The sequence below is a fragment of the Pinus tabuliformis genome, chromosome 2_2 (genome assembly GCF_031772625.1).
Source record: "Pinus tabuliformis cultivar Carrire ecotype Pingquan chromosome 2_2, CPIR1, whole genome shotgun sequence".
Lineage (NCBI taxonomy): Eukaryota > Viridiplantae > Streptophyta > Pinopsida > Pinales > Pinaceae > Pinus > Pinus tabuliformis.
The window spans coordinates 1,209,389,997-1,209,534,175 of record NC_142300.1 but is presented as its reverse complement, the minus strand read 5'-3'; the positions used below and the strand labels follow the sequence as shown (position 1 = coordinate 1,209,534,175).

The 144,179-nt window shown below is 39.1% G+C and overlaps 1 protein-coding gene across 1 annotated transcript; it reads left to right on the top strand.

Moving 5' to 3' along the window:
* The first annotated feature begins 26,075 nt into the window (after nt 1–26,075).
* On the top strand, nt 26,076–120,615 carry LOC149197831 (calcium-dependent protein kinase 34-like). Its single transcript, XM_089405987.1, has 8 exons — nt 26,076–27,012; nt 118,806–118,949; nt 119,031–119,183; nt 119,281–119,396; nt 119,478–119,645; nt 119,778–119,905; nt 120,077–120,176; nt 120,280–120,615. The coding sequence occupies exons 1-8, from the start codon at nt 26,352–26,354 to the stop codon at nt 120,379–120,381; spliced, it is 1,572 nt and encodes a 523-aa protein (XP_089262113.1). The 5' UTR covers nt 26,076–26,351; the 3' UTR covers nt 120,382–120,615.
* The last annotated feature ends 23,564 nt before the right edge of the window (nt 120,616–144,179 follow it).

Sequence of the window (144,179 nt, the reverse complement as noted above, 5' to 3'; positions counted from 1 at the left end):
GACAATTTTGTGCCTTACAGCAACAAGCATGAATTGTCAATAATCCAAGGGATCCAAAGTTCCCTAAACATGATGTTCCTACCCCTAGAGGAACAAGGTCAGCAAACCAACAGCTCTCAGATCAGTTCTCCACCTGAAAACACTCAAAAACAAGCAATCCTGAAATCAAAGCAGGTGCTCCACTGGGTTTCTGCGCTGAAACACAACTGCTCCATGGTGTACCTGCGTTGCAAAGCAGGTAGAACAAAGCCCACCTGCGTTGGGCGAGTTTGGACATGTGGCACAGTGTGTCATTGCTTTGGAATCTTCCAAAAATGACACTTGGATCAGGTATTTCGCCTTGTGATGAGTCAGAGGCTTTGTTTCTCCAAGTGGAAGCAAGGTTCACCAAGTGGACTCAAGAACTGAAGATCAACTAAAGATTAACTGAAGAGAGAGAGGACACAAGGCAGCTACACATCAGTTGCAAGATGACTCATCCTTTCTCAATTCATCTATATATTGAGCTCTCTCCTATGAGCTCTAGAGGCTGGAATTTTGTGCAAAGTAATGATATGTTGTTGGTTTCATTCTTGAGTTATTGGGTGATTGTTTGAGAGAGGTGAAGAAGAGCAATTCTTTCTGCTGGGAGGTGTTGCTGGGTTGGAGCCTGCAATGGTTGTAATACTCTCAGAACCTTTATTTCTTCATTAATAAAAGATATTGAGGTTCTTCTATGTGCTTTTGTTCAATTATATATTGTGATGATTACATGTTTGGTTTACACTAATCCATGAACCAGTTATGATTGCATGCCTCTTGTAGTTTCCTTCTTTGTCATTGTGCAGGATCTCATTGTAGCTGGGCGAGTAGAAGGACAAAGAGCTAGGAGCAAGCGGCCAAAGAGGAGAGTTTGGATTCGACATTAAGCGCAAGGCAACGGTTAGTGCTCTCTCCATCCTCTTTTGCTTTCATAAAGAAGTAAACCTTCAGTAGTTTGTTTTACAGTTGTTGCTAAGGAACTGTCACCCTTAGAATGGGTTAGGGTCATCCGAGTCGGATACTTTTCCCTACAACAAACTGGCGACTCCACTGGGGATCGTATCCGTTTGATTGTGTTTGTAGTATTTTGCTATTCATTTCCTGAACAAAAGAGTACCAAATCGAAAAGCTTTTGACTATATCAAAAGCGAAGTAGAGGGGCAGCTACTCTTGCTCATTTTCTGAGCAAATTCATGATTTGAAGAGCTGATCTACAAAGATCCTTGTAAGCTCTTAGTGATAGCCTTGCACCTTCTAAATCATCCCTTTGAGTTTGCTTGACTGAATGCTTCTGATTTGAGCAAAAACCGTGCATTTTTGAGAAAATTATGACCCGGAGACTGTGAAAACGCAACTCTCGTTTTCCAAAGCAGGTAGTACACAGGCTACCTGCTTTGCAACGCAGGTCCCAAACTAGCTACCTGCGCTGAGAGCCAGTTTGACTGTGCAGAGCCTGCGTTGACCCAAATTTGCTTAGTGCATTTGGGGTTTCCTCCTTTCTCTTGCCTGTTTTCACTTAGTTTTGCTGCTAGGTGTCAGTCTTGTACCTGTTTTGAAACCAATATTACTTGCCATCATTCTGCCTCTGTTATATAACGAAATTGTACTTGTTCTTTGTATTTCTTGCTCATTTACAATTTCCCATAACGAAAAGTAAACTAGTCATGCTTTTGGCCTCTTAGATCTGAACCTGTGTTAGGCGTTTTGCTGGTCTAAAGAGTTAGCTTGTTTGCTGTCCATAGCTAATTAGTCATTTTACTTTCGTTAGTATGGTTTGATTTCATGTATTTCCAGTGATTAAGCAAGTGAATCTTAAGGTGTCTTTTGATTTTGGACAAACTTGTTTACTTTCGCTTTAAATCGAAATCAAAGTTATATAACCACTTTCTTTTTGTAATCCATCCACATTAAGAAAGAGAAAAGAAAATACATGCATTGTGCATTTTGCATTTGAAAAAGTTTGCATGATGATTTAGGAGAAAGTGCATTAGTTTGTGCTGTATGAACTGTGTGAAAAGAATTTGCTTTTCTTCTCCCTCAGTAGTTAAGATTTTCATCAGTCAAAAAGATTTGAAAAAGCTTGCTTCTCATCTTAGGCTGCATTTAGGAATTTGTCATATACATCTCGTGGTGAACCTTGAAAGGCAAACTTTAAAAAGATCAACTTAAAATATACTGAATGAACCTAACAACGCATTTGAAACATAACGCAAACATCTAGAGGTCTAGGTAGAGACGTGTTCCGGCGTCGTTAAACATAGTGACTGTCGATCTCTACGAAGGTGGGTGATTCCTCCTGAGAGTCGGTGGCACTAATACAGACTTGTACTCCCACGTACCGTCGCGTATATATTGGGAGACCCCTATAGGAAATTATCCTTTATCCATAGGAAGCCGTGTCGACCGCCCTACTGATCGCGATGCAGTGAACACAGCATTCACGAAGATCGACCACCCGTACCGTAAAACGTATTCTGTGGTTTCGCAAAAGGTTTGGCACACCCTCTGCCTAGATCTCCAGAGCAGTTTCTTTTGGCCCTTTTCAAACTCTATAACTGAAAAGGTCCAACCGAGCATTTGTCACTTCGGGCTCGTTAATACATCGAAGGCGACTAGAGTCATCTTTAGCTTTTTCTCGACTCTTAAAACATGAAAAAGCAAAGTTATGTTTAAAAGCGTCTAATAAAATTCATTCAAATCGGAAACACAAATTTTCCCTTTTATATTTTAGTTGATCGAGTAATCCGCAATCGTGGAAGAAAGTCAATTGAATATCCGTCGTTCTCGGAGGCTTGCGAGTCAACCGTCTTTGTCTCCGGAATCGAAAACAATCCGGACAAAGCGAGCTCGTCGAACCAGTTCAAAATCTCCTTTAAAAGTTAGAACAAGCGTTCCAACAACATCTGAGATTCTGGTCACTCCAAACATTTCCGGAAACCTTGCCTCTATAGAAGAAGTTCAACCGCCACAGAGGGACAGTAATACTGATCCTAGTCTGGGGGCGAATACTTGTATGACTGAACCAGTTCCATCTGTAACCGGTCCAGAGAGTTTTGTTCCTCAAACATCCGTCGCGGTCGATACAACCCCTTCTTCGGCACCGGAAATCTTTTACGGACCTGACGGTCTTCCTCTTCCACTTGGTCTGATTGCGATAGAGGAAATTATAGAAGAACCGCAAGTATCCACTCCAAGTCAGTTTGGAGTAGGGGTCGCTCTATTTCCTGCTACAACAAAAGTTTGTCCATCACCAGTGGAAGTTCCTGTAGAATCACTAGGTGATCAATTGGATAGACTAAAAATGACTGAACAACCGTCGACATCTAGGACTGTGTCGAATGACATGGCGACGACAGAATTACCTGCTGCAAATCCAACAATGTTCGCCGGCATACCATCTGTCCCAACTAGCTCGCAGTCGCTAGAAGGAGTCCAGCAAGAGACTATCTCGACAGTATGGTCTGTTCCTGTTTGTTCCGGAGTAATGTCTGGTAACTCTCATGGTGAGGCTCATCAAATTGACCCTTTTGGGAATCTAATTAGGCCATCCAGTCCTCCAAGGCAGGCAGTTGCCTTGAGTTCTGGGTTGCTACCGTATGGGGGGCAGTACCCATACGAGAGCTCTCAACCTTATTCAAGTTATGGCGGAATTGCAACGAGTAGTTGGGTACCTGTGCTATCCCAGCCACCGAGAGTTGTATATTCTATGCAACAGTGTGTACCTGTGACAAACATCCCAACTACACCGACTATTGTGACCGTGTCGCAAGTTCAAACAATTCCTGTTGTGTGTCAACCTCAGATTGCTCAGGTTCTCATGCAACAGCCACTTGACCCTGCGACCCAACCACAATCACCTACTGGTGGGACAACACAAGTACAGTTGGGTACAACTACCCCACATCTTGGTCCAATGGTTAGTGTAGCGCAACAACCCATGGTGTCGCAACCGTGGATAATGCAATACCAACAGCCGCAATTCCAACAAGTGTACCAAGGTTCTGAACAGCAAATATTTGCGAATACTGGACAACCATATATTCAAAATGGTCAAAATCAACCACTTTATAGTGGTCAAGTCCATCAACCGTATTAATCATACCAACATCAGCTCCATTATGCTGGTATGCAAAGACCGACTGTTCAGGCGATTCCATCATATCCTGGTTACGCTTCACCTAACTTGAACCAGCAGTTACCATTCGTGGCGACTTTAGAGTTGCCTGATTTACATCGGTTAACAAACGATCCAATTGCTTACGCCCCTTGGTGGCCAGTGATTCCACACAAACTCCCATCCGACATTCCTAAATTCAATGGAAATCCAGGTGAAGACCCGTCGAATCATGTGATGACATTTCATCTATGGTGTTCGTCGAACACTTTGAATGACGATTCGATAAGGCTTCGCCTCTTTCAGAGGACATTGACAGGTCCAGCGGCAAAATGGTATATAGAATTGCCTAGAGCTTCGTTCGACAATTTTGGCTCCCTCGCCACGACATTTTTGACCCACTTTCAATTACCAATAAGGTATGAAACAGGAACAGAGATATTGACTAACTTCAAATAGACAACCGCAACTCATATATCAGATCATATACATGAGTGGCGACGTCGACGAAGAATGGTTAAAACATACGTTCCTGATCAGCTTTTAGCTGAGTGGTTTATAAAGTCATTACTTCCGGCTATAACGGAAGATGTAGCAAAGGGAGGAGTCGTAACAGAAGAGCAAGTTATCGCTCGTGCACAATACTTGGATTTAGTATATACTCAGTCCGGCACGCTCTATGACAAAATACCAGACGCCCCTAGACCAGAGTTTTCAATCCCTCCTCCTCCTAAATCCAACAGTGACTCTCATGCCGGCGATGGCGTGATTGGCACGGCAAACACGAATCCGAAAAGGACCAATCAAAAGAAGGCCCGTAAGGATTCGAATCAGAATGCGCATGAAGAAGTTCTTGCTTCGGAAGTAAATGCCGTATCGACAGATAAGGGCAAAGAAACCTACCAACCAGGAAGCAAGAAGAATCAAAACAAAGGGAGGAAGAATAAACAAGGTGGGTCATCCCCTAAGAAAAATTCTTCAAACCCTCCTAGGAATAGGAAGCGGCTTCCGTGTCACATATGTGACGACAATCATCGGACGGCAGATTGTCCGTACAAAGCTGAGTTTAAGAGATTCGTAAAGAATCCGCACACTCCAGCCGTATTAACTGATCCGTTTCCCGACCCAAGTTAGAATCTGGTTGATAGTGGAAATGCTTCCCCGTCACAAGTCATGATGTTGTCAAGTTTTAAGCGCCAAGATGATGCTTTAATTTCAACATTAAACAAAAGCCGTGGGAATCCACAGCCGTTGAATGGCGAAAGAAAAGGTCGACCAGGCAGTTCGACAACAACTTCGACAGAAGTTGAACCGCCATCCAACACAAGAAGCATTCCATCGATCCATGGAAGCAATCATTCTATCCAATATATTGGAGTAATTTTCCCAAAAAGCCCTCCTTTAATGGGCACTTTTCCCCCACCACCGCCAAGTAATCTCATGGAGTTGGATGCAACGGGGTATGAAGCCTTCTATTTTTAATGGATCTAAAAGTTTCAAGGATAGTTCCTATCTCAAGTCAACCTCGTCTAAAAAATGAAATGAAGAGTAAAGAGGATAGTTCTTTACGATGTCAACCTCATTAAAAAATGAAATGTCCTCTTAAGTTTTAAAGGACATATGCCTCGTCTGCATTAATGTGCTGGGGGCATCCATCGAGCAGTTTTAGCAATGTTCATGCTCGTTAAAAAATAAACGCAAGAATCGAGCAGTTTTTGTGCAGAAGTTCATGCTCGTTAAAAAATAAACGTAGATTGTGAGCAATCTTTCCCTAGCAGTTCAAGCTCATCCAGAAAAAATGAACCGGTAAACAACCTCGAGAAATGTAACCTTTGAAAGCCATATTAAAAGCCCTTGGTCGTGTTTATATGCCATCACCTCCATCCGTTCATTTGGCCAATCGTTCACCTCCATATGTTTGTTTACCCATTTTGAGGAACAGCTGCGAAGAGTGATTTCACTTAGCCATCCTTGTGACACTGCCGTGATTGGAGAATTCCAACCTGTACCTGGAATCTGCTGCTATCCCTGTTCATCACTCGTTCCTCAAAAGACGAGTCTTCTTTGAGCTCTTTTCACTGACTCATAAAATATGAAAAGTTTGCCGAGTTTTGGCCTTCCAGCTCGTTAAAGCTACCAGAAAGCTATCCCTCCTCTAGATTTTAATCTTTTTGGACCTGAGGGATTATTGCACAAAAATATCGAGCGCTTGTTTTGTTCGGCTCGTTAAAGCAACCGAAAATTCATCCCTTCTGTATTGTTTTATACTTTTTCAGACTTAAGGGATTAGATGACGAAAAAGGAATTTTGGAGTTAACTTTTCGTGCTTTTTCAGACTCTCTAAAAATGAAAAGGACCGAGTTTTCCTTGTCGTTAGACTCGTTAAAATGATTAAATAGTGACAAACTTGTCTTTAGACGAGAACGAGTTTCCCTATCGCTAGGCTCGTTAAAACATAGCGATGGGCTTGCCCGAAGGGCAGGTTATAGAACAAGCATATGTTATCCTCCTCAAGCTTGACAAAAATAAAGAGGTACTGGTCAGCAATGACTGGGGAAAAATTGGGAGAACCTCACAGTATTAATGATAGCAAGTCGCTCTTGAACATGACACTTTGTCCTCCGTCCGCATCGGGTTGGGTTGTTTCATTCACCGGTCGCAGAATCATGGTCCTCGCCACACCATCCACAATTGGGGTAATGCTACCAATCCATCACATCAGTGTCGTTATATGTTCAAGAGATGTGGTTCTGTAAAGAGTCAACCCTGTTCCGCCCACTGCCATACGTTATCCTTCATCCACTTCATGACCGCCACCCTGAATCATACATCACAGTTTGTTTTCACCTCATCACAATCACTAGCTCCGTTCCGTGTCACTGATGTGGGATTCATTAAGGCCCTCCTTTGACAGATCGCTCCTTGTCGACATCAGCTCATTATCCAAGGAATTGATCTAGGAACACCCCCCTCAGTACTTTGAAGCTTGCATGCCTCAATGGCAAGTTTCTCACTTCCGGCGACAGGTATACATCAATAACCTTCGACCAGAAGATTTTGCATGGTGGTCGACGCCAAGTCCTTTATTCCCACCATGTAGATTGTACTGCCGTACCTTGAGGGTCATCATCCTTATCGGTGATTCCTCTTGCGCTTGTTAACGGTTTACATTATTGACCGGTAATCAAGCGATGTCTTTCCATGTTCGACTTCAAGAAATTCTCACATGGATCGACTTGTACATCGAGTGAAGATCGGAAGAGATTGAAGACCCCGGATCTAGTTTCATCCATCCGGGCTGCGATATATATTCAGGACGTAAAGACATTTGATATGTACATCATTGCAACAGATGATCATCCTTCTCAAAAGATGATAAATTCGGCAGAGAATTATCAGTGAAGGATGATAAATTCGGCAGAGAATTATCAGTCTAGCATCAGACGATCGTCTGTTCTATGTACCGAAATGTATTTATAAAGCTGAGCATGGGAATGCCCACCTCAGCTAGATCATGAAAAATGTATGAAAAATAATGTATTGTATTGTATCTTATTACAGGACACTTCTCAGCAGATTGAATGAACTTCGGATCCTCTCAATAAAGCATTTCACCTGATAAACGACCTCATACTTTAGGGGGCATCTGTTATAGACAATTTTGTGCCTTACAGCAACAAGCATGAATTGTCAATAATCCAAGGGATCCAAAGTTCCCTAAACATGATGTTCCTACCCCTAGAGGAACAAGGTCAGCAAACCAACAGCTCTCAGATCAGTTCTCCACCTGAAAACACTCAAAAACAAGCAATCCTGAAATCAAAGCAGGTGCTCCACTGGGTTTCTGCGCTGAAACACAACTGCTCCATGGTGTACCTGCGTTGCAAAGCAGGTAGAACAAAGCCCACCTGCGTTGGGCGAGTTTGGACATGTGGCACAGTGTGTCATTGCTTTGGAATCTTCCAAAAATGACACTTGGATCAGGTATTTCGCCTTGTGATGAGTCAGAGGCTTTGTTTCTCCAAGTGGAAGCAAGGTTCACCAAGTGGACTCAAGAACTGAAGATCAACTAAAGATTAACTGAAGAGAGAGAGGACACAAGGCAGCTACACATCAGTTGCAAGCTGACTCATCCTTTCTCAATTCATCTATATATTGAGCTCTCTCCTATGAGCTCTAGAGGCTGGAATTTTGTGCAAAGTAATGATATGTTGTTGGTTTCATTCTTGAGTTATTGGGTGATTGTTTGAGAGAGGTGAAGAAGAGCAATTCTTTCTGCTGGGAGGTGTTGCTGGGTTGGAGCCTGCAATGGTTGTAATACTCTCAGAACCTTTATTTCTTCATTAATAAAAGCTATTGAGGTTCTTCTATGTGCTTTTGTTCAATTATATATTGTGATGATTGCATGTTTGGTTTACACTAATCCATGAACCAGTTATGATTGCATGCCTCTTGTAGTTTCCTTCTTTGTCATTGTGCAGGATCTCATTGTAGCTGGGCGAGCAGAAGGACAAAGAGCTAGGAGCAAGCGGCCAAAGAGGAGAGTTTGGATTCGACATTAAGCGCAAGGCAACGGTTAGTGCTCTCTCCATCCTCTTTTGCTTTCATAAAGAAGTAAACCTTCAGTAGTTTGTTTTACAGTTGTTGCTAAGGAACTGTCACCCTTAGAGTGGGTTAGGGTCATCCGAGTCAGATACTTTTCCCTACAACACTAAGTATGTGTCAGAGCTTCTCAATGAGCAAAGAGATAGGTTATTCACTTGCAGGTTGTGCTCAATTGAGCAAAGAAGTTGTAATACATCTCTATTCATCATATTAATGCAAGCAGGCAAAGGGGTTTTTAGCAGATTGCTTTCCCCTGGAAAATATATTGTGTGCATGTATATTTTTTCTCATTGTATGTTTGTGATTGATGTTCTAAATTGTGAATTAAATTCCGTAGAGCAGTAGACTAGTTTTGTGTCTTGTGATTTTGATTTAAATTTCATGAGAAGTGGCAAATATACACCATAATTTCTACATGGTATCAAAGCAATATTCTCATTAGAGTAGGAATCATGAAGTTGTTTCTCAGGATAATCAAATTTGCAGTTCAATGTAGCAGAATCTCTTAAGACTAGGGAAGATGTCTTTCAACAGGCTAAGGCTAGAGTATGCCTTAGAAGGCAGCTCCAATTTCATCACATGGAGGTGGTATTGGATGACAATGGATTGTGAGAATACATCAAGAGAAATGTTGCAAAACCATAAGCATTTGATGCCTAGAACCTAGCTCAGTGAACGAAAGATATAGACAAGGCAAGGAGAATAATCTCGGAGGGAGTATGGGATCACATTGTCTCAAATATCCATGGGAAAGAAAGTCCATTCATAATGTGGAAAGCACTAACAGAATTGTTCGAGAACAATAGTGACCATAGGAAGTTGGTGTTCAAGGATAAACTTTGAAATATCAAGATGTAGAAGAATGACACTATCCCACAGTATCTGAGCATATTTACACAAGTTCGTGATGAACTTGGTGGGGTTGGTGTTAATGTTGCATAATATGACTTGGTAAGCCTAACCCTTCTAGGCCTTCCCAAGAGTTGGCATAACTACCAAGATTCAGTGAACGAGAGGGAGAAAATATCGAATTGGAAACACTTATGGTTTGATTTGGTACAGGAGGAAATAAGGCAGAATACCAGAGATGGGACTTCATCCAAGGGAAAGGATGAAGAAAAATTTTCATTGGTTGGAAAGGGAAAGAAGGGAAAAGGGAAGAAATCTCAATCCAAACTAGAGTCCAGCCAAGGGGGCAATAAGAAAGATTTGTCCAATGAATTCAGACACTATGCCACAAAGTGTCCACAGAAAAAGGAAAGCAAGAAGACCTTATCAGGAGAAATAGGTGAAGTATTGGCTTCACAATTCGATCTTAACCTTACCCTTATCGCATGCATGGCCAACAAAGTTATGGGGAGTGTGTGGTGCTTGGAATTAGGTGCATCGTTCCACATGACAGGGTGTAGAGAGTTTTTTAATGACCCAGAGGAGAAAGATCTCGAGATGCACATCGATTTGGGAGATAACAGAAGGTACAGAGTGACCAGGATTTGTACAGTCACCATTTAGAGGGAGTTGGTCTCCCCTATCAAATTCAAGGATGTCATGTTCCTTTCAAGCCTAAAGAAAAATCATTTCATTACTAAAGAAAAATCTGATCTTTGTTGCAGTTTTGGAAGACCATGGCTATAATGTGATCTTCAGAAAAGGGAAAGCATTCCTGAGACACATAACAATGCGATAGGTGAAGCGAATCAAGGTTCATGTGAAGAACCTGTATAAGCTAGACGTGGAAGATTGTGTTGCGTTAAGTAGTAAGGCAGAGAAAGTGCAGAGCCACGATGTTGGTGAACTATGTCACATAATATTTGTCCATTTTCATCATGGCACCTTGAAGATTATGTAGCATATAATCACTGACCTCCCCAAAGGAGCACTTGATCAGCAGGATGCATGCAAAGGATTTACCTTGGGGAAGTATGCAAAATACAAATTCCATGATCGGGACAACAAAGCACATGCAGTCTTGGAAAGGATTCACTCTAATTTTGTGGACCTGTTGATCGACAAAAATGACCTTTCAACATTTTAAGGGAGACCACCCGGTCGGGAACTTAAAATAGTTCCTTTTCCGTTGAAATGGTGGTTCTGATTGGTTCAATTGGGTCCAGTTACCCTCTCTTGTGGGTACTCTGAGATTCAATAATTGTCCTGATGATGGATCCCTGTTGGGATTTGAAACATTGACAAGCATGATTATTACTGTGGGTACTCCGAGATTCAACTAAAAAAAATGAACCACAAATGCCTGAAATCGATTCCTCTTGTTGACCAAGCAAGATAGTGATCCTTAAGTTGACTTTATGGCCCAGCCAAACCACTCTAAAGATTGCCCCTGTATGAGGGGACTTCTAGGATGCAAAAAGTAGAACTACATGCAAAGTATAATCTAAGATGCATATAATCCTAGACCTATCTCAATTGAAGGAAGGATTAGTCCTTCTCTCAATCAAGAGCAAACTAAAAGGATAGGAAAAGAAACAGAAGTATGTTGAAATTGGAATAAGATAAAGGAAATAGATAAGGGAAATAGTTCCAAGATCTAATCCTTGTTCCAGAAAATGTATACAAATAAATGCCCATTAAATAGTTAACAAACATCCAACTACAAACATATCCAATTTCTAATAAAACATATGCATAAGGACAAAAAGATCCATGCCACAATACTAAAATAATTCAAATACATGATATGTAGAAAGCAGGACATCTATAAGATTAAATTGTTAGATAGTGTTATGCTCTTGTCATGCAAGAAATTCCAGAATACCAAATATGCGAAGAAATACAACCCAGAACACAGAATAAAATGAGAAAAAAAACAAGTATTTATTTAGTATTGGGGGCTTTCACAGTGCATTATATTAGAGATCATTTTTTGGAATTCAATTATGTTAAGTAAGTATTTCATCTATGACCATCTCCATGAGAGGTAGTCGTAACTGACTAATTTCTCATGAATTTTGAATAGTCCACTTAGAACTCATTGCATCGGGTGATGCTCATAGGGGTGAAGAAGTTGGATTGAAACTAGTGAAATAAATCACATAGCGTCAATCATCACTTTCGGGGCTTGCACCTGGTAACCAAGACTTGCTGGGAGGTCACCCATCCCAGATTGCCTCTAGCTCAAGCGTGCTTATTATTCAAAGATAAAATAAATGTTCACTTGCCTCTTCGAGGGGGCAACCTCCAGCAGAGTAGAGATCGATTACAAAATAAGACTCAATGATATTTCCCTTCTAACTACGACTATTTATAGCTAAATGACCTTCAACAACCTAACGACTAGTGGTCCTTTACATAACATGGGTTAGCCACTTTATTTATTAATTATGGCTCATTTGCAACTAACTGTGGTCCCTTTCTTAAATGCGGGTCAACCACTTACAATTATTAATACGGGCTTTATTGATTCTTTAACTAACTATGACTATGACTCGACCCTATTGGGTTTATTACATAAACAAATGGGTTAGGGTTGGACCCTAACATGCCCTCCCCCATCAAAAGAAGCCTTGTCCTCAAGGTTGAAGCTGCGGAAACTGTTGAAGAATAATGGTTGGTTCCCAGATCACATCTTCTAGAGAGGTGTCTTTCCACTTGACGAGGATCGTGCAGCCGCATAAATGTCTTTCACGAGTATCGAGGACCTGTTCAGGTTGGAGCTAGAGTAAACCTTCCTCATCCAATTTGGGTAGACTGGTTTGAATTCTGCAATTGTTCCCCACCACTATCTTGCAGCATGAGACATGGAAGACTAGATGGAGTTTTGAAGTTGGTGGCAAGGCCAGCTTATAGGCTACTGCTCCAATGCACTGAAGTATTTGACAAGGTCTATAGAATTTCGGAGCTAATTTCTAGCAGCCCTTTTCTTTGAGTGATGTTTGCTTATATGGTTGTAGCCGCAAGAATACATGATATCCTTCTTGAAAGGCGCGTTCTAAATGATGTTGGTCTACCTGTTTCTTCATTCGATTCTGAGCTTGATGGAGATTATCTTTGAGATGAGCTATCACAGTGGCATAGTTCTATAGAAGTTGATCAACTGCTTACACCTTAGAGCATCCAGGGATATAAGAAATAGGTGAAGGTGGGAGTTGGCCATATAGTGCTTCATATGGAGTCATCTTGGTGGCTTCATGATAGTTAGTATTATACCACCATTCAACTAAAGGTATCCACTGTACCCATTGATGCTGCTTTTCTGAAGTGAAGCACCGTAGGTATGTCTCCAAACATTTGTTGACTGCTTCAGTTTGACCATCATTTTGGGGATGATAGGTAGTACTTAGTTGGATTTGGGTGCCTTGTAGCTCGAAAATTTCTTGCCAAAAATTTCTGGTGAATGTCGGATCACAATTAGACACAATAGATGTTGGCATGCCATGCAGTTTGAAGATCTAGTCCATGAAATCTTGAGCCACCAAAGTGGGGGTAAATCGGTGGGGTAGAGTGCAAAAATGAGTATATTTAGAAAGCCTGTCCACAACCACCATGATGACAGATTTGTTGCCTGACTTCGGGAGACCAGTAATGAAATCCATAGAAACATCTGTCCAGACGGAGGCAGGGATTGGAAATGGTTGAAAGGTTCCTGGTAACTTGACTGTTTCTCCTTTGTGGCGTTGACACACATCACATTCAGCTACAAAAGTAAGAATGACAGTTTTCATGCCTGTCCAAAAGAAAGAATGACGAGTGCGAGCATAAGTCTTTTGAAATCCTGCATGCCTTGCAGTGGGAGATGAGTGAAACTCTGCCAAAATGTGAGTTTTGAAGAAGGATGTCGACGATACAACTACTCGATCCTTGTAGCAAAGAATCTCATCCTTCCAAGAGTAGCCAACTGATGAATTAGGATCTTCTCTCAAGTTATTAATGAGTTGGGGGAGAGAGGGGTGTGAAAACCATTCCTTGTGGGCTTCTTCAATCTAATCTGGTATGAGAAGAGAGATTGATAGTAGGGTGCTTTCATCCTCAAATTGGAACAATAAAGCATCCGCTACTACATTTTCATGCCCTTTCTTGTAAATTATCTCATAATCATACCCCCATATTTTGGCCAACCATTTATTTTGCTGTGGTGAGGATAAATGTTGTCCAAAAAATATTTGAGGCTTTGATGGTCTATGCGGATTTGGAAACACTGCAGTATCTACTGCATGTAAGATGACCATCATCTATTTCTCATAGGATTGTCCCAAATGTTTCCCACTCATTTGCTGGCTGGTGAAAGCCAAGGATCAACCTTCCTGCATTAAGACAACACCAATACTAGTACCTGAAGCATCACATTCAATCACAAAATCTTTGGTGAAGTCGGGTAGTGCCAATACTGGAGTGGAACACATGGCTTGTTTGAGAGCCACAAATGCTTGTTGTGCTGCATTAGTCCAGAGGAATGAATTTTTCTTGAGAAGGTTAGTGAGGGGTCTAGCAATTCAACCATAATTGCAAACAAATTTGTGATAGTAGCCAGTGAGACCCAAGAATCCCCTCAAACTCATCAAGGTTTTTGGTTGAGGCCAATCTTGCATTGCCTGTATCTTTTTGGGATCAACCCTGACAACTTCACGACCCATAATGTGTCCAAAATACTCGACATCTTCCACACCAAAAGAGCACTTGGACAATTTGACAAATAATTTTTTATTTCGGAGAATTTGTAAGATTAGGTCCACACGATGAAGATGTTTTTCCTAGGTGCGGTTGTAGATGAGAATGTCATCAAAGAAAACGAGGACATATTTTCAGAGATATGGCTTCAACAGGTGATTCACGAGGCTTTGAAAAGTAGATGGAGCATTACAAAGACCAAATGGAATGACCAAGAATTCATAATGGCCTTCATGAGTTCAGAAATCAGTCTTGGGAATGTCTACTTCTTTCATGTGTATTTAGTGATAGCCAGAGCGAAGATCTAGCTTGGTAAAGAATTGAGCCCCATGTAGTTTGTCAAGCATATCATCAACAAACAGAATATGGAATTTGTCCTTGACAGTGAGCTTGTTGAGGGCTCGAAAGCCGGACACATGCGCCATTCCCCATATTTCTTTAGCACCACGACCACTGATGATGAATAAGGACTGATGCTAAGATGAATAGCACCTGCTTCAAGGAGTTCCTTGATGATTTTTTCAATTTCATTCTTTTGGGCGAAAGGATATTGATATGGGCACACATTCAGTAGTTGGGCCCTTCAGACCAAAGTGATGCTATGATCATGTTCCCCTCTAGAGGGTGGAATCTCTTTAGGTTTGTCAAAGACCTACTGGTGGTAGTTTAAGACTGTTGCATCTTAGGATGAATATGAAGAGTAGTAGATTCTATGGCCTAAATGGAATTAAACTGGGCAATGACTCCATGATGGCCCTTTTTCAACAAATTTTCCATTCGATGCGAGTTGATGATAGAAGGAGCACCTGCCTAGAGTCCACGGAGTGTATGAATGTGGTCATTTTGGTTAAAGCTCATATATAACTCCTGGAAATCCATTGTGATTGGGCTGAGTGTGCGAAGCCATTCAGCGCCTAAGACAATGTCACAACCACCCATGTTAATCGCAAACATGTGGGTCTTTAGGTGGTAGTCTCCCATATGGCGTTTTTTATTTTCACTACGGCCTTCACATTTCATTATCCCCCCATTAGCAATAAGGACCTGGAAATTAGAGACTACCCATACAAAAAATGAACAACTTCAACGACTCACTTATGGATAAAGTTATGAGTGATACCACTATCAATGAATACTACTACAGGGCAATGTTTAATAAAGCCTCTGATTTTGAGAGTTTGGGGCAAAGAAATGCTCACCAAAGCATGTAATGAGATAACTGGTTCATCTAGCGTAGATGTGAGATCATTGTCCTGTTGGGTTTCCTCAACTTCGTCCTCTAGCCCCCCAAGGGGTGGGGCTTCCTCCAATGAGCTGTGATCTGTAACATCAATTTGAAAGAATTTTGGTTCCTTGCATTTATGCCCTAGGAGTATTTGTCATCACAGTACTAGTGCAATCCTTGTCTTCTTCTTTTAGCCATTTCTGTTGGAGACACCTTTTGAACCTTAAGTGTTTGGGTAGGGCCCTGCACCTGGGTGGAACGCCCCTTGGCTACGAAATTTGGACGAGTAGACTGGGAAGCTAAGGCAAGTTCTACCTCGACAGCCTTTTTGCAAGCATCTATCCATGTAGGTGGGTGGTGCATCCAAACATGTGCTTGGATGGCTTCTTTGAGACCACTAATGAAACACTCCAAGTAGAATTCATCTCCTAGACCTTCTGTTCTAAAGGTCAATGTCTCAAAGGCTATAATGTAGTCTTTTAGTGTGCCTGTCTATTAGAGCTTAGTGAGATGGCCTAAAAAATTAGATTCTCAGTCAAAGCATTCATAAAGGGCTTTTGAGAACACCTGCCACGTTATGTTCCCTGGATAACATTTCACATGCCACTGCCAACATTGTCGTCTTTCTTGGTCCAAGTAAAGGGCTCCCACAAGTAGTTTAGTTTGATTATTCCAGATATCATTCAAGGTGAAATATTTTCCATTTTTGCTACCCATACTGCCGGATTAGAGCCATCAAATTTATAAATGTCCAGATTGGGTGGCTGAGGGTTGGAATGTTGGTGATTTCCATGGAAGTGAAGATGATGGCTAGATTCTCCTTCGAGGTGTTCATCAATAATATGCGCCTCCTGATGATACCTAGTCATCCTCTTGGTGAATAGTTGAAGCGATTTTGAAATTTCTTCTAGTTTTTCCTTGAACGAATCCAACCTTGATTCAAGGAACTCGATCTTCTCATTGGCCATGACTTAAACCCTGGTTTCTACCATACATAGATCTCGGGCACTTGAATTCACTCCGAAAAAATTTGGGACCGCCCAAAAAGTGAGGCTGACTAGTGAATGGTACCACTGCGATCAGCTTGTCATCCCGAATCTTATGGGCTCAGTCTCTTGTAAGCCTCCTGGGGAGGACTCAGACTCTTTTTTTTTATAACTCCAAATGGGGTTTTACTCCCCGCGGATCAATACTGCACTAGCTAAATTCTAGAAAACTTGATCCTGCCCAATGTCATGCGAAAATCGGGCCCAGACTATAGCAACAACAAGTTTCACTACGCAGAGTGTCAAATCTGCTTGCGAACCCCGACTGCTGAATGTGAGTTGTATTGCGGCGGAAAAATCCCAACTAGAGGATCTGATTAGTGCGACAGCGACAGAACCCCAACTACTAGATCTGAATTTTACTGTGGCGGTAGAACTCCAACTGGTGGATCTGATTGGTGCGGTGGTGACAGAACCCAACTGCTAGATCTGAATTGTACTACGGTGGTAGAACCCCAACTGGTGGATCTGATCTGGCAGATAAGATAATGGGTGATCTTCAGAGATTCGAGGGAACTATGGTCAGAAAGGAGTGTCAGGTGCTACAAATCGCAATATACATAAGGGTCCAACAATAATACTCAGCCCAATCATTTAGGGCACTAACTAAGGACGATCAACCGTACCCTTAGTCGTACTACCTGACTACCCTATCGTACGTGCGAGTTATCTCCTCGAGTGTTGTTCTCAGTGTACTGTAGTAGCAAGACGGCCGATGGCTTATCTAAGATGAGATTTCAAGTGAACCTAGGGGGCTTCCGATATACCCAAAGGGTACGTGGAAGTGCAGTTCGTGCGTGGTTCTGTCTAATGTGTTACTACTCGAAGGGGTACCCACAGGGGTTACAAGGGAGTCCAACAAGTGTGACCACCTCTTGTATTTCCTGCGTGCATGCCTCCCCAAATCCGCAGGTTTATGCACTCAACGACAAATCCTATGATTTAAAGACGCTGGAACACGTCTCTAACCTAATTTTTTTTGCAAAAGTGGAGGTACCACAGCCCTGGAAAGTGCTTTGATACCACTTATGCTCTTGACCTATGAGAAATTCCAAAATACCAAATATGCGAAGAAATACAACCCAGAACATAGAATAAAATGAGAAAAACAACAAGTATTTTATTATTCATAGATAAAAGCAATGTTCACTTGCCTCTTTGAGGGGGCAACCTCCAGCAGAGCAGAGCTCGATTACAAAATAAGACTCGATGATCTTTCCCTTCTAACTACGACTATTTATAGCTAAATGACCTTCAACAACCTAATGACTAGTGGTCCTTTGCATAACATGGGTTAACCACTTTATTTATTAATTATGGCCCATTTGCAACTAACTGTGGTCCCTTTCTTAAATGCGGGTCAACCACTTACAATTATTAATACAGGATTTATTGACTCTTTAACTAACTATGACTATGACTTGACCCTATTGGGTTTATTACATAAATAAAGGGGTTAGGTTTGGACCCTAACGGATAGCTAGTAGCTCAAGGAGATAAAGGTATGTCCTTATACAAGTTCCAGTTTTGAATCTCATTTCTGATTAACCCTGCAAGATAGCTTGACCAGATTCTAAATGAGAATTTCAGTAAACGGTCAACAATAATGCTGAAAAGCCACACATATACTCATACTCCAGAAAATAATTTGAAATATGAAGAGTTTATTTTCAATAATAGAGCAAGAAATAGTGTTGTACATCTGATTACAAAAATAAATTTTATTATAAAATTGAATGAATTACATAAAACATCAAAGAATTACAATAGTGCAGGTCCTCTGCTGTCTCTAAATTGATTCCATGCCTGCACAGATGAATCTGATCTCACTACAATAGTGCAAATGAGGTTTAACTCCTATACAAACAGGTTGTAAGCTCTAGTATTAATCTGCCTCTTTTCTCTCGGATTTGAATCCCCCTGTCTCATAATCAAAGATGGGTATTTATACATAGTGGAAATATTAACAGTCCCCCTCTATTTCTCAACAACTGAAACAAAATGATTCCTTCGGTTGGGGTTCTGGCCAAATGTAGATGGCCATACTGGAACAGATTGCCCATTTTGGTTTGCGTAGATAAAGATGATCTTGCTTGTCTCCCGCTTGTTTTGAATCGATAGGTGAAATTACATGCAAGGAACAACCGATTCAACAACTTTCTTCTATTACAATATCCCTTTACCATCTAGAGGAATTTTGTTGGTGATAGACTGGATATGTTTCAATACTGGCCTTGATCATAAATCTCTGTTATAACATAAAACAAAATTAGCCATGGCGAAAAACAAAATTTGTGAAAAAACTCTAATTATGCCTAAAACTAACAGAAAAATCAAGCGGCTTTTTGAATTAATATGACAGCAGCCCCTAGAAGTGACAAATGGCAAGAGCTTAGTGGTATTGGAGGTAAGCCCATCAGAACTTTTAATATTGAGCACAAATAAAAAACGCCAATATTGGGAGGTTGTGATATGGAGTGGACACGATATCTTATTGAACTCATTTTAAATAGTGTATCGGGTCTAGATATTGGAGGTGAGTGGAATATCGGAGGTCAGAAGTCAGAGGGATATGATTATCAAAGATCAGAGATCAGAGGGTGATGATTATTAGAGATCGGAAGGATTGGTTATCGGAATATTTGTGGATTGGAATGTCGCAATCAAAGATCATAGTTTTTAAAATCTTGTTGAATTGAAATTCTCTGATTGCCGATACTCAAGAGCGGAAGTAATGATGTGGCAAGTGGGTCCTCCCATCATCTATATTATAATATGGTCGAACTTTGGGTTATACAAAGTTCAAACCACTTAATAATTTCAATTTTGATATGGTTCAGACTTTGGTCATTTGTTTTATTAAACCCCTCTATAAAATGGCTCTTACTTTGATATCATGGATTCTCAAAGGAATTCTTCTGATATCATAATCCTAATCACCCATATCTTTGATATATGGTATTAATATATATGCCACTTGTTTTATGATTTAGGCTTAAAGCCTAGGTATGATTCTTGGTCTCAGGGGCTATTTAAGGGATAAAAATAAAAATACTATTTACAAATATAAATAAATATTTTACAAATAAAAGTAAAAATAAAGAAATAAAACCTATAAAACAAAAAGGTAAAATACATTATATACATATCATTAGGCCAAGGCAGTGAAAAATATCCAATCTTCAATTGGGCGCTATTTGCAAACCAAATGTCCAAATTAGATCAAATGAGTTATGGTAGGAAGATAGGAACATATTGAACTCATTGAATCCATCCAAAATAAGAAAATCAGAAATTGACATGACCAAGATTCAATCAAAGGGTCCCCATAATGAAAATTAAGTAAATAATGGGGTGTTGTGTTTTTACCACAACATGACCTTCCTCGACAACCTCCATTTCCAGACACAAATATTTTGTCATTTTTATTGATGAATTCTCACAGAAGTGTTGGATATTCTTCATGCAAAATAAATATGATACATTCTCCAAGTTCGTAGAATTCAAGGCACTGGTTGAGAAAGAAACCGACAAGAAGGTGAAGGCTCTCAGGAGCGATAATGGGGGTGAGTACATGTCAAATGGATTAAAAAAAAATGTGCAAGAGAAGGAATTCCACAAGAGCTTACAACACCCCACAACCCACAACAAAATGGGGTGGATAAGAGAAAGAACCGTAGCATTGTGGGAGCTATGAGGGCTATGTTACATGACCAAGGCATACCTCTACGTTTGTGGGTTGAGGCATGCAATACAACGGTCTACTTGCAGAACTAGACTCCTCGTCGGATTCTTGGTATGATTACACTGGAATATTCCTTCTTGGGGAGAAAGTCGGATGTGTCGCACTTCAGGATTTTTGGAGCCTCTGTTTATTGCCATGTCTCCAAAGAATCAAGGAAGAAGCTTGAGCCGACAACATAATTGGGGGTATTTGTGGGTTACACAGAAACTCCTCACAACTATCGTGTGTACTTACCTTCCCTCAAAATGACAGTTGTGTGAAGGGATGTAAATTTTGATGAGGAGAAAGAAATGTGGTGCTCTCTTGAGATGGAGCATTAGATCCCACCAGAAGGGGAGCTTTTAGCTTCAAAGGAGGAGCCTCAGGAAGTTATGGAGCAGCCACAAGTAGAGGAGAAGAGAGTGGAGACATTCACTCAAGCAGAAACATCTAGAGAAAGCATAAAAGAACTAAGGAAGTTGATATATTTATGCAGAATGTGTGGGAGAATGTGGGAGCTCCTTCAAATTTGCGTAGGTACAGGAGGTCACCTGATCACTACACTAGCTACATGGCTCTAATGATTGATCTTAGGGACTGATCCATCCTCTTTTGAGAAATCAATAGATAAACTTGTATGGGTTGATGCCATGGTGGAGGAGTATGAATCCATTGTAAAGAATAGTGTTTGGGAAGTGGTCCCAAGACTGACAGATAAATAAGTTGTGGGTTTGAGATGGATCTTCAAGGTTAAGCATACAGTAGATAGAAGCCTAGAGAAGTATAAGGCTAGATTCGAGGCCAATAGGTACTCTCAAGTTGAGGGAATTGACTATGAGGAGAACTTTGCTCCTATAGCAAAGCACTCATCCATTAGATCAATTCTTGCACTGGTCACACAGATGGGGTGGAAGATCCACCATATGGATGTAAAAACAACATTTGATCTCAACGTATTTATTGAGGAGGAAGTGTACATCAAGCAACTAGAAGGTTTTGAGACATTTGATTGAGAGTCTCATGTGTGTAGACTCAAGCAAGCATTGTATGGTCTCAAACAAGCAGTCCATGCTTGGTATACCAGGATCGGCAACTATCTCACCAGTTTGTGCTTCACCAAAAGTGAAGCAGATGAAAACCTCTATCACATCTTGGTAGGAGGTAAATTGCTTATTATTGTCTTATATTTCGATGATTTAATTATAACTGGTGATGATCAGTTGATCAGATCCTGCAAGGAGGACCTTGCAAGGGGATTTTAAATGAAGGACATGTATCTCATGCACTACTTCCTCGTGTTGGAAGTATGGCAAGGTGATGGGGAATTGTTTGTCTCTCAAGGAAAGTATGCAAAAGAGATATTGCGGAGATTCTACATGGAGAATCGCAAATGCATGGAGACACCTTTAGCAACCAACTGGAGGAAGGAGGATGCCACTTCAGGTGAGGAAGTGGATGCTATCATTTATCAGCAACTAGTTAGTTCATTGATTTATCTTGTGAAAACACTACCATATAAGTGTTATGCAGTCAACCAACTAAGTCAAGCTATAGTTAGGCCAACCAAATTATTTTGGAAGGCAACTAAGCATGTTTTATGGTACCTCAGAGGAACTACCCACTTTGGACTATGTTATAGACAGACAAAGGGAGTGAAGTTGTGTGGCTTTAGAGATGTAGATTGGGCGGAGAGTCCATCAAACCGAAAGAGTACATCAAGTGGAATTTTTAGTGTTGGATCCTTAGATGTTTCTTGGTACAACAAGAAGCAAAGATCTATGGCACTCAGCTCGGGAGAAGCATAACACATGGTTGCAAGTTAAGTAGCATGTGAGGTGATCTGGATGAGAAAAATACTTGTGGGACAGTTTAGTCAGATGATGGATCCAACTGTGATCTATTGTGGTAATCAAAGTTTCATTAAGCTCTCCGAGAATCCTGTATTTTAGGATCGATCCAAGCATATAGATATTCGGTATCACCATTTACGGGACTGTGTAGAGGCAGATAATGTTGCTACAATACATTCCAACAGAGGAACAAGATGCTGACACTTTGACAAAGGCCTTGTCAAGAGGGAATTTCAAGTTACACAGATGTAGGATAGGGGTGGTTGATAATCCCTTTATTGCTAAGAGGGAGAATTGAAAAATGCAGTGAGAAAGTCTCAATTTGATTTTTCCTTGGTCAAATTGAAAAAAATCGAATTTCCACATCAAAAGGAAACTTGGATGCAGTTAACTTGTGTGACATGGCTTGTGTCACTCAGTTTACTCAGTAAATTCAAGTTAGAGGAGTTGGAGTTTAGTTAAGCATGTGTGATTGCTAATTTGTAGGTAATCAAGGTCATTTATTTCAAGTTATTTTTAGTTAAACTAGTTCCAACTATTGGAGGAACCAGTGAAAGGTCAAGTGTGCAGTGGAACTTCATTCTAACTCAGTGATCATCCAGTTAACTGATCAATCAACCCAAAATAGCTAGTGCATGCAGCAAATTTGAGTTCCCCAGCTATGGTGGAGATTCCATGGCAGTGTAACATCAGTTGTAGACTAGTCTTTAGTGTACAATGTAATCATATGATCAATCTTAGGAATTGTGCAGTCAATTGGAGGAAATTCTTAAATAATAGGGGCCCAATTTCCTCAGGAATTATACAAGGAAATAGGGGTTTATGTAGAGGCATAAATTCACTAAGCCTGGGTTTGAGCTTCTCAGTGAGCAGCGAGATCAGTTATTCACTTACACATTGTGCTCAGTTGAGCAAAGCAATTGTAATACATCTCTATTCATTAGACCAATGCAAGTAGGCAAAGGGGTTTTTAGCAGATTGCTTTCCCTTAGAAAAAATAGTGTGTGCATGTGTGTTATTTCTTATTGCATGTTTGTGATTGATGTTCTAAATTGTGAATTGAATTCTGCAAAGCAGTAGAGGAGGTTTGTGTCTTGTGATTTTGATTAAAATTTCATGAGCAGTTGCAAATCTACACCATAATTTCTATATTTTTTTGTTATCAATATTTTTTTGTTATAATTATTACATGTCAATTTAACATAAAATGAATTACACAATGTATATTATCAATAATATTATTTTTACATGTCATTTCTCAACTTTAAATTAAGTTCATACTTACATATCTCTAAGTAATTTTTTTAACTTTTAATTAATTTATCTCTCTATATAAATTGATGCAAAATTAAGGTAGAAATGTTTTGTTATTACTATTTTTTAATGTGTTAATATAAGTATTATTTATTATTATTTATAAATTTAAAGTTACTTGACATCTCCCTATACTCAACTATAAAATGCCTCTACACGCAATTGATACATTATTAGTTTTGTCATTAATTTTCAAATTAAAAATTAAAAATTAATAATTTAAAAAATTATATATTTTTTAATTAAGTCGTGTCTTTATTTTGGAATAAATCTTTCATAATTTTAATTTAATTATCTATAATTATTAGGTAGATGGTGAGGATTTAACCTCCATGGAGTATTCTAAAATATTTTTACCAATAATTATTAGGTGGATGATGTGGAATTAACCTCCATAGAAAACTCTAAAATATTCATAACAGAAATTAAAAGTTGAGATTTATCTCAAAATTAGTTATGTTTTTCCCCCCTATTAATTAAAAGGATTATTTAAAAATTTTGGCATATGAACAAGTGTCATTTGAAGTAAATTATGGTTTTTTTGGGCATGTGATATTAATAAGCCATGGTATTGTGACAAAGTCTATTTACATATTAAGAATCTACATGGTAAAGTGGAGGCAAATCTCCACGGTTAAGAAAAGCACTCCATGTTTTTTTAGATGTATATATGTTTAACTTATAGGAGTTGTCTTTAGTGCTACCTTTTGGTCTTTCGAGTGTTGGAATCCGACCAAAAAATTTGAGGTGAAATCTTGATTTGTATTATTTAAATTGGTTTTTTGGCAGTATATATGGATTCAACACCCTGAAAAACCACTAGGGCCACTTGGATTATGCAGGGGTTACCCATCAAGCTTGTGATTTCAATAAATTCCTGCCCGAATTTTGAGAAATTAGACTAGAAAAACCCACCAGAAAAGCTTCCAAAAAGTCACACTAAAGACAACTCTTAATTTATATATTATTTTTTTATAATAATAATAAAGTTAAAATTTAGTCAATTTTATCATTTTGTTAATTGTAGCACGTGAGATGTTTAATGAAGTAAATATTTTGACATTTATTATAAATTGATGCCTATATGCATTTACTAGCCATTTACCTTATATGGTTGTGCTTGTAATTTAAATTTTTAAAATCCAAGGGGCTTAGAATAATTGTTGATAAAGTGTATTGTTAAGTTACTTTTTATGTGAATGTTACTAGTTCAAAATCATGTTGGTCTAACTCATATGGCAACATAAATATTTAGTCTCCAGGTCTCTAGTTCAAATCTCATGGAGAAGGGTTAAAGGTGGGGGCCATTTATGGGGACAAATTTGTCACATGGGATGTCAAGGCAACACTGAGCCTCACACAATCATAGTGACATTTTCCTAAGGAGTGTCTAGTTTGAGCTCCACACAATCTTGGTGATAGTGTCCGAAGGGGTGCCTAGTTCGAGCCTCACAAAATCCTAGCGACAAATCTCATGGAGAAGGGTTAAAGGTGGGGGCATTTATGGGGACAAATTTGTCACATGGGATGTCAAGGCAACACTGAGCCTCACACAATCATAGTGACATTTTCCTAAGGAGTGTCTAGTTTGAGCTTCACACAATCTTGGTGATAGTGTCTGAAGGGGTGCCTAGTTTGAGCGTCACAAAATCCTAGCGACAGTGTCCCAAAAATATCTAATTCGAACCTCACACAATCCTGATAAGAACCTCACACAAGTGGAAAAACCATTTCTCCATTTAATATTGAATTGATCCCAACCTAAACTCATCTTAATCACCATCACTCTTCTCCTTTAAAATACACTAATATACCACTCACATATGATGCATGATTGAAAGAGATAATTCCCTCTTGCTCATACCAAACCTTTTAAATGTTTGATTTATTGATAGTAATATTTTGCTTCATGACTTCATTTTCAAAATGTTGCAGCTTTTACCAAAGTGCAACCTATGGAGTCTGTGTTTTTCTATTTAAATGACACAATTATTTCACCAATGTCAAACTTAGTGATAATTTTTTTATAATAGAATTAATTCAAATGTAAGCCTAATTTATTTGCAGAAGTTATATTGTATTTTTTGTATTTTTTTAATTGAATTTTTGTATTTTTTTAATTGAATTTGCTTAAAATTTAGTTTTTTGAATTCTAAATGTTTCATAATTTGAATACCTCAATATTTTTAGGTGTTCCAACATTATAAATAACAAAAAAAAATCACAATTTAAATCCGAGATTCTTTCACCAAATTCATTTCTGAACCTATTATAATAAAAAACAACACCTGTGCAGAATACATTCAAACTGTTTCATTTATAGAAAGCCCCAAGAGAAGGAGGGGAAAAAACCGAAAATTCAAAAAACAGAGTAAGGAATCAAGAACCTTCCTCGGATATGACGAGTATTTGTTCTGTCCAATTCAAAGTAAAGCCTCGAATTTGCTACATATTTCATGACATGACTTTAATGTTTTAGCATCTCCTTTTAATGGAAATGTTTCTATCAGCTTCACAATCAAGCTGGGCATCCCTGCATCTTCTTTAAATGGAAATATTTCCATCCGCTTCACAATTAAGCTGGGCATCCCTGAACATCGTGCTCTGGTTGACCACCATCGTCATCCATCTTCCTGCGTCTCTTGCTCATTGAAATCTGTTCCCTGGCCATTTTCCAATATCACAAATTTTGTAAACATTCTTTTCTGTTCAATTACTCCTTTGGTATCCTCAGTCACCATTTTGCATCGCAATTCCCATTCAAAATCACGCATCCTCATTCAGGAGCTGTCGCTGATCAATAAAACTCAGTTGGGTATCATTACAATCAATGGGGAACATTCAAGGCTGTCGTGGTAAGCGAAGCTACCCTGAGCAGGGAAGGCGTCAGAATAATATTCGTGTAAGCCCTCACAATGCAGCTAGACGTGCCCCTCCAGATCCTTCTTCATCAAAAATCCCCACAGAACCAGAACAGGAGAAAGGACGAATCCTAGGCAAGCCGATGGAGGATGTGAAGTCCCAATACGTTCTTGGCAAAGAATTAGGAAGAGGACATTTTGGGGTCACATACATGTGCACCCACAAGCAGACCAAGGAGCAATATGCCTGCAAATCCATTGCAACCAGGAAATTAAACAGCATTAGCGATATAGAGGATGTCAGGAGGGAGATCCAGATCATGCACCATCTGACCGGACAGCCAAACATAATAGAGTTGAAGGGTTCTTATGAGGATAATCAATCTGTGAACATGGTCATGGAGCTCTGTGCTGGTGGGGAGCTCTTTGACAGAATTATTGCCAAGGGGCAATACAGTGAGAGAGCCGCTGCTTCACTATGCAGGACCATTGTTAAGGTGGTGCACACTTGCCATTCAATGGGTGTCATGCACCGTGATCTCAAGCCAGAGAATTTTCTGTTTCTCAACAAAGAGGAAAACTCACCTTTGAAGGCCATTGATTTTGGCCTTTCAGTCTTCTTCAAGCCAGGTAAGCCACACTTCCATTACTTTAATTACTGAAATTGCAATTGTTAGCTTAAGAAGTTACCATCATTTCTAAGCGATTTCTTCCTATTTAAATGTCTCCTTTTACCTACCCATGGCATAAGTTCTAATTTGGTAATTTACTCTCCCTGAGTTGCTTAAAAGCAGCCGATTGTTTTAGAAAACTTTCTAATTGGTATGTATTTCATAGGGAGTTGTCTAACAAGCTCCAGCTACAATTTTGCTGGAGGGTGAATTTCTTGCTGGAATCGGGTGAGAAATTTTTCTAGAAATCTTACTTTAGGAGTGTTTAAATTGTTTTTCTATGGCAGAAACGGATTCAGCACCATCAAAAACTCTGTGACGCCCAAAATCCTAAAACTTAATAGCTGTAACCCAGATTTTCAAAAAAATTTGCTAAATTTTCTCAAAATCGTACCAAAATTTTTATTATTTTCCCGAAAAAATTGACAAATTTCACTACTCTATTTCATTCTAATACTTCAGATAACAGGAAAATCGATGATTAAAATTGGTTAAGAAAACATAATGCTTTCTTTCACAAAATTGGAAATACAATAATTAAAAATTGTTAAGAAACATAATGCCTTCTTCATAAAGGAACAACTCATGATAGTTTTAAAATTACAAATATCTGTATAGCTTACATAAACAAAAAATTTCTTCATACCTGGTTGCCAAACATGGCCATGAAGATGTGTCATCCAAGAATGCAGTTTTTCTTTTTTTATTTTTATTGAGAAAGTGGGTTAGAATCCTTTCATTATACAAACTTTGAGAGGGAACACATAGAAAGTGAAAAAGAGTTGATAAAATTGTAAACAACTATCAAAATTAGGTATTCAAAACATTTTGAAAACAAAGATGAGCAGAGTGTTTTACAGTATTCATATTACAAGTTACATATTAATATCAGCACTTTTGTGACTGAAAATGTCAAAATTACAGCATCTAATTAACAGATTCAAAATTATAAATTTTAGCTTGGGAATCAGCTCCAAAGATCTTTTTTATATTACTGGAATATATTTAATTGTAGAGTAAGAAATATTAAGAAAATTTGATAAATATGAGTGAAATCAAATAATTGATTTTTTTTTCAAGATATTTTTTTTTTGTAAGTTCCGGTGGTACTTTTCTATTTCTATTTATCTGAAAACAAGTTGAACCATATACATCGTTTTGGTGGCCTCAACTTGCCCAAATGGGAAACCAAGTCTGTTGGCCACCTCAAGTTATTATAGGCCATCCAGTAGCAAAAATTAATAAGTTTGTCGATCCATGCTAAATAAACCTCGCAACAACAAACACTAAACATGTTCCAACCTGTCATGAAACTATTGAAAAGAAAATACTATCCTCAAAAACGAACAAACTAAACAACTACAAGAACTAATCTTTTCTGTCTTCCACATTCTCAGGTGCTGCTGCCGCGTCCCCCGTTGCTGGAGATAACTTCTTCAGTTGTTGTTGGATTTCCTCCAGCTTGTTGTCCTGCATGATCATTATGATTTGCAGGTTTTTCATATCTTTCTTAATATTTGGCATGCCCTGGGCGAGTTCTGCCATTTCGCCCGCTACCTGTTCCAGCGCCTTGGCAAGTAAGCGTTTCAGCACCCAGTATACGTGTAAGGCTTGCTTGTAGAGAGTCATCCTTCCCCTGGTGTTTCCCAGGTCTGGAATGAGATCTCCCCATTCCTCCATCTCAGGCTCAGAGTCTCCTTCCATGACATTGTCTTCCATTTCCTGAATGAGCTGACGAATGTCAGCATCAGTTCCTTCTTTATATGCCCGTGCAGCCTCTTGCACTGTTTTCCTCATGGTTTTCCTGCTACGCCTTTGATATGCTGGTGTGGAGGTCGTCGGGTCGTTTCTGCCTGGCTAGCTTTGTCGTCCTCTTCCTCCACGACCCCTTCCTCGACCTGGGTGTGCCATCTTACTCTCTACAACCGCCTGTTTACCATGACCAACAACAAAAGTTAGATTATCAGAAGTTACTCTTATCCCCATCGCTTGTATATCCCTTTCACTGATTTTTCCCTCCCCACTCCAGGTTCTCTCGATGGTCTGGCTACTCCCTGGTCTCCCTCCCCTTGGGCAAGACATGGGAATGCCCTCAATTGTCCTATCCCCCTCCCAGATTGCTTGCTTAACTTCCTTAGGCTTCCCCTTTGCCCAACACCTACAGAACCCCGGCAGGCCATTATTCTGGTCCTCGCACTTCTTTACCATACAAAACTCTTCCTCTGCATTCCTCATCTTGCCCCCCTCCGCCTCCTTACTGTGCGCTGTAGGGAGAATTGCGGACTCGCTCAGACTTCTCCTTCCCTCAACAATTCCTAGCTCCCCCCCCCCTCCTCCAACATACTACGAAAGGTCGAAAGAGATGCAAGAATTGGCACTGAGAAAACATACCCGGACTTTCGCTCAATCGCTGAAGAATCCAACTCTCTCTCTGCTCCGTTCTCCTTCTACCCGCACTGCACACTAATCTCTCTTCCCCCCTTAGCCACCCTCATTAATCCTTTCCCACCTGTCTTGCGTCCCATCACCCTTCTGTCGTCGTTTCCTACTTCCTCTTCCCCCACTCCCCTGTCACCTCGATGCCTTGGGATTCCTTCAGGCTTGCATGATGCCCCCGCATCCCATTGAATTATTATGAGAGCATTTGGTGGCCGGCCTTGCCAACCTCTCCCCTGCGTTGTCCTTTTGAACGTACTTTCCCCTTCTCTCACCCCGATCGGGGGCCACCTGTATCTGCTAGCTTGAGTTCGTGTCCTCATGGTTATCTTGGGTAATGATTATTTTGAGAGGCTCCCATCTGTGTTCCTCAAAATGTGTCAGCCATATACTATCTAACTTGCCGCCTTGTTCATTGCTTCCCCAATTAGCAAGGAAATCCGCTGCCTTGTTACCATCCCTTCTGACATGTTTTATGATCTTATAATCAATTCTCTTTATAAGAGTTTCCAGATCCTAAATTAGGCACGTCGTCCTCCAGCTTTTCGCCACTTTTTCCCAAGCCTTGCCATTATTGAGTTTCCTGAGCATATCTATCACTAGTTTTGAGTCACCCTCTATTTCCAGGTTGTTGTATCCATTTCGTATTGCTATTCTTAATCCTTGATAGACAACCATTAGTTCTGCGTCATTATTGCACATGATACCCCCATGATATTCATACACCCATTTGGTATGCCCTTGGTCATCCCGGAAAATGCCTCCGAACCCTGCTAGCCCCGAGTTTCCTTTGGAGGCTCCATCAAAGTTCAGTTTGATGAAACCGACATGTGGGCGAGAGAAATTGGTAGGGCTATGGCTGTGAGTTTCAGGATCTTTCCGCTTCTGGGGATAAACCATTCCCTGTTCTAAATTTAGATTGGCCAGGATCTTTTCTTCCTCCGGAGTTGTTTTCCAATCCTCTTGATTCCAGGTTTTAGCTAAGATAGTTTCTCTTATATGGCTTTGGGTTCTTTTCCAAATCAGCTCTAGAGACATTCCTTTGTTTTGAAATATTCTCTGGTTTCTTTCTTTCCATATCATCCACATATTCATTCCCACCGCTAGACTCCAGGCTCTTCTAACCACCGGGCTCGAGAATTGACCTCGCCCCCATTGTTTAATGGTTTCTTTAATGTTGTGAGGATCTTTGTTTGTCCTCCTGAAGAGTCTTCTAATTTCTTCTCATTGTTGTTGTGCGAGAGGGCAGGAATTCAGAAGATGTTCTTGCATTTCTTGGTCCTGCTCACATAAGCAGCATTTTGGGGTTCCTTGGAATCCACGCTTCTGAAGCTGATCCCAAGTCAGAATGCGTCCTTTACCTACTAGCCATAAAAAAAGAGTCACTTTTGGCCACCAGTTACTCTGCCATATTTGTTTCCATAGGGGTGCCCTTTCGTCTTGTCCCTGCTACGTGGTTAGTTGGTAGGCTTCTTTAATCGTGAAGGTTCCCTTCGTAGAATGACCCCATCTCAGTATATCTGGACCTATTCTGATAGCTATTCTCCTTGACTTCATTTCTCTTATATATAGCTCTCTTTTTTCAATATCAATATGTCTATCCCACAGCTCGGTATTCTTCCAAGTTCTCCAAGTCTCCTCCTGGCTTTCCTTAATCCAGAACTCGCTTACATAGTTCATTCCTTCCTCTTTTGCTCTCTGGCATGTGTTTCTAAGACCCTGCATCTCCTTCATTTTCTCTCTTTGTTGCCAATCTTCTACCCAGAATTTAGCTGACTTTTCATTCCGAATTTCCCCGAAGACATGTGTTGGATACAATGTCTCTATTTTGACTAGCCAGGTCCCATATTGTGGAGCTTCTTGGTGTTTCTTCAAGTCTTAGGATTTCTTCAGTTGTTGTGGGCATGTTGTATTTTTGCGTCCAGATTCTTTTCCATAGGTCTCCCTCCCATCATCCATCTCCACCAAAGCTTCGCCCCCATTACTTGGTTTAGGGTGTAAGGATCTCTCAGTCCCAATCCCCCTTCTTCTTTACTCTTTGTCAGGCCCTTCCAAGATATCAGAGCCCATTTCTTTTGTTGCTTTGGCCCTCCCCAGATGAATTTTTTGAATATCTCCACCATTTTGGCACATGCCCCTTTGGGAGCAGCCATTGCCGAAAGTGGGTAGATTGGGATTGCTTGTAAGATCGTTCTGAGAAGCACTACTCTTCCTGCTATGTTCAAAGTTCGGAAGGACCAATTTTCCAGTCGGTTCTTGAGTTTCTCAATGGTTTGTTTCCAATTCGCCATCTTTAAAGGATTTAGGGCTAGCAGGGTACCTAAGTATTTTGTGGGTAAGTCCCCTAAGCGAAAGCCCAGTATTCTAGTCAGATAAGTTTTGACATTACCCGGAGTATTGAAGAGGAATGTGCAAGATTTCTCCTTGTTGATTTGAGTACCTGAAGCTTCCATGAAGAGGTCTAGGATCCCTTTTATTCTTTTTACTTCTCTTAGAGAGACAACGCAGAAAAGCATAATATCATCTACAAATTGTTGATGAGTAATTGGCAAATTGTTTCCCCAAAGCCTCAGCCCTTTGATTTTCCTTTCTCTCAGTTCTTTTTTGATATATCTTCCCAGTCCTTCTGCCACAATGATGAACAGAAATGGGGAAAGAGGGTCCCCCTGCCTCAATCCTCTTGAGGCATTGAAGGTTGAAGTTGGCGTTCCGTTCAGAAGAATGGAGAAATTTGGTGTGGAGATCATATCATAAACCCACTTTATCCACCTATTGCAAAAACCAAATGCTGCTAATACCGATTTAAGGTATTCCCAGTTCAGACGGTCATATGCCTTTGAGAGATCCAGTTTGATCATCATTCCAGCTTCCTTCTTATATTTCAAGGAATGCACCACTTCCTGAGATACTACCAAGCCATCTAGAATTTGCCTCCCTTCCACAAACCCAGTCTGTTCCGGAGAGATAATGCTTGAAAGTATTGGCTTCAGTCTTTTTGCCATCAGAGTGGCAATAATATTATAAATTACATTACATAGAGCAATGGGTTGAAAACCCTGGGTAGTTTCAGATTTAGCGGTTTTAGGAATAAGAGACAAGAGGGTTGAGTTTAGACCTGGACATACCTTCTGATTTCTCCGCGACTCTTCTACCACCTCCAAAATGTCTTGCCCCAAGAATTTCCAGCCTACTTGGTAGAATTCCACTATGAATCCATCTGGTCCTGGAGCTTTATTCTTCTTCATCCCTTTCACGATCTCTTCCACTTCCTCTAGGGTTGCAGCTCTCATAAGAGCTAGGTTTTGGTCTCTAGTGATCATACTTGGGATTTCATTACAGATTCTCCCAATAGCTTCTCCTCTATCCTCTTGGGGTTCCGTAAGGAGGTCTTTGAAGTGATCAACTAGAGTCTGCTCCATTTCCTCGTGCTGGGTTAGGCGAAGTCCGGCTTCATTTTTAATGGAGAAGATTCTATTTCTTTGTCTCTGCTAAATCATGGCCTGATGGAAGAACTTCGTATTCCTTTCCCCTTCTCTTAACCAGTTCACTCTTGACTTTTGTTTCCATAGAATCTCCTCCTGCTTCCTTCATTCTTCAATTTGACTTATCAATATCCCTTCTTCTCTAGTTCTTTCCTCGCTTCTGCCTTCTGATATTATTTCTTGCTGCAGTATCCTCATTTTCTGGTCTAGAAGCTGCTGGTCTTTGAAGATGTTCCCAAATTCCTCTCTGTTCCATTTTTTAATTTTCTCCTTGAGTTCCTTTAATTTTAATTGGAAGGTCTGCATTCTACTTCTTCCCCTTTGCTGGCTTTGATTCCACCATTCTTCCACTTTTGTCATGAACTTTTGATCTCTGAGCCAGAAGGCCTCAAACCTAAAAGGGTGTTTTCTGGGGCTAGCTTTGATGTCGATTTCTAGTCTAATCGGCCAGTGATATAAACCCATCCCTAGTAGAATCATTTGTTAAGTTTAGGTATGTTCTATGCTAGAGAAATTTATTTAAATTTTCACAGTTAGCAATCACATCATCATTAAGATAAACTGCAGATAGAACATATATATATAACGCAGAAGACAAGCCAAGGCAAGAGGACACAGGATGTGGCGCAAGCCAGGGACAAACCCCACAATGTGTGGGGAAACCCTTTGATCAAATCTTCTTTTATCTTCAAAGTTCAGCAGAGAGAGAGAGAGATTATATTTACAACAGTAGTCAACACTTTGACTTATCTGGATCTAGCATAGATCATTTCGTATAATGATGAGATTAGTTGAAGACACTCTGCTTCAACTGATTCTCAAGGTGACTCCTTCACCTATCATTGTGCTTCAATTCATCCATGTGCTGCACTTTACTGTGTAGCACCATCTTGCTGCATCATCATGCTGCTCATGATCTCATACATCACGCTCCCCATACATCATGCTGTCCATGATCTACATCATACTGCCCATACATGTTGTCCATGATGTCACATCTTCCATCATCATGCAACACTGTGTTGTACTTCATCACTAAGATATTCAGTGCTGCTATTATCATCATTTCTGCACCACAGTCCCTTGAAATTACCCTAGAGGTGATCTTTGCATCAAGATCATGATTTCACAAGAGCTAGATCATTAATTTGTCACTGATCATCACAGCTTCTTATTGACAACGTTAATATGCTGAGAGCAACACTTGGCATAGCTTGGAACCCTCGTCACAACTTTTCATTGACTATGTATCTACACATGGTGTGGATCTGCTCCTCTCATGGATAGGTCTCCTTTCCAGACCTCCTCACAAGACATGACTGCGGCTAGGCTTCGTTACCATTACTGCAACTTCATGTATCTGCTGCGCTTTCATATATATCTTCGTTTTCGTGCATTGACTGTGGCTTCATGTATTGCTGCGGTTTCATATATAGACTGTGTTTACATGAATTGACTGCGGCTTCATGTTTCCAGCGTTCCAAATGGTCTAGCGTATATATACATCTATGTACAGCAGCGTATATTACTGCTCATCACACGTACAATCCAGCGTATATATATAACCATTACTGTGCCTATGTATAGCAGCGTATATACAGTCCAGCGTATATATATAACCATTACTGTGCCTATGTACAACAACGTATATTACTGCTCATCACACATACAGTCCAACGTATATATATATATATATATATATATATATATATATATATATATATATATCCATTACTGTGCCTATGTACAGCAGCGTATATACAGTCCAACGTATATATATAACCATTATTGTGCCTATGTACAACAGCGTATATTACTTCTCATCACACATACAGTCCAGCGTATATATATATATATATATATATATATATATATAACCATTACTGTGCATTGTATGGACTGTGTGTAAGTGTTGTGCGTTGTATGGACTGCGTGGTTAGTGTCCAACGTTTCACATGAGTGCGTTGTATGGACTGCATGTAAGTCATTCCCATGAGAGCATGCTACAGCGTGAAATGTCCACGTATTTCATCAATTATGAATTGCGTATATTGATAGGGCTGTCCACGTATCACTGTCTCCATATTATATGACTGCGTTCCTTTTATTTTATTACGTTGGCTTCATAGCTGCGTATAGATCTATATTATATGACTCTTATCCTTTGCTTCATTGCGCTGGCTTCATAGCTGCGTATAGATCTATATTATATGACTCTTATCCTTTGCTTCATTGCGCTGGCTTCATAGCTGCGTATAGATCCACATTAGCTGCGATGTATGTTTGCATGTAGAGTATAGGGCATGCTGTGCATGTAACAGGTTTGCTGAGTATATAGCTAGGGCATCATCCACGTATAAGCATGATACTCTTGGTGTCTCCCTCCTTCTCCAAAAAAAACCAAGACGTGGAGAGGAGGAGATCACTCAAGAATACATATTCAAATGACATCAAATCCTCATATATTTATACTAAAACGAGGATGATGAATAGACACGTCGGTTGGGCTTCTAGAGCCTACATATGAGCTGGTCGGCTTGATAATAATTACATAAACAAAATAAATTCATATCTCCATAAATACTTATCGGAATCGGATGATCTTTGGATCAATCCTACACCTCTCGACGAGAAGGATCCAATAAAAATATCAGCTGCCATAAATAAGCCGACCCACATGGAGTTTGGCCCTAGTTGCCAATTTAACACTCCCTCTCAACTAGGGAGAACTCCATCCATTGATTCATAAGTCCGACTGTACTATCTCTGCCATCAGTGCCCTGCACTGTTTTGCCCAACTCTGCTCAGCTATGTTGGCTCTGCTCTACTCTGCTGGCTCTGGTAGCTCTGCTCTACTCAGCTCTGCTGGCTCTGGTAGCTCTGCTCTGCTCAGCTCTGCTGGCTCTGGTAGCTCTGCTCTGCTCAGCTCTGCTGGCTCTGCTAGCTCTGCTCTGCTCAGCTCTGCTGGCTCTGGTAGCTCTGCTCTGCTTAGCTCTGCTGAACTATGAAGAAGAAGAATTGATCGAGAATGAATCATATCATTCTCCACTAATCTGAAGTTAGTCTCAGAGTGCGTACCACTGGTCCCAGACCAGTCTCAACCGACCCAAAGTCAGCGTCATAGTATGTATGACTCTCACTGGTCCTAGACCAGTACTGCACTGACACGAAGTCAGTCTCAAAGTATGTACCACTGGTCCTAGACCAGTCTCAACCGACCCGAAGTCAGCGTCATAGTATGTACAACTCCTACCAGTGGTCCCAGACCAGTATCATTGATCCAAGATCAATGGAGGACATCCTAGCGTAGGGAGTACGGTAGATTCAACGATGCGTCCATCGGTACTACTATGGTCCCTAACTTCATTTCCCTGCTCATTGATCAGATGAGAGGTACTTCCCATGAGTCCCAGACTGCATGGGTAGGATGCCTCGACAGGAGAACTTAATCAATCCTGTCCTCACAGGAGAACACATCAATCCTACTACAATCGCCATGGAGAAAACATCAATCCAGGCTGCCATGGAGAACACATCAATCCAGGCCTCACAGGAGAACACATCAATCCTGCTACAATCTCCATGGAGAACACATCAATCCAGGCCTCACAGGAGAACACATCAATCGTGCTACAATCGCCATGGAGAACACATCAATCCAGGCCTCACAGGAGAACTAATCATCCTGCTACACAAGAGAGCGAATCATCTTGTCCCACAAGAGAGCGAATCATCTTGTTTCAGTGTGCACCACCAGGGGAGGGTGAGTCACCCTATGGTCATATGTTGCTCCAATAGAACTGCAAGCCCCCCAAAGCTCCTAGAGCTCAATGTATGCAGCATGCAGGACCCTTTTACAAAGGTCTCTCGACGACTCCAAGTCGTTCGAGAAAATCACAAATTTGATCTTTCCTCAGGGCTCTGTCCTGTACATCATCTCAGTGTGATGGAGCCTCCTTGATCATCGAATTACCATATCCCAGATAAGGCAGTAATTGATGTCTATTTGCTGGAGCAATTGTCAAATACGGGATTTCTCAATAATCGAATCCCATCTCTGGTTGTCACAGAGAATCACAGTGGTATTCATCATGTGTACAAATAGCTCACTAAAGAGCTTCAGCAACCAGACCGCCTCACAGAAGGCCATACTATCAGCAATGTATTCTACCTTGGTGGTGCTTAGAGTCATCGACTTCTGCTTCCTGCTCATCCAGGATATTGAGGCAGATTCCAAACAACACTGAGAAGTGCTCTAGTGATCCTCCATACTTCCTGCCCACTCATCATTCGAATAATCATGTGGTTTCATATTTCCGGCAGTGTATCTCAATTCATGAGAGATTGTGCCCTGAAGATATCTTAGAAGATTATTGGCACCAATCTAGTGAGGCTCAACCAAATATGAGCTCACCATGCTAACTGCAACACAGATTTCCGGACGAAGGTTCTCCAAGAACATCAACGCAAATGAGTTTATGAAACTCAGAGGCATTTCCAAAATCTGGTCCGACATCATTACCATATAAATTCTGAAAGTTAATATCCTTGAGGCAGTCACAAGCTTGCAGCTTATCTTCCCACATTCAGAATCCAACTCCCTCTGTCTCCTATAAATGAGAGGGTCTGCACCTGTCAGACATAGGTGCCTGTACGAGAGGTTTATCATCCACAACCTTCGAGTGATGGTTTAGATCGGTTTCACTCCTAGTGAATCTCACCTGCATTAGACAGCTATCAATCCTCTCATATTATGCCTGAGGTGTTTTTCTTCAAGCCATAGAGGGCTTTCTTCCACCTGTATACATGAGATTCCTTGATCATGATTCTCAAACTCCTCGGGTTGTTCCAAACCTGTGAACCTGCTGCATGAGGGGAATGGTACCCTTATAATATTTTCCTTTGGTACATTTCAGACATGTACCTTCATGCTTCCTTTTGAATTCAGGCATCCTAGACACCATCTGACTCACAGACCTCTAGAGCTGAGTCAATGGACATGGTCCCCAGTGGACTTCCTGCAACTTGATACAACCCTGAACTCAAAAACATCTTTAAAAGATCTATTTTCAAACACGTACCTTTCCATCGATAAGTGTCGCCCTGCAACCTTTGACTTCCATTTCTGAGATGGACATCAGGTTCGATCAGGTACATAAAAGAGATTTTGGGTTCCTTGCTTTCGTGGAAGAGTCGACCATTTCCTTGGTGACCTGCATTACCAGTCATTCTTTTGATCATGAAAGATGTCCCAGGAATGATTGTTATCTTCATCAAGAGATGTGTCTCTGCCATTCGGACACTTCTTCGCATAACGGCCGAACTTATTTCAACAAGGCATCCGCCTTTCCTTCCACCCTTAGATCCGAACTTCCCAATGAAGTGATCTTAAGATGGACCATCAAAATCTTCCGCTGCGCCATTCTGATAACATTCTTTGCTTTGAATTCACCCTAGGTGAATTATGAGGAACCCATTGATCCTTCTGTCTTGTCCCAACCGTCTTCGGTGATTGCTATTTCACTCTTGCTTGGGCATTGTCTTCACCTCAGCTCCGATACCATGTTAAGTTTAGGTATGTTCTATGCTAGAGCAATTTATTTAAATTTTCACAGTTAGCAATCACATCATCATTAAGATAAACTGCAGATAGAACATAAATATAAAACGCAGAAGACAAGCCAAGACAAGAGGACACAGGATGTGGCGCAAGCCAGGGACAAACCCCACAATGTGTGGGGAAACCCTTTGATCAAATCTTCTTTTATCTTCAAAGTTCAGCAGAGAGAGAGAGAGATTATATCTACAACAGAATTCAACACTTTGACTTATCTGGATCTAGCATAGATCATTTCGTATAATGATGAGATTAGTTGAAGACACTTTGCTTCAACTGATTCTCAAGGTGACTCCTTCACCTATCATTGTGCTGCAATTCATCCATGTGCTGCACTTTACTGTGTAGCACCATCTTGCTGCATCATCATGCTGCTCATGATCTCATACATCACGCTCCCCATACATCATGCTTTCCATGATCTACATCATACTGCCCATACATGTTGTCCATGATGTCACATCTTCCATCATCATGCAGCACTGTGTTGTACTTCATCACTAAGATCTTCAGTGCTGCTATTATCATCATTTCTGCACCACAGTCCCTTGAAATTACCCCAGAGGTGATCTTTGCATCAAGATCATGATTTCACAAGAGCTAGATCATTAATTTGTCACTGAACATCACAGCTTCTTATTGACAACATTAAATGCTAAGAGCAACACTTGGCATAGCTTGAAACCCTCGTCACAACTTTTCATTGACTATGTATCTACACATGGTGTGGATCTGCTCCTCTCATGGACAGGTCTCCTTTCTAGACCTCCTCACAAGACATGACTGCGGCTAGGCTTCGTTACCATTACTGCAACTTCATGTATCTGTTGCGGTTTCATATATATCTTCGTTTTCGTGCATTGACTGCGGCTTCATGTATTGCTACGGTTTCATATATAGACTGTGTTTACATGAATTGACTGCGGCTTCATGTTTCCAGCGTTCCAAATGGTCTAGCGTATATATACATCTATGTACAACAACTTATATTACTGCTTATCACACGTACAGTCCAGCGTATATATATAACCATCACTGTGCCTATGTATAGCAGCGTATATACAGTCCAGCGATATATATAACCATTACTGTGCCTATGTACAGCAGCGTATATTACTGCTCATCACACATACAGTCCAGCGTATATATATATCCATTACTGTGCCTATGTACAGCAGCGTATATACAGTCCAGCGTATATATATAACCATTACTGTGCCTATGTACAGAAGCGTATATTACTGCTCATCACACATACAGTCCAACGTATATATATATATATATATATATATATAACCATTACTGTGCATTGTATGGACTGCATGTAAGTCATTCCCATGAGAGCATGCTACAGCATGAAATGTCCACGTATTTCATCAATTATGAATTGCGTATATTGATAGGGCTGTCCACGTATCACTGTCTCCATATTATATGACTGCGTTCCTTTTATTTTATTACGTTGGCTTCATAGCTGTGTATAGATCTATATTATATGACTCTTATCCTTTGCTTCATTGCGTTGGCTTCATAGCTGCGTACAGATCTATATTATATGACTCTTATCCTTTTCTTCATTGCGTTGGCTTCATAGCTGCATATAGATCCACATTATCTGTGATGTATGTCTGCGTGTAGAGTATAGGGCATGCTGTGCATGTAACAGGTTTGTTGAGTATATAGCTAGGGCATCATCCAAGTATAAGCATGATACTCTTGGTGTCTCCCTCCTTCTCCAAAAAAAAACCAAGACGTGGAGAGGAGGAGATCACTCAAGAATACATATTCAAATGACATCAAATACTCATTTATTTATACTAAAACGAGGATGATGAATAGACACGTTGGTTGGGCGTCTAGAGCCTACATATGAGCTGGTCGGCTTGATAATAATTACATAAACAAAATAAATTCATATCTCCATAAATACTTATCGGAATCGGATGATCTTTGGATCAATCCTACACCTCTCGACGAGAGGGATCCAATAAAAATATCAGCTGCCATAAATAAGCCGACCCACATGGAGTTTGGTGCTAGTTGCCAATTTAACATCATTGCTTCAATGAATGTATCCCTATTTATTATTTGTTCAGATATTAAGAATCTCTCCAGTCTTGAGGTAATTTGGCTTATGCCTCCTCTTCTATTTTCCATGTGTGAATCCCATTTATTGTGGGTATCTCCACCAGTCTTTGTTCTGTTATCATATCCCCAAAGGCTTCCATATCCAAGTCAGGTCTTCTCAGGCCTCCTCATTTTTCCTCTAGGGATGTGATCATGTTGAAGTCGCCTCCTACAATCCATGGGGAATCTGGGATGAAGCTTCGGATTGTTCCCAAGTTTTGAAGGAATCTCCTACGTTCTCCCATTAAATGGGGCCCATATACCCCAGTGAGAAGGACCCATTCCTATGAACCTATATGCTTGAATTTTCCTGAAAGAATTCGAGGCACGCTTACCCAATTTTCAAATTGGATTTCCTCTGGGTTCCAAAGAATTGTCAAGCCCCCTGCACTACCTATGGCATCCTGACCCATTATTTCATAGTGAGGATTAAATTTACTCATTATCTCCTTTAATTTCTGTTCACTAATTTTTGTTTCTTGGATTATCATTATGCTGGGTTTATCTCTTTTCAGTCTATCTCTCAGATATCTCTGTTTCCCCTTGCTATTCAGCCCTCTAATGTTGTAATTATCATTTTAACAGTTTGATGGGTTGTTGGAATACCTATGAAAGAGGTATGACTCGTCTTGAATTAACTAGCGTTTCACCTACCATTTGAATGGTCTCGCTCATAGGTTTTCTTCCTCATTTTCTTCTACTTTTTCTTGCATTACCCATTTCTGTGCTTTGTCCTCTTTGCGCTCCTAACTATTTTGGTTGGTTTGATATGGTTACCCCTCCTTTCTTCTTATATTTTTGGAACATGTCCTTGTATAATTGCTTTTGTTCTTCTGGTATGAATCTTTCATCCAGATGCCTCCATTCATGTAGAAGTCTCTTCATTACTTGTTCCTCTTCACTCCCTTTGTCCTTCTATGGATCTATCTCCATTTGGGTCTGGTCTTGAGGGGTTCCCGTGCTCTCACCTTCCTTCTCCTGTTCCAAATTTATTTGCATTGTGTCTTTTCCTTTGTCTCCCTTTGTAGGTTCCGCTAGTTCTTCGTCACTGTCTTCCCTTTCCGTTTCCATTTCCTCTTCTTGTAGTACCCTGAACTTGTTTTGGTTTTCTTGAGTTGCAGTTTTAATAGATGGTTTTAGAGGGAACGGTCCTTTTTGAGACTTCCTTCGGGTAGGCACTTCTATAAAACCTTCTTCGTCCTTCTTGCTTGTCTCAGCCTCCTCTTTCTCTTCCTCTCCCTTTCCTGCTACTGCTACAGATGTGTTCAGAGGGCATTGTTTGAAGAGATGGACATATTCATGGCATCTTCTACAACGGAATGGTATATGCTCATAATCCACTGGTTGTTGCCAAACCTCATCATGGTACTCTACTCCAATATACTCCGGAAGCAGTTCTGTGATGTTCATGTATACACAGATCCTGGCATAGGACATATATCTTCCTCTTTTAGTGGTCTCGGCTACTTTAACAAATGTCCCAATTGAGTTTCCTATTCCTTCCAGAATCTCTGGATCCCAAAACTCGATTGGGAGTCCAAACAACTTGACCCATATAGGTGCCGCTAGCATTTTTTCTTTGTCTGGGTTGTAGCATTCCTCCCAGTGCCTCATAAATAGACCAACGTTGTTCAGGAAGTAGGGTCCTCCCTCAAAAATCCTCTCCTTATCTTCCAGGTTAGCAAAACTGACCATGAAAAAAACCCTTTGCACCTAGTTTTAGGTCTATGTGTCCCTTGGGTTTCCATCTCTGTTGTATCCATTTGGCCAGATCCTTCTCAGACGGCCAGGTCCCCACAAACTTACAAATCAAAGCATGATCTTTCATGTATCCTCTATATTCTTCAAGTTTGTTGTTAGGGATTACAAACTTGGGTTTTTTTGTCTCTCTGGTTAAGCATCTGCTGCCCAATCCCGCTTGCTAGCGAGCCCCCATGACCAGTGTGTCCTTGTTTCATTTTCCAGTGCCGCCATACGCCCCATTCTTGCTTGTCTCGCCTGTTGCTACATTTTTATAGGAGGGGATCTCTCCCTTCCCACCCCCATCTGTCATCTCCCTGTCAGTCCCACCTACGTTCTGTCCCTCGTCCTCCACTCGTCTCAACACTCTCGCTTTTCCTGATCAGGTGTGGATGGTTACAGGCTTCCCCTGCACCCTGTCCTGGATTCAGGTCTGCCGGAGGCGGCCCGTTCCGGAACCCTAACCCTACTCGATCTCCTTCATCACTTTCTGCGCTCTTTGATCCTCTTTTCAAAATATTATGGAATATATAATAGAAATAAAAATATTGTAGAATGTGCAGCTATAAAGTAATTTTTTATCGTTGTAGTTTATTTGCTATATGTTTTCGAGGTTTTTTGGGCATATTTTTCAGTCTAATTTGCCTAGAATTAGGCATCAATTTGTTAGGATCACAAGTTTAAGTTATGAAATCTCCACAATTTGAATGCCCCGAAGGTTTTGGAAGGTTCTGAATCTATTTTTGTAATCAAAAACCAAGTTTAAACAACAAAAACAATCAAAAACCAATTTAAAAAATATATATATCAAGATCTAATAAAAAAAATTTAACCAAATTCCAATATCCCTTTTTTATCCTCCAATTTCACACTAATCAAATAACCCAATCTAAAATAAATAAATACATTTACAACCAAAACCAGATGCAAATATGAAAGCATCCCTAAAAAACAGTCATTGTTACAAATTTGATAGTCCGTCTGCAAGTTTCAAAAACTAGAAACGACTTTCATTAATCCAACACAAACTGAAAAGTAAGAATATAATTTTAATTCTCTCCCTATATAGCAAAATAGGGATAAAAGAATGTAAAATAAAATAAACAAATAAGAAAGTTCAGCTTAAATAATTTATTTAATATAAATGATTAAAAAATTATTTTTACACATTTTAAATTTTAAAATGAAATGCCAAAATATAATGTTTTAAAAATAGTTAAAATTTGAGGTAATACCTTTAATTCCCCGGGAGTGTAAATTCCAAATGATGAAAATTGAGAATTTACATGCTTTTAATGACTTTGATCAACGCTGGCAAGTTCGGTAGCAAGAGCATACATTTACAAATGCATGTTATTGAAGGATTAGTCACCTTCCTAAAGAAGTTTGAATCACTTAAGTTTTTTTTAGGGATTGGATATGCGGGATTAATTGATTCACAGAAACAAAGTGAACTGCTCTAGCTCCTTTCACCTTCGCTACTATTTAAATTGGTGGTGATTATTATACTTTGATCAGTTTAACGGTTAATGGTGGCGAAACATGCTTGAACCGGTGGTGTTACTTCTTTGTATTCAGAGGATATGAAATTGGCATTACTCTTACAAAATTTATTGGTTAGTACGTGATTTCCCGAAAACATACCATATTGTTAGAGAAACTTTGAGGACTAGAACCTATTTGGCACGTGAACCCAAAAGACCAACAAAATTAGAAAACAACCTATATGCGTAAGAGGATATTACCTGAGTAAGATTATCCGACCTGAACCAGGTCACGAGGAAGGTCAGAAGTCGCAGTGAACATATTTTGCCATTCTACCTCCCAAGTGATCCAACCTTTCCTGAAGATGCCACTATCCCCTTTGGATACTCGCTAATTTGTCTTTACTCCAACACATAGATTCTAGAGGTAGGTGTTGCTTCCCATCCAATGAGCCAAGAAAATTTCCCAATTCAAGCTAGCTTGAATCTAGCTAAAGACGAAAATTCAGAAAAAGGAAAATACCAAGATACCAAACAACATACACCAAAGACCAAAGCAAACCACACACTACAGATGGACACCCATAACACACCCCCGTCTATAATCTATGACCATATTCAGTAGATATCGACCAAACCCTCTATAAGAACAAGCCATCACTACAAGCCGATTTGTTGGGCTGAAGACTCAATAGTGGACCCATGATGCCTCTCTTCACAACATAGCTTTAAACCAAAACCAAACTAAGGATTTAACTCTCCTTCGCATCACAATTTTAACTACCACATAGAGGAGTGCCACCTCCTGTTGCCTCCCCCTATCCGTCTCTTAATTATCGAGGGGATCGGTGGGGGTGGTGGGTACCCTCTGTTATCACCTAAATCTGCCTCAGGCTGAAGGAAGACAAAAATTAGGGTAACCACAAACCACGCTTAGTCTAGTAGCTAGCCCTACCAGAACAGGAGAGGGCTCTCTCCGAGTCACGCTCAGCTAATCGATAGGCAAAATGGTCTAAAATGACTTGCAATGCGATATTTACCTTGGGCTAGTAAGTGAAAAAGGATTTTGGAAAAGATTTTTGAAAGTGGTCGAGCTTCTAGGATGTATATGGGACTGGCGCTTAGCAAAGAACAGAGAATTGAGAATGAAGGCACAGATTATTCCGTGAGGCAAGGTAGGCGAGAAGCGCAGCAATTTCGACTTAAGGTGACGCAGAATGAAAAAATTACTGAAGATAGTGAAAAGGGCATGGTCGCTGTTTAGTCAATTTAGTGTTATCTAAATTGCTAGTATTTATTGTCAACCCGGGGCTTGTAAGCTGATGAAGTGAAGGTGTACTATATGTACTTAAGTAACCTCTTAGAGTTTTTCTTATCGTTGGGGGTGTTGTTGTGGTTAATTATGTTCCTAAGATGGAGTGAGAATTTATAAACAAGTGAGTGATGGTGTGTGTGTAGAGTGAATCCTAAATGAGTGAAAGTGTGTGTTGAGTGATCTCTAACTATTTGCTTGAAAGGAAATGCTTGAAAGGAATAAGTGAACTGAAATGACTTGAAGTAAATTTGAAAGCAAATGACCACTTCCAATGGCACTAGACACCGTTCAAGCTGCTGCTAATAAAAGAAAAGAAAATCACTTTTAAAACCCAAAAATAAAGATTATCTCTCTCTAACTCGATGCTTCAAAGCACATGTACTGTGTAAAGCACGGATAGAAAGTAGCTTAAGTTGAATTAGAAAAGTGAGAAAAATATGCTTGAAAGACTAATGATAATGATTTGCTCTTTCTAATTCTCTACTTCAGCCATATGTACTATGCAAAGTATGATTAGAAAGTAGTGAGAGAATAGTCTAAGAAGCACTTAAAAATCAAAACTCTACTTTAAAGACTAGTGGTAATAGTTTGCTCTTTCTAACTCTCTACTTCAGCCATATGTACTATGCAAAGTATGGTTAGAAAGTAGTGAAAGAACAATCTATAAAGCACTCAAACTAACTGCAAATTAGTGATATTCTGATCTTAAAAGATAACAGTTTATAATGAAGATCATTCATGTGTGTTAGCAGCTCTTTGAGAAATAAGATTAAAAATCAACTATAAAAACAAAGGCAGCACTTGAATTGTCAACTTCAAATACCATTAGTTTGTAAAGCAAACACACACATATAAAAATAAATCCCGGGCTAAAAGAAACCTGCAAAGAAATAACACTGATCAGCTTGAAAGAAAGGAAAACAAGTAAATGAAACTATACATGCTTAAGGAAATGAATAAGCAAATAACGAAATACTGCACATAAAATACTTTACAGAGGCTGAGATGAGCAGGGGCCCTCTGTTCATTCAGCCACAAGAAAACTCAGAGATCTGGAAACTTCAAAACGGTGCTATATCTATTCCTCCATTTGCAAAAAGTATACAAAACAGAGTGTTGGAATAGCACTGGAAAACAGAGTTTACAATGCTCTTAAATTTAACACAAGTTCAGAAAATTACAACTAACAAAAGTCTGATGAGCGTACGCATACGCAGCTATTTATAGAGGTTTCTAAGATAGCCTACTCGTACAGCTAATTAACAGAAAAACAACAAACAGTCATGCGTATTTATGGTCCCTTGACACATCATACGGCTGCGTGGACGAGTTTAATGGTTCTGTCGTCATGGGTATTGAATCCCATGTTGGATCACGTCCCCTGCCACCTGTAGAACATGGACAAATCACCGTTTAGGATGACGTGACCAAGCAGCTCACAATCATCGTTAAACAGCCTTGAGTTGACCGTAACTTGACCAGCTTTGACCATGGGTAAAGATGACGTGGATGGCTGGAAAAATGGGACAGGAACCTCGAGCACGTTGATACCTGAGTGCCCATGTGGCTCATCTAGCAAACCGACACGTGGAACATTGCGTTTAACAAAAAGGCTGCAGGATCTTCAGATAGCTGCGGGATCATCAGATAGCTGCGGGATTCCTGCAAGTAAGTCAAAATCTAAACAAATAGTCATCCATTAGCAAAACTTGCTTGATCATGCTTAATGACACCTAATGTAATGATCTGGGTGGTTTTATGGTGAAAATGAGGCAAAAGTGAAGGAAAGATAAGGAAGAACTGAGGAAAATGGTAAACAAGTAGGTGTAGAATAGAGGCTCTACATACCCCCACTCCGAGGGTATTGCATGTCCTCATGCAATGAAAACACAATTCACTCCACCTGCTGGGATGCCTCAGCTAAGACATCCAATCTCCTTCTCTTCCTTTGTGTGGAAACATTAACCTTTGGTCTCTTGAACATGCATCTGAATTTCAAATTGATTAAGGCTCTGTTCAGCCTTCTACATCTCTTCTTGAGTCTGCTATGTTTCTTCTGCCACATGCTCATGTGAAGAAAGGTGTTATCTTGGATTGCTTTGGCAATATCAGCTTGCTGCTTCATTTCTTCATTTCTCTGTTTAATGTGACGGTTTAGCACCTCAAGTTCATAAATCTCTTGTTTGAGTAAATCTATTTGCTGCTCATGAGGTATGACATTACTTGGGCCAGCAGTGTTCTGCTCCAATGTTTCAAAATAGTTGTACACCTCTTGTTGAATTGGGTCAACAATTGGTGACTTCCTTGGACTATATTCATGCTCAATTTCAGTTTCAAACTCCGGCTGAAATGGACTGTCCTCCCTTGGAGGAGTAGCTGCCTCACGTTGTGGACTATCCTCAAGGTCTGCTTTTATAGCACCCTTCTCAGGTGTGCTTAGATCAACGAAGAGTGTCCTTGTGGCTTTCCCTTTATTCTGCAATCTACTACTTCTTCTTACAGTGGCAGCACTCTGTGTTTCTTTTTGTGCTTTTTCCCTTGGTTTTTGTACTTTTACTTTCTTGGAGAGGGCAATTTTCTCATGGAGTTTAGCTACCCTTTGTGCTAAGGGCTGGCTATCTCTTTCTTCATCACTAGAATGCTCTGGAGTCTGATCAGTTTCTTGAATTATGGATTTTCCCTTGTCTTGTTTTTGTTTCTTTTTATCTTCTCTTCTCTTTTTGGCAGCTTCCTTGGCAAGTTCAGCGAGGGTTTCTGAGATAATCTCTTGAGCACTGTCTTCAGTGGGTTCAATCTCAGGTTCAGGATGATGTACTTCTATTTCCTCTACAGTTTGTCCTTGAACAGTTTCCTCTAAGATATCAGTCTCAGAGATACTTTCTTTTCTCTTCCTTCTGCTTTTCCTAGGTATAGAAGATTCTCCAGGTTCTTCAAAATGATTCCTTACAAGGAATCTCTCCCATGTGTCTTGTTTTTCTTTTAATTGTTCTTCTATCAATAACTTAACAAGACTATGGTGACAGAGGTAAGCTTCTATGTTTCGTGGATTCCGTTGAGCCATGGAACACATTTTCCTAATGCTTTGGAATAGAAAGTAGGGAAGATTTATATCATGTTCTCCTTGAAATTGCAGCATAATTTTACCATGATAAACGTACAATACTCCAAATCTCCCTTCACACGTGAAAAATTTTTGCACTAACAACAATAGAATTTTCCATTCTTCTTTAACATGAGAGATAGGAATTCCTTTGGTGAAAACACTTGTATCCATACCTGGGTTTTTGAAAATCCGCTTCCATTGTTGATCCTGAACTGCCCGGTTTTTGAACCAACGTTCACCGGTTTGTGGAAGAGATGTAGCCCTTGCTATGCTTCCCTCACTGACTGCAAATGTTAAATCACCCACCTCTACTTGACTGTCTTTATCCTTGAATGACCTTGCAAAGGCTTTTGTTACTTCTTTGTGGTAGCCCTTAAACTTCTTGATGCACTGTAGCCAATTGGCTTTTTGCAATGCATCCTCAACCTGAGGGTATGCCTCCAAGAATTTCGAACCTTCTGGTTCAGCCCTTAAAAGCTTTCCCATCGACTCCTCAGCTCTGTTTTAAAACACGACTTTGATGGTGACTTTACACAGTAACTCCGTGACTTTTCACAGTAATTCCTCGGTTACTGTTCAGGCTTTGTGGAACAGAGGATATATGAGTGCATCAACAGCCTCAGACACCGGGAATTCACGGCTTGAATCAGAGTTAAGTGGTGGATAACAGTGTGAACACAGTGAAACGGTGACTAACAGTCGTAATACGACTGTATCACAGGTTTACTGGCTATACGGCAGAGGGAAAAAAAACAGAGTATGGTTTATGGAGGTAATCGTAGTGAGTGAAACGGAATAAGGGAGATGATAGCGAGGAATGGAGTGCTATGAGCACAGAGGGTTTCGAAATGATGAATGGAACGGCTATATTCTCCGATTTCGGCTGTGGATTGACACATGGCTGCGGGACGAGAACTGAGAGACGTAATACGGTAGGTTACGTCATTAGGGTACGAGACCTTAATGACAGAAACAGCCATATGTGATTTCAAAAATCATGGGTATTATGAGCTGGTAGACGTGGAGGATTCGTGGATTTGTGGTCGCATGGGAAAAGAAAATGGGTAATCATTACGATTAGTGGCCAACAAGACATAACCCAGAAAATTCCGCATAATGAAATAACTATAGGTTTAAAATTTTAAACATACCTCAGATCCGCATTTGATTTGGCTTCTGATAATTTGCTACTAACCTTTTGTTAACTTTATTGCTAGCACATGATTCTTTCCTCCTTGTCTTTGATGATTTTGAACTGTACATATTTTCTTCAGACAGACTGTGTTTCTTGTGCAGGTGCAGAAGGCTGCAGAAAGGCTAAACGGCTGCAGAATTGTCAAATAGCTGCAGGAACTGTAATGAAGTCTTCCAGCTGCATAAAATACTTTTGTTGCCTAAAAAAAACTTTATTAATGAAGTGAAATGGAATGAATGAATGAATGAATGGGTGGAAAACAGTGAGGTGAAGTGAAGATGGTGAGATGGAAAGAAATGGTGAGATGGAATACATGAAATGAGATGAAAGAGAGAGAGAGACTTTTTTTTTTTTGGAAAACATGGGGTGTCAGGTGACCCTGATTTTCACCTCATGTTTTCTGCATGAGACTGCCAATCAGAGATTGGTTTTCAGGCTCATACATTTATTCATTCTTTTTTTTTTCTCTTTTTTTTTTCTTTTTTTTTTTTTTATTATTGAAATTGAAAGAAACAAAGATTAGGCTGATGGAGGAGAAGAATTCTTCTCAACCAGCCTCATTTCAGAATCGCCTTGGAATAACTTAACAAACTCCTCTTTTGAGAGTGGCTTGTGGTAAACTTTCAACCGGTGGCCATTCACAATAAAGGGAGTTTGAAGTTCATCAATAGTCTTCACTCTAACTGCTCCATTATTAAAGACTTCATCAATCTCATATGGCCCAAGCCAATGAGTTTGAAATTTTCCTTTGAAGTCCTTAAATTTTGAATCAAACAAGAGTGCCCAATCACCCTTTTGAAACTTCTTTTCTTTGATATGTCGATCATGCCATTTGCTTCTTTGGTGCTGAACTAGATCGGTTCTTAGAATTGCATCTTGTCTCATTTCATCTAGTTCGTTTAACTGGTCCATTCTGTGCTTCTGGGCTTCTGATAAGCTCATCCCCAATTGAACTGTTGTCTTGAAGGTCTTGATTTGGAACTCAATGGGGAACAGGACTTCCTTCCCATAAACAAGTTCATAGGGAGAATGTCCTGTGGTGTTCCTCCATGTAGTTCTATAGGCCCATAAGGCTTCAGGAAGCCTTTCTGCCCAATCTCTTCTATGAAGATGAACAATCTTTGTGATGATTCTTTCAAGAACTTTATTTGTAGATTCTACTTGACCATTCGCTTGCGGATGGTATGGAGTAGATGTTCTATGCTTAATCTTATATTCCTCCATCAGCTTTTCCACCATCCTTGATGTAAATTGGCTTCCCTGATCTGTTACAATTTCTCTTGGGACACCAAAACGAGTGAAAATATCCTTAAAAAGAAATTGAACGACTGAATTTTCAGTAGCAGAAGTTAATGCTATAGCTTCTACCCACTTGGTAACATAATCAGTACAAACCAGTATATATCTATTTTGCTTGGATGGCGGATTAATTGGTCCAACAAAATCTAGAGCCCATTTCTCGAAAGGTTCGATGCATACCTGTGGCTGTAGTGGCATTTCATTTGAAAGAGTTGGTCTCCCAATTCTTTGACAACTGTCACACCTTTTAACATATTGCTTCGCATCCTTAAAGAGAGAAGGCCAATAATATCCTGATGAAAGGATTTTATAGGCAGTTCTCTTATCAGAAAAATGTCCGCCACAAGGTTCGTCATGACATGCCTTGAGGATGTCAGGCATCTCATCCTCCCGTACACATCTTCTGATCATCAAATCTGGCCCTGTTCTGAACAATTCATTAGAAATCCAAGAATAATGTGAACTATCCTGAATGATTTTCCTTTTCTCATTAGGAAATAAATGTAAAGGTAACTTTCCAGTAACTAAATAATTAGCAATATCAGCATACCAAGGGGTTTTGGTAGTTACTGCAAACAAATACTCATCTGGAAATTTATCCTCTACAGGAGAGTCCTCATTAGTGTTTTGGATTCTAGACAAGAAGTCAGCTACTGTGTTCTATTTACCTGGTCGATCTAACACAGTTATGTTGAATTCTTGTAAAAGCAAAAGCCATCTTGTAACTCTACCATTAGTGACTGGTTTTTTCATGAGGTATCTAATGGCAGAGTGATCAGTGTGGACAAAGGTTTCATAGCCGGTTATATAGTGTCTAAACTTGTTTATAGCATGAACAACGGCTAGAAATTCCTTTTCAGTAACAGTATAATTTAACTCAGTAGGAGTCAAATTCTTACTCGTGTAATAAATGGCATAAGGGATCAAATCCTTTTGTCCCAAAACAGCTCCTAAAGCTGTATCTGAAGCATCAGTAGAAATGTGGAAAGGGAGTTTCCAATTTGGACCCCTTAAAATGGGTGCTTCAGATATTCTAGTTTTTAAAGCTTCAAAGGCAGATTGACATTCAGGATCCCACTTAAATTCACAATCTTTAGTAAGTAGTTTGAAAAGAGGGGATGCTATCTTAGTGAAGTTTTCAATAAATCTTCTGTAATAACCAGTAAACCCAAGAAAACTTCTAACATCTCTTTGGCAATTTGGAACAGGTAACTTAGAGATGACTTCTACTTTAGATCTATCAACTTTGATTCCATCTCCTGAAATATGATGTCCTAAAACAATCCATTCAGTAAACATCATAAAACACTTTTCATGACTTAAAGAAAGATTTGTTTCCTTACATCTTACCAGTACTTTTTCCAAATTTTCCAAAGCTTCTTAAAATGTATTACCATAGACTGTGAAATCGTCCATGTATACCTCTACACAATCATGAATCAGATCTGAGAAGATTCCTAGTACAGCCCTTTGAAATGTAGCAGGTGCATTGCACAATCCAAAAGGGAGTACTCGATAGGCAAAAGTTCCCCAAGGACAAGTAAAGGTGGTTTTGTCTTGATCTTCAGGTGCTACCTGAATCTGATTGTAACCACTAAAATCATCCAAGAATGAGAAATACTTTTTACCTGCTAAAGTGTCTAGTACCTGATCAATAAAAGGTAGAGGAAAATGATCCTTTAAGGTTGCCTTGTTCAATTCTCGATAGTCAATGCAAACTCTCCATTTACCATTCTTTTTGGGCACTATAACCAAGGGAGAAACCCATTGGCTATCTGAAATGGGGTAAATGAAGTTTACCTTGAGCAATTTCTGAAGTTCTTCTTTCACAATTTCCCTAAGATTTGGATTCATCCGTCTTTGTGGCTGCCTAATAGGTCTGCTGTTTTCTTCAATATAAATGTGATGAATACAAGTCTTAGGGTCGATTCCTTTCATGTCAGTATATTCCCATGCAAAGGCAGTGGAATGTTTTTGCAACAGTTTAGTTAATTCTTCTTGTTGTAGTCTTTCCAAGTTCTTGTTAATGTTTAATGTTTTTCCTGGAAAGATTTCAACTGTAGAACTACCAAACTCTTCCATTGAGAAGAGAGACATCTGTCTAGAGGAGAGATACTCAATGTCTGCATCTAACTGAAACTGTGAAGAGTCATATTCTAAAGGTGTCTCAAAATTTTCTAATGTATTTAGAATTTGACTGTCCTCACTGATTTCAGAGATGGTTAGAACAGGTTGAAGAGTATCCTCATCATCAATCCACTCATCTTCTCCTATTTCTGTTATTGCCTTTGCGGGAGGATACAAGTTGAATTTCTTGGTAGAATTACCATCTGATATATACATGTCTCCCGACCTACAACTTATGAAAGCATCAGCTGTGGCCAGCCAAGGTCTTCCTAGAATAAGAGGATGTCCTCCTAGATTGTTCTTGGGAGTTAAAATCATAAAATCAACTGGATATTCCCAAGAGTCTAGTGAGACTGGAATGTCTTCCACTACACCATTAGGTTTAATGATTGATCTATCTGCAAGTTGTAACAAAGTAGGTGTAAAGAGAAGGTTAGGAAGTTTTAACTGATCCATGGTCTGTCTACTCATAATGTTGATAGCGGCTCCTAAGTAAATCAAGGTATTTGGGATCTCAACCCCATTAATATGAGTTTTAACAATAGGGCTACCGGGATCTACATATTTTTGCATGGTAATTTTACCCATCATAATGTCTGCAATTTTTCCAACTAGATGTATCCTTTTGGTATCTCTGGTTCTTTTTATTGTTTTTTTCAAACTCATCTCCTTTATTGTCTTTGCTAGAATGGGAATCTCTTTAATGGCTGTTAACAAGGGAATCTTGATACAGACATTTTTCAATTCATCTAGAAAGCTATAGTCAGGCAACCAAATCTGCTTCTCCACTCCTTTATCAATTTGCAATCTTTCAGGAAAAGGAGGAATAGCTGAAGATGTGGGTTGCTCTACTAAGGGAGTTGATTCTTTTTCTTTTTCTTTAATGCTTGGGTTTTGAAGGGATACTTCAGAACCCTTATTGGCTTTGAGAGATTCTTCCTCAGAAATGCTTGGTTGTTGAGCACTTGTAGAAGGTTGGTCTAGGATTCTACCTGATCTGAGTTGGACCTCATTGAGAGGAACAACCATATAGGTAGGGAATGGTTGACCTTCCATGAGTGGTTGACCTTCCATCACATAAGCACCTTGAGGATTCCTATTGTTGGGGTTTGGTTGAGGTTGAGAGGGAAGTTGATTTGGCCTCTGTTGAGATTGTAACAAGAGTTGAGAATTTTGATTTTGTGGAGGAGGTTGTTGTTGTTGAGGGAATGGTAATGACAATTGTTGACCTTGATTTGGAAGTTGGGGAGCTTGCTGATTTTGAAAGGATTGAGGATATTGATAGAATTGGGCAAATCTCCCATAAGGATTTTGCATTTGCATGCTTTGCAACCATGCTTGGAAAGGATTTTGTGGTTGTGACCAGGGTTGTTGCCAAGGATTCCAATTTGGTGGGGGCTGGAAATTCATAGAGTTGTTAAACCCTTGATTTTGCTGCCCCTGCCAAGGTCTTCTTGCAACAAAACAAAGGGATTCAAGCGTACTTGGATCTTCTTGAAAGACTGCTTTGAGGCCAGGGATTGAAGGACATTCCTTGGTCTCATGGGTTTCTGAGCAAATTACACAGGTTTCTACAACTTGTGCTTCCAAGGGACATTCCCTTAAAGCATGCTTCTTTCTACACTTTGGGCAAAAAATAGTCATAGCCTCGGCTTCTGCTTTTTGTTTATTTTGAATCTTAAGGGTATCAATTTGTTCACTAAGACTCCCTAAGATGTCAGTTTTAAATTCATCTAGCATATTACCGATTTCAGCCCTACTCACTGATCCTGTTGCAGATTTATTTGCCCTAAGGAGAGAAGGATCTCTAGGCCCTTTTTGAGTTTTTGATTTGCCCCTTGAGAGATGGATACAAAGTTCTGCTATATCATTGAGAGAAAGTTGAGAAATATCCCCCTTCCCCATCATGTTTAAGATATCTATCCATTCATCCCTAATGGCTTTTAATAAGAGGGCTTTTAAGGTCTCTTCATCCAAGGTACTCATTTTTACTCTTTTTAAATTATATTGAAATCTCTCAAGTAAATCTTCTAAGCTCTCATCCTCTTTTTGCACCATTTTAAAAACCTCATCCTTATGATTAGTAGGCATACAATAGTCCAAATACCTATCCAAAAAGGTTTGTTTCATTTCATCCCAGGTCCTAATGGATTGAGTAAGTAACCCCATGAACCATTTCAAAGCTTGATCTTTTAATGTTGATGGGAACAATTTGAGTTTCTGAGTATCATCCAGATAGTCATAGGTTCGACACACAACTTCAAATTCAAACAAGAATGTTTCAGGGTCCTCAGTTCTTAATCCATGAAAATTTGGGAGGACGGATGGTGATATGTTTTTCATGGTGGCTCGGGAGTCCTCATCAACAATGGGAAACCCAAATGAGTTATCCCCATCTCTATTTCCTCCAATGGGACCTCTACCTCCTCCATTGTTATTGTTATTTCCTCCTCCTCCTCTACCTCTACCTCTACCACCTCCTTCTTCCTCTGCCATGATGATTCTCCTAGGGATTTCAAAATCTTCTGGTTCTTCTACAAAGGGTGAATGAGAAGAGATTTCTCCTTCCTCTTCAGGTGAGTCTATTTCCTCAATTACAATTGGTTTTCTTGTAGGAGAAAGAGAAGAGTCTCTTCCTAGTTCAAACTCAATAGAAGGTATAGGAGAGTCAACTCTTGGCTCTTGAATTTCAGGACTAGGAGTTTCGGTTGGAGATAAGGGAGGTATCTCTTGTCTATCTCTTGAAGCAGATGGACTTGTAAAAATTGAACTTCGAGCTCTAGCTAAAAACCTTCCCCTAGAATCTCTAGCTCTATGCATGTCATTTTTTATTTTATCTTCAAGTCAAGTTAAATAGTTCTTTTTCTGATCTTCCAGTTCACTCTAGGTGCAAGAAGAGAGCATACTCAAGAGACTATTAAATCAATAACTTTCTCCTTTCTGATCCTCCAGATCACTTCAAAGTGCAAGAGGAGAGCATACTTAGATAGGCTATTAACTTCTTTTCTTGAAACGTTTTTATATTTTTTTTCTTCTAAGAATATGGCTACTTAATTTCACTTCCCCGACAACGGCGCCAAAATGTTTAGTCAATTTAGTGTTATCTAAATTGCTAGTATTTATTGTCAACCCGGGGCTCGTAAGCTGATGAAGTGAAGGTGTACTATATGTACTTAAGTAACCTCTTAGAGTTTTTCTTATCGTTGGGGGTGTTGTTGTGGTTAATTATGTTCCTAAGATGGAGTGAGAATTTATAAACAAGTGAGTGATGGTGTGTGTGTAGAGTGAATCCTAAATGAGTGAAAGTGTGTGTTGAGTGATCTCTAACTATTTGCTTGAAAGGAAATGCTTGAAAGGAATAAGTGAACTGAAATGATTTGAAGTAAATTTGAAAGCAAATGACCACTTCCAATGGCACTAGACACTGTTCAAGCTGCTACTAATAAAAGAAAAGAAAATCACTTTTAAAACCCAAAAATAAAGATTATCTCTCTCTAACTCGATGCTTCAAAGCACATGTACTGTGTAAAGCACGGATAGAAAGTAGCTTAAGTTGAATTAGAAAAGTGAGAAAAATATGCTTGAAAGACTAATGATAATGATTTTCTCTTTCTAATTCTCTACTTCAGCCATATGTACTATGCAAAGCATGATTAGAAAGTAGTGAGAGAATAGTCTAAGAAGCACTTAAAAATCAAAACTCTACTTTAAAGACTAGTGGTAATAGTTTGCTCTTTCTAACTCTCTACTTCAGCCATATGTACTATGCAAAGTATGGTTAGAAAGTAGTGAAAGAACAGTCTATAAAGCACTCAAACTAACTGCAAATTAGTGATATTCTGATCTTAAAAGATAACAGTTTATGATGAAGATCATTCATGTGTGTTAGCAGCTCTTTGAGAAATAAGATTAAAAATCAACTATAAAAACAAAGGCAGCACTTGAATTGTCAACTTCAAATACCATTAGTTTGTAAAGCAAACACACACATATAAAAATAAATCCCGGGCTAAAAGAAACCTGCAAAGAAATAACACTGATCAGCTTGAAAGAAAGGAAAACAAGTAAATGAAACTATACATGCTTAAGGAAATGAATAAGCAAATAACGAAATACTGCACATAAAATACTTTACAGAGGCTGAGATGAGCAGGGGCCCTCTGTTCATTCAGCCACAAGAAAACTCAGAGATCTGGAAACTTCAAAACGGTGCTATATCTATTCCTCCATTTGCAAAAAGTATACAAAACAGAGTGCTGGAATAGCACTGGAAAACAGAGTTTACAATGCTCTTAAATTTAACACAAGTTCAGAAAATTACAACTAACAAAAGTCTGATGAGCGTACGCAGACGCAACTATTTATAGAGGTTTCTAAGATAGCCTACTCGTACAGCTAATTAACAGAAAAACAACAAACAGTCATGCGTATTTATGGTCCCTTGACACATCATACGGCTGCGTGGACGAGTTTAATGGTTCTGTCGTCATGGGTATTGAATCCCATGTTGGATCACGTCCCCTGCCACCTGTAGAACATGGACAAATCACCGTTTAGGATGACGTGACCAAGCAGCTCACAATCATCGTTAAACAGCCTTGAGTTGACCGTAACTTGACCAGCTTTGACCATGGGTAAAGATGACGTGGATGGCTGGAAAAATGGGACAGGAACCTCGAGCACGTTGATACCTGAGTGCCCATGTGGCTCATCTAGCAAACCGACACGTGGAACATTGCGTTTAACAAAAAGGCTGCAGGATCTTCAGATAGCTGCGGGATCATCAGATAGCTGCGGGATTCCTGCAAGTAAGTCAAAATCTAAACAAATAGTCATCCATTAGCAAAACTTGCTTGATCATGCTTAATGACACCTAATGTAATGATCTGGGTGGTTTTATGGTGAAAATGAGGCAAAAGTGAAGGAAAGATAAGGAAGAACTAAGGAAAATGGTAAACAAGTAGGTGTAGAATAGAGGCTCTACAGTCGCATGAATCATTTTCAACAGAAGAATAACACTGCACATGAAATTTTCCCACAGGCAGAGCAATATAAATTGAATTCTACCTAATCTCACTTAGAAAATTTCACTGAAATGAAACATGAAATGAATTATTAAACATAACAAGATACATATGGAACATAAGAACACATTTGCTACACTCACAACCACAAGAATCTCATGAAACAGAGCTGCTGCCTTTCATTAACTCTTTGTCAAAATATACACAGTGCAGAAACAAAGTTTCTTTCCCACAATCTCCCAGAAGTTACAAGCAAGCCAACCCTTTGCAAATAACTTGCATACAATATATAGAAAGTGTAGAGAAGAGATGGAACGCCCAAGGGTTAGGAAGTTACTCAAATCATTTTGAAAAGGAGATGGAGAGCCAACCATCAGCTACAGGTGCAGCGCTCTCAAGCATGACATTTGGCTGTGGTGACCCTTTGCATTCTTTTGCCACTTGGATAGATGCCCACCTAGAGAGAAAAGTCTTAAAATCTGCCTTTGGTGCCAAAAAACTGAAAAGTAGATGACCAGGCCCACTTGGAGAAGTTGCGACCCGAAATTTCGCAAAACGGGAGCATTTTGGCCATTTTTTCCCCTGTGCGCCGCGCCAAATTCCCTATGCATCGCGCAACTTTGGAGCCTATTTTGGGGCACTTGCAAGTGTCCAAAATGTGCCCAAGTGGGCTTGTTGGAAAGCTTGTCATGTCTACTTTCCAACCCAACTGGAATTTCTAAATTTGAAGCTCATTTTCCCCTCCAAAACTTCATTCTCCCAAGACTGCTTTCTGTGTGTCCAAAAAGTGGCAAAGAGGCCAATTTTGGGTGTTTTGTGACCTTTAGTAGACCCAAAACTTGTCAAAATTTCTTGCCTGGACACCAGTAGACGTATTTTTCGATGCTGAATCCAAATATGCAAGCCATTCCTCGATTAGAGTGCTAGAATTTTAGCGTCGCGCCAATTCTAGCGTCGCGCCAGTGGCGCGACGCATAGGGAGGAATTTCCTGTTTTGTGCCCAAAAATTTTGCTTGTGACCAAAATTTGCCCAAATTTTTTGGAATTTGGGCTGGAGGTTCCCTATGAAGTTCTTTGCTGTGCCAAGGAAGCCTCAGCCAAGATTCGAAGCCGATCTTGCTCCTTTGCCTCCTTTGCCTCTTTTGCCTCTTTTGCCTCTTTTCTCGCTTTGCTCAATTTTGCCTTTAGGCTCCTGATTCTTGCTTTGGAACTCATGTTGCATGCCTGGTAGTGATGGGTCATGCACCTCAGCATGTGCTTCTTCCTGTTTTCTTTGTCCAATAGCCTCTCCAAATGCATGTTGACTCTCTCAAGGTTGGACTCTCGATCTTCATCGATTTCTTGCTCCAAAGAGGTGAGCATAACCCTTCTTCTTTGAGCAACTTGGCGCTGCTCACGGATGTTCTGCAGCTCCATGATCGTCTGTTGGTCCTCAAGCTTTTTGTTTCTCCGCTCCAGGTAATTCATGTTCCACTTGGCCCTTTCTAGATCAATGGTCAAGTCTTCAATCTCTTATTGCTGCTCCTTGATGATCTCTATAAGCTCCTCATTGGTGGGTTCTGCATCTAGCTCATCATCCTAGAGGAGAACAAACTTGGTTTCTTGCTCACCTGATGGCCCCTCCTCCTACACTAGCTCCTTGCCCTTAACCTACTCCTGTGGTGCTGATGGCGGAAGCGAGGCCCCTTCCACCCCAAGTGGAGATAACACTCACTTTGCTGTTGCAAACAACAGTCTGGTGACTTTCGGATAGCCTCTCTGATATGTGATGAAAACTGGCATGGTGGCAGTCTCATGACTCTCAAACTGATGTGAAGGACTTCCCATCTCAGGCTCAAACTGATATGAAGGACCTCCCGGCTCATGCTCAGACTGATGTGAAGGACCTCCCACCTCATATTCTGCCTCTGATATCACCGGTGGACTACTGAAGAAATCACGGGAGATGAAGTCCTCCCAAGCTATACCCTGTAATCCCAACTGATGGTCCACCAAAATCCGGATGAGAGCAAAATGATAGACACTGTTTAGCTGCTGTCGTGGGGTCTTGCGCTGCATGAAGTTTTTCATCTTCTCAATGTTGTTGCAGATGAAAAATGGGAGGCTCATCATCTTCACCTTGGTGAAGTGAATGAGCAAGCGGATGTGATAGGCATAAAGGCGAGAAAACCTCCCCTCACAACTGAAATATTTCATGATCAATCTCGTGAGTGGGGCATACTCATCCCTCAAAAATCTGAATGGAAAAACTCTAGTAAGCTGGCTCAAGCAGTTGTTCTTGATATAAGGCTCATAGTGATGCCTCTCCACTTTCTTCTTCTTATGCCACTGCTCTCCAACGTTAGGTATCCCTGTTGCCACTGATATAGCCTCCGGTGTCAAGGTGAAAGTGACCCCAGCCAGTATAGATTGGCCTCCCTGTAGATGAAGTGAAAAAAGGCGGGCCAACTCATGATGTACTCTGACATTTTCCACCCTTTGGCAAAATTGATAACATGCCAAGTGCTGGAAACAAGACATGGCAAGTGGGCATGCCTGTAGCTCTGTGAGGGTGTTGGGCTCATCTCTGAGATGTCTGCTAATCCAGTGATGTCTCCTATGGGACCTCTCTCCTGAAGATGTGTTACTGTGTGTATCCCCCTCATAATCTGATGAATTTTGTGATGCCATCACTGCTACTTGTACCCTGAGTTTAATGTTGCCCTTTGAATCCAATGACACTGATGAATGCTATGAAAATCTGTTACCAAGGGGACAATAAAACAGGGGAGTGTTAGGAGGGGAATGATGAAAAGGGGAATAGGGGTTTAAAGGAGAAATTTATCAGGGATTTGGGAGTGTTTGGGGTATGGTTTTGATGGGGTAGGGTTTGGGATATTCTTAGCTATAGGAATAAAGGGGACAAATAGATATGATTGCAATATAGCTAGGGTGATGGTAAGGGGAAAATGCTACAGGGAAATTAGCTGATCAAGGTAGGATAAGAGCTTATTTAGCAATTGTATTACTGTAGCAAAAACCCTAGCTTTTTGTCCTCCTTTATGTCATTTTTGGGTTTGGTTAAAAAAATTTGCTTTTGATTTCATGGTCACCAAAACATATTTTTCCTTGAGTTAAGGATCAATGGTTAAAAGATTTATGGGCACTTTTGCAATGTTGAGAGCCAAATTACAAAAATTTGGGAGATTTGGTGCATTTTTAGGCTCACAGGCCTGTGCGTCGTGCGCTTTGCCCAATGCGCCGCGTGTCGGGTATGCGCCGCACCAGTGCAGTTTTAACACTGTGGCCGGGTTCTCAGTACGTCGCGCGCCCTGAGTGCACCGCACCACCTTGTGTGTGCGCCACGCACTGTAACTTCACCCTACACTTGCTTGGAAAACAGGGGAGAGGGCTTTAGGTCGATTTTAGGGTGGTTTCTTTGGGGAACATGATGGAATGGAGGTGAAGATGATGAGAAATGAGGGGACAAGGGGAGGGGAGCAAAACCTTGGTGCTCATCATCACTTTTTGCGACCCCATTTTTCATTTTCCTTGGTGATTTTTCCATGGATGTCCATTGTGCTTTTGGGTACCATCAGACATCTTACAAACCTCATATTAATGACAAAAGTGATGGAGAAGAGGTGTCGATCATGGCCTACCTGTTGATTCGCTAACTTCGTCGAGATTTGAGATGAATTGCAATGTTTTTTAGGCACCTGGCTGTGTGCGTCGCGCGCCAAGCCCAGTGCGCTGTGCACCTTGAGTGCGTTGCGCCCTTGTGGATTTTGCACTATGGGCTGGCTGCCAATGCGTCACGCCCTTCGTGTGCGTCGCACGCCCTGGTGTGTGCGCCGCGCCACCTAGAAATCTGCCCTCCTTACTCGAATTCCTCCTCCTTAGCTCTCTTTTCTTCAACAATGCCTCTCTCAAGCTTTTTCATAACACAATGACTTAGTCTTGGGTTAAAACAAATATATATAGGCTTTGAGAGAGTTGGGTTCAATTTTTTCTTCTTTGAAAACCCACTTTATAATGTTCAAGTTTTGCACTTTTATTGACTTTAAAACATTCTGCTTTTTCTCTTTTTCTTTGAAATTTTGGCTCTCATGATAAAATTTTCAGCATTTCTTTGCGGGGACTGTGTGACTGGGCCTCTGGCTTTGAAATCCATGACTGCATCTGAGATGTCAATTGTCGATTTTTTGGAAAATTTTGTCATAGTTGACCTTGTTTGTCTTTTCTTCAAAACAAAGTTTTGAAGAAGAGTCGATGTCTCTTTGGGTGACGATGATGCTTTCTTGAACCATAGCTGTATAAGATTTCCCTCTGGCCTGCATGACTTTGTTCTGGACATGTTTTTTCAAAAACCACATTGATGCTTTCCTAGACTCAGCAATAAAAAGGACTTTGACTTGTAATATGACCAGACCTTGGCTATCATGAATTTCAGTGATTGTGGATCAAGACCTGAACCAGCAGGGGCCAGACATGAGGGAAAATGAGTAGCATGACTTTCTCCATCAGATCATGACATGTCCCTAGTGAAATGCAGCTGAGTGGATGGAGTGGGACACCTAAAATTGAAATGCAGAAAGAGCTTTGATCTCTGACGGAGGGCTGACCAGACCAACTCTAACATTGGCTCCAATGGGGGATGGTAGCTCCTTGGAGGTGCCAAGAACAGCAGATCTCTGGAGGAGCTAGACAGTGCCTTTTTGTCCATTGGGCTATGGAGTCATCATTTTGATAAACAGCATAGACTCTGACTTATTTATAAAATTGGAATAACCAAGAAATTGACTCAAACTTGACAATTGGAATAACTCAAAAACTGACTTTACATACTGAAAAGAAACTGAAATAAAAATGGTATTTACAATGACAGTGGAAGCAGTGTTAATGGATCAGCAATGATACCGCTTGAGCAGCCGACCATTGATCGGCCCTCCAGGACAGTCTTCCCCATTCATTTCTTTCAGAAGAAAGGCATTCTGACCTCTATATGCTGCAATCTTGAAAGGACCTTTCCATAGATTTTCGAACTTTCCGTGCTTGCCTTTCTCCTCATTCCTTGCATCCCACTTCAGCACCACATCATCCAACTGAAATTTATCCGCTTTTGCTTTTCTGTAATAGATTTTCTTTATCTTCTCTTGCAACTTGGATGTGTTTTTGAAAACTTCTTCTCTTGTTCGCTGCAAGTGGATCATTTGATTCAGTGTTCTCTGCATGGGATCTTCCTCACTACTGGCCTCCTGAAGAAGTTTGACCACTGGGGCAGCAAGGGAAGTGGGAAATACTGTGTCCACTCCATAAACTAGCTCAAACGGTGACATACCAATAGACTTTTTCTGACTGATTCGATCTGCCCAAAGTGCATGGACCAGCCTCTTGTTCCAGCTCTTCTTATTTATTTCCAACAGCTTCTTGATGATGTTGACCAAAGATTTATTTGAAGATTCCGCCAATCCATTGCCTTGCGGATGATAGGCAGTTGAATGACCCAAAATTATATGATATTTATGACAAAATTCTACCATCCTTTTCGATTTAAAGGCTGCTGCATTATCAGTGATTATTTTGTTTGGACAACCAAAGTGAGACAAGATGTTATTTTCGAGAAATGAGATGATTACCGTGTCCGTCGCTTGTCTGGTAGGTGCTGCCTCAATCCACTTTGTGAAGTAGTCCGTCGCTGTAAGGATCCACCTATGCTGTCCGGAAGATGCGGGATGAATTTCCCCAATGAAATCCAACCCCCACTGCTGGAATGGAGCGCTCACTTCGATAGGCTTGAGTGGCAAAGGCTGTAGTTTCTGTTTTCCTTCGAAAATTTGACACTTATGACAGCGCTTTACCATCTTATGCACATCAGCAAACAAAGTAGGCCAGTAGTACCCCGCTCTCAAGATTTTGTTCGCTGTTGACTTCCAAAAAAGATGTCCACCACACTCTCCTCCGTGGAAGTCCTCCATGACTTTCTTTGCCTCCTCTTCCACCAGACAATTTAGTAAAATGCCACCGGGATCTTTCCAATACAGTGCAGAATTCAAGATACAAAACTTGGCAGCCTTCAATTTAAGTGTTCTTGCTTTGTTTCTAACCATGCCGGGCAGTGGTGATAGATTTTTCAACACATAGATTATATCAGAATACCATGGGGACAAAGCAAACATTTCAGATACCTGAACTGAAGTTCCTTCATCATTCTCATCAGACATGGCAACGATCAGATTTATATCCAGTGCATGCAAATTTGACTCAGCCATTAGCTTCGCCAATCCCTGTCCTTTGACCAGCTTTGTAGGCTTTTTCTCCACATCGTATTCAAGCAAAGCTATGATCCATTTGCCCCTTCTCCCTTCCGGATCAGTCTGCACTAAAACATCTTTCACAACAGTATTAGGAACATAGGCCAGAATGTGAGAATGTAGGATATACACCCGGAAATCTTTCAGTGCCTTCACCAATGCCAAGGCTTGCTTCTCAATGATGTTGTACTTCAAAGCTACATCCCTTATATCCCTGCTGAAGAATGCAATGGGTCTTTCATGATCATCCATTTTCTGCAACAATACCACTGTCATAGTGTGCTCAGAAGCAAATGAAAACAATATGAAATCTTGAGTATAATCCGGGCTGACTAGAACTGGAGCTGAAGAAAGGGCCAGTTTGACCAAGTTGGAAGATTTTATAGCCTCATCCATCCATTTCACCTGATTGTCCTTCTTAAGCATGTTGGTCATTTCTTTCAAGTGTTCCACAAGATTAGGCACAAAGCCACGCAGAAAATTCATCTTACCATTGAATGACTGTATCTCCTTTTTGTTCCTAGGCAGATTGATTTGCTAAATTTCTTGGACATGTGCTGGGTCTATGCGGATGCCATATTTTGAAATGATATGCCCAAGTAATTTTCCTTCCTCCATGGCGAACAAGCTCTTCTTAGGATTCAGCGATAAACCATATTTCCTACATTTTTGAAAGACAATTTTTAGGTGATGCATGTGCTCTTCATCAGATTTTGAAAAAACCGTCAAGTCATCCAAGTACACCACCAAAAACACTTCCTTCTCATTTGCAAACAATAAGTCCATTGCACGCTGAAATGTGGCACCTGCATTCTTCAAACCGAATGGCATTTGGCATAGTGAAATGTTCCCCATGGAGTTGTGAAAGTTGTCTTATCCCTATCATCTTCATGGACTGAAATTTGGTTATATCCTGAATAACCATCAAGCAGGGACATACGAGATGCCCCCACTACTCGCTGAAGTATATGGTCCATCTTGGGCAGCGGATAGTTGTCCTTCAATGAGACCTTGTTTAGATTTCTGAAATCAATGCATAGACGGATCTCACCGGTCTTCTTTCGTATAGGCACTAAGTTAGATATCCAATCTGAAAATCTGATAGGCACAATGATACCTGACTTGTACAACCTATTTACCTCTTTTTCAATGGATGGCAGCAACTTTGGATTGATCCTTCTCAGCTTTTGTCTAAATGGTTTCTGATTGGGCTTGATAGGTATGGTGTGCTGAATGATGTTCGTATCATAGGTCTTTAAATCAGAATAATCCCAAACAAATACACCTGCAAATGAAGCCATCAAACTGATATATTTGTCCTTGATCTTTGGCGGTAGTGTCTTGGACACTTTTACCAATTTTGGATTTACTGTTGTACCGATGTTGACTTCTTCTACACCTTTCTCCGTGGGCTGCAAAGTTGGCTTGCGGGCTACATCATCCTGATCGAAAAGTTCTTCTAGGGGTATCAAGCCTTTAGGAATGATGTTGTTCTTCAGCTGCAATACGTCCATTTGATCGATTTGTAATTCTTTTGTACCATTCCCTTTGTTCTCATTGTTTTCCACATCGATTAAGGTTTCTTTGAACTTGCCTTTGTTGAGCAAAAAATCCTTAATCTCCTCATCATCCTGATGTTGTGTGTGGAGCATGATTGTTCAGAGGTCTTTGTTTCAGCTGGATGTATACCCCAGGAAGTTTGTGCACCCCTCCATGCGGGGGGGCCAATCCCCCCCGGCTGGGGGGGTCCGGGGGCCAGCGGTCCCCTGGCGGGGGCTCGGGGGCAGCGCCCCCGAAGCTAAAAACAAATGTAAAATTGCCTTGTAAAAGTATAGTAATTTCTAGTCAATCTGGGCCGTTCATTAGGCGGATGATCTGACGGTAGAACTTATGTTTAGTTTAGGGTTTTTTGCCCTAGAAGGCAACCCCCTCTCTTTGTATGAGGGCATTGTATTTGACGCTGAGATATAGATGTATATTTTGTGAGCGAGAAATAGAGAGGTGAGACTGTGAGAGAAAACAGAGGATATTACAGCAGATTTGTTGTAGTTTGTGTCTCTTCATTTTGCTGGATAATAGAAAGGAAGGACTGGCTGTTCGGGGTGGACGTAGCCCAAATTGGGTGAACCACGTATATTTGTGTCTCTCTTGTTTTGTGTGTTTTCTGTGTTTATATTTCTGCAATATTTTATGTGTTCCATTGCTCCGTAATATATAATTTTCTAACAACTGGTATCAGAGCCAAAGGTCTATTTGGCTGATAAACTCGCAGGAAAGAAGGGTTCCTGGTTCGAGTGGGAGCAATGGCGGAAGATGGTAAGTTTAGGGTCGAGAAATTTAACGGCCAAAACTTCTCACTGTGGAAGATGCAGATGGAAGATTATCTGTATCAGAAAGATCTATACCTACCATTGGGCGGAAAAACAAAGATGCCGACGGGTATGAAAGACGAAGAATGGAACCTTCTCGATAGAGAGGCACTCGGAACAATACGGTTGTGCCTTTCTGCGTCAGTCGCCTTCAACATTTTGAAGGAAACCATGACAAAGGGTTTGATGTAGACGTTGTTGAAACTATATGAAAAACCCTCGGCCTCAAACAAGGTATTTCTTATGAAACGGTTATTTAATATGAATATGTCGGAAGGTGGATCTGTTGCAAATCATTTAAATGATTTTAATACAGTTACAAGTCAGTTAAGTTCTGTAGGGGTAAACTTTGATGATGAAGTTAGAGCTCTGTTATTCTTGTGCTCATTACCAGAAAGTTGGAATGGTTTGGTAATGGCTATTAGTAACTTCGTTTCTGGATCTAGTACTTTAAAGTTTGATGATGTTGTCGGTGCTATCCATAGCGAGGAAATGCGACGGAAAAGCTCCGGTGAGACATCGGGAAATGCTTTGAGTGCAGAGTCTAGAGGAAGAAAAATGGAAAGAGGAAAGAGCTCAGGATATTGCAGTAAATCAAGGAAAGGCAGATCCAAGTCCAGATCGGGGATAGTGTGCTGGAAATGTGGAAAGAAAGGACACCTAAAGAAAGATTGTAGATATCGGAAGGGAAAAGAAGGAGATGCACAGCAAGAAAACAATCATGAAGCAAATGTGACAAGTGAGGTGTTACAAGATGCTTTGATTCTTTCTTTCGAAAATATTACTGATTCCTGGGTGGTAGATTCAGGGGCTTCATTCCATGCCACACCTGAGAAGAAATACTTTCATGACTATGTTCAAGGAGATTTTGGACAAGTTCGTCTGGGTGATGATAAACCCTGTAAAATCGTTGGAATGGGTAAGGTTCTTGTAAAACAGCAGAATGGAAACCAATGGCTATTAAAGGAGGTAAGGCATGTTCCAGATCTAAAGAAAAATCTGATTTCAACAGGGCAGTTAGGCGGTGAAGGTTGTGTTACAACTTTCACAGATAAAGCTTGGAAGGTCACCAAAGGAGCCCTGGTAATAGCAAAAGGCGAAAAGGTTGGTACATTGTATTTATGCAACGATATTTCTAACTCTGTTAATGCTTTAACTTCCAAAGGAGCAGATGCAACATTATGGCATCATAGGCTCGGACACATGAGTGAAAAGGGGATGAAGATTCTTTCCTCAAGCAATTTGTTGCCGGGTTTGAAGAATGTTGATTTGGACTTCTATGAGAATTGCATTTATGGAAAACAGAAGAGAGTCAGATTTCTCAGAGTTGGGAAAGAAAAGAAGAATGAAAAATTAGAGCTTATGCATACAGATGTATGGGGACCTGCTCAGGTATCATCTCTCGGTGGCTCTCATTATTATGTTACTTTTATTGATGATGCAACTAGAAAAAATTGGATTTATTGTATTAAGAATAAATCTGATGTATTTGATACTTTCAAGAAATGGAAAGCTTTGGTTGAGATTGAGACAGGAAAGAAATTGAAGTGTCTTAGATCAGACAATGGAGGTGAATATTGCAGCAAAGAGTTTGATAGGTACTGTTCAGAACATGGAATTCGTAGAGAGAAGACAGTTCCAAGAACACCACAAGAAAATGGTGTGTCAGAAAGGATGAACAGAACAATCATGGAGCGTGCAAGGTGCATGAGATTGCATGCAGGATTGCCTTTACAGTTTTGGGCAGATGCTGTAGATACTGTTATTTATCTAGTAAACAGAGGGCCTTCAAGTTCCTTGGATGGTGGTGTTCCGGAGGAAGCATGGACAGGTAAAAAGGTAAACTACTCTTTTTTAAAGCCTTTTGGTTGTGAGGCCTTTGTCCATATTGATAAAGAAAATAGAACAAAGCTTGAGGCAAAGTCAAAGAAATGTACCTTTATTGGATATGGTGTTAATGATTTTGGTTATCGCTTATATGATTACGAAAATCACAAAATCATTAGGAGCAAAGATGTAATATTCAATGAAAATGTCTTGTATAAGAATCAGTTGCAGGAAAAGAAACAGGAAAAAGAAAACAAGGAATATGCAGTTCTTGATGAAATCACTGAAAAGGTAAAGGTGCCTGAAAATAATAATAATTAACAACAACAACCACCAAAACAGCAACAGGGGCCCCAAACACCTAAAAGTGGTGTTAGAAGATCTACCAGGATAAGTAGACCCCCTGAACGATACTCTCCTTCATTATATTATTTATTGTTGATTGATTCTGGTGAACCCAAATGTTATGAAGAAGCAATGCAGGTTGAAAGCAGGAAGAAGTGGGAGGTAGCCATGGAAGAAGAGATGGACTCCTTAATTCATAACCAGACTTGGGATTTAGTCAGGTTGCCTGCAGGAAAAACTACATTGAAGAATAAATGGGTTTACAGGCTGAAGGAAGAAGATGGAGGAAAATAGAGGTACAAAGCTAGACTTGTGGTGAAGGGGTTTGCACAGAAGAAAGGTATTGATTTTGATGAAATATTTTCTCCTGTTGTTAAAATGACTTCAATCAGAACTATTTTAAGTCTTGTAGCAGCTGAAGGTTTGCATCTTGAGCAGTTAGATGTAAAGACAACCTTTCTCCATGGGGATTTAGAGGAAGAGATATATATGCAGCAGCCACAAGGATATGAGGTGAAATGGAAGGAGAAACTAGTGTGCAGGTTGAAGAAGAGCTTGTATGGCTTAAAAAAAGCTCCAAGGCAGTGGTATCTAAAATTTGACAAGTTTATGTCTGAACAAGGTTATACTAGATGTCACTCTGATCATTGTGTTTATTTGAAAAAGAAAAATGATGGCAGCTATATTATATTGTTATTGTATGTAGATGACATGCTTGTTGCAGGATCTAACATGCAGGAAATAAATGTGCTCAAAAGAAAATTGGCAAATTCATTTGCAATGAAGGATTTGAGAGCTGCAAAACAAATCCTTGGTATGAGAATAACTAGAAACAGGAAAAATCGTAAATTAACATTGTCTCAGAATGAGTACATACAAAAGGTGTTGAAAAGATTTAACATGCACAATGCAAAACTAGTTAGTACACCTTTTGCTAGCCATTTCAAACTTAGCAAGGAAATGTGCCCAAAGACCCAAGAAGACATGGATTATATGTCTAAAGTTCCATATGCATGAGCAGTTGGAAGCTTAATGTATGCAATGGTCTGCACAAGGCCTGATATTGCACATGCAGTGGGAGTTGTAAGCAGGTACATGAACAATCTAGGAAAGGAACATTGGATGGCAGTGAAATGGATTCTCAGATATTTGAAAGGTACCACAAATCAAGCATTATGCTTTGGTGGTTCAAACATCTCCCTACAAGGATATGTTGATGCAGATATGGCAGGTGACAGATATAACAGGAGGAGCACTACAGGATATGTATTTACTGTTGGAGGAACAACTGTCAGTTGGGTTTCAAAAATCCAAAGTGTTGTTGCACTTTCAACAACAGAAGCAGAGTATGTTGCTGCTACAGAGGCTAGTAAAGAAATGATTTGGTTACAAAGGTTTATGGGTGAATTGGGTAAGGAGCATGATATGGGCACGTTATACAGTGATAGTCAAAGTGCCATTCATCTTGCAAAGAACTCAGCATTTCATTCCAGGACTAAACACATACAGCTCAAGTACCATTTCATATGATCAGTGTTGGAAGATGGAGAGTTGAAGCTGGAAAAGATACACACTAGCGAGAATCCTGCAGATATGCTAACAAAAGTTGTAACCAGGGAGAAACTGAGAATATGCTTAGTTTCAATTGGTCTTCAAGGATGACGATGAAGATGAGAAACAACCAGGTCCAAAGAGGAGTCATTTTCCAGCAAATGAAGCAACGGTGGAGTTTCTACAATCATTCTCCAAGTGGGAGATTGTTGTGTGTGGAGCATGATTGTTCAGAGGTCTTTGTTTCAGCTGGATGTATACCCCAGGAAGTTTGTGCACCCCTCCACACGGGGGGGTGCGGGGGGGCCAATCCCCCCGGCTGGGGGGTCCGGGGGCTAGCGGTCCCCCGGCAGGGGCTCGGGGGCAGCACCCCCGAAGCTAAAAACAAATGTAAAATTGCCTTGTAAAAGTATAGTAATTTCTAGTCAATCTGGGCCGTTCATTAGGCAGATGATCTAACGGTAGAACTTATGTTTAGTTTAGGGTTTTTTGCCCTAGAAGGCAACCCCCTCTCTTTGTATGAGGGCATTGTATTTGAGGCTGAGATATAGATGTGTATTTTGTGAGCGAGAAGTAGAGATGTGAGACTGTGAGAGAAAACAGAGGATATTACAGCGGATTTCCTGTAGGTTGTGTCTCTTCATTTTGCTGGATAATAGAAAGGAAGGACTGGCTGTTCGGGGTGGACGTAGCCCAAACTGGGTGAACCACGTATATCTATGTCTCTCTTGTTTTCTGTGTTTTTTGTGTTTATATTTCTGCAATATTTTATGTGTTCCATTGCTCCGTAATATATAATTTTCTAACACTTGAAACACTTGCCAATGTCATTGATTGTCTGGAATGGTTGGACGATGCTTGACATGGATTTCAAATTTATTGCTGGAGTTCATGGGGATCTTCAAGCTGCTCACTGCCTTGGCAAGAGCATCAGCAATACTATTTTGTATTCGTGGCACACATGTCAAGGTGTATTCGGAAAATAGCTTCAAGATGTCCAAAACTGCATTACGATAGGCCCGCATCCTAGGATGTTTTACTTGGTACTCAACTCTGACCTGTTTTATCACCAACTTGGAGTCGCCATATACTGAAATTCTCTTTGCATTCAACTTTCTAAGAATTTTCAGGCCAGCAATCAGAGATTCATATTCAGCTTCATTATTGGAACATTCGAAGGCCAGCTTGTAGGAGCAAACTCTCACGCTGCTAGGTACTTTGTTTGGGGCGGAGAAAGGACTGCGTACCCAAATACCAATACCAGCTCCATCATTCCCTATTGTTCCATCAAAATCCATGGTCCATAAACCTTCTTCTTCTTCTTGCAAGTGCTGAAAATATTTTTGTTGTCCATTTTTAGTTTGATGTCCATCGTTTCCAACTGATTGACCAATCTTTTGTTGCTTTTCTTGTCTTTCTTTCTTCAAAATCTCTCTAAAATTTTTTGTTATCTCTGGAATGTCGTCTGCTTTTACCATCTGACTATCTATTTCATTTAAGCTATCTGAAAACAAAACAAAAGACTCTAAATCTGTATGTACATAGTTTATAGGATGATTTATCGGTTTCTCCTTGCTTGTGATCATATACTTCATCTTTTGTTCCTGATATAATTTCTTCATCTGTCCAAACACTGGGATTGTCGCATAGGAGAAATCCAGCTATAGTGTCCCCTTCAATTTTGCCACCCAAGACCTGGAAAGAAGCATACCAAACCTTGGAGGAATGTCTGCTACGACTACATCCATCAGAACATTTTTCATAGGAAGTTGATCTAGACTCACAACTAAGTTTTTGATGAGCCCTATGCATCTTACTTTGCTGGCGTTGAATGAATAGAGATCATGATATTGGTGGGTGATGTCCAGACCAAGCTTGTCCATGATAGCCTTGGGCATGAGATTATGAGAGGCTCCGGAATCGAACATGGCATTGTGTAGCACAAAGTCATGCAATCGCAAACTGATATAGAAGGGTGGTACCTCGCTCTCAGGAGACTCACCATTTGTTGCTGGACCAAAAATCATTTCACGCTGATCATCTTCCACGTTTACCATGTCGGACATTGGGTCCAAGTTCAACATTTTAGAAATCTGTCCTCTATAGCTGCTGTTCTTCATGATTTTAGTCAAAGGGATGGATACCTTTAGCTTAGAAATCTCATTCTCTAGGCTGAAAGCGGGAGTTCTTTCTACCTCTTTGACTGGGATCTCTTTCCTTTCCTTGTCTTTTGAGGTGGCTGGTTGCTGTGATTGTTCTACTGATTTCGATTTGCTGCTCTCCAGAACAACCGCCTCCTTTCCCTTTCTTTGTGTAGCTGATAGATCTTTCTTTGTTGTTTCATCCTCCTTCTTTTTCTGAATTTGTTTAGTCGGTACATCTCTGTTTCGAAGGGAATATCGTTGTTTTTGTGTGGACAAAGCATTCATATACCCCCTTTGATATTCTTCTGACTCTTCTTCCAACATGGTTTCGTTAGCTAGGATAAAATCGGTGTCTTGGTGTGTAGCTGAATTCACTGCACATTCTTCTTCTTTGGTGATGTAAGTAGGCAGCTCATCTGGAGTAAAAAGATGGTTTTCCTCACCTATTACATTCCCATCCTCATCTGATTCCAGTCCATGTACAAAATTCTGTTGCAAAGGTGTTTGTACCGGCTGTTGTGCTGTCTGCTCTTGAGTCCGCTGATGTCTTTGTCTTATCCTATATTGTGGCTGCTGTTGGCCCCAGAAGTTAGGATTCCTAACTTGTGGCTCTGGCTTGTCAAGTTTTACCCTTTCAAGCATTTCTTCTACCTTCTTGAGCAGCTGATTCATTGAAGAAGATTCTTCTTTCACCGTAGTTTTCTTCTCTGCTTTCACTCTTGCTCTTTTGGACAGTAGGTTAGCCTCAACGCTGACTGCAATTTTCTACATATCTTCCATTGTAGCCGGTTCTCTCTCTCGTAATTGGTACGCCATGTCAGCATCAAAACCATCGGGAAACTTCATCATTGCTAGTCCCATAGGTGGCTTTAGATGGTCTGGGATGTCGTTGTAGACTGCATTAAATCTAACACAATAATCTTGAACCGACTCACCAGCATTCCGCTTGATTTGTTCATACTCGGCCAGAATTTGAAGGGGATTCTTTTTTACTTCCCACCTGTTCAAAAATTGTCTTTGTAGCTCCGCCAAGGTGGTGATACTTGCAGTCGTCAAACCTCTGAACCATTTCCTCACATCACCTGCAAATGTTTGTACAAAGAGCCTCATTGCCACGTTCTCCGCATCGATCTCATGAAGTTCATAGAAATTTGCCATTTTATCCACATGTTGTTGAGCTGTAATGCTGTTAGGAGTGCCATCAAAAAATGGGATTTTACTTTGATAGTCATTTGGCATGTCATCTAGAACTTGGGGCTGAACAAGAGGAGCAAAACGGGCAGCCATCATTCTCGGTGGATTTGGCCTTGGAGGTGTTGGAGGAGTATGCACAGTTTGCAAGGGGCTTGCACTTGGAGTTTGGGGCTGTGTGGCAATGTAGTTATCGATTAATCTATTAGCTCTTTCTGTCTCAAGGTATACAAGAAATTGCGGATCGGGGATGGTGTAATCAACAGCCTTTTCGGATTTAGATTCAAATAGTGATATCTCAAACCGTTCATCAAACTCAAGCTCCTCAAGATACTCAAAAATGTCGGGACATGAATGGGATTTGAACACGGGGGTTATGGTGCTTTCTTGATGAAGGAGTCTTGGGATCAAATTTGGATTTTCGTAAATGTGAGGAGGGTCTGGGTCTGGATTTGCTCTGGCGTATTGTCTTGAAGACAACATGCTATTAAGAGAAATTACGGGACACAACCAACTTACTCAGCCTTTCCAATCCTAAGCTCATCATCCGGAAGCTTACAATTCTTATGATACAAGGGGATTTGATTTTCAACTTGTTCCCCAGTGGAGTCGCCGCTATGTTATCGCCTAAATCTGCCTCAGGCTGAAGGAAGGCAAAGATTAGGGTAACCAAAAACCACGCTCAGCCTGGTAGCTAGCCCTACGAGAACAAGAGAGGGCTCTCTCCAAGTCATGCTCAACGAATGGATAGGAAAAATGGTCTGAGATGACTTGCAATGTGATATTTACCTTAGGCTAGTAAGTGAAAAAGGATTTTGGAAAAGATTTTTGAAAGTGGCTGAGCTTCTGGGATGTATATGGGACTGGCGCTTACCAAAGAACAGAGAATTGAGAATGAAGGCACAGATTATTCCATGAGGCAAGGTAGGTGGGAAGCGCAACAATTTCGACTTAAGGTGACGCGAAATGAAAATATTGTTGAAGATAGTGAAAAGGGCATGGTCGCATGAATCATTTTCAACAGAAGATAACACTGCACATGAAATTTTCCCACAGGTAGAGCAATATAAATTGAATTCTACCTAATCTCAAAAAATTTCACTGAAATGAAACATGAAATGAATTATGAAACATAAAAAGATACATATGGAACATAAGAACACATTTGCTACACTCACAACCACAAGAATCTCATGAAACAGAGCCGCTACCTTTCATTAACTCTTTGTCAAAATATACATAGTGCAGAAACATAGTTTCTTTCCCACAATCTCCCAGAAGTTACAAGCCAGCCAACCCTTTGCAAATAACTTGCATACAATATATAGAAAGTGTAGAGAAGATATGGAACACCCAGGGGTTGGGAAGTTACTCAAATCATTTCGAAAAGGAGATGGAGAGCCAACCATCAGCTACAGGTGCAGTGCTCTCAAGCATGACATTTGGCTGTGGTGACCCTTTGCATTCTTTTGCCACTTGGATAGATGCCCACCTGGAGAGAAAATTCTTTAAAATCCGCCTTTGGTGCCAAAAAACTGAAGAGTAGATGACCGGGCCCACTTGGAGAAGTCGCGACCCGAAATTTCGCGAAACGGGAGCATTTTGGCCATTTTTTCCCCTGTGCGTCGTGCCACTTTGGAGCCTGTTTTGGGGCACTTGCAGGTGTCCAAAATGTGCCCAAGTGGGCTTGTTGGAAAGCCTGTCCTATCTACTTTCCAACCCAACTAGAATTTCTAAATTTGAAGCTCATTTTCCCCTCCAAAACTTCATTCTCCCAAGACTGCTTTCTATGTGTCCAAAAAGTGGCAGAGAGGCCATTTTTGGGTGTTTTTTGACCTTTAGGAGACCCAAAACTTGTCAAAATTTCTTGCCTGGACACCAGTAGACGTATTTTTCGTTGCTAAATCCGAATATCCAAGCCATTACTCGATTAGAGTGCTAGAATTTTAGCGTCGCGCCAATGGCGCGGCGCAGAGGGAGGAATTTCCTGTTTTGTGCCCAAAAATTTTGCCTGTGACCAAAATTTGCCCAAATTTTTTGGAATTTGGGCTGGAGGTTCCCTATGAAGTTCTTTGCTGTGCCAAGGAAGCCTCAGCCAAGATTCGAAGCCGATCTTTCTCCTTTGCCTCCTTTGCCTCTTTTGCCTCTTTTCTCGCTTTGCTCAATTTTGCCTTTAGGCACCTGATTCTTGCTTTGGAACTCCTATTGCGTGCCTGGTAGTGATGGGTCATGCACCTTAGCATGTCTTTCTCCCTGTTTGCTTTGTCCAACAGCCTCTCCAAATGCATGTTGACTCTCTTAAGGTTGGACTCCCGATCTTCATCGATTTCTTGCTCCAAAGAGGTGAGCGGAACCCTTCTTCTTTGAGCAACTTGGCGCTGCTTACGGATGTTCTGCAGCTCCATGATCGTCTGTTGGTCCTCAAGCTGTTTGTTTCTCTGCTCCAGGTAATTCATGTTCCACTTGGCGCTCTCTAGATCAATGGTCAAGTCTTCAATCTCTGATTGATGCTCCTTGATGATCTCTATAAGCTCCTCATTGGTGGGTTCTGCATCTGGCTCATCATCCTAGAGGAGAACAAACTCGGTTGCTTGCTCACCTGATGGCCCCTCCTCCTGCACTGGCTCCTTGACCTTAACCTGCTCCTGTGGTGCTGATGGCGAAAGTGAGGCCCCTTCCACCCCAGGTGGAGATAACACTCGCTTTGCTGCTGCAAACAACGGTCTGGTGCCTTTGGGATAGCCTCTCTGGTATGTGATGAAAACTGGCATGGTGGCAGTCTCATGAATCTCAAACTGATGTGAAGGACTTCCCATCTCAGGCTCAAACTGATATGAAGGACCTCCCGGCTCATGCTCAGACTGATGTGAAGGACCTCCCACCTCATGTTCTGCCTCTGATATCACTGGTGGAGCGCTGAAGAAATCACGGGAGATGAAGTCCTCCCAAGCTATACCCTGTAATCCCAACTGATGGTCCACCAAAATCTGAATGAGAGCAAAATGATAGACACTGTTTAGCTGCTGTCGTGGGGTCTTGCACTGCATGAAGTTTTTCATCTTCTCAATGTTGTTGCAGATGAAAAATGGGAGGCTCATTATCTTCACCCTGGTGAAGTGCATGAGCAAGCGGATGTGATAGGCATAAAGGCGAGAAAACCTCCCCTCACAACTGAAATATTTCATGATCAATCTCATGAGTGGGGCATACTCATCCCTCAAAAATCTGAATGGAAAAACTCTAATGAGCTGACTCAAGCAGTTGTTCTTGATATAAGGCTCATAGTGATGCCTCTCCACTTTCTTCTTCTTATGCCACTGCTCTCCAACGTTAGGTATCCCTGTTGCCACTGATATAGCCTTCGTTGTCAAGGTGAAAGTGACCCCAGCCAGTACAGATTGGCCTCCCTGTAGATGAAGTGGAAAAAGGCGGGCCAACTCATGATGTACTCTGACATTTGCCACCCTTTGGAAAAATTCATAACATGCAAGTGCTGGAAACAAGATATGGCAAGTGGGCATGCCTATAGCTCTGTGAGGGTGTTGGGCTCGTCTCTGAGATGTCTGCCACTCCGGTGATGTCTCCTATGGGCCCTCTCTCCTGAAGATGTGTCACTGTGTGTATCCCCCTCATAATCTGATGAATTTTCTGATGCCATCACTGCTGCTTGTACCCTGAGTTTAATGTTGCCCTTTGAATCCAATGACACTGATGAATGCTCTGAAAATCTGTTACCAAGGGGACAATAAAACAGGGGAGTGTTAGGAGGGGAATGATGAAAAGGGGAATAGGGTTTAAAGGAGAAATTTATCAGGGATTTGGGAGTGTTTGGGGTATGGTTTTGATGGGGTAGGGTTTGGGATATTCTTAGCTATAGGAATAAAGGGGACAAACAGATATGATTGCAATATAGCTAGGGTGATGGTAAGGGGAAAATTCTACAGGGAAATTAGCTGATCAAGGTAGGATAAGAGCTTATTTAGCAATTGTATTACTGTAGCAAAAACCATAGCTTTTTGTCCTCCTTTATGTCATTTTTGGGTTTGGTTAAAAAAATTTGCTTTTGATTTCATGGTCACCAAAACATATTTTTCCTTGAGTTAAGGATCGATGGTTAAAATATTTATGGGCACTTTTGCAATGTTGAGAGCCAAATTACAAAAATTTGGGAGATTTGGTGCATTTTTAGGCTCACAGGCCTGTGCGCCACGCGCTAGGTATGCGTCGTGCCAGTGCAGTTTTAACACTGTGGCTGGGCTCCCAGTGCGCCGCACGCCCTGAGTGCGTCGCGCCACCTTGTGTGTGTGCCGCGCACTGTAACTTCACCCTACGCTTGCTTGGAAAACAGGGGAGAGGGCTTTAGGTCGATTTTAGGGTGGTTGCTTTGGGGAACATGATGGAATGGAGGTGAAGATGATGAGGAATGAGGGGACAAGGGGAGGGGAGCAAAACCTTGGTGCTCATCATCATTCTTTGCGACCCCATTTTTCATTTTCCTTGGTGATCTTTCCATGGATGTACATTGTGCTTTTGGGTACCATCAGACATCTTACAAACCTCATATTAATGACAAAAGTGATGGAGAAGAGGTGTCGATCATGGCCTACCTGTTGATTCGCTGACTTCGCCGAGATTTGAGATTGATTGCAATGTTTTTTAGGCACCTGGCTGTGTGCGCCGCGCGCCAAGCCCAGTATGCTGCACGCACTGAGTGCATCACGCCCTTGTGGATTTTGCACTGTGGGCTGGCTGCCAATGCGTCGCGCCCTCCGTGTGCGTCGCGAGCCTGGTGTGTGCGCCGCGCCACCTAGCAATCTGCCCTCCTTACTCGAATTTCTCCTCCTTAGATCTCTTTTCTTCAACAATGCCTCTCTCAAGCTTTTTCATAACACAATGACTTAGCCTTGGGTCAAAACAAATATATATAGGCTTTGAGAGAGTTGGGTTCATTTTTTTCTTCTTTGAAAACCCACTTTATAATGTTCAAGTTTTGCACTTTTATCGACTTTAAAACATTCTGCTTTTTCCCTTTTTCTTTGAAATTTTGGCTCTCATGATAATATTTTCGGCATTTCCTTGTGGGGACTATGTGACTGGGCCTCTGGCTTTGAAATCCATGACTGCATCTGAAAATGTCAACTATCGATTTTTTGGAAAATTTTGTCATAGTTGACCTTGTTTGACTTTTCTTCAAAACAGAGTTTGGATGAAGAGTCAATGTCTCTTTGGGTGACAATGATGCTTTCTTGAACCATAGCTATATAAGATCTCCCTCTGGCTTGCATGACTTTGTTCTGGACATGTTTTTTCAAAACCACATTGATGATTTCCTAGACCCAGCAATAAAAAGGACTTTGACCTGTAATATGACAAGACCTTGGCTATCATGAATTTCAGTGATTGTGGATCAAGACCTGAACCAGCAGGGGCCAGACATGAGGGAAAATGAGTAGCATGACTTTCTCCGTCAGATCATGACATGTCCCTAGCGAAATGCAGCTGAGTGGATGGAGAGGGACACCTAAAATTGAAATGTAGAAAAAGCTTTGATCTCTGATGGAGGGCTAACGAGACCGACTCTAACACCCTCCCCAATACTCCCTTGCCATTGTTATTCCACCTCCATCAAGGATATTTATAGGAATATTTTATTTATAGGAATAGAGAGTGAATTTCTAAAGTATGAGCTATATGAGCTATTTCTATGAGGTAATTAGACTTTATTAATTATGTGTTTGATTTTTTATTTAATATAGGTAGCTTTTTAAGAAAGATACAATATAAGAATTAAAAAAAGTATTATTATAATAATAAATTCATATTTAAAATATTACATAAACATAAATTTACTTGAATGATATGTTTCCCACAGTGATATAATAGAATCTATCATAATGTTGACAATAGATGATTTTGGATTAGATCTTTGGATCCATGTAACATATAGAATAAATTGCATCCAATTATTTGGGATTTAAAAATTTGATTGATTAACATTACCATAGCATATGCAATTCTATTCATTAGAAGTAAATGTGTGAATTAATGAAAAAGTGAAGAGCCATCCTTTGTTCTTTTAACACTGTAAATTAATGAATTCTAGTAATGATGATCCAAGCCCTTGGTTGACTTTTAGGATTTTGACTTCTAGGATTTTACAAGTCTTAATCAACTTGTTTTCATTCCTTTCACTTTTTAGGTCACAATTATCACTTGTGTCGCAAGACTATCTTATTAATATTGCTTTGTATTTCTCCACTAGCACACAATATTGTAGTTTACCTTAATGGATCTTTAATCGCTCACTAAATTACTATAGATTTCCAATAATTATGACCTTAGCATGTACATGCATTTGGAACAATAATTTTCCATAGTTGGAAGGTTGGTCATCTTGCAGGGACCCATTATGTGAACTAAAACATGTCACATAACTAACTTCCAATTTGTTTAGTTCTTCAATTACTACCCTTTCTTGGTTATTATAGAGAAAGAATCTGATATGAGTACAATCAAGGAAAAAATGATGAAGAGAAGAATACGAGGTAGTCATTGAACATGAAACATTAGAAAAAATAAGTTGAAACTATTTACCTCATATGCACATATGATTGGCTAGAGAGACCCTAGAACAACTAGAGCACTAAAGTTGTAGTATAGGCAACTTACGGCCTGCAAAACTCTTTTAAAAGTAGCTTTTCCTATAAAGCATATTCAACCTATAGCCTACCCAAACCTCTTAGAATTATTATTGATGCATTATTTAGCAAACTCATGTTATAATGGAAGTGGATTTTATATACCCATTTTCGTTAGTAGTCTCTCTCTCTCTCTCACTCTCTCTCTCCATTTATTATTGAATAAATTATATGTTCATAACCTTTTCCTTGTGCATACACATATTATAACATTAGAGTTTTACAATTCCTTAATTGTCTCCATGTGTACACCTCATTAACATGTCAATATGGTACTAAATCAACAAAGTCATTAGCATTACCTACCCATTTTGACTATATCATTTTTAAACAAGAAGGTTAAAGTTCAACTACAACTCCTATAAAACACCTACTTTGATCTAGCTAGATACTAATGGCCATACAGTTCTTCCACTTATTCAGAATGGTTCTACATCTTGATAGTCTAACTACTATTTTCTAGGTTCCCAACTTTCGATGCATTTTTTGAGCATTTCCCTTTTGTTTTTGGTAATTGATAGAGGCAAAAATCTTTGGTTGTGTGGCCTATCAAACACATAGAGTATGGATTAAGCTTTTTGGTTTAAGAAATACCCCAAATGAAGCTTGCATGCAATAGTTACAACTCCTAGAAGTTAAGATATCAACTAGACTCCTCATGGCCCATATTCCTTTTACTACATCATTTCCTAAGATTAATGTTTTTGATCTTTAGGTTTTTTTCATCTTAAGTCATCATGCTTTATGTTGAAAGGTAGTTTTGACCTCCTGTATTATTTTCTTTAGAATGAGGTAACAACACAACTGTCTTCAAAGATAAGCTACCACAATTCTTGCTAGTTTATGTTGATTTCCATTTTTTTTCAAAGAAATGGGTATGGATTTGGTATTATAATAAAAATATGAAGTCTCGGCTAGAAACCTTACAAAAGGATTAATGTTCCAAAAGTACATTGCATTCAGAAGCCCAAAAGATAAAGTATCTATGTGTTGGGAAGTTGGCATTATCTGAATGGATGGTGGCATCCAGTGTGTTGGCTTTGATACCAACCATGCTAGCATTGATGTCAAGCTCAAGGGGAGTCCCATGGTTGTTGCAGTCCTTGGTAGAGAACCATCATAGTAGTAGGATGAGGTAAGAAGCTAAAATATTATACCTATGATGGTTAGGGAGTCCCGGTATTTGGAGGAGGTTTTTCCTCAAGATATCATCTCAGTTTCTCTTATAAATGGCGTAGTTGGACAGTACTCGGAAAGAGATTTCCAATGGTATATTGAAGACCAAAAATGACCTCTTGGATCAAGAATTATTGCAAGTAAAAGTTGAGGACTTCAAAAGTCAAAGTTGCAGAGCTATTAATGGTTGGTTGGGGTGTCCCTTGGTGCATGTTAGTTTGGCATTTTTCCAAAAATGGCAGTGTAAGTTGGTGATATTTTTAGCAAAGCCACTAAAGGAGAGTTGGGTGGACATGGGAAAACAGAACAATGACAATGATAATTTCTATTGGCTCAGAGGTGGAGCTCATCGCACAATTCATCCTGGTGGCAATACCCCGAACAATTCAAACAAGGCACAAAGGAGAAGGTTGAGATATAAGCGTTGGGCAGACGTGGATCTGGCAGCTGTGGGAGATTTTTGATTAGTTGGTGGTGGATCCCTCTTTACATATTAGACAGGTGGGAGTACCTCAGAAGTTTCATTGAGCACACAAAGGAAAAGGCGTAGGACCCCTAAACTTTTATAAAGGGATATCAACAAAAAAACAAAGGCTTGGAACCCCTCTATCTCTGTACCCAAGACAACATGGATAAATGAGAATGGGTAGATGGCACAATGTGGTTGGCTTGTAATGATGTGTTGGCAACAACAGTGGCATGTGACATCAACATAACGTTAGTACAAGGGGACATGTGGCATGAAAATTTGACATTTTTGGGTACCCAAGTGGGCCAAAAATGTGTGACATGTGGACCAATCTTATGGCACCAAGTGGCAACAATGATGTAAGCATGACATCGTCCTTGAGGCCTTACCCCAGAGGAAACCAAAGAGCACAACATGGGATTTTTGTGTTGCCTAGGCACCAAGAGAGGTGGAGGCAGTTAAGCCAGAGCACAGGTCAATGAGAGATGAGGAAGGGTGGCCCCACGAGACATGTCATCCCTGAGGCTTGATCCCAGAGGAAATTAAAGGGGGCAAGGGAGAAAGCGGCATGATGACAAGGCGAGACACATTGGTGTGTACAGGCGGAGCTAGAAACTAATGGGAGAAGTTATAAGGAAACCCCACCGGACATGTAATCCCCTAGGGAAGACCCTAGAAGGTTTAAAGTGTGCGTTGGAGGAGCGTCAAGGTAACATGAATCGAGGGCCAATGTTTAGCACTAAGACTCAGTTCTGTGGGGGCCTTGTGACCATGGGAAGAGAAGGTGGATGCATAGTGTTTAAGCCCTCGGGAGCTATAGCTCAAAGGGGCCCAATGACGTTCTAAGTGGTGGTTTTTTCGTGTGTTAGATGACTAAGGGCCTTCAGGACAAAAGAAAAGAAAAAATGTGCTTGAGGAATAAGGCTAGGGGCTAAAGGTTGTGCCTAAGACCTAGTTTTGTGTGCGATTGGTGACCATGGGCCTATGGGCTAATAAAAAAGAAAATGGCACTACAGGCAAGCATTTAAAGGGCCTTTTGGCTATGGCCATAATTGGAGTTAACAGAGCTTGGGCGGTTAGGTAAACAAAATGAACAGGTTGACAAGATTTGAAGGCGCCACCAAGTTTAGTATCGCACCAGGGGCATTGCTGGAGTCAATATTGATTGTAGAGATAGTTTATTCAAGGCAATGAGGACCACGATAATCAAAGCATTAATGGAGCATTAACCACAACAATGAACACCATCATGATCATAACATTTATGCATCAACACACTTATTGAGCAAGGAGAACCATGTTGTGTATTTAAATATCTGATAGTGTGCAATCAGATTTGGAGAGCCTAACAAAGTTGTAATGGATACCGTGATTGTTTATGATGGCCAACTAAATTCTACCCATACTCAGGTTGTTGATACAGAACAATTGTGTGTGCCTAGCAAGCAATGTTGTTATGAGATTGAACAAGTCGTCCTTTCTCAAGTAAATTGAGTCCATACTCATGTTTTTAATTGAAGACCAATGTGCCATAGTATGGATTGAATGCGGTGGTTGATGAGCTTACAAGGAGTGTTGTGCACTATGTTTTTGGTGAACAAAAAGGCTTTGAAAACATTGGATATTTGGGGAAGTAGAATTGTGCGCAAAGTGAAGAGTGTGAGGGGTTGTAAGTAACCAAGTGTGAGAAGAAGGGTGGATGTGCGTGAGAGCTGATAGTTATACAGAGCAATTGAGGGTCGAGACCATAACTGATTGACCAGTGAAGTGTGTAGTGCAAAGAAGGAATGCATAGCAAAGAGGAAGGTGTTGTGTGGAACAACTGGCCATGTTTTATATTTCTGTGCATTTGTATATGCCTCTATTTTCACAGTTTGAAAACTATATGAAATGTAGAACAATTGACTAGAGTAGGTGGTGGTCTGCATTCATAACATGTTGGTGCTTCTTGGCAAGTAGTGGCTTGTTATCTTAAAGGGGGTTGGGGCCTCCTGTGAATGGGTTCTCACAAACAATTTGATGTAATTAAGTAGGAGCTTAAATTACATCATAATAACAAACATATTGGTGGTTTTCTCCCTTTGGGTTTCCACTTAAAAATACCTGTGTCAATATGTTCTTGTTTCTCAATTGATGGATTGTGTGTTCATGTGAATGGTTTAAATTTTTGTCTATGTATTTTATTGAGAATGCTCACATAAGTAATTCCCAAGAGTGAAATGAAATTAAGAGTTGAGCTTAAAATTAAAAACCCTCATTAATTACTGATTCACCCCCCTGTCAGTAATTCCCTATTCCAACAATTAGTATCAGAGCCAAGTTCCTTTAGGAAAAATTTAACCACTGGAAGGAAGATCCATGAGGAATCATGTCTAGACAAGAGAGTCATGATGCTTACTCAAGCAAAATACCAGTCTTTGATGGAACAAACTATGATTTTTGGAAAGTTAGGATGGAAGGCTATCTCATGTCCCTAGGGGTAGATATTTGAAGCTCTATGTTAGTAGATTATGTTGTCCCAACAGTCCATCCTATAGATGCATATGATAAAATGGTGTATCGAAATAATGCAAAAGCCAAGAATTCCATTCTCTTTGGTCTTAGTCAATTTGAGCTTATAAAGGCTCTGCATTGTAAGTCAACCAAGGAACTGTGGGACAAGCTTAATCAGATTCATGAAGGAGATAAGAAAGTTAAGCAAGCTTAACTTCAAACCTTCAGAATCAGGTTCGAGGTCTTAATAATGAGTGACGAAGAAAGTAGAAGAGTATTTCGTCTAAGTTGATGAAGTAACCAATACGATTAGAGGACTTGGTAAAGCTATCCAAGGAGAAGTAATTGATCAGAAGGTTTTGAGATTTATGCCTATGAGATTCAATGCCAAGATCTCAACCATCGACGGAATGAAAGATTTGAAAAAACTCACAATGGACGAGCTACTTGGTACTCTCACAGCATATGAGATGAGAGTAGGCAAAGAGAAGGTTGAACTAAAGGAGGAAACTTTCAAGGTGTCTAAGAAGGTAAATGAATGCAAAGACCATCAAGATTTATCTAGCTGTGAATCTAATCAGGAGTTGGCTCACTTTTCCAGGAAACTAAAATTTGGTTCAGGAAAGTATAAAGGCAAGCTACCCTTCAAATTATTTAAGTGTGGGAGAGTTGGATATTTCACCTCCAATTATCCTTATAAAGAAATGCCAGGAAAGGACAACACTAAAGCTCAAAAAGTTCAGTAAAGGAAGTCCTTCAAGAAGAAGGCTCCATTCCAAGGAAGATACCTCTACATTATAAAATGATAACAAGGATTATTCAGAAGGTGAGTCTAATAAATGTTTTCTTATGGCACTCGAAGCTGACTCCAAAAATCAAAATGTCTCAAATTGTGAAGAAGTAGAAGAAGAAGGAGTAGTGGATATTGAAGGGGAGCTCATCAGTGCGCTTGATGAGTTAAAGAAGTCTAGAAAAAGGAAAAAGCAACTAAAAGAACAAGTACTGCATGTTGAAGAAGGTATGTATAACTCAGAAAATGAGGAGTTTGTTTATCAAAGAGAAAATATTGAAGAAGCCATTAAAAGTAAAGATGGCGTAGCTCTTTGATTAGAGGGAAAACAAAAAACATGTAAGAATCTAGAGGAGGAGAGTAAACTCTTAAAGAAGGAGTTGATCAAAAAAATGTAAATGATCTTTGAACTAGGTAAATAAGAGATTTTATCCCTGAAAGTTAAGTTAGAGGAAGCAAAATAGAAGGAAGAAGCTATGAATAACTTGATTCTTGAATGGGAGGAGAATTGTGAGAGTATTAGAGAAATTTTGAAGTAAAAAATGAGCATAAAAAAACATGTACAATGAAAATAAACTTTATAAGGACCAATAGGATTCAAGATGATGATGTCAACCATGGGGGATGATTCACCATTTTTGGAGTAAAAAAGTAAAAAGATTATATAAAAAAAAATCAACTTGTATTTTCACCTTATCTCCCTATGATGTTACTCAAATTTGGAGTGGGACCACTTGAAAGGTGTAAAATGTAATTCTTCATCCAAGGCGTACCCATGTTGTATACTTTTGATTGACCTTGCTACATGAAAAATAGAAATACATGTAAAACATTACTATAATCATGTTTTTTCATGTATTTCTCTTTTTTAGTATAGCGAGATCCATCGAAAGTATGCAACATGGGTACTTCTTGGATGAGGAATTAAATTCCACTTCTAATAAGTGCTCCCGCTTGAAATTTGAGTAAAACCGTAGGGAGATAAGTTGAAAATACAAGTTGAAAAAATAGTTTTATCTCTTTTCCCTCTACAATTTGATGATGTAATCTAATCTTATTTTATTATTTCCACTATTATTTTATAATATTCCTTAGGAGGCCCATTTTAGACCTCAAATTTTCTTTAATTGGTCTAGAAGCAGAAATTGTCTCACTGAGAATAGATATTAAGAGATTAGAGACTAAGAAGGATCTAGAAAGAAAATTGGTAAAGGGACGAAGAATTTAAACCACATTCTGAGCAGTCAAAGGCCTCCAGAGAACAAGATAGGCCTGGGATTATCTGAATCATAAAACTTTTCTATGGGAAAGACAACTTTTAGGTCCATAGGATTTGAAGACCCCTAAAGCTATGTAATCTAATATTATTTTATTATTTCCACTATTATTTTATAATATTCCTTAGGAGGCCCATTTTAGACCTCAAATTTTATTTAATTGGTCTAGAAGAAGAAATTGTTTCATTGAGAATAGATATTAAGAGATTAGAGACTAAGAAGGATATGGAAAAAAAATTGGTAAAGGGGCAAAGAATTTAAATCACATTCTGAGGAGTCAAAGGCCTCCAGAGAACAAGATAGGCCTGGGATTCTTTGAATCACAAAATTTTTCTATGGGAAAGGCAACTTTTAGGTCCGCAGGATTTGAAGACCCCTAGAGCTATGCAAAGGTGATTCAAGGAAGAATCAATGAAGACAAAAAAAATAAAGCCAAAGAGGCATCCAACATTGGAACCCAAATTTTAACTTCTCAAATGACTCACACCACATAAAAATGAACCAATCAGTGAGACAAAGAAGGTACCTGTAACTGACCCAAACTCATAAACTCTCTGATTTCAGGTACCCAAATTTGTTTTATGGTCATTGCTTTAAGTGTCATGCCTTTGGACATAAAACTATAAACTATAGAAGAGTCAAAGTTGAAAGAGATGCAAATTTAAGATATAGAAATAATCAAAATTTTAGGAATAAAAACTCGCTTCCCATAAATATAAATCCTTTCTCCCCTGATGGATGAAGTTGAATTCTTCAAATGTAATAATTTTGGGCACAAGGCTAGTGAGTGCAGAAGCATGTTTGAGTATGCTTATAAATCTCATTTTTCTTGACATCCAACCTTTTCAAAATACAAGAAGAGTTGGAAACGTAAGACTGAGAAAACCATGGAGTGTGGACTTTCTTTGTATGCACATGATCAAGAAAATAGATGGTATGTGGATAGTGGTTGTTCCAAGCACATGACTGGGGATAAGAGTAAATTATTGTCTATGAAGGAAAAGGACAAAGGGAACAATGTCACTTTTGGAAACAATGCTCTAGCTAGGATTAAGGGAAAGGGCATAGTTAGTCTTGATGAAAATACCAATGTTCATAATGTGTTGTATGTGGAAGGACTCAAGCACAATTTGCTCAATGTGAGTCAAATGTGTGATAATGGTTATAATGTGACCTTTCGATCGAAAAGAAGAAAATGGTAAGCTAGTGGGAAAGGCAGTAAGGACTCACAATACTGTATATGTGTTTGATGACTCTAGAGTGAGCTACTACCTAAGTAAAACAAGTCAAACTTGGTTGTGGCACAAAAGGGTTGGTCATAAAAATTTTGACAGCTTGATAGAAATTAGGTTAAAATATGTAAGAGGATTGCCAAAATTGTCAAAGTTTGATACCCAATTTATAAGTCTTATAAATTTGGTAAGCATACAAGGACTTAGTTCAAGAAAAAGGAGTTCTCATCATCTAAACCTATGGATCTAATTCACATTAATATTTGTGTCCCAACCAAGACAAAAATCCCAAGAGGATAGAGGTACTTTATTTTATTTATTGATGATTTTACTAGAGCCATGTGGATAATGCTCTTGAAAGAGAAATCAAAAGCTCTGAATAATTTCAAGATATTCAAAGCTCAAGTTGAGAATGAGAAATATCTAAAGATCAAATTCCTAAGATCATATATAGGTGGAGAATTCACTTCAAGAGAGTTTGAAGAGTTTTGTGAAGAGAATGGCATAAGGAGGCAATACTCTGTGACTATAACTCCACAACAAGATGTAGTAGTAGAGAGAAAGAATAAAACAATCCAAGAGATGGCCAAAGATATGATGGATAAGGCAGATGTACCCCAAACCTTTTGGGGGAAAGCATCACAAGAAGATGTGTATTAGCCAACAGAACACAATTTAGGCCTAATAGTGATAATACTTCTTATGAGTTATGGAAAGGGAGGCCAACATCAATGAAACATTTCAAGTATTCAGGAGAAAACGTTATATCTGTTATCACTTACAAAGTTTCTCTTGGATGTAGGATAGAAGTTTCCAAGGTAACCTTTTCACTGCAACTTGTAGATTGAAGATTAGCCCCTTCAATCTAGAGAGGGCTCTCTCTAACCTTTATACTGTGGCTAGATATTTATATATCTTGTGTTGTTGTAGGGTTTAGTTGGGCCTGAAATCAATAGCTCATTGGGTGATAGAGTTAAATATCTATGTTTAGATAGGTTTACCAAGATAATTGGTTGTATAATCAAGATTGGTAAAGGCAAGGTGGAAAGCAGATCCTAGACCTTTTCCAATTGCTATAGATGGGTGAAGAAGAATAAAAATAGTCCACCACTATAGGGATTGCACAATGAATCCTAAGGTGGATTTAGAAGATCAAAATTTGAACCTTTGAAAACCTAACTCAGAGCATCAAGAACATAATGAATTCTGAATGAATTTATCTTTTTCAAACATTCAGAGGGAATGTAGTTATGTGATTATTGAAGTGTAAATTAAAAAAAACATAAAGATACATTCTAAAATCCACTATCTCATGAATTTTTATATCACTGGTTAGAATCTACTGATTTTCGCAAATCAAATAATTGAAGCATTCAAAACACAGACAGTGACTATAATTTTCAAAAAATCCAATCCTTTCTTCATATTCTTGATGCAATATATAGAAAATAAAATAGAGTTCATCTCCTTAAAGTATGGTGGCAATAATTACAAAATATTGACATAATCATTGAAAGTTTAATTGACAAAAATTACAAAACCCTATCCTCTAAGCTATTCAGATCATTAATGTTGTAGCTCTAACCCAAAATATATGAGAATAGAGAATAACCCAATAATAACAAGATAGAAATAGATAGAAATTCTTCTTTATTAATATCAAACCCTTAAGGTAGGGCAACACCATACATTCACTCCTTAAGGAAGGAGAACACTCCACAAGCCATATGCCTGTTCATACAATAATACTTCTCTTCATATCCTCCATGTGGAGTCTCTAGCCTTTATATATGCCTCATACATACAATACCATGTATCATTACCATGGTTTCCTCATACCATCAACTAATACCATGGGCCCCTTACATTATTATTAACTACTTGTGGTCCCTTACATGACATGGGTTAACCACCTTATTTATTACTATGGCCCATCCAATTATTACATTATTACCTTGGGTACCTCCCTTGGTACCCCATATTATCACCCCTAGGTACATAACATTCCACCCCCCTAAACATGTTTCGTCCCCGAAACATGGGAAGAACATAAATAATAAGATCTACTCAAGAGAGTAGTCCACTGATACCATGCACGTGCATCTAGCCATCCAAGAGAAAGGTGAACCCTCGATCTCGCTGGTGCCTCGCTCGCTTGAGATGGAAGTTGACTGCAGTAGCTCTTCTGTGTGGAAGTGGAGTAGGTGGATCTTTGTTCCTCTCGATCTGTCCTGCGGGGTTTGTTGTCCATGTGGCTAATTGGTTTCCATCTTGATTGTTGTCTTGCTGGGTGATGTGGGTGATGATATGTTGAAGTTTTAACCCACGATGGCTTTTTCTTTACTTCACCTTGCTGTGGTGCCTCTTGTGGTGTCTTCTTTTCCAATATGACTTCAACCACTAAACCCTCATCAGATGTGTACCCCATATTATCCCCCCTAGGTACATAACAATTAATATGGTACATAATCCCTAGTCAAAACATAGTACAAGACTACTATACGCTCTTGCTGCTAGTATCCTCGAAGAATAACGAGCTATCTGCTACAAGATAGGATATGGAAGAGTCTGCTGCTTTACAGGCTTGATATTTGAAGATAAACTCATATTCCCTCCTTGTAGCGAACTGATGCATGAACTTGAAATGATGCCAAAACTATGTAACTGTATGCCCTCTTTACTGCTTTCTTTCCTCATGTTGACTCATATGCCTAAGGGCACAAAAATATTTGATATTTTAATGCATTATACTCAAAAGAATTACTGCTTGATAATTTAACCATGGTAAACCAAAATTTCAAATATCTACTAGGTTTGGTGCAACAAAATTAGGGTTTACTGTAACAAAAATTAGGGTTTATACTATACTCTGCCCCTAGAGTCAACTGATCACTCCCTTATGTCCTCTGCAACTTGAGCAAGGATGTCCGACTTATCTTGACTCCTTTTCACCCTCCTGGTTAGCTTTTGTTAGATTTTATTGATTTTTAGGGTTTTTCCTTTGCTCTTCTCATCATACTATATTTTTCTCTGTGTATTCTTACCTTTTGAAGCATACTCTGTGTTTTCTTCTTCATTAAGGATGATGACCGCTTCTTTGTACTTAGGATTCATTCTGGCTTTGAAGTTCAACCTTAGTTTGTTAGTAGGTTGAGTGTGAGGCCTCTTTCCCAAAACCCTAACTGTCTCAACTTCCTTATCTTCTGCTTTAATTTTCTGTTTACCTTTTTTTCTCTTTGAGATTTCTTGTTTTATTTCCTCCACCTCTACTAAATTTCTCTGTTGGCTTCTTTGGCTTCTAGTCCTTCCTTCATAAACCTCAACCTCAACTTATTCTATTTTCACAGGGACCTCCTCATATCTTTCAATGTGGGGTTGGCTAGATTAGCCTTTGGTCTCATGAGTTACAACTTGAGGAGAAACTCTATTTGGCCTCTTTTTGATCTTCTAGGTATAGGTGGGTTTGGGTTCCTTTGTCTAATTTTCCTTAATTGTTCTAGTTGCTTATTCAACTCATGGGTATATAAAATATTACTAAGAATGTGCTGAAAAATATCATGAGCTTGTAATTCAATTCTCTTCCTTGACTTAGTGCACATTTTCAACAAATTTTGATGTAGGAAGTATGGAAAATTCATTTTCCTAAAACTTGTTGAGTGAAAAAGAAACCTCATGTGGTATAGGTAAGATTTGGAATACCTACCCTCACAAGTGATGACAAACCACGATAGTACGTTCAAAATGTCGATTAAAAATTTATGAATGCGATGGAACCAGAAGTCAAGTTATAATAAGTGAAGAAAAGTTGGACAGTTCTAAATGCAGTAGCCCATTGAGGTTTCAACTTGCTTTGGAGGACCCCTCCATCTCAGTCTTGATTTTGGTAGTCTTCTTTCAGGAAGAAATTCAAATCCACATTCAGCAACCTCTTCTTGTTGAACCATCTTTCACCTTTTGTTGGCAAACCCGTTGCTTCAACAATCGACTCCTCTATGATAGGGAACTATAATGTCTTGATTCTAGTTGTATTACCATATAAAGAGAAGAAAAATTCATGGCACCAGCTGAGGTTGTACCCACTAAAATGTTAAAAGATCAGTTTCCAACCTACACTTCTGAAAATATCAAGCATCTCAAGGTACACTTTGAAGTACATTCCATTAGGTTCAAACCTCTTCACATGGCTAGAACGATCCATTTTTCCAAGCTCCAAGACCTGCAACACCTTCACTGACCTTGCAATAACTCAATAGGGAATTGCAAAATAACAAACCCTCTTTCTGCACTAGAAAACAACAAATATGGGTTTGTTGAAAAACAGTTTTTAGGCAAAACAGAGTAAACTAGGGTTTGGTTTAAAATGGCTCAAATGGACTCAAAACTCTTTGAAAACGCCACTTCATGAAAGGGGAGTACCATTGTTTTATAAAACACCACTTAGACACTCATAAAAGATGACTTAACAGGTTGGAAATCAAGTTCTATTTTTTTTTAAAGCACTACAAAAACATTTTGTAGCTACCCGATTTTTTGTTGTAGGTCAAATAATAAAGTGAAACTTTACATAAACTTAGGGTTAGGAAAAAGGATTTAAATGACACATTTCCATAGGTTTTACCAACCTTATAATGAATACAACACCCCCCTTTTCACGATTATGAATTGCAAAAAGAGAGGCTGACACCCCTAACCTGACATGAAGGTGTAAACTTGATGCTAACAACATCAAGAGGAATGATAAAAATCTTGGAAAATTTGACTCTAAAGCTGATGAAAGTATATTCCTTAGATCCTTAGTTAAATTAAAGGCTACCAATGCTTCAACACGAGAACAAAAGGGGTTTAATATTGCATTGGCATTGTAGTGGATGAAATATTACCTCGATTAGAGCCATCCGAAGAAAATATAAACTCAAATGGAGAAGGAAGTTCATCCACCAGAGTCTCAAACTAGGATGACACAAATAAAAATGATGAAGATGAAAAAATTAGTACAAAACTAAAGCCCAAAACCCCTTCAAGATATGTGAAGAAACAACATCTTGAAAGTCAAATTATTGGTGATCAAAGACTTGGTGTTCAAACTAGGAGGATATTCCTTAGCTGTTCAAGCTGTTGAAACCTTGCTCTGTTGTCTCAAATTGAGCCTAAGAACCTCATTCAAGCAAGTGAAGATAAGTCTTGGGTGAAGGAAGTGAATGAAGAATTGGATCAGATTGAGAAGAACGATACCCAGGAGCTTGTTCCAAGACCCAAATAGAAAAATGTGATAGGCACCAAATGGGTCTTCAGAAGAAGGTTAAATGAGCAAGGTCAAGTAATAAGGAAAAAAGCTCGACTAGTCTCCAAAGGGTATGCCGAAATAGAAGGAATAGACTTTCAAGAAACCTCTACACTTGTATCCAGATTAGAAGCCATCATAACGTTTCTTTCTTTTTCTAGTCTGAATAACATCAAGGTATACCAGATGGATGTGAAAGCAAATTTTCTAAATGGTGATATAGAAGAAGAAGTATCTATAGAACAACCAAAAGGTTTCATGCTCTCAGAGAATGAAGATTATGTCTATAAACTAAAAAAGGCTCTATATGGGCTCAAGCAAGCTCCTAGAGCTTGGTATGCCAGGTTGGATAAATACCTCCAACAAAAAGGCTTCAAAAGAGGCACTGTAGATAGAAATCTATATATAAAATCTGAAGATGATCACTTGTTGATTGTGGTGGTTTATGTAGATGACATAATATTTGGCAGCAACTTGGAGTAGTTGGGACACCAATTTTCAAACTGTATGCAGAAAGAATTTGAGATTTCCATGACAAGAGAACTATTCTTATTTTTGGGGCTGCAAATCTCCCAATCCAAAGATGCCATCTTCATCTCCCAATCCAAATATTTAAGAGAAACACTGAAGAAATTGGGGATGGAGGAATGCAAGCCAGTTAATACCCCCATGATTACTGGTTGTAAGTTATGCAAAGAAGATGAGACAACACTGGTAAATCAAATAGTCTACATATCAACGATTGGAAGCATGTTGTACCTCACAACCTCAAGACCAAATATCATCAAAGCAGTAGGGATGGTGGCCAAATTTCAAGCTTGCACGCACTAAATCAATGTCATTGATGTAAAAAAGATTTTCAAATACATGCAAGGCATACTAGTGCTATCATCATTTCTAAAAATCTTTTCATGCATTCAAAGACCAAGCACATCCCCATGAAGTTTCATTTCTAAAGAGAACAAGTTTCTTCTAATGTTGTTCAACTTGAGTCTGTGGCCACTAATGAGAAGCTTGCAGATATTTTCACTAAGAAACTGGCACGAGAACCCTTTGAATATCTTAGGAAACAAATAGGAGTTGTCTCTCCTCTATTTGAATGACTCAATCACAATGACCATTCTTAGCTACTCAGCTTATGGGATCAACTGAAGAGTAGGTTTCAAAGTTTCAAGGGGAGTTTTTGGGTGCATCCTTTTCCATTGATGTCAAATGGGGAGAAGTTTATTGATGCTAGGGGACGTACAAATATGGAAAAAACCATGCTTGGTTTTAGGGGGGAGCTTGGTTTGTTGCCATCAATGCCAAAGGGGGATATTTTTGTGAAGTTGGCATGTTCTGAATGGTTGGTGGCATCCAGTGTGTTGGAATCGATGTCAACAATGCTAGCATTGATGTCAAGCACATGGGGAGTCCCATGGTTGTTGCAATACTTAGAAGAGAACCATCATAGTAGCAAGATGAGGTAAAAAGAAAAAATATTATACCTATGATGGTTAGGGAGTCACAAGATTTGGAGGAGGTTCTACCTCAAGAGATCAAAATAGTTGCTCCTAGAAGTGGTGTAGTTGGATAGTGCTCAAAAAGAGATTTCCAAAGGTATATTGAAGACTATAAATGACCTTCTGGATTAGGAATTATCACCAGTCAAATTTGAGGACCTCAAAATTTAAAATTACAGAGCTATTAATCGTTGGAGGACGCCTTGGTGCTTGTTAGTTTGGCATTTTCCCAAAAGAGGCAGTGTAATTGGAAAAGGTTTTTAGTGGAGCCGCTAAAGGAGATTTGGGTGGATGTGCAAAAACATAACAACGGTGACACGAATTTTTATTGGCCCAAAGGTGGAGCCCATTACACAATTCATCTTGACGGAAGTATCGCAGACGGTTCAAACAAGGCACAAAGGAGAAGATTGAGAAGTGTCAGGAAGATGTGGATTAAGAAACAACGAGGACATTTTTTATTAGTCAACGGTGGAGCCCTCTTTACACGCAGGCTTGTCAGGAGTACCCCATAAGTTTCATTGAGCGCACAAAGGAAAAGTCTCGAGACCCTTAAACTTTTATAAAGGGAGATGAACACAAAACAAAGGCCAAAACCCCCTTTGTCTTCAAACCTAGGACAAAATGGATGAATGAGAATGGGACATATGGCACAATGTGGTTGTCTCGTATTTGATGTGTTGGAAACAATGGTGGCAGGTGATTTCAGCATGACATCGGTACAAGGGGACATGTGGCATGGGAATTCATCATTTTATGGAACCCAAGTGGGCCAAAAATGGGTGACATATGGAACAATCCTATGGTTCCGCGTGGAAATAGTGACATAAGCATGATGTCATCCCTGAGGCCTTACCCTGAAGGAAATCAAAGAGCGCAACAAGGAAGTTGCGAGATGACTAGGCACTGGGACAGGCCAATGAGAGATGAGGAAGGACGGTCCCATGGGGCACATCATCCCTGAGGCTTGACCCCAGAGAAAATTAAAGGGGGAAAGGGAGAAAAAAATAGATGATAGGGCGAAGACATGACATGTACAGAAGAAGCCATAAAACAATGGGAGAAGGCACAAGGTGGCTGCATGGGACACGTAATATTGCAAGGTGGACCCTGGAAGGTTCTAAGTGCATGTTAGAGGAGTGTTGGGGTAAAAGGAGCCAAGGGCCAAGGTTTAATGCCAAGACTCGGTTCTGTGGGCACCTTGTGACCATGGGTGTGGAAGGTGAATATATATTGTTTAAGCCCTTGGGGGCTATAACTTAAATGGGCCCAGTGATAGTCTAAGCGATGGTTCTTCATGTGTTGGATGACTAAGGGCCTTGGGCCAGAAACAAAGAAAATTCACGCTAGAGTAAGGGGATATAGGTTGTGCCCAAGACCTGGTTTTATGCATGATTGGTGACCATGGGCCTATAGGCTAATAATAAAGAAAATGTCACTGTCAGGAAAGCATTTAAAGGGTTGTTTGGCTATGTCCATAATTGGATTTAGCATAGCTTGGTTGACTAGGTAAATGAAATGAACAGGATATTAGCATTTGAAGGCACCAACTTTAGCAGTGCACCAGAGGCATTACTGGAGTCGATACTGATTGCAGAGATAGTTTATTCAAGGCAACGAGGACCGTGATGATCAAATCATTTATGCAACACTAACCACAACAATGAACACCATCTTGATCATAACATTTATGCATCAACGCACTTAATGAGTGAGGAGAACCATGTTGTGTATTTAAATCTCTGATAACATGCAATCATATTTGGAGACCCTGACAAAGTTATAATGGATACCATGATTATTTATGATGGATGAGTAAAATTTTCCCATACTTAGGTTGTTGATAGAGACAGTTGTGTGTGCCCAACAACCAACATAGTTATGAGATTGAATAAGTCATCCTTTCTGAATTAAATTGAACCCATACTCATGTTTTTAATTGAAGGCTAGTGTGCCATAGTATGCATTAAATGTGGTAGTTGATGAGATGAAAGGTAGTGTTGTGCACTATGTTTGTGGTTAACAAAAAGGCTCAGAAAACATTGAGACTTTGGGGAAGCAACATTGTGCATAGAGTGAAGAGTGTGAGGGGTTGTAAGTAACCAAGTGTGAGCAGAAGGTTGGAGGTGGTTGAGAGCTGATAATTATATAGAGAAATTGAGGGTTGAGACCATAACTGATTGAGTAGTGAAGCGTTCAGTGAAAATAAGGACTACAGAGCATAGAGGAAGGTGTTGTGTGGAACAACTGACCAAGTTTTATATTTCTGTGCATTTGTATAGGCCTTTGTTTTCACAGTCTGAAAATTGTATGAAAAGTAGAACAACTGGCTAGAGAAGGTTGTGGCTTGAATTCGTAAGAGGTTGGTTCCTCTTAGAAATTAGTGGCTTTCTATCTCAAAGGGGGTTGGGGCCTCTTGTGAGTGGGTGCTCACAAACAACTTGATGTAATCAAGTAGGAGCTGAATTTACATCATATTGACAAACATATTGGTGGTTTTCACCCTTTTGGTTTCCACATAAAAATACCCATGTCAATATGTATCTACTACTTAGTTGATGGATTGTGTGTTCATGTGAATGGTTTACATTGTTTTCTATGTATTGTATTGAGAATGCTCACATAAGTATTTTTCAAGAGTGAAAGGAAATTAAGAATTGAGCTTAAAATTCAAAAACCTCACTAATTATTGATTCACACCCCTCTCTTAGTAATTCCTTATTCCAACATTATTCTTATGGAAAAAATTTCCAACTATTCTAAACAATAGTCTGTTACAAACTCTACAAAAAATTCCTAACAATAGTATGTATCTACATAACATCAAAAGACATCAAAATTTAATATATTATTTGACAAAGAGTACCCCTTCATCACCAACATATCCACACAGTTGTGTCACCATCCTCGACCTTCTATTCCTATCCATCAATCATTCTTGGAATTTTATGCATTTGATCCTTGCTAGTCCCATCCGCTTCCAAATTGGAATTAACTTCGTTGTTAGATTTTTCCACTATCTCTTCCACCCTTATATTCATGACTGCCAACTTAGTATGCATCTTTGAATGAAAATTTTCCAACTTTCTTTGCAATAATTCATACTTGGTATTCATCAACAACTAGATGCCATCTATTTTGTTTCCTCCACAACTCCCCTTTGAATTAGAGTTTTCAGAAGCCCTTCAACTGACTCCAATATTTTTTTCAGGAGACAGTTCAAATTTTCCAATTTTCCTTCATGGGATGATTCTCCTTGTGTCTCCATAGTCAATCTTTGTGGCTCTTCACAACTGAACCCATGAAACGATGACCACCTCTACTCATAGATATGTTTACATAATGTATAGTGAGATCAAAGGTGAGCAACATTTTTCTGTATGTAACCAAGTCTCCCTCTAATCTGCCACCCTGTAGAATGAAATTGCAAGGCCTCTGAATCCATGCTTAAATCACAGTGAATTCTTTGGAATTACAACCAACTGATATGGTGGAGGAGTGATATTAACGTCATAATATTGAGGATTAAATGCAATTGCAAAGTTGAGGCTCCCTTATCCTGTGTAAGTTCCAACGTACCTTGATATGCTAAACTCAGTTGCCACTTGCACCCACATGGAGCTAGATCCAATTTCTAGATGGAATAAAGACAAAGATAGGGGTACTCCATCATAATGTGCCAAGGTTGGGGAGTTAATGCAAGCCAGAGCTCTACTCTTAACCTCGAACTGCTAACAGAAATATGATTATAGGGGGGATTATGTATATGGTTGGCTTCCTTCATGGAAAGAAATTCGTTTATTCTACTACATGAGTCATTTTTGGTGGAACTTAGGATGCCATTATTGCTTCTAGAAATCATGGGATATGTGAGATTGTTATCGCTCTCTAATCCAGTACGAAGGTCCCCTGTTCCAAAGTGGTACCTTTGTTTCCATGAGTCAGCCTTTGTGTTCAATTGTCTAACCACACATTAGGGGAATTTTGAGGTCTAAAATGGACCTCCTCAGGAAATTATAAAATAATAGTGGAATAATAAAATAAGATTAGATTACATCATCAAATTTTAGAGGTAAAATGAAAAACTAATTTTTCAACTCGTAATTTCAACTTATCTCCTTATGGGTTTACTTAAATTTTGAGCGGAAACACTCGTTAGATGAAAAATTTGATTCGTCATCCAATGAGCACCCAAGTATGCAACATGGTTAATCCTTGGATGAGGAATTAAATTTTTCATCCAATGAGCACTCTCACTCGAAATTTGAGTAAAACCTTAGGGAGATAAGTTGAAAATAGGAGTTGAAAAAGTAGTTTTATTATTTTATTATTTTTTAATCCTTTTACTTTTTTACTCTGAAAATGGTGAATCATCCCCCATGGTTGACATCATCATCTTGAATCATATTGGTTCTTATAAAGTTTATTTTGGTTATACATTTTTCTTAGGAGGCCCATTTTAGACCTCAAAACTCCCCTAATGTGAAAAAATTCAATCTGGTCAAATTTTAGAGAGAGTAAAATAATCCTTTGTAAAATAGGAGAGGGGTTTGAGTTTAATGTTCCCCTATCTTTCCTCACCTTACGAATTAATGTCATTGAGTCTATAAACATTGAGACTTTGGTGATTTTATTTTCTAAGTGTGACTATCATTTTTTCTTTCTTTCACTTTAACAAGTGGCCTTTTCATGTTATGTTCACTCTATCATGTGTTTCATTCAATTTCTTTAGCCTTTTCAAGTGTAATTTTCACATTTTATTACTACTCCAGGTGTCGCTTCCAATCATTTCCACTCCTGTATGTGTTAAACCTTTGCACATCACTAGAGGCAGCTCTAGCACACTCTTCTGCATTAAATGGTGTTATATATCATAAGAATATGCATAGGTATATCCTCATATCTTAGCACACTTTATGATCACAGTCGACACCTCTGTCGCAACTTGTGTTCTAAGTGTAGTAATTACGTTTCATCTGTCACACTTAGAAATAAGTGTCACTTTGTTGTTGTTTCAAGGTGTGGTTTTTTTTTCATGAGTCCTGTGCATTCTCTTCACTTGCATTGATGAAATTCATGTGTGTGATTTGTGCTTGAGTCTTTTTTGGATGATTTTCTCTCCCTTACTCTATTGGTCTCACACTTAGTTATTATGGAGCTCTTCTTAGTCCTTCTTCCCAATGCAAGTTATGAAAGCATAAATCCTTCACCAAGTGATGAGCACAACCTATTCATGAGGCTCATAGATGAGATCTATCCCTCCCATACTTGTGCACTGAGTCTTCCTAAAGGTCAGCTTCTATCGATGGACATTGAGGATCTTCAAAGCATGGGCACCTAATCCTTCTTGCTTGAACTAACTCATTGCACTAAGATTTGGACACTTCCTCCTTGAATAGCACATGGGGAACTTCTAGCGGATAGAAAGAACCTTCTTCATTCCCTTGCAAAATCAAACTGCGTAATGCAAAGGTCCTCCTCCTTTCATAATGTAGTGAACACCTTCCTCGCAAAGTGACATGATCTTTTGCAACTTATCTCATCCAACTTCACAATTTTCCTTCCCAGTGAGCCTCCCTTAGCATAGATCACATTTTTAGTGGAAAATCAGCCACTGCAGCCCTCCACTAAGCTAGCATAGGATCCTACCTCTCAACCCTTGCTCATGTTACGGTTACAATGCCTAGCCTTGCCTTCTCTGTTGAATGTAACCCCTCACTACACTATGCCTTGTTCTTCTTGCCTTCCTATCACCTGTTGCAGTTCTAGTTGATAGTGGAGCCTTTCCTAGATCATTGCTAAAGAAAAATGTTCCTTTATTTAAGAATTCCTCTCAGTGACATTGCGTTAATTTTTCTTAGGGTTATATTGTTCTTGATTTGATAATTTCATTTCTTTATTAACACATTAAGTTCACTCCATAAAATCATAACATTATTTAGATTTACATAATTATTTAGTAGCATATGAAAATATGTATAAATAAAAATATCATCAAAATAAATGTAGTGAAACATAAAGTAACAATAGAAGAAAAGCATTCACACATAGAGACACCAGGATTGGTCGGAGACCAGGGAAAACCCACTATGGGGAAAACAATTTCAAATTATTCTTCTTATTAGATCATCATCAAATGATTAAGCAAAAGAGAATATAATGATCCATATATTCATATATGCAACTATTCAAGAAAACAACTACAACATCCATGGAATGAACCTAACAATTCTTATACTCAAAACCCTGATTTTGAAGTCTTTGATGTACTGTCACTATCTGTAGACAATTGTAGAACCTTGTAGTCGCTGAGAGAAATATTTTGACAACCTAGATTCCAACATTTAAGTCTCAATTGCACAGAGGAGGAGTCATGTGAGCGACTATAACATCCTAGTTGCACCCTTAAGCCTGGTATGCGAGCGACTGGATCTGCAACTGAGATTCTGAAACCCTAACTCCCAGTCACATGGATGGAGAGTTATCCTTGTGACTGGAAGGCTCTAGTCGCATGGATGACCTTCTATATGAGCGACTATGGTCAAATACTTCCTGTGTTGTGCACGTGACTGAGGCACAAAACCCTAAATCGGAGATGTGACCTTCAGACCCTGCAATTTCACCTCAAAGTGAACCTGATCCTCTACAGACGAGCCTCAAATCTGTGTTAGCCAAAAATCAAGATAGAAGAGTGTTTCATGATTATGTCCAAATGAGGTATAGGTCATTTGTATCTATAGCCTTCCAAGGGTGTCCACTTTGCTTTAGGGCCAACCTTGTCAAATGTGCACATGTGGTCTTTTCTTCATAAGTACATTTTCCCTTATCCGATTTTAGTGATCTTTAGGTTGATTTTGGTCCTCTAGAAAATACGACTTTAATGCAATCATTATCTCCATCAGGTGAGCTATCCAAAGTGGAATTTGAACGCATTTACATATTTTAACACAATGCATGTCACAGATTTAGTCAGCAAGCCATCAACCCTTGTCCACTAGACTCCCTCATTTTGTAGTCACTGAGTCCTAACATGCCTCCCTAGTGCATGTCATAGTTCTAGAGCACAATGAGTTCTTCCCTCAGTAACTGAGAGGCTCAACTGCACTATCACTATCTTTCTCTTCCTTGAGCCCTACGCACTACGTAGTTCTAGTCAACAAGCTCATCACACTTTCTCTTGCACTTTCCCACTACACTATACCCTTAAGAGCCCCTCCTTATAGCGCATGTCACAGTTCTAGTTGAAAATGGTGCCTTCTCTCAGCCATTGTTGAGCCCAATTGTGCCATCTTCCTTAGTCCTTACACATGCCCATCTCAAGCAGCTTCTTTTGTGAGCAAAGTAGGGATATAATAGATGATTTCAAGACTGATTTTTCCTTGTCATGGGTGAAATTCATTGGTAGGTGTACCTCCTCAACAGGGAAAGTTAGTGGTCAAGTAAGATGTCAAGGAGAAGAAACAAAGAAGCACTTGCAGAAAATAAGCACAAAGAAGAACCATCATGAAGACATTAAGAGATCCTGGACCATGAAAAAATGAAGACATTTCATGATGACTCAGAGGGTCCTAATACTAATCCAATACCCCTTGGAGGGTAAAGATGAAGAACAAATTATATCACTCATCAAGAATGCAAGACATGACAATAAAGAGAAGAGCTTGGCATTGCCACATCATCATGAAGTTCCATGTGATCAATGCCATGTCATGGACTGTACAAGAGTCATCACATGTCATATGTGTCAATGTGTCTTACCACATGTGGAATGTAATTATGTATTATCAAAAGGAAAATGAAAAAATGTAAATGTGTGGAAGTTCAAGTGTTATACATGGAATATGAAAAGTCACATCTGAACCAAACAATCAATATAAGTTAAATGGTAATTTAGGATTCCAAGAGTCATGAGGGTAATTCAAGAGTCATAAGTGGAGATGAAATGTCATTCCTCTTGTTATAAAATAAATATCATAACTCAAGCAAAGGGCTTTTGGAGGATTAGGCTTTGGAGAGCTAGCCTTGGCTTCTCTAGCTTGGCATAGGAGAGAAGATCATTCCTTGGAGAAGTAAGAAGTGACTTAATGTTCCATTATTAGATCTAGTGTCTCACCATTACAACTGTGTACTTGGATCTTTCACTTAATAATCAGAAGCTCATTGAGCCATAGAACTTTCATGCATGTATCTTGAATGTTGTAAGACTATTATTTAGATGTTTGTGGTATATTTTATTTTCCTATCTACTAAAGAAATTGAACTACTTCATTGGCTTTGGTGCTTATCTTATTGAATGTGTGTTGTATTTTCTTTAATTATCATTGTGTCTATTTGAACTATTTCACTTGATAACTAACAAATCTTTCCTTGCTCTCTTGTGCCTCTATTAAGACACTACTATTACTTTCCTTCTAGAGACTCACTCTTGTCTCCCCTCACATGAAGGCCTCCTTTTACACATTGCAATTGGTGTTTCGCAATGTCAACTTACTTGTTTGTTCAAAGGTTATGCGTATAAAATCTTATGTTATCCATTGCAACCAAGGAAAACCTTAATTTATGGTGGTCGGGATGACACTCTGGATGGGGCTCCTACTCCGAATGGTGTGAGGTATAACTAGGACTTCACATTGAGTAGATTCCTTATATGTTGGAAGTATCTAGCACTATCAACAAAAACTACATCTAGAACTCATATCAAAGAACTAGTTGAAGAACAACAAGAAGAAAAATATCATGGCCATAGATTCGAGAAATTGGGTGGAAATAAACTTCGACGTGGATAGGAATATTGTCTTTACATTTTTGTAGAATAGGATGAATTTGAGTAGCCTTCAACAACATGAAAAGAATGAAATAACTAGGTTCTCCATATGAAGATACAAGCCAAGAAGACAAAAAATGATGCTTTGTTAAAACCAAGATCGTAGGTGAATCTCATTGCAACAGAGTTGGTTAAAAATTTGGGATTGGAATTTTGTGACCATGCAAGCCCATATAAATTGGGATGGGTAAATAGGGATGTGGAAATAAAGGTAACCAAATAGTGAAAAATAATATTTTCTATTAGTGCTAATTTTATTGATGAAGTGGAACTATGTTGCTCCACTTGATGTATGTGGAGTGGTGTTTGGAAGTCCCTATATGTACATGCAAGATCCAATATTCATGCGAAGAGCCAACCAATATTTCCTCATCAAGGATGTAAAATCCTTTACCATTAATGTGCATAGGGGAAAGTCCAAAATTCTGCTAGTAAGTTCCAACCATTCCAAGAAACTTATCAATTCTAACATGAATTATGTTTTACTATTTTTAAGATAAAATCACTTTGTAGAAGAGTCAATGAAAGAAAATCCATCCCTAGATGGGTATACTAAGGAAAAAAATAGTGATTGGAAGAGTTTCTATAAGAATACATGCGCGTGTTCTGTGACCCTAAAGGGATACCACCTAAGAGGTAAATGGATCATGAGATCCAATTATTTCCAGACTCTCCATTATCAGATATTATGTTTTATAGGTAGTCTATTAGAGAGAAAAATAAGGTGAAGAGACAATTGCAATAACTACTAGAATATTGTGTCATTCAACCAAAAACCTCACAATGTAGGACACCCATCATCATTGTGCCATAGAAGAATGGGACTTGGTGGATGTGTATTGATTAGATAGCTTTAAACAAAATTATGCTTAAGAATAGGTACCCCTTGCCCATGATAGATGATCTACTAGATTAGTTGCAGCAAGCAAAATACTTCACCAAGCTAGACTTAAAGTCACAATATCACTAGGTTCATGTCAGAGAAGAAGATACTTGGAAGACCACCTTCAAGAAAGGTTTTCATGAGTGGCTATTCATGTTGTTTGGCTTATGCAATGAACTATTTATGTTCATGAGATTAATGAATGATATATTGTTCCTTTATATATATTTATTTGTTAATGTTTATTTGGATGATATATTGGTATATCGTGTTATCTGGGAGAAGCATATCTCACATTTGATATAGGTACTAGAGGCATTGACGAAGCACCAACTATTGGAAAATCTCAATAAGTGTGAGTTTGCACAAAAACGTTTAGTGTATTAGGATATGTGATTGGTGGAGGAGAGATGCAGATAAATCCTACCAAGATGGAGACCATCATGAAGTGGTCAGTCCTATTAATGTTTCTAATGTCAGGAGTTTCATTGGGCTATTGCAATACCTAAGGAAATTCATAGCCTCATTTTCATTAGTAGCAGTGCCACTCCACTCTATAAAAATGAGTGGGAAGAGTTTCTAATGGGGAAAGGATCAACAAAAGGATTTTTAGGATTTAATGAAGAAAATCAGTCAAACATTGGTTCTTACATTACCAAACTTGTAGAAAATATTCAAAGTGGAGAAAAATGCCAGTGGTTATGCTATGGCAATGGTCTTGATGCATTGAGGAAGGAATATATATTGTATTTCATGGATTAGTCCTCAACTAACCTACATACAACAAGGAGCTTTATACCCCAGTGAAAGCTATGAAGAAGTGGAAACATTATCTAATGGGAAAGGGGACAATAGTCCATATAGATCACCAACCGATATAGTACATGTCAGCCTAGAGTAAGCTATAACAAACTAGGAATTACAACTGGATGTGGTTTTCACAATAGTTTCATTTAGTGATCAAGTACAAGAAAGGAAACATAAACAAGTTGGTCAACATTCTTTCAAGGCCACCCACATCAAATATCATGAGTCTCTGGGAAATCATGTATACATTGAGCCTTTCGCCCATGATTCATATAGAGAATCATATATAGAGTATGAATAATTCAATAAGGTGTTCCAATAGTTGCAAACTCACATTCATGTGCATTATGATGACATTATAGTTGACTACCATTTCCAAAATGGATTACTCTACAAGCTAGATAAATTATGTGTTCTAAATATCAGCCACTGCTACTGATCATGGAAGCTCACACCTCCAAGGTTGTAGGGAATTTTCATGTAGGGAAGACAACAACCAATTTGTAGAGGTCTATGTATTGGCCCCAAAATGTAATAGGAGGTAGTGAGGTCCATAAGAGGATGTATGCTTTATTTTACCAACAAGCCTAGCAATAGGAGACATGGTCCATACTATCCCTTTCTTATAGCCACTCATCCTTGGGAAAGCATTTACATAGAATTTATAGTCCAATGTTTATGAACCACCAAGGAGGGAAATGACTACCTGTTTGTAGTAGTTGAAAAGTTCAGCAAGGTGTGTGTTTTAATGCCTTGTAAAAAGAGCATAAGTGGGAAAGAAGTACAAACTTGTTCTTTGGAAAAGTTTAGGTGCACTTTGGGATACCACAGAGCATCATTTCAGATAGGGACATGAGATTTATCAATGTATTTTTTACTACATTATGGGATGATATGAAAGCAAATTTTATGATTTCTACAACATTACATCTACAGACAAATGGGCAAACAAAATTAGTCAGCAAGAATTTAGTGCAGAATTTCAGGGTTATAATAAGAGGCACCCAAAGACTTGGGATGAAAATATGGTATATATACAACTCTCTTACAACAGAGTAGTCCACACTTCTACCGGTAAGTTAACACCTATATTGGTAATTCCAAGGAATGTTGAATGGTACTCTGCAGAGAAGGTAGAGGAAAATTTCCTCACCTCATTCAGTAAAATATTTTGGGGGCCAAAAGGCTCCCAAAATGGGGAATTATGATATACATTGGAGCATTATACTATTTTTCATCCATCTTGATTCTTTCATATCGGAAAAATTGGAGGAATCAACTCATAGGATTGTTTTTACTAATGGTCCCAATTTAGAAAAATTAGGGTGAAACAATTCAAGAGCCATTTTGAGGCCTTAAATGACCAATCCTTATAGTCCTGACCTTACTATGGACATATATTTCATCATATACAAATTGATACCTTTCCAACAATGCAATAATTACCTCAATTAGAGCTTGTATGAGAAAGTTATGCCTCCCAGAAGTTGACCTATCAAAATTGATCACCATAATTCGAGGATGCCACATAAACCCTTATTACTCATGGAAAAGTTGCTAGCCATGTGGAAAATATGAAGAAGGATATATAATGGTCAAGTTGTAACTCATATTGAGGGTTGAATGGGTCAAATTTAAGCCTTAGTTGGATATCAAGTTGTGTTATACTAGTAGGAAATGTTTTAGCCATTTTTTTCAATTATTTTATAATATATAGATAGATGATATTGAAATATTTTATTTGTCATGGATATGGTTTGTTTTAAAATATATTTTTGTTATTAATGTATTTTTAAATACACATCCATTATATTAAGAAGTATCTTATACAAAATTATTTTATTTAAGGTGGATATTGAAATATTTTATTTATAGTTAATTATTTTATGTGTGTGTGTGTGTGTGTTTATATAACTATTCATATATTTTACTTAAAATTTATATTGAAATAATTGAAAAAGAAAAAAGTATACATTTTTTTTTTCAAAAGTGAAAATATAATATCATTTTTACTTTCAATTAAGTTATTTCTATATAAAGATATAAAAATCTATATTATTTTGGGTTGATTGATTAGTTAACTAGTTGATCACTGAGTGTGGTTGAAGCTCCACTTCCACAACTTGAACTCCACTAGTTATTTTGATAGTTAGATCTAGTTTAACTGACCATAAATCAATCTAGATGAAAAATATTGCTACAAATTAGCAATCAATCATACTAAATTGAACTCAAGATTCCCCAACTTGAATTAACTAAGTTAACTGAGTGAAAGTGCCATGTTACCTTAGTCAACTACCTCCAAGATTTATGCTGAAATAGAAATTCAAATTTTCTCTAGTTTGAGCAAGGAAAAGTCAAACTTTTCTTGTTGCATTTTCAACACTCCCTTTTTGCAAGAAAGGGATTATCAACCACCCCTATCCATCACCTGTGGAACTCGAACTCCCCTTTTGATAAGGCCTTTGTCAAAATGTTAGCATCGTATTCCTATGTCAGAATGACTGCAACAACATTATTTGTCTTTACAAATAATCTTGTAGATGGTGATACTAAAACTTGGATTAGTTGTGAAAAACATGATTTTCAGAGAGCTTGATGCAACTATTATTATCACAATAAATCACATTTGGATCCATCATCTAACAAAAAAATCCAACAAGTATCTTTCTCATCTTTGCCCCCTGCTGCACCAAGAAACTGTTACGGACACAACACTGAAAATTCCACCTGATGTACTCTTTCTGTTTGATGGATTCTCCACCAAATTTTCAACGCTGAAGACACACAACTTCACTCCCTTTATCCGTTTATACCATACTCCAACCTGGGTAGTGCCTCTGATGTACTATAGAACATGCTTAGCTGCCCTCCAAAATAGTTTGGTTGGCCTAACCATAACTCGGCTCATTTGGTTGACTACACAGCACATATCTGGTCATGTGTTCACAAGATACATTAGTGAACCTGCCAACTATCGGTAAATAGTAGCATCCACTTCCTCACCTAAAGTGGCATCTTCTTTCCTCCAGTTGGTCGCTAGAGGTGTTTCCATGGGTTTTCATATGTCCATGTGGAACTTTTGAAGTATCTCGTTAGCCTACTTTCCCTTAGAGATAGACAGTTCCCCATCCCCTTTCCATACTTCCAATCCAAGGAAGTAGTGCATGAGACCCATGTCCTTCATTTAAAACTCTCTTGCAAGGTCCTCCTTGAAAGATCTGATCAACTGCTCATGACTAGTCAAAACCAAGTCATCAACATAGAAGACAATAATCGCAAAATTTACCTTCTACCAAAATATGATAGAGGTTTGCATCCGCTTCACTTTTGGTGAAGCCCAAACCGGTGAGATAGCTGTCGATCTTGGTGTACCAAGCATAGGGTGCTTGCTTGAGACTATACAACACTCTCTTGAGTCTGCACACATGAGACTCTCATCAAAAGTCTCGAATCCTTTTGGTTTCTGAATTTACACCTCCTCCTTAATAACTCCATTGAGAAATGTTGTTTTCACATCCATCTGGTGGATATTCCACCCCACCTATGTAGCCATAGTAAGGATTTATCTGATGGATGTGTACCTTGCTACATGAGAATGTGTCTCCTCATAGTCAATCCCATCAACTTGAGAATACCCCTTGGCCAAAATTCTAGCCTTATACTTTTCTGTGCTCCCTTCTGTTGCATGCTTCATCTTGAAGATCTATCTCAAACCCATAACTGATTTTTCTACTGGTCTTGGGACCACTTCCAAAACACTTTTACTTACAATAGATTTGTACTCCTCCACCATTGCATTAACCCATGTAGGTTTCTCTACTGCTTCCTCGAAAGAGGATGTCTCAGTCTCTACAAGCTTAGTCATTAGAGTCATGTAGATAATGTACCGATCTGGTGACCTTCTTTGCCTGTGCTGATTTGAAGGAGCCCACATTCTCCCTTGCATCCTGCACAAGTCTCTTAGCTTCCCTGGTCCTTTTCTCGCCTTCTCTAAATGGTTATGCTTGAGTGGTTGTCTCCACTTTCTTCTCCTCAATTTGTGGTTGTTGCACAACATCTTGAGGCTCCTCCTTTGGAGCTAAAATCTCCTCCTCTAGTGGGATCTAAAGCTCCCTCTCAAGAGAGCACCACATGGCTTTGTCTTCATCAAATTTTACATCTCTTCGCACAAATGTAATTTTGAGGGATGAAAAGTACACACAATAGTTGTGGGGAGTTTATATGTAGCCCACAAATACCACCAATTCTGTTTTTGGCTCTAGCTTCTTCCTTAATTCTTTGGAGACATGGTGGTAAACAGAGGCTCAAAAAATCTTGAAGTGTGACACATCCAACTTTCTCCCCGAGAAATCATCTTCCGATGTAATCATGCCAAGAATACGATAAGGACTCTTGTTCTGTAAATAGACTTTTGTGTTGCATGCTTCAGCCCACAAGTGCAGAGGTAGGCTTTGGTCATGCAACATTTCCCTCGCTGCTCCCACAATGCTATGGTTCTTCCTTTCACCCACCCCATTATACTTTGGGTTGTGGGGTGTTGTCAACTCTCATCGAATGCCTTCTTTTGCACATAAAACTTTAAACTCATTCAACACGTACTCACCTTCATTATCACTCCCGAGAGCCTTCACCTTCTTGCCTGTTTCTTTCTCAATCAGTGCTTTGAATTCTATGAACTTGGAGAAAGTCTCATCCTTCTTCTGCATGAAGAAGATCCAACACTTTTGTGAGTATTCATCAATAAAAATGACAAAATATTTTTGCTTGGTAGTGGAGGCTATCAAGAAAGGTCCATAGACATCAGAGTGGATCCTTTCAAGGAATGCATGTGCTCTACTACCCCGATTATGGAAAGTGGCTTTTGTGTACTTCCTCAAGGTACACCCTTTTCATGTATCTTGTTACTTTATTGTTCCTTTGGGGAGGCCTGTAGTTATCTGTTGCATGATATTCAAAGCAGAATAATGCAAATGGCCAAGTATCCTATGCCAAATTTCATCGATATTATGGATTTGCACCTTCTCTGCCTTTGTGCTCAATGCAGTACGATCCTCGACATCTAGCTTGTACCTGTTCTTCATACAAACTCAATTTTGCTTCACTTATCCCATGGCTATGTGTCTCAGGAATGCCTTTCCTTTTCTGAAGATCACATCATAACCACAATCTTCCAAAACTACAACAGAGATAATATTTTTCTTTATACCCGAAAAAAACATCACATCCTTGAGTTTGAGAGGGGAGCCCGACTCACTCTGAAAGGTGACTATACAAATCCTGGTCGCATTGTACCTTCCATCATCTCCCATATTGATGTTCATCTAGAGATATTTCTCCTCCAAATCACTAAAAAATTCTCTATTCCCCATCATATGGAACAAGGCACCGCTGTCCAAGTACCACACACTCCGCATCACTGTGTTGACCATGCATGTAATGAGAGTAAAGTCAAGAACTGTGAAGCCAAATCTTCACCTGCTTCTCCTCCCGAGGTCTTCTTGCTTGTCTTTTTTTGTGGAAACTTCATGGCATAATGCTCGAATTCATGACATTGAAAGAACTTGATTTTGGACAAGACTTTCTTCTTGTCCCCTTGACTAGATTCTGCTTTGGATTGGGATTTCTTCCCTTTTCCCTTATTTTCCTTTCTATCAAAGGCAAAATTTTCTTCATCCTCGCCCTTGGATGAAGTTTCGTCTCTCTTATTCCACCTTATTTCCTCCTGTACCAAATTGGACCATAGGCATTCCTATTTTGGTAGTTTCTCCCTCCCATTCACTGAATCTTGGTAGTTGTGTCGACTCTTGGGAAGGCCTAGAAGAGATAGTCTTACCGAATCATCCTCTATAATAGTAACACCAACATTACCAAGTTCATCACGACATTGTGTGAACCTGCTCAAGTACTGTAGAATAGTATCATTCTTTTGCATCTTGATATTTCAAAGTTTATCTTTGAGCACCATCTTCCTGTGGTCACTACTACTCTGGAACAAATCTATCAGTGCTTGCCACATTGCATATAGAGTCTCTTTCCCAAGGAAATCTGAGACAATATGGCTTCATACTCCCTCGAATATGATTATCCTCGCCTTGGCTACACACTTCTTCCATTCTACTAGATCTTGAGCAACAACTGTTGCTAGTTTCAAAATGCCATTACCAATGAATTCCTTTAGTCCATTATCTTCCAGCACTAATTCCATGTAGTCCTTCCAAGAAAAATAATTTTAGCTTCCGTCGAGGGCATACTCAAGTTTTAGTCCATAAAAAGCCACCCTTCTACCTCTAAAGAATTGATCCTACAAATTTGATCCTCCTGTAATAACAACTTTGAAATATCTTCTCTACTGTGAATCCTACTTTGATACCATGTAGAAATTAATGTGTAGATTCAAAACTGCTCGAGAAATTTACTAAATCACAAGACTCGAAGCTACTCTACTGATCTACGAAAGTTAATTCACAATCTAGAACACAAATCATATACATGCAAAAGGAAACATCACACATGAACAAAGAGTTATCTAAGGGAAAGAAACTGCTCAAAACCCCTTCCTATATGTATTGCATTAATAAGAGAATAGATATGAAATACACATACTTACTCAAGCCTGAGCACACCCTGCAAGTGTATAGTCTATCCCTCTGCCTGATTGACTGACTCTGGCCAAAACTTAGCAAATTTTCAAGCCCTCCAAGCTCTTATTTCCTTGCGTTGTTCCTTGAGGAAATTGGCCCTTATTATTTAGGAAATTCCCTCAATTGGATTGTGCAATTCCTGTTGGACATTGGATAAACCAACACTCCCCGTGTGTTTCGTGACATGGACTGACCGCCTCTCGTGGATCCTTATCTTTGGCGATGTGATTGTTGACTAACACGTACTGGTTACTCACGTTGGGGGGGAGATTGTTTTGTGACATGAAATAACTGCCTCTCATGGATCCCTATCTTTGGCGATGCGATCATTGACAAACACCTATGGATTTTGGTTTAATGACAATCATGATTCCCAACAATTCCTCTAGGTCCTTCATCTGACTGCATACACCACTCGTACACATTGGAATAGTCTATCACTGATAGTACACTAGCCTAAGAATCTCCATCTCAACTGGGTAACCCAAATTCTTTGCATGCATCAATTATTTTGGGTTGATTGATTAGTTAGCTGATTGATCACTAAGTGTGGTTGAAGTCCCACTTCCACAACTTGACCTCCACTAGTTCTTATGACAGTTAGAACTAGTTTAACTAACCATAACTCAATTTAAATGAAATAGATTGCTACAAATTAGCAATCAATCATACTGAATTGAAGTCAAACTTCCCCAACTTGAATTAACTGATTTAATTGAGTGCTAGGTGCTATATCACCTTAGTTAACTACCTCCAAGATTTATGCTGAAATAGAAATTTGAATTTTCTTTAGTTTGACCAAGGAAAAGCCAAACTAAGATTTTCTTGGTGCATTTTCAACAAAAATCACTACACAAATATCTAAAAAGTAGAGCATGAATATTACAACTGTATTAAAAATTTATGGTAAAAAAATTGCAAGCCAGTCCACATGACACTATATTGTGCAAGGGTTGTAATAAGACCTTCAAATTATGATCCAATCAAATGTTTGAATTTGTTTTTTAAAATATTAAAAAATAAATATTTATTTTTCAAAATTAAAACATTATAACTTATCTTCATCAATTCTAAATTAAAAATTGTGAGATAATTATCCACATGGAAATACATTAGATAAAAATTGTAATGACATTTTCATATTATAACCCAATCAAATATTTGATTTTTTTGGAATAATATTAAAAGATAAATATTTATTTTTCAAAATTGTAACTTACATAACTAAATACTAAACTAATAATGATCAATAACCAATAAATTTTTATAATCCTACTTTTTATTATTCATGCCCCAAGATATTAAGCATTTGATAAAGGCGGATTTTCAATTAATCAAGTTTTGACTCAAAATTTAAATACCAATATATAAATTTAGCTTTACAAAACAAAATTTCTTTATTTTTTAAAAATATTTAAATTTATTTATTTAAAATTTAATTAGTTAACTTTATTTTAGTCTTATTATGCAACCATAACTAACATACCGTGGTTGACACTTCGCATATGGAACTTTCATTTTTCAAAATAAATAAATCAAAATAGGTACTATCTACTTTTTAAACTTTTACTTTCAATTCCATATAAGTAATACCTATATATAATTTAATATGTTTCTTTGCTTTGAATATATATATTTCTAACTAGTTGGAGATATTCCTTGATGACATGACAAATCTAACTGACCTAGAGTTTTCCAGGTAAATGTGTAGGGGAGGCAAAATTTTCAATTCAAGATTTTCATTTTATATAGTAAATAAAAGGTAAATAATTAATTTACAATGAATAAAAAAGTAAAATTGTCAACTCAAGACCTCAGTCCTAGAGTCAAACTAGTCGTTGGTCAAGTTAGCCATTGGAGGCTCTGCTCAGACTATTTAACATGCTAAGTTGGATCTATTTCTTCAACTTGTCCTGACGATGAACCACATTGGTTGGTTGGAAACGCGTCGACAAATGGTAATTCATGTGATTTTCGCGGAAAAATCTCTCACAAAATTCAAGGTTTTTCATTTTATATGGTAAATAAAAATAAATAATTAACTTACCATGAATAAAAAGATAAAAGTAAATAATCAAAAGGGAAAAATTTATATATAAATTAAATATTTAGTAAATATCAATAAATAACAAAACATTTAAATTATGATTTATTTTACACTATGAAAATAAAGAAATATTAGTTTTTTTTTTATGATGGTAAATTTACTATTATTAACTATCTCAAAACCTTAAAAAGGCTTCCATTACTATATTTCTTAAGTAAAAAATAATAATAACTAACTAACTTACAAATTCTTATATTAATATCAAACAAAACAATATTTAATGCTTAAACAACCTGAAATGAACCATCAAAATAAAAACCATTAAATTTTATGTAGTTAAAATATTGAGAAATAAACATGAATGTATAATAAAATATTTACAACAAATCTATATTACAAACGTCATTATAATAAATATCATTTTTATTAAAATAAAACAAATAAATATAAATACATAACAAAAAATACTGTTCATATATCATTTTTATTAAAACAAATACAAATAAATGTAAATAAATAACAAAAAAAAGTTGGGTAATTATAAAATGAATTAAAAGATTTGCTCTCAAATTTTCTATATCACAATTCATTAAATTGTATTAGTTAATTAAATAATAATAATAATAATATTTAATATGAAACATTACACAATATAACCGATTCTTTTGCATTTTTTTCACTAAAATTTTATTTAAATTTGGTATAAGACCAGATTGTACTGAAGTTAAAGTACAAAGTATTTAAACTATACACTTTCAACACTTAAAATTCAAATTATTAATTGCAGGGAAAGATATTACCCATTTAATGGATTGATTTTCAATTAATCAAGTTTTGACTAAAAATTTAAATACCAATGTATAAGTTTAACTTTACAAAACAAAATTTCTTTATTTTTAAAATTAATTTTCTTTATTTAAAATTTAATTGGTTAACTTTGTTTTTCTTTTATTATGTAATCCATCATAACCAAGTCACAGTCGTGAGTTCATTGGCACATCCAATCTGCATTTTTCAAAAGAATTTTCAAAATATTTATTATGTGGTAGTCTAATGGGAGAAAGTACCATTTTCAAACCAAAATCTAACACTCGCTTTTTTCTAGTTGTCTTTATTACAATTTTTTGGAAGCTTTTCCAGTGAGTTTTTGCAGTCTAATTTCTCTAAAATTCGGCAACAATTTATTGAAATCACAAGTTTGATGGGTAACCCCTGCACAATTGAAGTGCACTAAACTCCTTTTTTTTAATGTTTTTTTTTCTTCCATCTTTTTATTACATTAGTGAGACAACCATTAATTTAATGCACAATTTCTAATAGGGTTTATTCTTCTTAAACCACTATGATTAAACACATAAATTTAATTTCTCATACAAAGCAACCCATAACAACAACTCCAAATCTTTTTGGATTAACAGAAACACCAACTCCAAATCTTTTTTCCATGCAAGACATGGAATGTGATGTCAATCCAAATCTAAATCTAACCTTCTGAAATATTTACTTAGTCCTTTATAATTTAATAATTAAATGTTAGCCTCACTCTCACATTAAAAACAATTCTAAGTTCAAATGATTAAATTAATTAAAATCATGAAAGTTAGGATTTAAACCTACCTTTCTAGATTGAGTTTGTTCCTCATGGTTAGGAGTCAGTTTAGGCTTAGTTGGTTGAGAGATTCTCTCCAACTAGTGAGGCTCCTAGATTCGTGTGTTGAGATATTTTCTCAACCATAGTGTCCAAGATAGACATACTATCTTGAGACCAACTTTCTCATGTATTTAATTGCACTATTATCATTCTTTGTAGATTAATAATGAGAATGTGAGGAATGTTGTAAGGCTGAGGCCACACTGCAAAAGGATCCAACTGTCCTTTGCTTGAAATCAACATCCTGTGTTCACTGACAAAATGTGATGAACGCCCATTGGCTGAAAAACAACTCACTGTTGCTTTTGCTGTGTTTGAAAACTGCTCATTGCTAACTTTGATGTTGATCGCCCACTGGTGAATTTGTTCATGCTCACTCACTGATGAAAATGCTCACTAGTTGCTTCGTTGATGTTGTCGAGACTTTTAGTCTGACAACCACTGTTAATTTCATTGACATTTCCCCCCTTTGTCAGCTGAAAGGAGAGATAATCATCTGCTTCAAATTATGTCCGAAATCCCCCCCCGCCTTCAGGTGTAGGAGTGCTTCATTGGTGTACTCCCCCGTTCAACTGCATGAGAGTACCATCTTCATTTTTACTGTTGGCTGCAATATGTGTGACTGAATTCAATTGTAAAATTTATACATTGACATTAAAGTTTTATTCAGGTACATATATGATATAATGTGTGGATATGAAAATTTTCAAAATTAGTCATGTTATTTTTCATGTGGATATGCAAATTTTCAAAGTTAGTAGTGTTTTTAATAAAGTATTAGTCTTTATATTATTATAGTTTGTGATTTGCATTTACATAATTAGGGTTTTAAAATATACTATATTTAAACATTATTTTTATACAATTTTTTTATGTGATTTTAGACAATCCTACTACCACTTGTCATTGATATTGACAAGAGTACTTTTCTTCATCTTAATCGTGTATGTCATTGCATTCAACTTCTTCATTGCTCTTATCAATGTATACCTAGGCTCCAATAATATTCAATACTAATTTTTGAATTATATATATAGATAATTTTAATTTTAAGTAATTAAATTAAATTAATAAAGATCATAATTTAAATATATAAATTTGATAATAATAATTTGCATAATAATTTTGAAGAAAACATATCTATAAAATTAATGGTAAGCCATTAAAGGTCATCTTACATGGGAAGGTGACTTTTGTAAACAAGTTTGTAGTGTGAAAGATTTCTTATTCTACTTTAATGGCTACATAATCACATAATGGAGACGACTTAAAATACAACTAGACTTAGTTTCCATGGATTGGCTGAATTTTGTTAGCATCATTCTAGGAAGTTTATCAAATAAAGTGCAACTTCCATGCACCCATTTTGGCGTAGCTAATTTATACCTTCTTATTTTAAACTTGGATGAGCTTTCTCATGGTATAACATTGAAGAAAAATCTGGCACAATTGTTGAGTCCAAACATGAGTCATAGAGCAGAATTTCATCATAACATATGTGTACATTTGAACATGGTTGATAGTTTACAAAGTGAATTGACCATTTATACCATCTATAGCATCTATAGCTCTTGTTCAAATGTGGGACTTGGTTCATACTTTTCAAAATTCAATAATTAAACTAAGTGATTTTTTTTTTTTATTAAAATAAGATTTAACCTCTTTAAAAAACACTTAATACATTAATAAAAACATATATATTCCAAAATAAAAAATTTTAAGTAAATTATATTTATTAATGGAAATAGTTTTTTTTAAGTAAATTATATTTATTAATACTATGGTCTGAGTCAATCTTTGCTGGTTACTATAACTATATTTAAAGTTAATTTAGGTTAACATTCCTTTGCTGTCTTAAAATGCAGGAACATAGATTAATTTATTTTTTTAAATGATGTACATGACCCTACAAGCCTATCTTAATAAACGCTTGGCTATTAGTAACGACCATAAGGACAGTTTACAAATAAGAACAAAACTTGGGCCATTACTAAAGACAGTTAGGGAAAAGAACTTTGCCATTTTTTAAAACAATACCGAGAGAAAAGCTTCATTTATTTTTCAATTTTTTTTGGAGCGAAATTATTTTTTATCATCGTGTTATTTGTCAATTTGGTTGGGGTAGAGTGGTTAAATTTTACGGTTATTTTTGGGTTTTTAACAGTCTCTAAGTTTTTATGGACTTATAGTTAATATTTAAAATTATTAATTTGACTAGTAAATTACCGTAAGATGAAACTTTAACATAAACACGTATTGTCTGGTACTTATAGACTCTGAGACAAACACAAGTTATACTCACAGTGTGAGACTCACTACAGGAGTGTGGATCTTTGGGTGTGTTAGAAAAATCTTGTCTTCCTCCTAACTCACATCATATAATCCTTGCTCACAGTATGAGACTCACTACCCCTAGTGTGGATCTTTGGGCGTGCTAGAAAAGCTTGTCTTCCTCCTAACTCATATCATACAATCCTACACGATGCACATTGAACCCTAAACTCTGAAGCTTGAAGGTTGAAACTTGTGTGTTCACCCATAGCTCATTTGTATGTTATATAAAGCATTAACCTTTAGGCATAGATTAATTAGATTCAAGAGTCTCTTAGCTGTTCATAAAAATAATAAAATTGACAACAATTTTTTGTTTGATTTTGAGAGTTTTATGTAGTTTTTAGGTGTTAGTATGCTCATGAGAAATTTCAATTTTTATAAAATGGATCTATTTGTGGTTGCAAATGGAAATTTCAAATGGGCAGTTACCATTCCATAAATTCATAGTTAACCCTAAACATGACTAGGTTTGGGCTTTTCAAACCTTGAGATGTTGGCAAGAGAGATTTAAACAATGATGAACTTCTTCAAAGCACATACTTGTTATATTATTATTTTTTTCTCTTTATATCATTATTGCTTGAAATATTAGAATCCTCTCATATTCCTATTTAAAAGTAAATATGGGTTCAATTTTTTTATTTTATTTATTTTTATAAGGTTTTTTTTCAATCCAACTCATGATGATGAACATTGAAGTCCACTGCTACTCTTCAAAATAAATTACAACTAATTTTTTAGAGCATGCTAATTAAGAAATTTTACAGAATAATTCAATATGACTTGCAAAAGCTCTGAAATTTTATAAGCAACGACTATACATAATTTTCCTAAATTATTAACTAGTTTCACAATAATGAACATGATTCAATATGTAAACAATGACTATACATAATTTTGGTTTCTTAAAACTGTATTGTGGTGTTCTTTTCAATTCAGTTTGCTACACTATCTTGACCACTTCAGCTGATACAGGTGATGTATTCAGAGATTTAGTGGGCAGTGCATATTATGTGGCTCCAGAAATATTGCGGCGACATTATGGACATGAAGTAGATATATGGAGTGCTGGAGTCATACTCTATATTCTTCTCTGTGGTTCGCCTCCATTTTGGGCAGGTTGGTATAGAAAATTAGACATAATTTATTGCATACCTTTGATGTTGACTGCCATCATGTGATAATATGATAAATTTACAGACACGGAACAAGGAATATTTGATGCTATTTTAAGTGGACGCCTTGACCTGGAAAAAGAACCATGGCCATCCATTTCTACTGGTGCAAAAGATTTGGTAAAATCGATGCTCCAACAGGATCCCAATAAACGTTTGAAGGCTTTTCAAGTTTTGGGTAGGTTATCAATAAACGGTAAAGAAAACCCTAGTGGATAGATTATCATGTTACCTTTTCAGACTAGCTAATCATATTTTTTGGTGTATAACCTTAGCCCATCCATGGATGAGAGAAGATGGCAATGCCCCCGACATAGCACTTGACAATGCTGTACTGGTTAGGATGAAGCAATTCACAGCAATGAACAAGTTTAAAAAAGTTGCTCTCAAGGTATTTCTGTTTTATAATATGTAGGCAGACAATCTCTAGTACCTTTTGTATAGAATCTAAAATGACTCAATCTTAATACAGGTGATTGCTGATAGTCTATCAGAAGAGGAAATAATGGGTTTAAAGGAGATGTTCAAGAATATGGACACAGATGACAGTGGCACAATAACATTTGAAGAATTGAAGAGTGGCTTTGCAAGATTAGGGACCAAACTCTCTGAGACAGAAGTCAGGCAATTGATGAATGCAGTAAGTACCTAAATTTTTTTATGGTTACAGGAATGTTGATTGAATTTAGTCTTCCTAATTGTTATGCATGTTTGGATCCAGTAATGATACCTGGACTTTCCACTGATATGATACTTGCACCTGTCATTCCAGACAGATCTAGATGGGAATGGGACACTTGATTACCAAGAGTTTATCACTGCCACAATGCACATCAACAGAACAAATAAGCAAGATCGTTTATTTACTGCCTTTCAGTATTTTGATAGAGACAACAGCGGGTAAACGTCACTAAATTCTGATGCAGATGTGTCAAGCTTATAGTTTTTTTTCAGTGTCATTTTTGTATAATTTCAGTATTAAATCACTAACCATATAAAAATGTTCATCAACATTGAAAAAAAAAAGTTATATTTTTATATTTATAAAAAAACCATTTAATGTTTCTACAGGTACATTACAAAGCAAGAATTAGAGCAAGCACTGGAAAACTATGGGATGGGAGATCAAAAAACTATTAAGGAGATCATTGATGAGGTGGACACTGACCGTGTAAGTACCTTCTTGAAATTGGGAAATTGTCAATATATTAAATTTTATGATGCACACAGTACAGGCTAATTGATGCTCTTTCTCAATGTGCTTGAATCTTTAGGATGGACGAATTGACTACGAGGAGTTTGTAGCAATGATGAACAAAGGTGGTCAAGACAACAGAAGACATGATGTAACTGTGGGGGCTCCAAGGCGTAGATAAAGCGAGGCACATTGTGCAATATCTGTGGACTCATCTGTTTCTTTTTATTGCAACCAAATTCAAAACTAACAAACATATTCTGGCAATTTTGGCTCCCATTAACGGATCTCAGAGTTGGGTTATAGCTATACATTTCTACTTTTGTAGGTTCAGTTTTTAAGAGTACACTGTGGTTTGTTATGTGAGAAATAATTGTTTCCTTTTTTGAATCATTATGTTCATTAGTTTCTGTTTGATAGGTTGGGTTGTTCTTCTTGATTGGATTGGATTTTGATGTGTAATAATTCATATGCGTTTCATAACTAATCTAGTTCGAATTTTCACATCTGAAAGCTGTTACAATTTTTCATTGTTTTTGAGTAGAATTTGGCCTAAATGTATTTATTATTTGTAGGTATTGTAAGAAAATTTCCACTATTGAAATTGTCAATGGAATGGGATGTAATAACTAATAGTGTTTCTTATATTCATCTTGATTTGCTAATGGATTGGTTATTTTTGTAAGGACTTTTGTTTTCACAAGAAAGGTGAGTGACTAGTCTCATTTTGAGCACATATTGAGTTTGATTTTAGTGACTAGTCTCATTTTGAGCACATATTGAGTTTGATTTGCCAATGGATTAGTTATTTTTGTAAGGACTCTTTCACAAGAAATATGGGTGACCAGTCTCACTTTGAGCACATATTGAGTTGACTTGTATTGAAGTTCTAGGAAAGTGTTGAAGGGATGGAATGCCTTTGTCTACAACTGAGATTGCTTACCAATGCCTTGGTCTACAATTGATCTTAACCTTTTTTCTTTTGGGGAATGTGATCAATATAATTTTGTCCATATGGGCTTCCAACTTTCCTAGTACATAGGATTTCCTGGACATGGTATTGTCATCCCTTGAGGCCATCTTATTGATTGAGTGTGAAATCACTTCTTTGAAGCTATAAATCTAGCTCTTATAAAACATGATTTTAAAGGAAGATCATCTTGTTTACTTAGAATAGTTTGAGAAAAATTACAAGGATGTAGCCACACTTAAAATATTAAGGATGAAATTTTGTCTTAAAGTTTAGAAACCTTGGCTAATCTTACTAGTCCCTAACATCCAAACTGTAAAATGTTTGGTGATATTTTTGTAGAAATATTTATATTTCCAATAATTTTATGGTAGTCTATATAAAATTTTGGCCATTGTTAAGGTAAAATAATTATTTATTATAAATTTTTGGAGAATCATTTTTAGGAAAAAATGGAAATTGGCCAATCTTTTTTTTTGAAAAAACATGAAAAATTAGCCCACCTATGAATATTAGCCCCTAAAAGTTTCCATGGTAGCCACTTTTTAATTAGCTTCTTAATTTCTCAAAAAGATAGTTAGAAAGAATACTTATTTAATTTAATTATCAACTAAGAGTTTGTGAGACACTTGTGAATTGTAGTGCACGATATATACATTAGATAATGATTTGGGTGTTGTAGTTATAGGAGAAGAAATGGAAATTACAAATATAGTTTTAAAAGTGCATCAACAAAGTTGCTAAAAGTTCTCCAAGGCTTAACTAAGAACTAAAAGCAACCGGTTTTTCTACCAAAGGCTGATGTAAATCACTCAAACTAAAAAGCAAATGGCAATTTCCCAGAAAATAAGTTGGCTTGCAAAAATAAACAAATTACTTGAACCAGAAAGAAAATGACAATCTTATAGGAAATGGATTTTCTTGCAAAAAGGAAACAAATCATTCTTATCTTGGAAAGAAATAATCTACTCATACAAGAGTCAATATCTAATTGTAGAAAGGAAATTGACTTTTGCTTGAAAGGAAATAACTAGAAGAGAATTTTCTCTCTATATAAAAGGAATTGTGCTATGAACATTCCAATTTGTAAATGATGGACATTCATATTGTAATTGTATTAACACTAGATTGAGAACAAAGCATAAAGTGATTAAGTATTTGCATAGAAGTCTAGAGTCTTTTATGTAATTATTTTTCTTCGAATCAACAAGTAATCATGCAACAAACTATTTACTCAATTACATTTATTGCAATGACTTTAATAAGTTGTTATAATAGTTTAGATTGAAACTCTATGATTATTGAATATAATTCTAATGTACCAAAAAAAATTAAATGTTTTATTGGGAGATGCTCTCAACACATCTTTCAAATTGGAAAATATTGGTGCAATTTGTAATTATTCTTTTGAGCACTCACAAAACTAGGAAAAAGCTAATCAAAAGAAAACTACAAAATCTAACAAACTAACAAGAGAGGGGCTTCCCTCCATAGACAAGGTACTAGAAGAATGAACAATAACTTCCTGAATTAATTCCTAATTCACATCACAGTGGAGGCAATAGAATTGGTACATACTTTTGTATTAATAAAAAATTGTCTTACATCCTAATGGCATTATAATGTAGAAATTTCTCTCTATTAATCCCCCTCAAAATGGAGAGGGAATAGTTCTTATACACCTCCTTGGATTTCTAGCCTTAGAATTTATTTCATAAAAAGTCTTGAGAATCTACAATTCTCAAGCTATTCCAACTTATCAATTAGATAAGAATATGGTTTCAACATCCATCTCAAAATAATATAAGATTTCTTTTATTACATTATGTCCATATCATCTATTACAATAAAATATATCCACCATAATGATCCAAGAGTGTTTGTAATTTCCCCTCATAAGATACTATAAATTTTGGGCATGATCATTATAGTTGTCAAGATATGCCTATAGAACAAACAATTGTTCCCTTGAAATTTGTAGAAAAATATGGGATTACAACTGCACTTTGTCTTTACTCAAAACATTGTCTTTGCTAAAATCAATGACATCATGATAGAAATAGGTATGATGGCATCATGGAATATTATGGGTGTTGGAAATATAATCACTATTGAGGGGAGGGGAGGGCGTGTGAATCAGTAGTGATGGCCTTTAATCAATTTTCTCCAATTTAGACTTTTGCTTCTATGTCATTATCCATGCATAACCATAACATTAATTCATCAAAACATATAAGTAGCAATAAGCAGAAATCATATCGACCATGAGAAATACAAGCATTCACACACACAAGAACACATGTATTTCTAGTGGAATCCCTCTCGGGAGAAAACCAACCTGCTATTGCAACACTGCTCAAATCTTCTATTAATCTGCTGAACAAATTTACATGGATTAGCTTACAACCATAAGCCGAAAGACTTGGCTTCCTCTACAATATGCTTGCATCTATCGATTCAAAAATATGTTTCTCTCGAGGATCTACGGATTACCATCCGCTGGAAGCTCCCATGACCAATGATCCTTGCCCAACCACCATTGGACTGTCCAACTCCTATTGGATGGAGAAAACTCTTCCTATTATGAATAACCAAATTACTGTCTCTACTGAATCCTCCACACCTTCAATTCCTCCATGCGAACCATGTTTGACAATATTTCATACTGGGTTCTGAATTTTCTCAACATGAGCAACCCAATTTCTCTAGCATTCTGCTCATAAACTTTGAATCATAAACTCTACCTGGTGAAGGGAATTGCTTCACAACTTCAACACACCAAACAATTCTCTCAAACACACTTCAATCTCCCAAATTTCTACCATAACCAACACATAAATTCAACATCTCATGCGCAACTCAAACTCTGATTTATGCTCACAAATATATGATATATATCTACATAAAATATGGGAGCAACCTGCATACTTACTCACTCACAATTCTCTCACAATAGCATACTCTCACACTCTCACCATAGCTAGCCAAATCAACTCAAAGCCTTCTTCTATTTAACATTTTCGGAGATGATTAACTTAGTAAATGCAACAAGTTATGGAAGACCCAACAAATTTGTTCACATGCTTCAGATTTGGTTGAGGAATTCTTCTTAACCAAATCAATCACTAACTCCACTGGCCCTTTGATATATTGAACCTTGATTAGCTTCTAGAGGGCCTGCTAAATTTTTCCGAGCATATGTTGAAAATTCCCGATCAATAACATCGCCATAACACCAAAATTGGCTGAGAAACACGAGGAACGCTGAACAAAACTCGTGAAATCCCTCAGTCGCTCCCTTAGCACTATCCTTTGAGTGACTAGAGCTATAACTATCCCATTGAGCCTGTCTTGCAAGCGACTGGAGCCTAAAACCACTCCCTTGACCCATCATGTATGTGACTGGGTCTAAGGAGACTCAAAATCATGCTTCCTTAACTCAGAACTTGCCTCAACTTCTTCTAGAGATTGACCAACCTCTGTAGGACCTCTAGAAGTATTTGAAACCTCTGCAACACTTCACCAAGTCACTGCAACAACTCCATCATCATCCCAAGTCAAACTAGGTTGACTAGGTTGCCAACCATCAACCATACTAAGAAATTGAGCCATCAAACTTCTCTGCAACATTCCTACCATCAGTATGAAACTCCAATACCTGTCAAACATCCTCGAAGACCCAAAAAACCATATGAGGCATCCACATTCACATGTAGATCCTCTCCAAGCCCAATGTATAACATGTAAACATGGGAGACATAATATGACACATGGAGACCTAACCAACAAGGCTCCTGAGCTCTAACTCCTAAAGGAACCATCATCAACTATATGCGACAACATGACCATGAAGATCATCATAATGGGAATACCTCCAAGCTAATGCAAACACACCATCATCCAACCAAGGACCATATACACTCATCTCCAAGATATTCCAGGTTAGTAGACATGCCAAGGACCATCTATGATATCTTCATCATCACCTCAATCATCAAACGCCTCAACCATCTACAACCACATATACATATACATAGTCAACACACTTGCATCCCAAGCAACCAGGTTGACATCAATGACAATCAACCACACATTTTCAATACGACAACACACATCAATTCCAATAACCCCCCTCGCATTTGTTAACACCATAAAATCATACACATGTTGGCACAATACAAAAGACACTAAAAAGTGTTCAGCAAAATGAAAAAGTGAACATTTTCCAGCTAAATACATCATGAAGTTTAAAGAATTAAATTTATCCTAAGGTACAAATTTTATAAAGTTAAAAAAAATTGATGTAGTACGACTATTTCTTTGATAAACGCATGCACACAGAATATCCTTCAAAAGTCATGCGGTTGCAGAAAATGATAACTCATCGATTCATGACCACTTCACATACTTGGGGCCGATTCTCTGACATGAGCTCAATCCCGTACAACCGAAATCGAGTCGCCCTCAAGATATGCAACCCTTAATGGAATCATCTCGTCTTATTCATGTGTGATTATCATGCATGAACCAAGAGGGGGAAGATGGATTCAAAAAATTCTATATAAACATGCCATGGGAGAGCCAAAATATGAGACATTGTTATGCTAGCCAAATTTCTATCAGAGCAAACCACCATTCCATTGTTGAATCCAAAGAATGGAAGAACACTAGCATGTTGGCCATATTTCTTCTAAGCAATCCATCATCCTAGTGAGAAAAGAGGAATCCACCATTGGAGAGTATTTATACTTTGAGAGAGAGGAGAAACTTGCAAAGATATTGAGAAAAATAAACTCTCTTGTTGATAATTTTTTTAGCACCATATTTGAAAGAATTATCTTCAAGTGTCTAAGATTCATCTATTGTACTCATCCTCTACTACCAAAAGTCAATAAAGGGATATTTTCCCATTATTTTATTGATTTTTTTGCTCCATTTGAGCATTGTTTGTGTATCTACCTCTTTGTTTAGTTTATGTTTATGTATGCATTGTTTCCACTATTTACAACGTTGTATTTATTTAAGTCTATCCACTAACAATATCCATTCTTCCTGTGATCCTTTGCAGGGAATGATCAACTGCTAAGGAGGTGTCTTTTGGTACACCATTGCCAAAAAAACACTACCAGAGGAATGGTGACCATACCATTGTCTTTTTGTTAATCTAAATATTGTTTTTGCAGGACCTTCTCTCTGAAAAACCATCCTACAAGGTGCACAACACCTCTTTGGAATTTTTACAGACTTCAGAGACCTGTTTTGAGCCCACAGAAGTGAAAATTTTCTTTTTCTTTCTCACTCGCCTGACTTTTTATCTGATAGACATGCACACATATTTGTGTGCGACAAAAAATTGTGCGGTCACAAAAAGCAAAAAGGAGCCTTGTATTTTCTCTTTTCTCAGTCGATTGGCATCTTTTAGTGAATTTCCTTCACCTCAACATTCTGTATTTTCTATTTAAGTATCCCCAGTTGCTTTACTAACCTCAATTGGTGGAGAAATTATAATATTTTTTATTTTGGATTTGCAATACACACACAACTTAATTAGGGAGAAACGTAAGTGGGAAAATTCCACATATGTTTTTCAAATTTTTTTGCTAAACTTTTCTGCAAATCACATAGCTTAATTAGTAAAGAAGAAAGTGGCCCATCATCCACAAATATTACTACTAACCAAAGCATTCAATTATTCATTTGTCGAGACTAGAAGAAAATGTTATTAGAGAAAGTAAGTAATCATTGCTTCCCTTGTGCCTCTTAGACAAACCTGGGCTTGCATATTAAAACTTTCTTAAAAGCATTTGAATTTCCATCTCCCTTGTTAAACTCCACATAGTTTAATAGGAAAAGAGTAAGTGGCCTTTAATATATCTCTTTTTTAATTCAAGGAACAAATCAACACTTAGTGTAATTAGAAGGATATTGTAAAGGATCACCGCATATCTGCATCTTATCACACTTTGTATGCTCACTTGCATCACACACTAAACTTCCATACGCTTTGTACTCAAGTGCTTTCAATTTCCAGAGCTCTGCATACTTAGTCTATTTTTTCTTACAAAATCACTCCATAAGTGAATTAAGACTCCTTAAAAAAACCATAACTTGAACCAACTAAGTTTCTCCACAGGGGCCACCAAAAAATTTATAGTTAAGGTTAGGACCACTAGGGCTAGGCATCCCATAAGACACCATGGTCATGTTATACCTCTAAAACATAGTTTTTGAATTTATAGGGAGCTTCAAATCCGTCAATCATCCCACGGAAAATAATACCCAAGAAAGGAAGAGACCTGATTTAGAGGGGGTTTGGCTTAGGTCCAGTACGTGCAGTACTCTTTGGGGCTACCTAACCCATCTAGTGGTTGGTACTAGTAACTGACTACCAAGAAGCTAAAGACTCGAATGCTCATGTGGGACGAAGGTACTTTAGCGGCCAAAATCTAGGGAATCCTTTCCCTATAGGCGACAATGCAGACAAAACTTGAGCCTCATTACCATTATCTTGGTTGATTCTTCGGCTGCTGGAAGGCACCACTAGTTCTTTTGTGACATTGCCCCCAGATCCCAATCCATCCACCTCAACCACGAAAATACCTAGAGGGTTGTTGAACATTCCTCGACCTTCTATAGAATCTACACCCAAAATGTACGGCGTGTGGGACACAACTCAAAAGCCACTCATAGCTACGACATAGTCGATGGTTTAGCACAATAACTGCCAGCTATGTCAACATTAGAGGTCCTGCAAACATGCCCAACAACATAAAGTCTTACTTTCTTCTTTAGGTGCAATCAGACCATCTGATTCTTGCCTAATGGTCTTCAACTTGGATAAATCTACTCCACGGCTACCATCAACTGTTGCTTTCCAAATTTCGTCTCAATCCAAAACATTAACATTCATTGTTGCATTGCGATAAAGGGGCCTCCACATGTATCATGTCCAAATCCATTTGGCAAAAAGTGTGATCCCCTGAACTCAATCCTTCTGACATTACACTTAGAGCATACGAAGATCACCCTTTTGCTCTCGTTGGTCTATACCCTAGTGTGCCAGTTAAGTTAGCTAGAAAAATTGTGTTAATAGACTTTGAAGTACTAGATGCCGAGTTGGATTACAACATCCCGCTAGGCCGAAGCTATATGTACGAGATGCTAACAGGCATCTCATCAGTGTTTAGAATAACGATGTTCCTTCATGATGGAAAAATCATTACTATCAATCAACTCACATACTATGAGAAGGCAACCTTACCCACACCTGATGATGTGTTACCCTTAATCTCATCTTCTCACGAGTTGATCACAACTTACACTGAGCTCTGCCCTGACCGTTTAAGCCATCAAAACTCCTAGGAACATTCCCAGGATACACTCTAGTGCTACAAGAACTTTTCACAAACACCAGAGCACCAGTGTGCGTGAAGACCTCATCAAACACCACCCAAACTTAGGAACTAGTTCCAGACACCACGCACTCTACAACTGTTGATTCCATGTCCTTACCTCACACCATTACGCAAAAATCCTTTTTGTACACCCCACCCGACTTTGTCTTACTGTTGGGTGTGGAATACCCGCAAGGCATGTTTTGGGGCTTAATGCCCAGGTTTTGACAAAGTCCATGGTAAAGACTTTGCGATTTGTGGGCGCGGAGCGTGAAGTCGTAATAGAGTCATAGGTTTGTTTGCCCTTGTTTTTGTAATGTAATGTCAGCTTGAAAGATATGCCCATGGTCCGCGGACCATGGGATTGTATAAATAGAGTGAGGCTCTAAGTCAACTTCAAAATTGTACTCCTATAATAATAAGAGCCATCTGCAGATTCTCCCCCCCCAACACAAGCTTACTGACCAGGTACTTTAGCGCGAAGTGATCTGTATACATCTTAAAATGGCCTCCTAGTAATTAATGCCTATACTTCTGGAGCACATAAACCATAGCTAACCCCTCACGCTCAGTGGAAGAATAGTTCTTCTCTGCTTTGGATAATTTGTAGCTTGTGAATGCGATAAGATGGTCCAATCCTTCTCCACCATCCTGTGTTAGTACTACTCCTAGCGCTATACATGATGCCTCAACATGTACATGAAACTCTTTTTTCTAGTCCGGGAAGACTAGAATCAACGTGGTAACCATATTTTCTTTCAGTATATCCAAGCTCTTCCTACAGTCATCATTCTAGCAGAACATGACATCCTTCTTCAACAATTTCTCCATAGGCGTGGTGAACTGGGCATAGTCCTTGATAAAATTTCTGTAATATCTCGTATGTCCCCAAGTAGCGTGCAACTATTTCACACTCCTCGGCGCTTCCAATTTCAGTATCACCGCGATCTTCACAGAGTCAACCATCAATCCTTATCTTCAAACCACATGCCCCAATAGGTTCCCAAATGGAACAGAAAACAGACACTTCTTGATATTGAGCGCGATTTGGTATCTTCGACAGGTATCTAGCATCATGCGCAAGCTTTCTACATGGCACTTAACCAGCCCAAATACAGTTCAGTCATCAAAATATACCTCCAGGAACTTATGAATAAATTCCTTGAATGCCAGAACAACCACACGTGAAAAGATGGCAGGCGCATTCTTCAATCCAAACCACATTACAATGTACTGAATATAACCCCACTCAGTTGCGAAGGTTGTCTTCCTCCTACATTGTCCAGCACTTCATCAGTGAACAGAGTCGGGAAAGGATCATGCACACAAGCGTCATTCAGTTTTCTTAGATCCACGCATATCCTTATCTCATCCTTTTGCTTCTTATTTTGCACCACCATTGGGCTTACCCAATCAGATTCTTCCACAGGCTCAAAGATGCCTGCCGTGAGCATCTTATTTAGCTCTAAGTGGACCTTCTCCTTATATTTCGAATTGAGATGGTAAGGCCTTTGCTTAACTGGCTTCGTGTCAGGCTTCAACATGATCTTCATCATTCCTAGGTCCCCGATCATTCCTTTCAAATCCGTAAAATTGGCAGGGAATAAGTCCTGGTATTCACAGAGCAGTTCAGCGACCTTATCCACCATCGCATCATCCCAGTAGTCTCCAATCTTCGCAAATTTGGGTTCTGCCTCCATATCAATGTTTACTTGTTTTGTTTTCAACGGCTCGGTTATATCAGGGTTCTTAATCTGCGGTCCTTGAACCTTGCGGTGACCTTCTGTTTCCTGAATGTTAATCTTTCATGGATCCTCATCCTCTTCTTCAGCAATTACATTATAACATTCTAGCGCATGACTCAGTTGAGTAGCCCATTCAGGTTGAATCAGGTCTAAAGGATCTTGTGGTATCCTAAAGATTGCTGCTTTCACTTCTTGTAGCGCTTCATCAATACTATCAAACCTGTCCTTAAAACTGAATTTCATCATGAATCCTTCGCGTAGGATATCCCATTCACCTGTCCCATGGCAGAGCTCTATTTCTATACACCAATTCATTGGGATAACATCCAGGGTATGACAGAATAGGTGCACCCACTCAAGTTGGTGCTTTTCTCCATAAGTCTCTGTCCATTTGGCCAGATGCGTGTGCGGATCATTCTTCCCATCATACTTGTCTGTCAGTCGTATCTTAGGCTTCCTAAATCATGTTCTCATCATCCTCCTACACTCGTGCCAATCATCAAAGCTTTTGTTTTGCCTACCCCACCATCTTGTGGGTGTAGCGTGTAGTGCCCAAACCAAGGCATGGAAGCATTGCTTTTCTGGTACCTCAATTTCAAATGCGTCCAAAAAGATATCTACCTCATTCATACCATCATAAGTAGGTAGATTTCTTACCTCTGATGACACATAGTGCAGCGACCGGGTCATCATGTTGCAGTTCAACGTAGTTAATTCATGTAATTGATTCTGCCAGCGTTTTATTTCTTCATCTGATTCCAAAGTGCAGGAACTCTCGCGATCCCATGTAATCCGTCCATCCACAATGGGATTCACCTAATCTTGGTCTCACGCTATCATCTTATAGATACAATCCTAACATCATCACTCTCATAATCATGGATAGGTTCATTATAGCGCAATCCATCAGCAGGATCGAGGGGTATTATTACGCGTAGCAATTTCTTCTCAAAGATCATCGTTCACTTCTTCATATTGATTACTCCATTCATATTAGTAGCCCAATCAATTCCCAAGAGCACAGGATAGGGATTGTTATCATCGATTATCTCTGTTACTTCAAAATCAGCTAACGTGCTCGCTCCCTCAATATCCACTGTCACCCCCTGCAGTCACCCCATGGGGATGATCTTCTGTGGATTTTCCAACCTCGTCTGATTTGGAGACCATTGAAGTGTAGGTCTCCCCATTCGCTTCCAAGTCTTCTTTGGTAGGACATTCACTTCTAACCCTAGGTCCAAAATGACTTGATCCATTTCATACTGTTACACTAAAAAATGTCACCATGACTATTTACAGTTAGTATGGCTCCATCCACTGTCATACTATCCTCCTTGGCAAGTCTCATGCCTCTGCTCTCCATGTCAAACTTCAAGAAAGAGAGAAAAGTCATTTAAAGTCAATTATCTCTGGTACGCAGTTTCTCTTAGCCTTACCTGCGTGTACGCAACCCAAGTTCACAATACCTGCGTACTTGTACGCTCTGTATGTAAAGGGGTGGGTGCGTACTCCTGTAAAGGTCAAAAGGCGCAAGTTTCACTCCAAAAAAGTTACTTGTGGTCATTTCTAGAGTCTTCTAGAAGCTTGTTTGACGTGTATGAAGCGCCTCCAAATGGTTCATGCATCCCTACCAAAGAGGAACTTATCCCATCAATAGGGGAGCTATCCCATCCAAAGAGGGGCTTATCCCATTGATGGTGGACCTGAATAACTTCCTCTAGAGCACTATAAATACAGGCATTGGGCCAAAGGGAGGGGAGGTTGAAAGCTGAACATTCCTAAGGGTAGATGCTGCTGGAATTAGGACTTCCTTGTAGAAGCTTGTAAGGAGAGATTACCATCTTTACTTGTTTCCATTGGGAGGTGGGTGAGCTGATCAGAGTAAGGGAGAACTCTTGTGGACCCTGGGAGGAGCTTGCACAACACCAAGGCTCAGGTTTAATGGTTCCTTTTGTTACCTTTTAATACAAATTAGTCCATTCTTCTCAACAATTTGTTATTAATGAGTTGTTTCATATACTCCTTGGTCTATATGTTAAATATGTTTTATTTTATGTGATATTCAGGTGCTATTTAATCGTTTGATTGTTGGTGAATGCAGGTTTCGAAGGGAAGGAGGAGCTCATCCGGATCAACGAAGCTGGACTACTACAACAGCGTTGGATTACAGGTAGGATCTAAACACTTGATTTCTCATATTGTAAAAGCATATTTAGGGAAGGATTGCTCTTATTTGTCTTGTTTGTCATTAGAAAGTCTTAGGCTTTCTAGGAAGGTCGGTTGTGTCCGCACTAACGACCCTTTCCGCGTGACAAAATGGCGACTCCGCTGGGGACTCCATGAATGTGTTTGAGTTCTTTTTGATTTGATATTTTGGTTTGAGAAAAATTGCTTGTTTTTTGATTTTTGGTTGTTTAGCTGTGTATTTGGGTGGGTTAGCTTAGAGTCAATTTAGTTTTTTATTTTTCTTAGCTTTGCCAGCAGTACGCAGTCTCTGGGTTTGACACAGTGCGTACTTGTACGCACTGCGTCTTTTGTGCACAGTGCGTACCCGGGCCTGTGTGAACAGATGACCTGCGTACCCCTGTCAATTTTGAGAAAATTTCAATTTTTGCTTTTTTGCTCTTTAGATTTTGTTTTCAATTTGTTTTTACTGCCCAGATCCATCAGTTTACTGTCAAAGATCTTCACCTGAACTTGTCCCGTTAGTGTCGAGGGTTTTGGTGGAATTCATAGGGATTTTGCCTTAGGGTTTGGTTTTTAACTGGTCCTGTAGTGACTTTGGCGTTAGAGGTTGTCAAACTTTGGATCTCCCTGGTTTTGTTCAGTCCTCTTAGGAGTCGGGCCTGTCATAGAAGTCACCCTAGTGAGAGACCTACCGTTGTGTCTTCTCTTTGCGAATCTCGAAAAGTTTGTTTGTTAAAGCCTTGAATTCCATTCTTGAGAAAAAAGAACAAAAAGATTTCGATTTTGTTTTTTGGTTAGTTTATGATTCTGCATGAATTGATCCTTAGTTGCATTTTGACTAAGTAAAACATCCGGGAATCATCCTTGTAAGCTTTTGTCCTCATTATTTTTTGCTTTTAGGTAAATTTCCTTTTAATTTGCTTTTGAGTGAATTTGATTTGATTGTCTTAGATTTGTTAAATTCGATTTGATAAAATAGTTTTACATGCTTTATTAATATAGAAAAAACACAAAAATTCTTTTGGAAAAAGTTTGCTTTGGTAGCATTTGTAGACTTTTGGGAGAAAAAGGAAATTTCGTAGAGTAGTTAGTGGTCATGAGTTGTGTGTTTTGAAAAGATAAAGAGAATTGTTTCTTTGATTGTCTTTACTAAGAAAGTTGTTTTCTATAAAATTTGCATTTTCCAACTCTCTTAGTTAGGAGATTCATTGAAAAAGAAAAGTAGTGTAAATCATCTTAGGTGCATCTTTGTAGTGGTTGCGAGTCGAGTCTACACACCACCAGTTTCATCTCCACTACCTTTTTGTCTTTAAGAAAAACCATAAAATTAACGCTTAAAGTAAAATCAACTTAGTAACTTTTATTTACTAGGGCTCTGAAACACCAATTTAGATCAGGCTAGTGTCTTGGAGTAGGAGAGTAATTAACTCTCCAAGACAACAAAACCAAACAAGTAGCTTATCTTGTGATAGAATAAATCCAATTGTCTCATTTGTACTCTGGGAAAGCTCCTCTTAAAGGAGAAACACGAGCTCGTGTCCGAACCAGTGAGGGGATCAATCCTCCCTCATTGGGAACGACGCCAGACATGCACGTATTACAAACGGTAAACCTCGGATTAACCATTGTCGAGGAGCCAGGGGTCACTTGTCGGTAAACCTTGGATTATTGTCAAGGAGCCGGCAAGGGGATTGAGCTTGATACTCTGCCCTTGCGTGCTGTCGAAGTGTAGACTGTTCCCCCAGGTGCATTTGTTGCGGTTGGTAACCTTAGTGACCATTATCTTTAGGATTCTACCGAGGTGACGGTGGAGGGAAGATCCCACTGTACCTGGAGCAGACGTCGGCTAGACTCACTTGGATTTTCCGGGGGGTTCACTTCACTCGAGACGGTTAAAGTGGAGGAACTTGTGCCGGTCTATTCATTAAGCAGGTTGCCGGGGTAACTGTTCCACCCGCCACTTCTGTACTGAATCCGGCGATGTTGGGTTTCATCTCCAACTAGCGTTTTTGGTCTGGAAGGCTACTGTTTGTGCTTGGTTTGACGCCCTAGATTCTTTAGGCGTATGATTCAAATTTGTTTGGTTCTTTAGAGACTTTAGGTGGTTTGCTTTGAGATTTTACTTTGTTTGCGTGTGCAGTAGTTAAAAGTTTTTAACTGTGGCGGAATTACCGAGACAGTCCCGTAGACTTCGGGGCAAGTCTCCTGAGGTTGTTTTTGTGGCCGAATTGTTAAGGAAATCCCGTAGACTTCGGGGTGAATCTCCTCAAGACGTCCCAAGTCATTACGAAGGTTTAAAAGTCCTTGTAACTCCTCCTAGTGGCAGTAGAGTAGGTTCACCAGAAGAAGGAGAGTCTTCGTTGGTAGTCCATCAAGATTACCAAAGTCTAGAAACAGGTTATAATCCTGAAGCAATTGAAGTTTTTGAGCTTGCTGGTAGTTTTTCCTCTACTAGTGATATAGGCGAAGAACCTGAGATATCTGAACCTGTTACTCCAACTTCTAGTGTACCAGATTCACCTAGGGTAGAAAGAGTCATCACCGAAAATCTTCCTACTGGGTTGATAGCTATTGAAGAACTTGCTCCAGAGGAAGAATTAGGCGTATCTATCCTTGAAGATCAACCTACTATTGATCTAAGGGAGCGTGAATCTATCTTTTACAGTCCTCCTAGAAGTACTACTTGGTACCTTTCGTTAACCAATTATTTAGACAACTCAGGGGTAGGTTTTTCTCCACCTCGTACTCCTTTTCCACCTGGGGGTATTTTTACTCCTGTAAATATGTCTGGTCAGTCGTTCGTGTTCACTCAATCTCCTGAATCTTTCTTACACGGCGGTCCTTCTGTTCCCACCGGGTATCAGTCACTTTCTGGTACCTTTGCGGGGGCATCTCCTCAACCCATTGATCATGGGTTATTAGCTGGAAACAATGGTAATAAACCGTTGGGTGTAGGGGACATTTACATGATGTCAAGTTCAGTTCCCGTTTCTCAACCTCAAGGTGGCCAATTACCGCCTGGGGGGCAGCCTCAATTAACGCCTGGGGGGCAACCTCAAGGCCAGTATGTACCCATAGTACAATACATGCCTCAAGGTCAACCCCAGCCTCAATATGTACCCCAGGGTCAACCTCAGTATCAATATTTACCTCAAGGGTATCAACCCCAGGGGTATCAACCTCAAGGGTATCAACCTCAAGGTCAAGGTCAACCCCAGTATCAGTATTCACCCCAAGGTTATCAACCTCAAGGTCAATACTTGAGTCAAGGTTATCAACCACCTCAAGGTCAGTCATATGTTCAAGGTATGGGAACTATGCCTTTCAGTTATCAATCCTATCCTCAATCCGGTTATGGATCTCAGTATCCTCAACCTGTTACGGGTCAATACCCCGGAATGATAGTGTGGGATCCATCACAGGGTCAACAGGTGTTGCAGCCAAGTATACAGTTGGTACCTCAAACTGGACAACCCATAGTTTCTGGTTCACCCCAGCAACCGCAACCTGTCCAGTCAAATGTTCAAACTTCTGTAACTTCGGTAGTTACTCAGCCGCCAATTGCACCTAGTACTCCATCTCAAACGACTGCTGCAACTACCGCAACATCTACCGCTCTTACTTCTGGAGTATCGACAGCTCCGGTTTCTACTGTCTCTGCAACCACTCCTCAAACATCTTTACCGTTGTCCGGATCTACGATTCAAACTACGGTTCAGATGCCTGTAGGGCAGCCTGGTTTAAGTACTGTTGTAATAAGTCAACCTCAATTTACCTACCAACAGTACCAGGGACAGTACCAATTCGGTCCTGCTGTCCAACAACCGGTTTACCAGTATCAACCGTATCCTCGGTACACTTATCAACAACCTCAACAACCCCAGTACGGTCCGGTTAATCCTGGTTTCCCAGGAGGATATAATATCCCGAATGCGATTCCTGTTCCAAGTTATCCTGGATATCCTCCTCCTGGGACTGGTCTTGTGACCCAGAGTTTTAGAGATCCTAATCGGCAATTACTGTTTATCGCAACTTTGGATTTACCCGACTTGACGCGCCTAACGAATGATCCAATTCAATATCTTCCGTTCTGGCCGCCAATGCCAAATAAGTTGCCCAGTGATATACCCAAGTTCGAAGGTAAGTCTGGAGAGGATCCGTCCAATCACGTGATGACTTACCACCTCTGGTGTGCTTCAAATTCTATCTCGGATGATTCGATCCGCTTACGTCTTTTCCAGCGTACGCTCATTGGTCTCGCGGCCAAGTGGTACATTGAGTTACCACGGGCCTCTTTTTACAATTTTAGCCAGTTAGCCACCTCGTTCCTAACTCATTTTCAGTTGCCGGTCAGATACGATAACGGCACGGAGCTATTAACTTCATTAAAACAGTCGACCTCCACCTATATTTCCGATCATATTCATGAATGGAGACGTCGAAGACGTTTAGTGAAAGTTTTTATCCCGAACCAAATCTTAGCTGAATGGTTTGTAAAATCATTATTACCGAAGATTACTGAAGATGTAGCTAAGGCCGGAGTAGTTACTGAGGAGCAAGTCATTGCTCAAGCCCAGTACCTTGACTTAGTTTACACTCAGTCGGGTACGCTGCACGAGAAGATCCCAGATCTTCCTAAGTCGAATCAAATTGCTGCTGCTCCTTCGGGGTCTCATGCTGCTGATGGCATGATTGGTACGGTGAATACTAAAAGTAAGAAGAAATCCTCAAAGAATTCTTCTCCAATAATAACCTTACCAGACTCCCCGACAGGAGAGTCTTCTCCTGAAATTACTGCTGATATTCACGCTGTAGAGTCATCTACGGCTAAATCAAAAAATAGTGGTAAGAAGAAAGGTAAGAAGAAGGATAAAGCAGACAAGGCTCCAAAGGAGAAAAAAGAGAAGTCGGAATCTAACGACGAAAAGCGCAAACCTCGCTATCCTTGTTTAATTTGTGAAGAAGATCATTTCACCAGAGATTGCCCTCATCGGGCAGAGGTTGTGAAAATCGTTAAAGGTTCCCCAACTCCTGCTGTTTTGAAAGATCCATTTCCGAAGCAGGAGAGTAAAATGATAGGTTCTTCCTCGAGTGCCAGTGAAGAACCCATATTGATGATGTCTCATGTACGGATTGCGACTCGATCGCAAGATTATGGTAGTAAGAATCCTGTTGATGGCAAAGAAGCAGAATCTTCTCATTCTAATCCATCAACCTCAGCTCCTGGTTCTGATCCACTACAGATCGAGAAACCTAACCCGGACTTGGTAATTAAACTGCCCGCCAAGGGTATACTTCGAAAGTCTGCTTTCAATCCACATGCGAGAGCAGCTCAGAATTATAACATTGTTGAGGATTTAGCTGTTTCACCCTCAGCAATGTCGGCTTTGGAAGTGTTGCAATCATGCCCAGCACAACGAAAATTACTCTTGTCGGCTATAGGAGCTGTTGATATTCAGGACCCGAACCTGATAATCTTTGATCTAGAAAATAGTACACTGCGTCTCCCTCATCAAATGGCTTTCCAGATTCCAGTGATAGTCAAAAACAGGCCTATTCATCGGACTGTAATTGATGAAGGAGCTTCTACGTGTATTATGTCGATTCAGTGTTGGAGATCGCTTGGTTCTCCTTCACTGAACCAATCCCCGACGATTCTTAAGGCCTTTGATGGCCGTGGGTTCCATCCGTTTGGCATTTTACAGGATTTGCCTATAGGGGTTGAAGGAAAAACCGTTAGTCTGGATGTGGAGGTGGTTGATGCCCCTCTAGACTACAACCTTCTTTTGGGTCGCAGTTGGTCTTACGCTATGACAGCGGTCGTGTCATCGGTCTTCAGAGTTATAAAGTTTCCACATAATGGTAAGATCGTGACGATAGACCAACTGGCTTATTTTTCATCCGACCCAGCCTCTTCAGAGAGTATCCAGCATGTCGGTAAAACGACTATCCCTTACAAGGATGTTGGTGTAGGATTAGTTAAAGATTCCGGTTTACTGGGAACTTTTCCTTTTCCTTCGATCAATGCAGACCCTTCATTCGCATCCATTCATATGATTACTTCAGACACTATTATTTACGATGATCCTTGGATTGTCCCATCTGAATCTGAGCTAGACTCATTCGGTAATGCAATGCCTTTGAGTCCATATGAACTTGCTTATGAGGCCGTGCAGTCTTTTGCCGACTCCAGTTCAACCCAATTCGACCAAATGAATGTGGTCCGTGAGGAATCACTTTTCACATCAACCTCAGAACGGATAACGTTTCCTGAAGTCGTGTCATCTGACGAACAACTTCGCGAAATCCTAAATGTAGACGATCTACCATGGGAAGATCTTCATCATAGATCTTCGTTTTTACCTGAGGGTGATGACTTTGAAAATGATTTTTCATCAATTTTTACAGCTGAATATGTCAAGGACGCTCAGAATCCCATGAAACATCCTGATTCAGAGTTGAATTTGGGAAACATTTCCCAAACTATTGCCATCGACATTTCAGTCAAAACCGGAGTTATTGAAAACATTCATATAGGTGCCTCGTGTACAGATAACGAAATTCAAACATACAAGGTCCTATTTCAAGAATTCCGCGACGTGTTTGCCTGGTCCTATGAGGAAATGCGAGGAATTGATCCCTCCATTGTTTTTCATGAAATCAAGACTTACCTGGACGCTAAACCCGTTCGGCAACGTCTGCGTCAGATACACCCTAGGAAAGCGGCTGCGATTAAAGCAGAAGTCGAAAAGCTGTTGAAAGCAGGTTTCATTTATCCGATCCCGTTAATGGATTGGGTATCGAATATTGTTCCGGTTAACAAGAAACAAGGAACAATAAGAATATGTATCGACTATAGGGATATAAATCGTGCTTGTCCAAAAGACAACTATCCTACACCCTATATCGATCAAATAATTGATGATTGTGACGGAAGTGAAATATTTTCCTTTATGGACGGTTTTTCCGGTTACAACCAAATCAATATTCTACCTGCCGATCAACCAAAAACGGCTTTCATTTGTCCTTGGGGGACATTTGCTTACTGCAAATTACCTTTTGGACTTAAGAATGCCGGAGCCACTTTCCAACGGGCAATGTCTTACGCGTTTCACGACATCAAGCACATTGTGCAACCGTATCTCGATGATTTGCCTGCTCATTCTTTACATCGAGTTGATCACCTTGTCCACTTACGCGCTATTTTTATGAGGTGTCGGCATTATCGAATTCGGTTGAACCCACACAAATGTGTCTTCTGCATAGAAGTGGGACGATTGCTAGGATTTGTCGTTTCAAAAGCCGGTATCTGCGTCGATCCCTCGAAGGTCGAAGCTATCATCAAATTGCCTCCTCCTTCGAGTTTGCGCCAACTCCAAAGTTTGCAAGGGAAAGCAAACTTTTTACGTCAATTCATTCCTAACTACGCCGAGGTTACAAAAGGTTTCACCCGGTTGTTGAAACAAAACGCTCAATTTTCTTGGGATGAGATAGCTCAGAAATCTTTTGATGCACTTAAGCACGCGTTGACCCATGCACCGTTGCTGCATCCTCCCAACTACAACCAGGACTACTTTTTGTATCTCGCCGCCTCCCACTCCACCATTGGAATGGTCTTAGTTCAGGAAGACGAATTCGGAACGGAACATGTGATATATTATCTTAGTAGGACGTTAAATCCCACTGAGCTAAAATATTCGCATGTGGAGAAATTGGCCCTGGCAGCTGTTCAGGCTGTCCAGCGTTTTCGTCATTACATTCTCCTCCGTAAAACTACAGTGATTTCGGATTGCAACCCCAAGATTTATATTTTGAAAAAACAATTGCTAGGGGGCAAGTACTCCAAATGGATTGTTATCCTGCAAGAGTTCGATTTGGAGTTCGAGAAGTCCAAGTCTAAGAAATCCTTAGTTTTTGCAGAATTGATGTGTGACTTCCCGCGTGCTGACACGGAAACTGTGGCAGAGGAACCCATTGCGGACGAATCTCTATTTCTTATCAGCACTTTAGATCCGTGGTATGGAGATATAATTGTCTATCTCCAAACCCAATCCTTTCGGCCCGAAGCTTCAAAGTCGGAACGCCGGAAAATTCGATTCCAGTCCCAACAATACAGAATTATTGGAGATACTCTTTATCGTCGTGGGGCGGACTTGGTTTTTCGTCGTTGCTTAACTCATGAAGAGGCAGAAAGGGTTTTGAATGACTGTCATTCTGGAGCATGTGGCGGTCATATGTCTGGGTATGCCACAGCTCAGAAGGTGTTGCGTGCTGGCTATTTCTAGCCGTCCATGTTTAAAGATTGTATCATTGCGGTCCGAAAATGCCACAACTGTCAAGTGTTTGATCGCAAGATGCGCGCACCACCTGCTCCTCTCCACCCTATAATTGTCGTTCGTCCTTTTGCTAAATGGGGTATCGATTTTATTACTTGTAACCCTCACTCGGCCGGGGGGCATGCGTATATCATCCTTGCGGTTGATTATTTTACTAAGTGGGCCGAGGCGATGCCTACATTCGAGGCAAGCGGCAAAACAACAGCGATTTTCGTATTCAATCATATTATTACTAGGTTTGGTGTCCCACAAGCGATAATCACTGACCATGGGCGCCATTTTCGAAACATTATGATGACAGAACTTACAAGCCAGCTTGGTTTACGTCATGATAGTTCTACTCCTTATTATCGTCAAGCAAACGGTTTGGTTGAATCCATCAACAAAGTTCTAGTTATCATGATCCGACGAATCATTGGTATTCATCGGTCGAATTGGCACAACATGTTATTCTCAGCGCTTTGGGCGTATCGAACCTCAGTAAAAACATCAACAGGGTTCACTCCTTTCCAACTAGTTTATGGTTTGGAAGCAGTGTTGCTCATTGAATGCGAAATCCCATCACTTCAAATGGCTATCGAATTACTCCCAGCTACTTCCGAAGAGGAGAAGCGTCTGTTATACTTAGCTAAATTAGATGAGACTCGACGTGATGCTGCTTTGGCAATCGAGACTCACGCAAAAAGGATGAAAGCTCAGTATGATCGTAACGTGACCCCTCGTAATTTTTCGGATGGAGACCTAGTGCTATTATATGATCAAGCTAACGATAAATTAGGTGCTGGAAAATTCGTTCCCATGTGGCATGGGCCCTACATTGTCAATCGAAAGCTGGCAAAAGGGGCCTATGAGCTGGTAGATTTTGATGGGGACTCTTTAGGTAAGCCCAGAAATGGACTTTACCTAAAGAGGTATTATGCTTAAATGGTGGGTATGGAGATTTAGTTAGTTTAGTTAGGTTAATTTTTCTTTCTAGCTGGTATGTTTGCTTAGTTTAGACTGTGTGCTTAGTTTAAAGAGTGTGTTTTTGTCATTATTCTGGCTTATCTTGGTTTTACTCTTGATATTACAGATGTCGACGCCTCTCCAAACGTACATTGGATTTGCTGATGGTGCTTTTCGTAGTACATGGAATACCTCTTCCGCAGCTTGGGTTATCTATTCGCCCTCTGACGAGTTAGTTTCTATGCATGGGGTGAGCCTCGGTCAAACAACAAACAACATTGCAGAATACAGTGCAGTGATTGAATTATTATCTGAATCTATTTCATTTGGGATTCGGAGTTTGATAGTGAGGTTAGATTCTGAACTCATTGTATTACAGCTTAATAGAGTCTATGCCATTAGAAATCTGGTGTTATTAAGATTTTTTTTGAGGGTGCGTCTCTTGGAACGTGAATTTGATTACATTGAATATCAACATATTCCAAGGTCTTTAAATACATTAGCAGATGCAATGGCGTCTCGAATGTTAAATAGACATTTGTAACAATCATAAATGTAAATTTATAAACATTTCATCACACATGTTTAACAAAATAAGCCGGTAATAATGATATATATATAGATAGGAGTGTGTCAAAAAATATACATCGTCTTCGATCATAGGTTGAAAAACACCTTATGATCGGCAAAAATGATAAGTACAAAAAACCAAAAATGTCATATGTGTCTACAAAAGTGACTAGCCAATCACTGGTGGTGCTCTCTATACGAGACCACTGCCCGCGCTACCCTACACAGGAACCTCCTGAAAGGTCCTGGGACTGCGACCACGTAGCGTTGAAGTCGGATAGGAATGTCATCTATAGTGGTCTCTGGTATATCCGCCGTCAGACGCTCTAGATCCTGTTCCAGCTCGGCTAAGGTCTCTGCGGCCGCATCCTGTGGGGCCGGTGCTGGTACAGCTGGTACTCTTCTCTCAAAAGTCTGGAGATTGGCCGGACGCCGTGGACCTACATCTGCATTTTGAAATTTTGTGCTGTCAGTTTTGAGACGATATATAAAAAAAAAATAGATAATTTAAAAAACTTGTGAAAAATGAAGTACCTCTGTCGTCCCATTGTTCTCCCTGTGGAAGAACCATGTCCGGATCATTGCGAAAATCCATTCCGGCATAAGGGAAATCCTGAATCGCAAAGACCTGGCCCTCCAGCCAGTGAAAGTAACCATCAGGAAATCGAACAACTGCTGCTCCCTCATCAGGATGCCGGGCCATTACCGCAACCCATCTCGTCAACTTAGGCTCCCGAGGAGCCCCAACTGGAACTGTAAGATGCTGGGGGATCAGCATTGGAACTCTCTCTAGGGCAAAGCTCACAACTAAAGGCCCATATCCAAAAGTCTTCAGTTGTCCTTTCTTTGCCCTGGTTAGTTGGCCCTTCATATTGGCCAACACAGCATCGCACCAGTTGAAAATGGTGCCTTGGAAGCAATCTATAGCCATCCGCATTTGGGAACCAGTGGCCATGTGCAAAGCGGCAGCGCCGCAAAGTCTGGTAACTGTAAAGGCAATTACCATGAGTTCAGGTCGGGATATGTATTTGATTTCTATCCCCTTCTCCTGGTTTTGATTATTGCACCACTCTAGCCGGAGACTAGCAAGGGATTGGCCACCCGGCCTAGTCCCGAATAGAGAGAGTTGCTCGCCCCTGTTAGGCAAGCCAGTGAGAAAGTATATGTCGGAGGACTCTATCTCGAGCTGGTGTTCTCCGATGTAAAAACATTGATCCTGAATGTTCCACCTTTCAACCAGCCACTCTAAGAATGGCACCTGGGCCCTCATGCCAGGTATGGCCCAGTACTTGTAGAGACCGCATGCCTTTAACGCATCAATAGAAGGTTGATGACCTATTGCGGCCAAATCAACGTCTTCATGTTCTCTTTCACGCCAATCTAGCATGATGAGTGACCTACACACCAAAAAACAATGATTAGAATTCATTAAACAAAATTTGGTTGGTTAAATTTGGGGTTTGGGGTTTCAAAATCCGCGTTTCACGGGGTACGCACCCCGCGTTCAGAAAACAGAGCGGCGGTACGCAGCTGTTCTGAAGGCGGGCTGCGTACCCCGACCTTTTTCCCATATACGAAAAAGTCGGGGTACGCAGGTCGCCCATGGGGCACCTGCGTCCCCCGAGAAACGAACTCTAAAACCCTAAACCCTCCAAAAAATCAAACTAGAACTTGAAATGAAATTCTAAACGGATGAAATTGAAGAGGAGGATGTTGTGAAATACCTGGAAGAGATGGCGCTCGATTCTAACGGTCGGATTCTCCGCAAAGTCCACGGGAAGTTTCTTGTCAAAAGACCTTTTCTCAACCTCAACAGTAAAATGGTAAAAATG

Coding starts and splice junctions, on each gene's coding strand:
- LOC149197831 (XM_089405987.1), top strand. CDS start 26,352: ATGGGGAACATTCAAGGCTGTCGTGGTAAGCGAAGCTACCCTGAGCAG. Junction 118,950..119,030: donor TTCGCCTCCATTTTGGGCAG/GTTGGTATAGAA, acceptor ATAAATTTACAG/ACACGGAACAAGGAATATTT. Junction 119,397..119,477: donor TTAAAAAAGTTGCTCTCAAG/GTATTTCTGTTT, acceptor ATCTTAATACAG/GTGATTGCTGATAGTCTATC.